We start from the raw sequence: 144179 nt of genomic DNA, 5'->3' as shown, positions 1-144179 counted from the left end.
TCTTCCCAGTGGTCACATACGGTTGTGAGAGCTGGACTGTAAAGAAGGCTGAATGCCAAAGAATTGATGGCTTTGAACTATGGTACTGGAGAAGACTCCTGAAAGTCCCTTGGACAGCAAGGAGATCAAACCAGTCAATCTTAAGGGAAATCAACCCTGCATACTCACTGGAAGGACTGATGCTGAAGTTGAAGCTCCCGTATTTTGGTCATCTAATGCGAAGAGCTGACTCATTGGAAAAGTCTCTGATGTTGGGAAAGACAGAGGGCGAAGGAGAAGAGGACATCAGAGGATGAAATGGCTGGATGGTATCATCAATGCAATGGACACGAACTTGGGCAAACTTCAGGAGTTGGTGAGGGACTGGGAGGCCTGGCATGCTGCAGTCTGAGGGGTCACAAACGGTCAGACATGACTGGGCAACTGAACAACAATATAGCCTCATACTGGTTCGAATGGCCATCATTAAAAAAACCTTGAAGGGAATCCTCATACACTGTTGGTCAAAATGTAAGTTGGTGCAGCCACTATGGAGAACAGTATGGAGGTTTCTTAAAACACTAAAAATAGAATTACCATGTGATACAACAATCCTACTCCTGGGCATACATCCAGAGAAAGCTTTAATTCAAAAAGATACAGGCATCCCAATGTTCATAGCAGCCCTGTTTACAATAGCCAAGGAAGGAAGCAATCTAAATGTCAGTCGACGGAGGAATGGCTAAATGAGATGTAGTATATGTATACAATGGAGTACTACTCAGCCATGAAAAGAAAGAAAGGATGCCATTTGAAACAGCGTGTGTAGAACTAGAAATTTTCATACTAAGTTAAGTAGCAAGGTAATGCTCAAAATTCTTCAAGCTAGGCTTCAACAGTACATGAACCAAGAAATTTCAGATGAACAAGCTGGATTTAGAAAAGGCAGAGAAACCAGATATCAAAGTGCCAGCATCCATTGGATCATAGGAAAAGCAAGGGAATTCCAGAAAAACATCTACTTCTGCTTCACTGACTATGCTAAAGCCACTGACTCTGTGGATCACAAAAAATTGTGGACAATTCTTAAAGAGATGGGAATACCAGACCACCTTACCTGCCTCCTGAGAAACCTGTATGCAGGTCAAGAAGCAACAGTTAGAACCAGACATGGAACAGTGGACTGGTTCAAAATTGGGAAAGGAGTTCGTCAAGGCTGTATATTGTTACCCTGCTTATTTAACTTCTATGCACTGTATATCATGCAAAATGCCAGGATAGATGGAACACAAGCTGGAAACTTGATTGTTGGGAGAAATATCAATAACCTCAGATATGCAGATGACACCACTCCTATGGCAGAAAGCGAACAGCCTTTTGATGAAGGTGAAAGAGGAGAGTGAAAAAGCTGGCTGAAAACTCAACATTCAAAAACCAAAGATCATGGCATCTGGTCCCATCACTTCATGGTGAATAGATGGGGAAAAAGTGGAAAACAGTGAGAGACTTTATTTTATTGGGCTTCAAAATCACTGCAGATGATGACTGCAGCCATGAAATTAAAAGATGTTTGCTGCTTGGAAGAAAAGGTATGGCAAACTTAGACAGCATATTAAAAAGCAGAGACATTACTTTGCCTACAAAGGTCCATATAGTCAAAGCTATGGTTTTACCCAGTAGTCATGTTTGGATGTGAGAGGTGGACCATAAAGAAAGTTGAATGCTGAAGAATTGATGCCTTTGAACTATGGTATTGTAGAAGACTCTTGAGAGTCCCTTGGACTGCAAGAATATCAAGCCAGTCAATCCTAAAGGAAATCAGTACTGAATATTCATTGGAAGGACTGATGCTGAAGCTAAAGCTCCAATACTTTGGCCACCTGATGCGAAGAACTGACTCCTTAGAAAAGACCCTGATGCTGGGAAAGATTGAAGGCAGGATGAGAAGGGGACTATAGAGGATGAGATGATTGGATGGCATCACCAACTTGATGGACTCCGGGAGTGGGTGATGGACCGGGCAGCCTGGCATGCTGCAGTTCATGGCGTCACAAAGGGTTGGACATGACTGAGCTGAATAGGTCTTTGAAGACCATGTTTGAAATGGCACGATATTTGCAAATATGTAATTCAAATATGTTTAGAGATATGGTGGGAAGGAAGGTGGGAGGGATGTTCAGGTGGAATGGGACACGTGTAAACCCATGGCTGATTCATGTTGATGTTTGGTAGAAACCAATGCAATACTGTAAGACTGTTATCCTTCAATTAAAAATAAAGAAATTTAATTAAAAAAAAAATTCACATACACTTGCATGTATTTATTTGTGTGTTTTTCTGTTGCTTTTGTGAGTTTCTATATAGGTCATCAGTCTTACTTTAAATGTAATACATACCAAAAAAGATATTTGCATATGTTAAAATATCTGTATGCTTAATTAATAGTTCTTATACACCTCCAAGATTTACGTAAATTTTTGTAAGTTATTTTGTAAGTCTATTACAAGATTATGTGTCAATGAGACCAAAGTCATAATTCTCCTAAGTTAGGTGTTCCAAGTTTTACCTCCTGAGCTCAGTCACCAGGCTTATACAATCACTGCTTCTGAAAATGTCTCTGTTCGTTCAGGCTAATAGAACATCATTGACTGGGCGGCTAATAAGCAATAGACATTTAGTTCTCACAGTTCTGGAGACTGGAAGTCTAAGATCAGGATATTAGCATGGTTTTGGAGAGAGCTCTCCTCTGGGTTGCAGATGGTTGCTTCTCACTTTAGATGGTTGCTTCTCACATTAGAGAGCCAAGAGAGAAAGTAAGTTCTCATGACTTTTATCCCATTCTCAAGGGCTGCACACTCTTGACCTTATCTAATTCTAATTACCTCCCAAAACCCAACCTTCTAATACCATCACATCAAGGGATAAGGTTTCAACATATGAATTTGATGGTGGAGGAGACACAAATATTCAGTCCATAACAACAACCAAAAAACTGAAAACCTACAGATAGGAGCTCAAAAAACAAGTTACTTGTTTCTGTATGAAAGATTATCCCAATACTTTGTCCACTTGATGTGTAGGGCTGACTCATTGGAAAAGACCCTGATGCTGGGAAAGACTGAGGGCAACATGAGATAGCTGGATGGCATCACCAACTCAATGGACATAAGTTTGAGCAAATTCCAGGAGATAGTGAAGGACAGGGAAGCCTGGTGTGCTGAAGTTCATGGGGTCGTGAAGAGTTGGACACAACTTAGCAACTGTACAACAACCACCATAACACTGTCCAAAACACAGCTATGACCTACACAAACAGTAGGGCTCAATACCCACTCTAGCCCAGGGCATAAGGAAATTTTCCGTTGGTTCTTTTCATCCCACGTTGGGAAGGAGATACAGCACCTCTACCACATCACATGGTGTCCAGAGGAGGAGGCTCTCTGGTGTATAAGAACACTACAGGGTAAGCGGACCACAGGCAAAGAGGACTGGGAGGATGTTGGAGCGCCGGGAAGGAGGGAGTGACATACTGTTCTGTATCCAGTCCGCTTTCACAGGCTGAAACTCTCCTTTCCTCATCTTTCCAAACCTAGTTTCCCTCTTGCACTCTTTCCCCTGTCTCCCCTAACCAGAATCTCATGTAAGGCCTAGAAGGTAAAGCATCCACAGCTTCCTTCCTGGAGCTTCTGTTTCTCTTCGCTAAGTGGTAACTCGTGGCTATCCAATACCAATGAGAGTATGGAAAGGAAGGGGAGAAGCCAAAAAACACCAGATTAATTCCTGGAGATATGACCTTGCCATGTTCATAGATGATCCTCAGGGCCACAGTTTTAGACATATGCTGTGATGTATTTACATAATCTCCTGCCTGGATTTTCATCTTCTCTCCCTGTTCCTCTGCTTGCCTCTTTAAAATACTTATATCTGTTGGCTTTTTAAAAAAAATCTCTTGACTCTGTGTTCCTCTTCAGTTACTATTTTATTCCTTCCCTTCAGAGTCAGTCTCTTGAAATAATCTCTACACCAGGGGCGTTCAAACTGGGGGACAGGTACCCCTGGAAATGTGCCAAGTTGTAAAAGGCACTGTGGTTTAATGGCAGGCGTGCAGGTCACACATAATAAGTCCACTCCAAGCTCCCTGTCTCCCTAAACCTTTGGGTTCCCTTCAACACATAATGCAGGGAAACTCAGACATCTCAGTCTCATGGTCATCAGCCCGCGAATCAGTCCAAGTTTCAGTAAATCCAAAAGGTAGGTTACTAGAGGCAACTACAGCTGCATGAATTAATACTTTAAACCTGAAACCTCCAGTAAGCGCACCCATATTAATTTAATTAGCCCATTTTTATATTCTTCCCTCTTTAGACTAGCACCTTTAGAATACATTTCCACATACATTCCCCAGTTTCTGCTGAGATATATTCATAATATCTTGCAATTAGTTTGGTGTGTAAGTTGTCATCTTCTGTAATTGCTTTGGCCCTTTGAAATGTGGTGAGACTTGACCACAGTTACAGGTATAATGAAAACAAGAAGTGATTGTGGTGGGTATTCAGGAGAAAGAATGTCCACCTTCAAGGTGTATATCTGAAGTGAGATTAGCACAGGAAGACTGGTAATCTCAGACATAAGATAGAAAGCTATGTCTGTGGGTAAGGGAGGCTTAGATTCTCAGCTTTATCTGAGTCTAACTAAATGTTCTCATCTCAAGTTGCAGGGTATCATAATGTCCTGGTCAATACTCTTTCACATGAGATTCCTAGTGAGGCTGTGAATTTAACTGATGCTATAATTCTGCAACCTACAATATTAAATTTTATGTTTGATTTTCAACATCAGCTCTGTAGTGACAAGAACTGAGATTCTTTTTAAGATGCCACAGTATTGTGGTTCTAAGACCATGATTTTAACTAAGAGTTATAGAACCTAAGATTATCATTTTCTTTCTATAAGCTTTCTAGTGTACTCAGAATAGTCTATGATAGTCTAATATAGCTGCAAGGACTCCAACAACACTTGTTCAACTGGCATTTAATTAACCATAGGTGAGACGTTAATCATAAGTTACTTCATTCCATTTCCCATTGGCAAGAAGCTCAACATATTACCCAATCCCCAAATTCATCTTTTTGGGTCTGTCTCCTGGGACCACCTCAGATATGAATTCTAATAGCAGTCAGAGTTCAACTGGGAGACAGAAACCGTGCCAGTAATTAGAGCAAGAGAAATTTAAAATAAAGAATTGCTAAGTAATAAAAGGTAGTTAACTATTAACAAGGCTAGAGATGACTCAAATATCCGTAAGTAGCAAGTACAAGGAGAAGGCAATGGCAACCCACTCCAGTACTCTTGCCTGGAAAATCCCATGGACGGAGGAACCTGGTAGGCTGCAGTCCATGGCGTCTCAAAGAGTTGGACATGACTGAGTGACTTCACTTTCACTTTTCACTTTCATGCATTGGAGAAGGACATGGCAACCCCAGTGCTCTTGCCTGGAGTGTCCCAGTGATGGTGGAGCCTGGTGGGCTGCCGTCTATGGGGTCGCACAGAGTTGGACATGACTGACGCGACTTAGCAGCAGCAGCAGCAGCAGTGGTCTATAGTCTAAGAAAGAATGAGAATCGTATAAACAAAGGATTGAGCAGAGACCAGAGACGTCTTGAAAGAGAACATGGCTACCACAGAAAGACACAGCCTGGCCACAGTGTACAAGCTTGTCAGAGGGTCTGGGCCAGAGCTGGTCTGCAGCAGTGTCTCACCATTGACAGAAGAGATAGGTGAAGAGCTGTTTCATAGAAACACAACTGGGCTTCCCTGGTCGCTCAGCTGGTAGAGAATCCACCTGCAACACAGGGGACCCCAGTTTGATCCCTGGGTCGGGAAGTTCCCCTGGAGAAGGGATTAGGCCAACCACTCCAGTGTTCTTGGGCTTCCCTGCTGGCTCAGACGGTAAAGAACCTGCAGGAGACTCAGGTTCTATCCCTGGGTTGGGAAGAGCCGCTGAGGAGGCCATGGCGTCCCACTCCAGCGTTCTTGCCTGGAGAATCCCTATGGACAGAGGAACCCGGGGGGCCACAGTCCATGAGGTCACAAAGAGTTGGACACGACTGAGCGACTAAGCACAGCATACACATAGGACTAATTGTTATTAAGACTTTAATTAGACACCCCCCCCAACCCGCCCTTTCCAATATGTTGGTGACTCACTCCCACATTCATCGATGCCTCATTTTCTTGAATTCAGAGCCTCTCTTCTCCAGTGTGAATTTTGCTCTAGTTTTCTGCACAAGTGAGGGAGGAGTCACAGAGTAGTGGAGGACATCTGGGTGTGCTAACTTCTCCTTTCACACAACCCTTCTATTTTCAACCCAACCCTGAACCCCTGGCTTCAAAGGTTGCTGAAGACTGCGTGCTCAAATCTTTATGGAGTTCAAAGGCAGAGAAAGTTTCACTTGTTACCTCTTCCCTGTAGGCACTTGGGTGATTTCTGTGAGTTTTGTGGAAAAAAGAAAGAAGTCCTTTCTTTTGTTCGGTGTATCATATTTAACCAAAATCCCTCTTACCTTTTTTTTCTATTTCACTTAGAAACATGTCATCTTTAGTCTATCGGATATTTATTTTGGTGTGTGAAGGGAGATGAGGATGTAAGTTGAGTCTCACTCTGTACCAGAGCGAGCCAAAACCTCATCCGTTCACTGAGCATCATTTCTTTCTCTCTTGCTTGTAACACGTAGGGAGGAGCACACTTGGCTTTCAGAAATCATAAATGGTATACAAAATTTATAACATTTTCTCTGGGCCTTAAATGATCAAACAACTAGAGAGGCGTAGAAGGAAGTAATTGAGGTATATGAAACGATGGGTGGGACTGTGTGCAGAACTGGAAATAAGGGGAAGTGAAAAATGAGGCTGATAAGAAGACATTGAGCCAGATCTTAAAGGGCGTTTTATACCATATACAAAAAATTGAACTTTATGTATAAGAACCACTATGTCCTAAGAGATGCACAAAAACCATTTTGTAAACAGTTGATTAATTGACCTCATGGTGGTCCCTTTTCATTTCTATTGACTAGTAATTTTCCAGCTTTTACTCTCCCAAGCATGCTTCTTTAAGAGGCATCAATTTCTATGCTTCTATGATTTTTTACCTCTTTCTGTATCTGAATGTGACAGGACTGAAGAATTGCTCATCTTATGCATGCTAAGTAAGTTCTTCCCTCATTCCTGGATAACTGGGAAACTATACACACACACAAAGGAGACACAGAGAGCTCAGTAGAAAGCAAAAGCCAAGGGACACTTGACAACTGGCTAAGCTCTGAATGCACTCGCCAATCGCCACACAAATGGATCAGCAGAGTGTGGAAGCCTTTCGGGCTCAGAGTGTTTGAAAACAAACACCGTCCAAATCACTGGCTGACTACTAAGTCATGAAGGTACAAAAGTAAACCCTAGGAGGTTAGGCTGAAGGAAATAAAAATTGCAATAAAAATGTCAGCAGACATACTACCAGCTGCATACTGTGGAAAAGACAAAATGTGTAGTTCAAGTCCAGGAGAGATACAAATGAACAAAAACTCTCAAAATCCATGGTTACTACAACATCCTCATATTAGTTAAAATGTCTAGTTTCCAAAAAGAAGAAGAAGAAGAAGGTATGCAAAGAAGCAGAAAAGTAAAAAAGTAATCAGTGGAAACTGACAGGGAGCCCAAATGCTGGATTTATCACAAAAAAGACCAAAGCAACTATTATAAAGAAGTACAAATAATTTTAAAAATATATTGTGACAATGTTATATATGTATATATAATATACACTCTCAGCAATTGAGGCTATCAATATAAATATAAACTATTTTTAAAAATAAGATTCTAGAATTGAAAAATGCCACACTACATTTTTTTTTTAATTATTAGATGGACTCAACAGCAGATCTCAGATGTCAGAAGGAAGCATCAGTGAGCTCAAAATAGAGCTATAGAAACTGTTCAATCTGTACTACAGAGTAAAAAAAAAAGAAAAAAAACAGGAAAAAAGAACAGAATCTCAAAGACCTTTGGATAACATCAAGCATATAAAAGGAACCCAAAAAGAGAGGACAGATTGAATGATTCTGAAAAATATTTGTAGAAATAATGGCCAAAAACTCAAATTTTACGAAAAACAAATATATATAGATTCAAGAAGCACAAATAATCCTAAGTAAGAAAAAGACAAAGGTACCTGTACCTAGGCAAAGGGGAAATCTTAAACAGTAGAAGAAAAAAATGGATAAGACATTCTCTTTCTTTGTCTAGGTATGGATATCTTTGTGACACAGTTTAGATTCAAAGAATCTAAAGTAAACAGTGAAGGATGGAAAAGGGTAATAATGCAAACAGAAACTATATGGCATATGGACTGTATATACTTTAGAAAAGATTTCTTTAGACCAAGTGGACATGTCATATATTTAACAATTGTAAATGGGTAACAGCTAAAAACAGCCACAAAATAGATAAAGCAAAAACTGGCAGAATGAAAGGAAGAACAGACAAACAGTTGTAGAGATTTCAATAATTCTCTCAAAGTAATTGATAAAGCAAGCAGACAGAAAATTAGTAAAGATAAAGATGACATGAACAGAACCACCAGCAAATTGATATATAAAGGACTCTCTATTCAAATAGCAGAATAGATGCTTTTTTCAATGACATGGAGCCATCTCTAGTAGTGACCATATGCTGGTATATAAGGCAAGTTTCAATAAATTAAAAATGATTGAAATCAAACAAACTATGTTCACTGATTTCAATGGAATCAAATTGTAATTCAACAAAGGAAAAAAATTTGAAAAATCTCCAGCATTTGGAAATTAAGAAACACACTTTTAAGTAACCGTGAGTCAAGGAAGAAATTACAGATAAAACCAGAAAATACACTGAACTGAATATGAAAACATAACATGTCAAAATTTATGGAATGCAGCTAAGGCAATGCTTAGATAGCACTATATGCTTCTATTAAAGAGGAAGAAAGATCTAAAATCTATAATGTAAGTTTTTATTGTAAGACCCTAGAAAAAGTAGAGCAAATCAGATCTATAGTAAATATATAGAAGAAAATAATAAAGATCAGAGCAGAAATAAATGAAATAGATAACAAGGATACAATAGAAAAAACAATAAAACCAAAAGTAGACTTTTTAAAGCAATCCATAAAATCTATAAGCTTTCAGCTAGACTGACAAAGAAAAGAGAAGATGAAAATTACCTAAACCAAAAATGAAACTCAACAGAAATTAAAAGGAATAGTACAAACAACTTCATAACAATAAAACTGTCTCAAAAAGAAAAAGAAAATATGAAAATTATCAAATAAATGAAATTTTATTAAGAACTTTCCACAGAGAAAATCCTAGACCCAGAATACTTTACTGTTGGAGTCTATCAAACATTACAATAGAAACAACATTAGTCATATAGGAATTCTTTCATAAAGTAGCAGAGGAGGGACCATTTCCCAAACCATATTATAAAGCCAGCTTTATCCTAATAGTAAAGCCACATCACAAGAAAACTACAGACTAATATCTCTCATAAACATAGGCATAAAAATTCTTAATAGAACATCAGTAAACAGAATCCAGCAATGAATAGAAAAGATTATGCATCAAACCAAATAGAGTATCTCAGGCAAGTAAAATTGCTTTAACATTAAAAAAGTCAATTAGTGAAATATTTTATATTAATAGAATAAAGGATAATATTCATGTAATCATTTCAGTAGATACTGAAAAAGCAGTTGACAAAATCCAACACCTTGTCATGAAAGAAACACCAATAAACTAGGACTAAAATGGAATGTACTTAATTTGATGAACAATATTTATAAAATACCTATAGCTAACATGACACTTAATGGTGAAAGACTAAATATTTTCACCATAAAATCCATAGGTTTATAAAAAGGAAAGAAGGAAGAAAAAAAAATGAAAAATACAAAGAAAAAAAGAAAGAAGTCCTTTAAGTCTAATCTAATGCTGTTCCTTAAAATAGAGATGGATAAGGAAGTTTGGGAGGGAGAAAAACTATCATCTTTACAACCGAAAGTTCTGTATTGATGCTCTAGGAAAGAGCATGGTAGATCTGAAGGGGAAAAGTGTAAGTGATGGGTAAATGATCCTAAGAAATTCTTATGTGCATGTTCATTCTTTTCCATGTGGAGACCTGACTCCATGTTTGTTTGCATGTGTATGGTCAGTATTATAATGAGAAACTATGCCAATTCTGTGCTTTCACATTTTGGCTGGTATATTTATACCGGAAAATGTTCAACATTGTTATTGATCCTATTGCATTAGCATCTACTCATACTAAGGAAGTAAACCTTCTCATCTGAGTTTCAGCTTTGATGAAGGATGTATTTGAATTTGTTTTGGAAGAGGCTAAGACCACCTGATCTATCCCATAGGAAGGGTTATTGGGTCTCTTGTAACAGGTATTATTGGAATCTAACCCTGAGAAGGGTTACTGGTGTCAGACCAACATTTTAATCAGGGTGCTGAGTGATGAAATAGTCCAGCAGCACTCATGCCCCCTGACACTGAACAGGTGACAAGGCCAGCACCATGTTAGCTGGAATCTAAATTCACAGTGAGCTGCTTGAACTGGAGAACTAGTCATAAACAGAAATAACTTAGGTGGGTGCTTTGCTGGACAGGTGAATACTAGCACAAATACAAAATGCAGCAGAAATGTTGGAGGGTTCCTGTACCTAAAACTTAAACACGGTTACGCAGCATGTCAAGTAAGGATTCTCTCTCATATTTTTGCTCATTGGAACACTGAAGTTATCCTTAACTCATCTCTAAATTTTAGCTCCAGTCCTATGGCTAAAAACCACTACATCAGCCATTACTTTTTAAAACTTTATCTATTTGAGAGATCTGGGGGACTTCACTGGTGGTCCAGTGGTTAAGAATCTGCCCTCCAATGCAGGGGACACAGATCCCATCTCTGGCTGGGGAACTAAGATCACATATGCTGTGGAGCATCTAAGCACACCTGCCCCAACCAGAGAGAAGCCCAGGCACCACAGCAAAAGATCCCATGTGCTGCAACTAAAACCCAATGCAGACAAATAAATATTTAGAAAGAGAGAGAGAGACCTGTACAGTGGTAATAATGCAGGCTAAGATTTACTGAGTACTTACAGTGTACCAGGCCCTGTTCTATGTGCTTCACAGGTATTAATTAACTGTCACAATAGCCATAGAAGTAGTTGCTATTATTTCTCTCCATATTCCAGATGGGAAACTAAGGCACAAAGTGGATTAATAATTTGCCAATAGTTGACTAGCTAGTTAAGTATCAAAGCTAGTATGCAAATCCCATGGCCTGCTTCCAGAGCCTGCGTGCTTGACCCCTGTGTAATCAGCCTCTAGAAGCTCAGTTTGGTGTGAAAACTAGGACTCCCAAACTGCTTATTCAAGGGTTTTACATCTTTGCAGAAAAGAAATTTAGATGTAGGAAAAACTTCTCTTTCCTTGCTGGTGAGCAGGACTGTGTGTGTGTGTGTGTGTGAGAGAGAGAGTCAGATCCAGTAAGTGTGCTTGCAGGAAGCGGGCAGGTCTGTGATGAGTTGAGAGTTTGGTAAAAATTGGTGGAAATGGTAGCTGAATTGTAGTGTTTGGGTTCAAAATACATCATTTTATCTGCTTAGCAGCTGAGCTGAAAACAGGAGGCCATCCTCAAATAAGAAATCGGATTGTCCAAAAGAGGGTGTGTATTTTCAAACAGAAATAGAGAAAGGGTCTGCTTCTCACCGTTTGAGGAAGACAAAGCTCTAGAGGGCAGTGGCCACCTAAGCCTTATGAGAGAAGCCCAGATGCTGACTTGGTGTAAAATGAAGAAATTGTGGTGTATCACACCCAAAGGTGAACCCAGTCCTAACTTCCCACTTGAGACAAACCAAGCAGAAAGGACAGGATTAGAGCCAAAGTAGGATTTCCAAGGTCAGAGCCATAAACATGACCTGGAGTGCTAGAGCTAATTCCAAATGAAGATTAGGGGCAGAATCTTTGCAATTCAGGGGGAGGGGGGGAATTCCCCTCCTCCCCCCGAATTTAACTTAGAAAGACAGAGAAACAAAACTGGGCCTAAAATTCTGGGATTTGTATGAAAGAAAATCAGTTGAGCCCAAGCCGGAACTGACAGTCAGAGATCTGATCCCAGAGAACAGACACAGAGGCAAGCCAGAGGAACCAGAAATCCTTCCCCAGATTCCACCAGAGATCATTTGTTTCAAAGGAACGTGGGGCCAGAAATCCGAGGAGCTCAGTCTAGCCTCCACCCTATCAGGCCAGATAGTGACGAGGCCAGGAAAAAGAGCTGGAGCTGGGTAAGCTCCACAAACCGTGCCAATCTAACCAGGCTGTAGCTGAACCTTGGTGAGATTAGGATACCAAAAAATCTGGGTTTTGTAAACCTATCCATTTCTCTGCCCTCACACTGGCTTTCTTTTCCTTCAGTTCTTCCCCCTCAAATTCCAACAAAGTCTCAGCTGAGCCCAGAGAAAAACCGATCTCTCATACCTGAATCAGGATAAATGAAATACTGCAAAGGCAGCAGAGACTGGGAATCAGAGGCAAAGAGAAAAGTAAGAAAGTAGGATGTGGAAGAGTCCTAAACAGTAGATTCTTACCTCCTCCTTAGGGATTTTTGCCTTATCTTTATGTTTTTCCTTGAAGCTTGTGCTTGCACAATGACCCTGGGTAAGAGGTGAAAGAGGCTTTGTGACTTCTCATTGTCAGGGCCAGAGGAACAAATAAAGGATTGCCTCCATGGAATTGTGGAATGTTTATTATCCTAAAGAAAGGCATTTAACTTCACTCACAGGGAAATCCTGTCATCTTATCTTAGAACTTCCTCTGAAATAAGTAGTTTTCAGTGCCCTTATTTTATCTTTTCCAGCTTTATTGAGCTCTAACTGACAATGTTGTCAGCTACAATAGGATGATTTGATATAAGTGTAAGAACTGACTCATTGGAAAAGACCCTGATGCTGGGAAAGATTGAAGGCAGGAGGAGAAGGGGACGACAGAGGATGAGATGGTTGGATGGCATCACTGACTCGATGGACATGAGTATGATTAAGCTCTGGGTGTTGGTGATGGACAGGGAAGCCTGGCGTGCTACAGTCCATGGGGTCGCAACGAGTCGGACACAACTGAGCAACTGAACTGAACTGAACTGATGTTGTGACTACAATAAAGTTAGTACCTTAACACAAGAGAAAAGCAGGATAGGAAGGTTTGGTGACCTACCTGTGGGCACCCATCCATGGACAGTGGCTAGGTTTAAAGGAAACCCCCACAGCTGCTCAGGTCAGAAATGATCATGAAACTAAACCCTCTCCCCTGATCCCAGCACATTTCTGCCCTGTCCCTTCTTCCTCCTTCCTCCCCAGAGAGCAAGATCTGGGAGGCCATGGTCTCAAGCAGAGCATGAAGGCTTAACCCCAGAGATGAGAAATGGAACTCACTGACAAATATTGTTGTGATCTCTTGGTATGTTGAAAAACTTCAAGGAAGCCAGGAAAAGGTCAGGCAACCCCAGCTTGCCTTCTAGTTTACCCTGTCTTGCTGACAGAGAGTGCCTATCACCCTTACAGGACACACAGCTGCTTTCATGATTCTGAAATTGCCCAGAATGTGAAAGACTTTTTAAAAAATTTATTTCTAGTTTAAAAAACAAACAAACCTTTTTCTCCTTTGTGTTATAATTTATACATTTTTTTTCTTAATCTCGTCTATAAGAGCTAAACAAAGAAAATGTGACATTAACAGAAACCCACTATCATTTTCTGTAACCAATATGTAAATATTTTCCAATCCTACTTCCTTTTTTACTTTTTTTTAGCCATGCCACACAGTATGTAGGATCTTAGTTCCCTGACCCGGGATTGAACTCATGCATGCTATGTGGAAGTTCAGAGTCCTAACCACTGGATCACCAGGGAATTCCCGACTTTTCCCTTTTCACCTTCTATTTCTGATGCTCGCTTTTCAAAAATAGCTTTCCAAAGTGAATTTAGGAACTGAATGCAAGTTTTATGTCTTTGTCTATTTTCATTGTCCATTGCAGTCTAGTCTGTCACATACTCATAGGGCTTCCCAGGTGGCTCAGTGGTAAAGAATCCGCCTGCCAATGCAGGAGACTCAAGTTTGATCCCAGGTCGGAAAGATCCCTTGGAGAAGGAAATGGCAACCCACTCCAGTATTCTTGCCTGGAAAATCCCATGGATGGAGGATTCTAGAGAGCTGCAGTCCATGGGGTCGGAAAAGAGTCAGACATGACTTAAGGACCAAATAACAACAACAAAGCATGTTATATACTCATGCACCCAAACCAAAAGTAAACACATTTATAAGTTTACCTAGAATAATATCTGAGCTGATGTCATCACTGTTTTATAAATGCACAGTTCAGGTCAGTTCAGTCGATCAGTCATGTCCGACTTTTTGCGACCCCATGAATCACAGCACGCCAGGCCTCCCTGTCCAGCACAAACTCCCAGAGTTTACTCAAACTCATGCCCATCGAGTCAGTGATGCCATCCAGCCATCTCATCCTCTGTCGTCCCCTTCTCCTCCTGCCCCCAATCCCTCCCAGCATCAGGGTCTTTTCCAATGCACAGTTAGAGATTTGTAAAAATGCACTTTAGCAGGTTCAAGAGTCTAATTTACAAAACATACCCTGTATTTCTCAAAAGGGCAGAACTGTAGGATTTTGTGCTTGAAATAGTAAAAAGAAATTTCAACAAAAGAACTTAATGAAATTGGGTCCCTTTTTGCTTTAAAGTTTTATAATTTTGTAACACTGTCACTAATTCTGTGTGCTGAGTTTGTTATCTTACATTTTACCAAACAGACAATAGAAACAATTTAAACAATAGAAAAGTCTTATTTTAGTGAGATCTAAAATGATCCATTGTCAAATGAAAGAGTGGAAAAAAATGTCTCTACCAAAGATAAATGTAGCTGATTTTATAATTTTTCCTAAGGCAATATGGTTTTACACATTTTCTCTGTTTACAGTTTACCAATCACATGTGAACCTTGCAAATACTATTAAATGTATGTTTATTAAACAAATGAATTGTTGTTTCAGACAAGTAGAGAGATTCTAAGCCTCAGACTTTTGATAAATGGCAGAAGCCGTCATAACTGCAGAGGACCAGTCTGTCGGGAACTGGCCACGATAACACAGAGAACAATGAAGGTCCATGATCTCACCATTCCCAGAAGAATGGCTTGGCATCTAGCCAGGTGTATAATAGGTCTATTTTAGTGTTTATCATACAAACCGATGGATTTTTCCAAGGAATATTAAACTTGGTGTGGCTCTTTTCTTTCTTATTTTATTTTTTTTTTCTTTCTTATTTTAAAAAGAGGATTTCCTGTCAATCTGTCTAGAAGTTATGATAATATCTTTGTATATTTTCATAAAATGGTACACCATGCACCTGTGATAAGAAACAATGGGACTTTGGTATCAGCTTTTTGATTCTGAGTGTTTGAGGAATTTTATTTTGAATGCTTCTCTCTAGACTCTTGTTAGAGCCTCTCTTGTTAGTTTCCATCAAGGCTGACTAAATGTACCTGATCTAAATCCCTTAAAATACGTGCTTTGTGATGCCCCATTGCAATAAATAAGGGGAGTCACACTGCCTGTAATGCAGCCAGGTCTGCACTCAGTCAAGAGGAGAGCAAAGCAAAAACAGCACTGCTACTCACACATCACCTGCAGTGTGTAACTCTAGGGACACATGTGTGTTTTTGAAACCAAATATCTGTGTTTATCAGCACATTGCAGTAATTGCTGCATAATTAACTTTCCTCACTGTTGCAACATATGGAACTAAAATTTAAATTGATGATTATGAAAAGAAAACTTCAGCTTCAAGTCACTTAATGTTCTATTTATTATTGAAGCTGCCATAAAGAAGTCAAAATTTTGGTTTTTAATATTAATGAGAAAATTCCTCATTTTAAAAATTGGATATACTATAAATCCATTAACAATAAACTGTGGAAAATTCTTAAAGAGATGGGAATACCAGACCACCTTACCTGCCCCCTGAGAAATCTGTATGCAGCTCAAGAAGCAACAGTTAGAACTGAACATGGCAAAACAGACTGGTTCCAAATTGGGAAAGGAGTATTTCAAGGCTGTATATTGTCACCCTGCTTATTCAACTTATATGAAGAGTACATCATGCAAAATGCCGAACTGAATGAAATACAAGCTGGAATCAAGATTGCTGGGAGAAATATCAATAACCTCAGATATGCAGACACCACCCTTATGTCAGAAAGTGAAGAAGAACTAAAGAGCCTCTTGAAGAAAGTGAAAGAGGAGAGTGAAAAAGTTGGCTTAAAGCTCAACATTCAGAAAACTAAGATCATGGCGTCTGGTCCCATCACTTCATGGCAAATAGATGGGGAAACAATGGAAATGGTGACAGACTTTATTTTTTGGGTCTCCAAAATCACTGTGGATGGTGACTGCAGCCATGAAATTAAAAGACGCTTGCTCCTTGGGAGAAAAGCTATGACCAACCTAGACAGCATATTAAAAAGCAGAGACATTACTTTTCTGACAAAGGTCCATATGGTCAAAGCTATGGGTTTTCCGCTAGTCATGTATGGATGTGAGAGTTGGACCATAAAGAAAGTTGAGTGCCAAAGAATTGATGCTTTTGAGCTGTGGTGTTGGAGAAGACTCTTGAGAGTCCCTTGGACTGCAAGGAGATCCAACCAGTCCATCCTAAAGGAAATGAGTCCTGAGTATTCATTGGAAGGACTGATTCTGAAGCTGAAACTCCAATACTTTGGCCACCTGATGCGAAGAACTGACTCATTGGAAAAGACCCTGATGCTGGGAAAGATTGAGGGCAGGAGGAGAAGGGGATGACAGAGGATGAGATGATTGGATGGCATCACCGACTTGATGGACATGATTTTTTTTTTTTTTTTGATGGACATGATTTTGAGTAAGATCCGGGAGTTGGTGATGGACAGGGAAGCCTGGCATGCTGCAGTCCATGGGGTCACAAAGAGTTGGACACGAGTGAGTGACTGAACTGAACTGAACTGATAAAGCCATTGCAAATTTTGTAAATAATATTAAAATGTTACTCACTCTTATATTTGGTACAAATTTTTTTTTTTTAATTTTTTTTTATTAGTTGGAGGCCAATCACTTCACAACATTTCAGTGGGTTTTGCCATACATTGATATGAATCAGCCATGGATTTTAGCTTGTTATATTTGAATTTCAGATAAACAACAAATACATTTTTTAGCATAAGTATGTCCCAAATACTGCCTGGGACATATTTACACTAAAAATTATCTTTTTTTTTTTTTTTTGAGTTCAAGTGTATCTGGGAATCCTCCTTTTATCTGGCAAGCCTACCTCCTGGGCTAGAGGAAAGTCATAGGAAAATTTGGGGCAATGTCTTGGGTCCTCCCTAGTGTAGGTAGACCATAACACCCTCTGGCCTTAACGTGCAGGCCCAGAAGACTTCCCAATGTGGAAATAAACAAAGCCAGACCCAGTGGGAACAAGTGAAGGCTGTGTATTCAGAGCTGGCTAGAGCAGGAATCACTGAATTTTGGCAGCGATTCAAAGGCAGACAGATTTAAAATAATTGCTGACACTTCAAATAATGCTCAAAATGTTTAAAAATCCAACATCCATTAACAAAACTCTCAGCAAAGTATGAATAGGAAGGAACTCCCTCAATCTTATAAAGGGCAACTATGAAAAACCTAGAGTTAACATCATATTTCACGGTAAAGATTGAATGACTTTCCCCTAACATTGGGAGTGAGGCAAAAATTATCTATTCTTGCTACTCCTCTTCAAGATTGTATTGAAGGTCTTAGGCTGTGCAATAAGCCAAAAACAATAAATAAAAGGAAAGAAAGAAGTAAAGCTGTCTTTATTTGCAGACAACACGACCTCCTATAGGAAATCCTACAGAATTACAAAAAAGCTACTAGAAAGAATTATTGAGTTTAATGTTGCAGAATACAAGACCAATATAAAAATCAATTATATTTCTACATTCTAATGAAGATCTTAACTTGAAATTCAATCTCAACTTGAAATTTGCAAAAGCAATACCATTTATAATAGCATCAAAAAATATTTAGGAATAAATTTCACAATACATGTTAAGATCGATACATCGAAAACCATGAAACTTTTTTGAGACTAAAATTAATGCAGACATGCAGTATGTTTCTAAAGTGGAAGACTCAGTATTTTTAAAATATCGATTGTTTCCAAGTTGATCTATAGATTCAGTGAAATTCCAATCAAAATATTAGAATTATATTTTTATATAGTAATTCAAAAACTGATTCTAAAATTTTTAAGAAAACATAACACATCTGAAATAGTTAGAACAATTTTTAAAACAAAGAATAAAGTTCACAGATATATACTACCTGGTTCCAAAATTACTATAAATCTACAGTAATAAAAGTTGTGAGGAATTCTCATAAAATAGATATTTAGATTGTAATGATCTAAATGTAATGATAGATAGAGTCCATAAATAGATTTGACTGGTTTTCCAGAGAGGTACTAAGGCAATTTAATGAAAAAGGGAAAATCTTTTCAATAAATAGTACTAGAAAAATAACCTCCCAAATGAACTTCTAAACTTTCACATCATGTGCAAAAATTAACTCTGAATGTATCATAGACCTAAATATAAAAGTTAAAACTGTAATAGATCTAGAAGAAACCTTAAGAGGAAAATCTTAATGATGTTTAGTTTATTAAAGAGTTCTTAAATATGACACAAAAAGTATGAATGATAAAAGAAAAAAATAGTAAATGAAGAAGTAAAAATTAGTAAATTTCATCAAAATAAAAAGCATTTGCTCTTTAGACATTGCTATGAGATGGCTGGATGGCATCACCGACTCAGTGGACATGGGTTTGGGTAGACTCCAGGAGTTGATGATGGACAGGGAGGCCTGGCATGCTGCAGTCCATGGGGTCGCAAAGAGTCCGACAAGACTGAGCGACTGAACTGAACTGAACAACTGAAAATGAAACAGCAGGCCACAAAGTGGGAGAAAATCTTTGCCAAACGTTTATCATGCAAAGGACTTTATTTAGAATTTTAAAATATCTCTTATAAACCAATCAGAAGGCAACCTTTGTTAAAAATGGGCAAAATATGGCTCCCCTGGTGGTCCATTGGTTAAGAATCCACTCGACAATGCAAGGGACACAGGTTCAATTCCAGCTCCGGGAAGATTTCACAACTATGCTCGTGGGGCGCGACTATTGAACCAGGACTCTAGAACCCAGCAGCCAAAACTACTGAGGTCACGCACCACACCTACTGAAGCCCCAGTGCCTGGAGCCCAGGCTCCACAAGAAGAGAAGCCAGGGCAGGGAGAAGCCCGCACACTGCAAAGAAGAGTAGTCCCGCTCGCCGTAACTAGAGAAAGCCTGCCTGCAGCAACAAAGACCCAGCGCAGCCAAAATTCAATAAATAAATCTTTAAAAAAAAGAAAAGAAGTTCCAGGTCTGCAGAAAGCACTGTTCAAATACAACTACCTTGCGTTGTGCGTGCGTGCTAAGTCACTTCAGTCGTGTCTGATTTGCGACCCTGTGGACTGTCGCCCGCCAGGTTCCTCTGTCCATGGCATTTCGCAGGCAAGAATACTGGCGCGAGTTGCCATACCCTTCGTCACGGGATCTTCCAGACCCAGGGATTGAACTTGAATCTGCTGTGGCTCCTGCATTGCAGGTGGCTTCTTAACTGCTGAGCCACCAGGGAAGCCCGAAAACTACTTTACCTATCAAAAAAAAAAAAAAGCAAAATAACTGAACAAACACTTTAGCAAAGTAGATATATGGGTGACAAGCACATAAAAAGCTCATCATGAATCATTAGAGAAATACGAATTAAAATCATAATGCAATATCACTATACAACCACTAAAAAGCATAAAATTTAAAAATTAAAAAAACTGACTATATCAAGTGTTAGTGAAAATATAGAGCAAGTATAATTTTCACACATTGGGGGTGGAAATATAAAGTGGTACACCACTTTGAAACCGGTTTGGCAATTTCTTAAAAAGTTATACATAAACCTATAATTTGACCCAACCATTCCACTCCTGGGTATTTACTCAAGAGAAAAAAACTATATTCCACATAAGACTTATACACAAATGTTTATGGCAGCTTTAGCTGTAATAGCTCCAAACTGGAAATAACTCAAATGTTCACCAACAATTGAAAAACAAATTACAACACATCCATACAATGAAATACTATTCAACAATGAAAAGCAACAAACCATTGATACATGCAATAGCTTAAATAAATCTCAAAATAATTATTCTAAAGTGAAAGAAACATGACCAAAAAGAAAAAAGACACTCTGAATGATTCCATTTATATAAACTTCTAGGAAATGCAAGCTAACCTGTAACAACAAAAATCAGATCCAGCGGTTGCCTGGGCCTGGGTTGGGAAAAGGGAGGAAAGGATGAAAAAAGGACACATGAAACTTTTGCAGATGGTGTGCATTCATTACCTGGATGGTGGTGATGGTGATGGATTGTGAGACCAAAAATGTCAAAACTCATCAAATTTAAATTTTAAATGAGTGCAATTTACTGTATGGAAGGTATAGCTCAATAAAGCTGGGAGGGAAACGCTTTTTAAATATTGCTCTTTTTACTCCTTTGTCTGTGACTTATGTAATGTTAGTGATCCAAGCACATGTGCTTGACACAACATTTCAAAATTTATACTTAGAGTATACTTGTTGTGCTTAGATTATTAAGCTAAAGTTATATCTCAGTGTCTAAATGTGGTTTAATAATACATTACTATTAAAAGTTACTTTTAAAATAGAGAAAATAGAGAAAAAATATGAAATATATTTCTGAACACTCAGAAATAACAGCTGGCATTTTTATTTTCAGATTTCTCATGCATAGACAAAAATAATAGTTTTTAAATTGGGGATTATGTGGTATGTAATGTTTTGTATCTTTATTTTAATTTAATATTACATTGAATTTTCCAAAATGCAATTTTTCTATTGTATAATAAATATTATGATGTTACATTATTCATTGTATGGATATGCCATAGTTTATTTAACTTTTCTTGTATGAAGACATAAGGACATTTACATTGTTCTCAAGTTTGCACTAGCATATATAATGCTGTGTTGAATGTCTTTGTATGTGTGTGTATTAAACCATGTCCTTATTTTTTAATATGGATTCTTAGAAATGGATTACTAATCAAATAGTATGAATGTTTTTAGGTCTCCCAATCCATGGTGCCAAACTATTTTTCAGGAATATTGTACCAAGTTACATTCCACTGGAACTATGTAAAAGTATATGAAAGAGCCAATCTTACAATATTCTCCAAAGTACTGAATATTATAGAGCTTTTAAATTTTAACACCATACCTCCCTACCCATTGTGTAAGGAAAAGGAATTTCCTTCAAGGAAATTATTATTTTGATATGACATCCTATTCAAAAGACACAAGTCGGCTTTGCAGAAAAGTAAAAACCAAAGCATTATATTTATATTTTGACACAGTAGTGTCAAATTCATTAATATTGTACTACATTGTAATAAATATATATATACATATATATGTATATATATAAAGCTTCTGATTTTGATATCAGTTCAGTTCAGTTGCTCAGTCATGTCCGACTCTTTGCCACCCCATGGACTGCAGGACACCAGGCTTCCTTGGCCATCACCAACTCCTGGAGCTTACTCAAACTCATGTCCATCGAGTCGGTGATGCCATCCAACCATCTCATCCTCTGTCGTCCCCTTCTCCTCCTGCCTTCAATCTTTTCCAGCATCAGGGTCTTTTCCAGTGAGTCAGTTCTCCGCATCAGGTGGCCAGAGTATTGGAGTTTCAGCTTCAGAATCAGTCCTTCCAGTGAATATTTAGGACTGATCTCCTTTAGGATGGATTGGTTGGATCTCCTTGCAGTCCAAGGGACTCTCAAGAGTCTTCTCCAACACCACAGCTCAAAAGCATCAATTCTTTGGCACTCAACTTTCTTTATGGTCCAACTCTCACATCCATACATGACTGCTGGAAAAACTATAGCTTGACTATACAGACCTTTGCTGGCAAAGTAATGTCTCTGCCTTTTAGTATGCTGTCTAGTTTGGTCATAGCTTTTCTTCCAAGGAGCAAGCGTCTTTTAATTTCATGGCTGTAGTCACCATCTGCAGTGATTTTGGAGCCCCCCAAAATAAAGTCTGTCACCATTTCCATTGTTTCCCCATCTATTCACCATGAAGTGATGGGACCAGATGCCATGATCTTGGTTTTCTGAATGTTGAGCTTTAAGCCAACTTTTTCACTCTCCTCTTTCACTTTCATCAAGACAATCTTTAGCTCTTCTTCGCTATCTGCCGTGAAGGTGGTGTCATCTGCATATCTGAGGTTATTGATATTTCCCCCCGGCAATCTTGATTCCAGCTTGTGCTTCATCCAGCCCAGCATTTCATATGATGTACTCTGCATATAAGTTACATAAGCAGGGTGACAATATATAGCGTTGACGTATTCCTGTCTTGATTTGGAACCAGTCTGTTCCACATCCAGTTCTAACTGTTGCTTCTTGAGCTGCATACAGATTTCTCAGGGGGCAGGTAAGGTGGTCTGATATTCCCATCTCTTGAAGAATTTTCCAGTTTGTTGCGACCCACACAGTCAAAGGCTTTGGTGTAGTCAATTAAGCAGATGTTTTTCTGGAACTCTCTTGCTTTTTTGATGATCCAACAAATGTTGGCAATAATCTCTGGTTCCTCTGCCTTTTCTAAATCCAACTTGAACATCTGGAAGTTCACAGTTCATGTACTGTTGAAGCCTGGCTTGGAGAATTTTGATCATTATTTTGCTAGTGTGTGAGATGAGTGTAATTGTGTGGTAGTTTGAAAATTCTTTGGCATTGCCTTTCTTTGGGATTGGAATGAAAACTGACCTTTTCCAGTCCTGTGGCCACTGCTGAGTTTTCCAAATTTGTTGGCATAAAGAGTGCAGCACTTTCACAGCATCATCTTTTAGGATTTGAAATAGCTCAACTGGAATTCCATCACCTCCACTAGCTTTGTTTGTAGTGATGCTTCCTAAAGGCCACTTGACTTCACATTCCAGGATGTCTGGCTCTAGCTGAATGATTACACCATCATGATTATCTGGGCCTTTAAGATCTTTTTTGTACAGTTCTTCCGTGTATTGTCGCCTCCTCTTCTTAATATCTTCTGCTTCTGTTAGGTCCATGCCATTTCTGTCCTTTATTGTGCCCATCTTTCCATGAAATGTTCCCTTGGTGTCTCTAATTGTCTTGAAGAGATCTCTAGTCTTTCCCATTCTATTATTTTCCTCTATTTCTTTGCGTTGATCACTGAGGAATTCTTTCTTATCTCTCCTTGCTATTCTTTGGAACTCTGCATTCAAATGGGTATATCTTTCCTTTTCTCATTTGCCTTTAGCTTCTCTTCTTTCTTCAGCTCTTTGATTCTGATATACAAACAAATAAAATTTAAGGCATAATTTGTGAAATTATAAATTTATGTTCCTTTTATGTTTTATTATTTTCCAGCAGAAAATTGTCATTTGGCAAGAAGTGACAATAACTTAGCTACAGATATCAAGTATAAATTTTATAGACTATGAACATGAATATAGACTATGAATAGTTAAAAACATGAAAAGTCATCCTAGGGTCTGCAATCAAGATGTATTTCCTAGATCTAGATATATATACTGTAATTTCACAGTTTTTTTACCTGTTAAATCAGGAAAAAATTAAGACACAAATCAAGTGCTAGGCCTTTTTCACTTCTGTGTATTCTATAGAATGCTGAGTCTTTTGGGTCTTTGACAAATCTGACCTTCACCCCAGTGATTGTCCTTGCTGGTCCAGCACTCAAAAAATGGTATAACCTCAGTCTGTGGTGCTACTGGGCCAGGACCCCAAGAGAATCCAGTATGAGCCGAGGTCCATAGATTCAATGTCAGTTTTTGGTGGGGTATTCAGAAAGAAAAATGTTAAAGAAGCAGACAAAAAGTTACACTATTTGGGGCCAAAAAATGAATAAAGATACTACGAATGAGGTCTATAGGAACCTGCTTAGATAAATTATCTAAAATGTGATTTGAAAGTAAATAATGTGCATGTTCATTAGAAATTGCAGTATGTTATAAAGAGTGCCAAAATGATGAAGGGTCGTGTTGAAATGATAGGTGTAATTATCTTTCCCTGGCACAATTCATCGTGTTTTGCAGTGCTTTACAAAAGTTTGTGGATGAACAAACGATTGTTATCTTGGAGTCAAGAAAAAAAGATAGAGAAGAAAACAACAATACAGAAGATTGATATTGTGCTCAGAATAGCCCTAGATGGTTTTCTGTGTGAAGAAGAAAAGAGATGAATGTGAAGATGAGCAGTCTGAGTTTTCTTTGAAGTTTAAATAAGTCACACTTGAGCCCTTGTCAACTTCTTCCTCTCGTCAGTATTTCTGTTTTGTTTTTGTTTTTCCATACAGATTTACAGAGAGATTTGGTGGAGTGGAAAAAGTGATGCCTTCCTTAGCAAAGGAAGGAGGTCTCAGAGGCTTCAGTCCTAAGAGTAGATAAGAGATCAAGGAATTGGATGGTCTAGATCCAATTTTTACCAAAATGATGGGTCAGAGAGAAGAAGGTAGTCTTCTTACACAGTCTGATCTAGTTAGTTTACATTCTAAGAAAAAACAAGTGAGCCGTATAGCTACCAAGTTTTAAGACTTATAAGTTTGAAATTTCTCTGAGATGCTATTTTAACCACTCCCCCCACCAAATGCCTTTCTTCTTTTGAAAGCAGTAAAACTCCCCAGAAACACTCTTCTGAGTCATTTTCTGGCACAGGGACAAGGAAGGGAGGAAATAAACAATTACATTGTTTTCAGAGGAAGAGGGAAGAAACCTCAGGCTGAGGAATGGGGGGTGATGCCAGAAGAAAGCTAGGGTCAGACTTGGATCATCTGGGAGCAAAGGATGAATAAGGAGCCAGGCCTGACAAGGAGACATGTCTTCAGGATTTATCACTAGCAGGAGAACTTTGCCACCAAAGGCACTGCTCGTTTCTGGGTAGGAATAAATGGGTGTATCCTACAGTGGAAAAGAAAAATCATTAGCTTTTTTTTCCACCAGATAATGACATGGTTTTTAAGATTATGAGGTTTCCTTTCCTGAAAATATCTTCTGTTAATCCCACCCTGATTTTGCAGTTTTCACATTATTTATGCCCTACCTCAGAGTAGTGTGCAAACAAGTCTGAGTGATTTCCTGAGTATATATCCTGGCCTCACTGATTACTAGCTATGTTAATACATCCGTTCATTTCCTCCTATAGAAAATTAAGAGCAAAAAAAAAGAAGAAGAAAAAAAAAAAAAAGGATAATACCCATCATCTGGACCTGTTGTGAGAATTCAAAGAAATAGCACATACAAAACTCTGCAGACTACCTGGCTTAGAGCAGGTGGTTGCTCAATGCAACAGCTGCTGCTGCTGCGAAGTCGTTTCAGTCGTGTCCGACTCTGTGCGACCCCATAGATGGCAGCCCACCAGGCTCCTCTGTCCCTGGGATTCTCCAGGCGAGAACACTGGAGTGGGTTGCCATTGCCTTCTCCAATGCATGCATGCATGCTAAGTCACTTCAGTCGTGTCCAACTCTGTGCTACCCTATGGACAGCAGGCTCCTCTGTCCACGGGATTCTCTAGGGAAGAATACTGGTGTGGGTTGCCATTTCCTCCTCCAGCTCAATGCAACTGTTGTTACTAATTCAGTTTTATAAGTATCTCAGTTTGGGGTATATAGTACCAGTGACTCACTGACTTGTAGACCCCAATTTAGAGTGGTGTGGCAGAGAGACCACTGGATGTTTGTTGCCTCAGGTGTTCCTTGAGATCTGTCAGCCTCACCTGTCTCCAGGGCTTTGGCCTCTTGTTTGGGCCCAGCTGATGCTGCAGTTCTGACTCTGACTTCATGCAGATACCGTGTGATATGATGGTGACACCCCTCTTTCCCATGCATATGCCTACTGACTCCCTTGCTGAAGCTTCTCTATGGATGCTGATGATGAGACGCCATGGGACTCACATAGCACTCAAAGCAAACAGCTGGAATTGCAAGGAGTTAATGCCTGATGGGATGAACCTCAATTGACCAGAGATAGGAACCAGTGGTTGAATTTCTCCTCCTTTCTCACTGGGCAGAATGCTCTGAGATACAGTCATTTACACTCCTCTTTGAGGCTCACTGTATAAAATCAAGTGGTTACTTGTGCTTGATACCAAGTGATGCCATTTCAATAAAGACCCTGGCATTGGCTCTGCCTCCTTCCCTGACTCACTCACCTTATTTTCACTCCTTCTCTCCTGGTTTTCTCCTACATGGTAAATAGGAGCACATTTACTTCTGCCTCAGCTTCTGCTTTCTGGGGACCCACACTAAGACTTTTATTATATCCACTGTTACTTCTTTTATATAAGATGGTATTTTTAATTTGAAGCTAAGGACATGGTTACCCAGAGTAAACACTATAGTATCCAAATTCTCTTGCAGCTACACTTGGTCGTTTGACTAAGTTCTGACCAATGAATACAATTATGTATATCAGTTCAGTTCAGTAGCTAAGTCGAGTACCGTGAACTCGATGGACTGCACCCATGGACTGCAGCATGCCAGGCTTTCCTGTCCAACATCAACTCCAGGAGTTTGCTCAAACTCATGTCCATCGAGTCGCTGATGCCATCCAACCATCTCAACTTCTGTCGTCCCCTTCTCCTCCTGCCTTCAATCTTTCCCAGCATCAGGGTCTTTTCCATTGAGTCACCAGGTGGCCAAACTATTGGTTTCAGCTTCAGCATCAGTCCTTCCGATGAATGTTCAGGACTGATTTCCTTTAGGATTGATGTTATTATTATAATAATATATTGCATTTTAATAATACATGTTATTATGTATTATTACACACACACACACTTTGGGAAGTGCCTTTAAAATAATGGGAGTGGCTTTCTCCTTTTCTTTACTTTTTCCTCCTGGTTTTAACGTAAATATGATGGCTGGAGCTGAGGCAGCCACCTTTTGGCATGAGGTGGAAGACACATATTAAAGATGGTGGAACATAAAGGTCACAGGGCTGGGGCTGATGCTCCTGAAGATTGTGCAGGTACCACACCAGCTCTAGAGTGCCTACCTGGATATCATTTTTATTTATTTATTTTTAATTAAAAAATTTTATTTTTATGTCTTTTTAAACACCAAAAGCATTTCATATTGGGGTATAGCCAATTAACAACATTGTGATAATTTCAAGTGAACAGTGAAGGGACTCAACCATACATATATATGCATTTACAACAGAAGTTTTTATGCATGTTCCCAGGCTTTTTGTGCTATTTGTGATAAGATTGCCTGACATGTATTCTTCCTCCGTGGACACCACAGAACCCTGGAAATCCACATATTTCTTGGGTCCTTTCACTATTTTTTTTTCCATTTATTTTTATTAGTTGGAGGCTAATTACTTTACAATATTGTAGTGGTTTTTGCCATACATTGACATGAATCAGCCGTGGATTTACATTCCCCGTCCCGATCCCCCCTCCTGCCTCCCTCCCCATCCCATCCCTCTGGGTCTTCCCAGTGCACCAGCCCCGAGCACTTGTCTCAGGCATCCAACCTGGGCTGGTGATCTGTTTCACCCTAGATAATATACATGTTTCGATGCTGTTCTCTCGAAACATCCCACTCTTGCCGTCTCCCACAGAGTCCAAAAGTCTGTTCTGTACATCTGTGTCTCTTTTTCTGTTTTGCATATAGGGTTATCATTACCATCTTTCTAAATTCCATATATATGTGTTAGTATGCTGTAATGTTCTTTATCTTTCTGGCTTATTTCACTCTGCATAATGGGCTCCGGTTTCATCCATCTCATTAGAACTGATTCAAATGAATTATTTTTAATGGCTGAGTAATATTCCATGGTGTATATGTACCACAGCTTCCTTATCCATTCATCTGCTGATGGGCATCTAGGTTGCTTTCATGTCCTGGCTATTACAAACAGTGCTGCGATAAACACTGGGGTACACGTGTCTCTTTCAGATCTGGTTTCCTCAGTGTGTATGCCCAGGAGTGGAATTGCTGGGTCATATGGCAGTTCTATTTCCAGTTTTTTAAGGAATCCTGGATATCATTTTTAAGAGAGAAATTTCTGTCTTTCCAAAGTCATTATTATTTTGGGCTTCTGTAAGTTTCTGCTGAGCTTAATCTTAATTGGCCAAGTAAAAAATTGGCTTTCTATGTGGATAAAATGAACAAAAAGGAAGAACAAATAGCATCAAGAACAAATAGCATTTATATGCCTTACATAGCAGCACTTGATCCAAAGGCCAATGTTTCCATCCTTACATTATACTTCCTCTCACAAATTTAGATTATGTAAGCTAGATGTCCAGTGACCTGCTCACCTTTGAGTTACCAGAATGTTGGCAGTCCAGACTAACTTAAAACAAACGAAACACTCCTCCCTCAGAAATCTAGCCTGTCAGTACTTCTCATCAGCATTAATACATGGCATTAATTACAATAGTGTTTACTATGGGTCAGGCCCTGTGCTAAGCTCTCTAGTTAGAAAACCTAAGAAATAGCATTCTATATCAGACAAAATAGACCTTAAAGTAAAGAATATTATAAGAGATGAGGAAGGACACTACATAATGATCAAGGGATCAATCCAAGAGGAAGACATAACAATTGTAAATATATATGCACCCAACACAGGTGCACCTCAATACATAAGACAAACACTAACAGATATAAAAGGAGAAATTGACAGTAACGCAATAATAGTAGGAGACTTTAACACCCCATTCACACCAATGAACAGATCATCAAAACAGAAAATTAATAAGGAAACATAAGCCTTAACTGATACATTAGATGAGATGGATCTCACTGGTATCTTCAGGACATTCCATCTAAATGCAGAAGAATACACCTTCTTCTCAAGTGCACGTGGAACATTCTCCGGGATAGACCACATCTTGGGTCACAAATCAGACCTCAGTAAATTTAAGAAAATTGAAATTATATCAAGCATCTTTTCCAACCACAATGCTATGAGACTAGATATCAATTACAAGAAAAAAACTGTGTGGAGATTAAACAATACATTTCTAAATTACCAACAGGTTATTGAGAAAATCAAAAGGGAAATCAAAACATTTCTAGAAGCAAATGACAATGAAAACACAACTCAAAACCTACGGGATGCAGCAAAAGCAGTTCTAACAGCAATGTTTATAGCAATACAATCCTACCTCAAGAAACAAGAAAAACATCGGATAGACACCCTAACTTCACACCTAAAACAACTGGAAAAAGAAGAACAGAAAAAAACAAAATTAGTAGAAGGAAAGGAATCATACAGATCTGAGCAGAAATAAATGAAAAAGAAATGAAAGAAACAATAGTAAAGGTTAATAAAGCCAAAAGCTGTTTCTTTGAGAAGATAAACAAAATTGACAAGCCTTTAGCCAGATTCATCAAGAAAAAAAGAGAGAAGAATCAAATCAACAAAATTAGAAAGGAAAAAGAAGAGGTTACAACAGACAATTCAGAAATACAAAGGATTATAAGAGACTATTATGAACTATATGGCGATAAAATGGATAACCTAGAAGAAATGGACAGATTCTTAGAAAAGTTCAATCTTCTAAGACTGAACCAGGGAGAAATAGAAATTATGAACAACCCAATTACAACCACTGAAATTGAAGCTGTGATCTAAAATCTCCCAAAAAACAAAAGCCCAGGACCAGATGGCTTCACAGGAGAATTCTATCAAACCTTTAGAGAAAAGCTAATGCCTATCCTTCTAAAACTCTTCCAAAAAATGCAGAAGGAACACTTCCAAATTCATTCTATGAGGCCATCTTCACCCTGATACCAAAACCAAACAAAGACAAGACAAAAAAATGAAAACTACAGGCCAATATCACTGATGAACATATGCAAAAATCTTCAAAAAATTTTAGCAAACAGAATTCAACAACACATTAGAAAGATCATACACCACGATCAAGTTAAGTTTATTCCAGGGAATATGCAAGGATTCTTCAATATATGCAAATCAATCAATGTGATACACCATATTAACAAATTGAAAGATAAAAACCATTTGATAATCCCAACAGATGCAGAAAAAGTCTTTGATAAAATTCAGCATCCATTTATGATTAAAACTCCTTAAAAAATGGGCATAGAAGGAACCTACCTCAACATAGTAAAGGTCGTATATGATAAGCCTACAGCAAACCTTATTCTCAATGGTGAAAAACTGTAAACATTCCCCCTAAGATCAGGAACAAGACAAAGGTGTCCACTCTAAGCACTGTTATTCAACATAGTTTTGGAAGTCCTAAGTATAGCAATCAGAGAAGAAAAAGAAATAAAAGAAATCCAGATCGGAAAAGAAGAAGTAAAGCTGTCACTGTTTGCAGATGACATGATACTGTACATAGAAAACCCTAGAGATAGTATCAGAAAATCACTAGAGCTAATCAGTGAATTTAGCAGTCAGTCACAGGATACAAAATCAATACACAGAAATCACTTGCGTTCCTATATGCTAACAATGAAAATTCAGAAAGAGAAATCAAGGAATCAATCCCACTCACCATTGCAACAAAAAGAATAAAATATCTAGGAATAAACTTACCTAAGGAGACAAAATAACTGTATACAGAAAATTATAAGACACTGATAAAAGAAATCAAAGACAACATAAACAGATGGAGAGATATTCTATGTTCCTAGGTAGGAAGAATCAATTCAGTGCAATCCCTATCAAATTTCCAAAGGCATTTTCCACAGAACTAGAAAAAAAAGTCACAATTCATATGGAAACACAAAGACCTCAAATAGCCAAAGCAGTCTTGAGAAAGAAGAATGGAGCTGGAGGAATCAACCTTCCTGACTTCAGGTTAAACTACAAAACTAAAGTCATCAAGACAGTATGGTCCTGGCACAAAAAACAGAAATATAGACCAATGGAACAAGATAGACAGGCCAGAAATAAACCCATGCACCTATTGGGTACCTTATTTTTGACAAAGGAGGCAAGAATATACAGTGGGGCAAAGACGGCCTCTTCCATAAATGGTGCTGGGAAAACTGGACAGCTACATATAAAAGAATGAAATTAGAACACTTCCTAACACCATACACAAAGATAAACTCAAAATGGATTAAAGACCTAAATATATGACCAGAAAGTATAAAACTCTTAGAGGAAAACATAGGCAGAACACTTGATGACATAAATCAAAGCAAGATCCTCTATGATCCACCTCCTAGAGTAATGGAAATAAAAACAAAAGTAAACAAGTGGGACCTGATTAAACTTAAAAGCTTTTGCATAGCAGAGGAAACTATAAGCAAGGTGAAAAGACAACCCTCAGAAAGGGAGAAAATAACAGCAAATGAAACAACTGACAAAGGATTAATTTCCAAAATATACAAGCAGCTCATACAACTCAATGACAGAAAAACAAACAACCCAATCTAAAAGTGGGAAAAAGAACTAAACAGACATTTCTCTAAAGAACACATACAGATGGCTAACAAACACATGAAAAAATGCTCTACATCTCTCATTATTAGAGAAATGCTAATCAAAAACTACAATGAGATATCACCTCACATGGGTCAGAATGGCCATCATCAAAAGTCTACAAACAATAAATGCTGAAGAGGGTGTGGAGGAAAAGGAACACTCTGCACTGTTGGTGGGAATGTAAATTAATACAGGCACTATGGAAGATGGTATGGAGATTCCTTAAAAAAATAGGAATAAAGTCACCATATGACCCAGCAATCCCACTCCTAGGCATATACCCTGAGGAAACCAAATCTGAAAAAGATACATGTATCCCATTATTCATTGGAGCACTATTTACAGCTAGAACATGGAAGCAACCTAGATGTCCATCAACAGATGAATGGATAAAGAAGTTGTGGTACATATACACTATGGAATATTACTCAGCCATTAAATGGAACACATTTGAGTCAGTTCTAGTGAGGTGTATGAACATAGAGCCTATTACACAGAGTGAAGTAAGTCAGAAATAGAAAAATAAATATCATATACCAATGCATATATATGGAATCTAAAAAAATGGTACTGAAGAATTTATTTTCAGGGCAGCAGTGGAGAAACAGACATAGAGAATAGATTTATGGACATGGGGAGAGGGGAGGAGAAGGTGAGATGTAGGGAAAGAGTAACATGGAAACTTACATTACCACATGTAAAATAGATAGCCAACGGGAATTTTCTGTCTGTCTCAGGAAACTCAAACAGGTGCTCTGCATCAACCTAGAGGAGTGGGATGGAGAGGGAGATGGGGGGAGGTTCAAAAGGGAGGGGGTGTATGTATACCTATGGCTGATTTGTGTTGAGATTTGACAGAAAACAACAACATTCTATAAAGCAATTATCCTTCAATTTAAAAATGAATAAATTAAAAAAAAAGAATCTATCTAACTACTCAAATAATCCTATTAAAAATAACTTAAAAAAAAAAAGAAATATCATTCTATGAAAGAGACAGAACACTGTTCTGGGATTTTAGTTGGGAGACTTAACAGCATCCTAGACTAAGGAAGTGGTGGGTAGCAGAGTTAGGGAGGAAGCGTGGGCTCGAAGACTCTCTTAAGAGATACTAGCAGGACTTGATGACTGAGGGAATGTGGGGGTTGAATGAATTCATGATTATTCTCAGGTTTCTATGATGGATGGCTCATCTGAAGATGGTTTCACAAATTGGGGTGAACATACACAGAAGGAAGAAGAGGAGAAGAGAGAGCAGGGGGAAGAGAGAGTTTAATGAAGAAGATGATGGATTCAGCTCTGGACATGTTGAATTTCAGATATTCGTGAGTACCAAGCACAGATGCTAAGTAGGAAATAAATATATCAGCTGGAGCTCAGGGAAGACAGCTTACCTACAGTACTTATCTAAGTATTTAGAGCACTAGATACTTTTCAAATTACCTAGAGTACTGTTCAAATTATTAATTTTATAATTATCTGCTGTAACATTGCTCCTTCCAGTAGACTGAGTTTCTTAGGGGAAAAGTAGTCTTATTAATCTTGGATTCCCAACACCTAGAACAGAACTTGCAGCATAGCCAATGCTCAAGAAATGTTTGTTCAGTGGTTGAGTGACAGATTAAAAGAATGAATTTCAATCAATCATAAAAGGGACATATTTTTTCATCTCAAGTTGAATCCCCAACATACATTCCAGTGGAAACATGATTACAAACCTCAGTTGGTTGCACAGTACTGTGGGTCCAGGTACATTATATTTTAATAAACTTCTGAAGACCAGCCTCCGAATTGAAGCCCCTTCCAAACTATTTCCATGGGGATGGGGAGGGGAGCGTCTTTCAAATATCAAATTAGTTTACACCATAACTTTGAACCGAAAGGTCCTTCACTAGTTCGGAATGTCATTCTTTCATGTTTCCCCTGAAGAACTTACATAAGGCCCTATACCTGCCCTCTGGAAGCCATTGTATTTTCTCTCCACCCGAGGGTCAGCCAGAGCATTGAGTGGTCATTAACTCAATGCTTCAGCTCCACGTTGGGCACTCTCTTCTGGAATCAGGTCACTATAATGTATGTAGAAGTCTTGAGGGAGGGAACAGGGGCACTAACTCCAGAGACTAATCACTGGACCAGATCAAGGACTCCAGGGGATTTGCAGAGGGCCAAGAGTTTGCCCCCTTTCTTCACGTGTAGCTATCAGTAGCAGTTAGATATTTATCAGCAATACCAACTCTGATTCAGGCAGTCCCTCCAATTTTTCTGTAATCATTACCTTATATTGTATATCAGCTGCTTGTGTAAAAAAGTATCCTTACATTCATTTACTAACTTAAATCTCATATTCTCTAAAGCAATTTATAGGACAAGTTGTTTTTTAGTTATTTTGAGTAATGATTGTTGTATCACTCTGTGTTCTCAGGATACAGAACCAATAGGATATACAGAGATATGTATGAGAGATTTTTTTCAAATGGAAATTGGCTCACATGTAGTAACAGAGATAAAGAAGACCCGTGGTCTGCCACCTGCAAGCTGGAGAATCAGGAAAGCTAGTGTAACTCAACCTGAAGGCCTGGAGACCAAGGGCCTGCTGGTGAAAGGTCCAGAGTCTAAAGGCCTGAGAACCAGGAGCTCTGATGTCCAAGGGCAAGAGAAGACGCATCTCCCAGTTAAAAAGAAAGTGAGATAGAGAGAAAATTCACCCTTCTTTCACTTTTTTGTTCTCTTTGGACCCCTAGTGGATTGGATGATTCACCAACTTTGATGAGAGTGGATCTCTTCACTTTAGTCTATTCAATCAAATGCCAACCTCTTCCAGAAACACTGTCACAGACACACCCAGAAATAATTTTTTACCAGCTATCTAGGCTTCAAGTTAACACATAAAATTAACCATCACAGTTATATTTCCAGAAACAAGTGGCAAAGTCACAAAGTAAACAAGTCTACATGGCAGCTTTGTCATAGTACAATAACTGTACCTAGATATTGTATACCACTAGTGTTGCCAAAAACAATATTTGAGGAATGTCACTGATTTTCTTTCCACTTAATAAATGCATTGTATCATGCTTAGAGTTGAGTACATCAAATTGAGAACAGCAGATGGGTGGTAAATAACATTAAACTCAGAGTCAGGAAACCTAGATTTTAATCCCACACTAACTTCATGGGTAATTTCATTCATTCTTTCAACAAATATTTCTTGGCCACCTTATGATGTTGTGGACACTGTGGTAAGTGCTAGAGCACAAGAATAAAAAGAAATTGGCATTGTATCTACATTTATAGACTTGTAGTCTAAAGGAGGGGCTTCCCTGGTAGCTCAGCTGGAAAGAATTTGCCTGCAATGCAGGAGACCCCAGTTTGATTCCTGGGTTGGGAAGATCCCAAGGAGAAGGGATAGGCTACTCACTCCAGTATTCATGGCCTTCCTTGGTGGATCAGATGGTAAAGACTCTGCCTGCAATGCAGGAGACCTGGGTTTGATACCTGGGTTGGGAAGATCTCCTGGAGTAGGTCATGGCAACCCACCCCAATATTCTTGCCTGGAGAATCCCCCTAGACAAAGGAGCTTGGCAGGCAATGGTCCATGGGGTCTCAAAGAGTTAGACACAACTGAGTGACTAAGCACAGCACAGCATAGCACAGTCTAAAGAAGAGGACAGACATCAATTTTGAAAAAAATCTATCTGTTAACAATGCACCTGCTACTAAATACTACATGGAGATTTTACCAGGGTGGTAGGGTGGTCAGTACAGGCTTGATTGTGACCGAGATCTAAAAGATGTTGCTGCTGCTGCTAAGTCACATCAGTCGTGTCCGACTCTGTGCAACCCCATAGACGGCAGCCCACCAGGCTCCTCCGTCCCTGGGATTCTCTAGGCAAGAACACTGGAGTGGGTTGCCATTTCCTTCTCCAATTGATCACTTATGAAGGCATTCTTATCTCTCCTCGCTAGTCTTTGGAACTCTGAATTCAAATGGATATATCTTTGCTTTTTTCCTTTGCCTTTCACTTCTCTTCTTTTCTCAGCTATATGTAAGGTCTCCTCAGATGACCCTTTTGCCTTTTTTGCATTTCTTTTTCTTGAGAATGGTATTGTTCACTGCCTCCAGTACAATGTCACGAACCTCCATCCATAGTTCTTCAGGCACTCTATCAGATCGAATCCCTTGAATCTATTTGTCACTCCCATTGTAATAATCGTAAGGGATTTGATTTAGGTCATACCTGAATGGCCTAATGGTTTTTCCCTAGTTTCTTCAATTTAAGTCTGAATTTTGCAATAAGGAGTTCATGATCTGAGCCACAGTCAGCTCCCAGTCTTGTTTTTGCTGACTGTATAGAGCTTCTCTGTCTTTGGCTGCAAAGAATATAATCAATCTGATATCAGCATTGGCCATCTGTTGATGTTCCTGTGTAGAGTCGTCTCTTGTGTCCTTGGAAGAAGGTGTTTGCTATGACCAGTGAGTCCTCTTGGCAAAACTCTGTTAGCCTTTGCCCTGCTTCATTTTATACTCCAAGGTGAAACTTGCCTATTACTCCAGATACCTCTTGACTTCCTACTTTTCATCCCGGTCCCCTATGATGAAAAGGACATCTGTTTTTGGTGTTAGTTATAGAAAGTCTTGTAGGTCCTCATAGAACTGTTCAACGTCAGCTTCTTCAGCATTAGTGGTTAGGCATAACTTGGATTACTGTTATTTTTAATGGTTTGTCTTGGAAACAAACTGGGGTCATTCTGTCGTTTTCACTCCATTTCTTCTAAGGGATTCTTGCCCACAGTAGTAGATATAATGATCATCTGAATTAAATTCACCCATTCCAGTCCATTTTAGTTCATTGATTCCTAAACTGTCAATGTTCACTCTTGCCATCTCCTGTTTGACCACTTCCATTTACCTTGATTCATGGACCTAACATTCCAGGTTCCTATGCAATATTGTTCTTTACAGCATCTGAATTCAGTTTCTCCACCCAACACATCCACAACTGAGCATTGTTTCGCTTTGGCTCAGCCTCTTCATTCCTTCTGGAGCTATTTCTCCCCCTTCTCCAGTAGCATATGGACACCTATGGACCTGGGGAGTTCATGTTTCAGTGTCATATCTTTTTGCCTTTTCATACCGTGGTGGCTCAGATGGTAAAGATTCTGCTTGTAATGCAGGAGGCCTGGGTTTGATCCCTGGGTTGGGATGATCCCCTGGAGGAAGGTGTGGCAACCCACTCCAGTATTCTTGCCTGGAGCATCCCCTTGGACAGAGGAGCCAGGTCAGCTACAGTCCATGGGGTTGCAAAAAGTCAGATACGACTGAGCGACTAAGCATGCACTGTTCATGGGGTTCTCAAGGCAAGAATGCTTAAGTACATCATGGGAAATGCCAGGCAGGATGAAGCACAAGCTGGAATTAAGATTGCCGGGAGAGATATCAACAACCTCAGATATGCAGATGATACAATTTTAATGGCATAAAGTGAAAAGGAACTAAAGAACATCTTGAGGTGTAAGAGAAAAGTGAAAAAGCTGGCTTAAAACTGGACATTCAAAAAATGAAGATTATAAAAAAAAATTAAAGAAAAAAAAGAAGATCATGCCATTTGGTCCCTTCACTTCATGGCAAATAGATGTGAAAACAATGGAAGCAGTGACAGACTTTATTTTCTTGGGCTCCAAAATCACTGTAGATGGTGACTGCAACCATGAAATTAAAAGAGGTTCTCCTTGGATGAGAAGCTATGACAAACCTAGACAGCATATTAAAAGCAGAGACATCATTCTGCAGACAAAAGTTTGTACAAAGTTATCGTTTTTCCCCCCAGGGGTCATATATGGATGTGAGAGTTGGACAATAAAGAAGGCTGAGCTCCAAAGAATTGATGCTTTCAAACTGTGGTGCTGGAGAAGACTTTTGAGAGGTACTTTGACAGCAAGGAGATCAAACCAGTCAGTCCTAAAGGATACCAACCCTGAATATTCATTGGAAGGACTGATGTTGCAGCTGAAACTCGAATACTTTGGCTACCTAATGTGAAGAACTGACTCATTAGAAAATACTCTGATGCTGGGAAAGACTGAAGTCAGTAAGAGAAGCGGACAACAGAGGACAAGATGGTTGGATGGTATCACTGACTTAATGGACATGAGTTTGAGCAAACTCAGGGAGAGAGTGAAGGACAGGGAAGTCTGTTGTGCTGTAGTTCATGGAGTCTCAGAGAGTCAGACACGACTTAGTGTAGCAAGGAAAATCTAACCATGCACAAAGGTGTAACAGACCATAAACTAATGGATATTTGAGTCAAAAATTATGAAATATAATGTTAAGTGATCCCCTAAGTAAATGCTTTATGTTGTAAAATAGTTAATTCTAGAAATTACACTTTGTTATGTATACATGCATGCATGTTCATCTGTGTTTGTCTTCTTGCAACCCTACAGACTGTAAACCATGGGAATTTTCAGGCAGGAATACTGGAGTGGGTTGTCATTTCCTCCCCCAGGGGAACTTCCCAACCCAGGGATAGAACCCGAGTCTCCTGATCTCCTGCATAGGCAGGCAGATTCTTTACCACTGTGTCACCTGAGAGTCAAATATTTTATATGTGAATCAGAGTCAAAGATGAAGAATTTTAAAACTTGAAAACTTACAGATGGTCCATCTAATCCAGCTCCCTTGTTTAGTAGATGAGAAAGCTGAGTCTATTTAAAGAAAAAGAAAAAAGATGTTCCTAGAGTCTCACACAGTTAGCAGCAGGAAGCCACTGTTGATGGGATGGATGGCCATCTCACAGTAATACCAGGGAGGGAATTAGTGCTCTTTGAACTCCTCTTCTAGTTCTGAAAAACTGCAATGTCTTAAAACAATCTCTGGGACATGCCCAAAAGGCGTATGCAATGTTCTCCCTCTTTTAACATTGTTTGCAGGTAAATTACAGTCTAGTCCATTTGATCTTTCAGGGTTACCTAGCAACTTGTTGGTTAGAACTGGGAATAAAGCCAAGGCTATAGATTTCCTCACTTGAACCCTTTCCACTTCATTTATTACTTACCTCTGAAATGTTATTGTTGTTTTTCATGAATTAAATTGGCTTTACTACCTAACCAGAGAGGATTAAGCAATAACTTTTACCTTGTCATTGTTGAAGACTACCTGCTCATATCTCTGAGGACATTATGAAGTGTGTACTTATGTAATTTAATCTCAGATAAAGAGAGAGTAAAGATATGAAAATACCTGTGGTTTCTTGACTCTTAGTTTAGGTACATTGGACATCAACCCTCTATCGACTGTACCGAAATTTTATAGCTTATATCAGCAGTTAAATTTGTATGGCTTACTAGACATACAAAGAAATGATAAGATAGTTTTATTTACCTTGCCTGTTTTTACTGAGGTCTATTATATTGGTGAACACATTGTGAATATGTACTTGAATGTATAAGATAGTGTGAATGGTAGGAAATACCACAGTTACAACAGAAGACTCCCATTCGGTTTTTTTCTAGGTATATGTTTTAAAAATAGTGACTTTGCTGAAGCTTTTTAAAATTGCGAATAAAAATTTTTGATGGAAAAAATGTTTTAGTTTGTTATGATGCTTCAGATAAACTTAATTCTAATATTGTTAAGTTCAGTTTAGTTCAGTAGTGTCCAACTCTTTGAGACCCCATGGACTGCACCAATCCAGGCCTCTCTGTCCATTACCAAGTCCCAGAGCTTGCTCAAACTCATGTACATCAAGTCTGCGATGCCATCCACCCATCTCATCCTCTGTTGTGCCCTTCTCCTCCTGCCTTCAATCTTTCCCAGCATAAGGGTCTTTTTTAACAGTCAGGTCTTCATAACAGGTGGCCAAAGTATTGGAGCTTCAACTTCAGTATCAGTTCTTCCAATGAATATTCAGGACTGATTTCCTTTAGAATTGACTGATTTGATCTCCTTGCAGTTCAAGGGGACCCTCAAGGGTCTTCTCCAACACCTCAGTTCAAAAGCATCAATTCTTTGGCACTCAGCTTTCTTTATAATCCCACTCTCACATCCATACGTGATTACTGGAAAAACAATAATTTTGACTATATGAAGCTTTGTTGGCAAAGTAATGTTTCTGCTTTTTAATATGCTGTCTAGGTTGGTCATAACTTTCCTTCCAAGGAGCAAGTGTCTTTTAATTTCATGGCTGTAGTCACCATCTGCAGTGATTTTGGAGCCCAAGAAAATAAAGTCTGTTTTCGTTTCCATTGTTTCCTCACCTATTTGCCATGAAGTGATGAGACTCGATGCCATGATCTTTGTCTATTGAATGTTCAGTTTGAAATCAGCTCTTTCACTCTCCTCTTTGACTATCACCAAGAGGCTCTTTAGTTCCACTTCACATTTGGCCATAAGGGTGGTGTCATCTGGATATCTGAGGTTATTGATATTTCTCTCCAGCAACCTGGTCCAGCATTTCGCATAATGTACTCTGCATAGAAGTTACATAAGCAGGGTGACAATAGACAGCCTTGACGTACTCCTTTCCCAATCTGGAACCAGTCTGTTGTTCCATTGTTCCGTGTCTGGTTCTAACTGTTGCTTCTTGACCTGCATACAGATTTCTCAGGAGGCAGGTAAGGTGGTCTGGTATTCCCAACTCCTAAAGAATTTTCCAGTTTGTTGTGATCCAGAGTCAAAGACTTTAGTGTAGTCAAGGAAGCAGAAGTAGATGATTTTCTGGAATTCTCTTGCTTTTTCTATGACCTAACAGATGTTGGCACTTGGATCTCTGGTTCACTTTGTTTTCTAAATCCAACTTGAACATCTGAAGTTCTCGGTTCACATACAGTTGAAGCCTCCCTTGGAGAATTTTGAGCATTACTTCACCAGCGTGTGAGATGAATGTAATTGTGTACTAGTTCGAACACTGCTTGGCCTTGCCTTTCTTTGGGATTGGAATGAAAACTGACCTTTTCCAGTCCTGTGGCTACTCCTGAGTTTTCCAAATTTGCAGGCATATTAAGGGCAGCATTTTCACAGCATCATCTTTTAGGATTTGAAATAGCTCAGCTTCACTAGCTTTGTTCATAGTGATGGTTCCTAAGGCCCACTTGACTTCACATTCCAGGATGTCTGCCTCTAGGTGAGTGATCACACCATCATGGTTATCTGGGTCATGAAGATCTTTTTTTGTATAGTTCTTCTGTGTATTCTTGCCACCTCTTCTTAATAGCTTTTGCTTCTGTTAGCGCCATACTGTTTCTGTCTTTTATTGTGCCCATCTTTGCATGAAATGTTCCCTTGCTATCTCTAAATTTCTTGAAGAGATCTCTAGTATTTCCCATTCTATTCTTTCCCTCTATTTCTTTGCATTGATCATTTAGGAAGGCTTTCTATCTCTCCTTACTAGTCTTTGGAAGTCTGCACTCAGATGGATATATCTTTTCTTTTCCTCTTTGCCTTTTGCTTCTCCTTTCTCAGCTATTTGTAAGGCCTCCCCAGACAACCATTTTGCCTTTTTGTGTTTCTTTTTCTTCAGGGTGGTTTTGAAAAAGCCTCCCGAACAACATTACGAACCTCCATCCATAGTTCTTCAGGCACTTGATCAGATCTAATCCCTTGAATCTATTTGTCACTTTCACTGTATAATCGTAAGGGATTTGATTTAGGTCATACTTGAATGGCCTAGTGGTTTTCCCTACTTTCTTCAATTTAAGTCTGAATTTTGCAATAAGGACTGCATGATCTGAACCACAGTTAGCTCCCGGGCTTGTTTTTGCAGACTGTACACAGCTTCTCCATCTTCGGCTGCAAAGAATATAATCAATCTGATTTCACTGTTGACCATCTGGTGATGTCCATATGTAGAGTTGTCTTTTGTGTTGTTGGAAGAGGGTGTTTGCTATGACCAGTGAGTTCTCTTGGCAAACCTCTGTTAGCCTTTGCCCTGCTTCATTTTGTACTCCAAGGTCAAACTTGCCTGTTATTCCAGATATCTCTTGACTTCCTACTTTTGCATTCCAGTCCTCTTTGATGAAAAGTACATCTTTTCTTGTGTTAGTTTTAGAAGGTCTTGTAGGTCTTCACGGAACAGTTCAACTTCAGCTTTTTGATATTAGTGGTTGGGGCATAGACTTGGATTATTGTCATATTGCATGGTTTGTCTTGGAAACGAACAGAGATTATTCTGTTGTTTTTGACACTGAGCCCAAGTACTGCATTTTGGACTCTTTTGTTGACTATGAGGGCTACTCCATTAGCTTTTCGTTTCTTTTTTATATATATACTATGTGCTATATATAAAAGTTCTTTTTACAACTATTGATAATATCAGGGCTTTTTTTTTGGTTTTTCACAAGTGTGAGTTTTCTTTTTAACACTTAAAATCTGCCATGTTGGAATTAAACCGATAAAGAAAATTTTCAATTAAGTTTAAAAAAAATTTTTTTTTCACTGCAAAAGTAGTACAGAATATAATGAAGACTAGAATAAGGGGCAGAGGGAAGAGATGCTCATAGAAACACTATCCTGAGACAACTCTGTGTTTCAATTTTTCTTTTTTTCTAACACCTCATAGGTGTCTTTTTTTTTTTAAAAAAGAAAAACATAGATGTGATCATACTGCATGATTAGTTTCATAATTTGTAGGGTTTTTTTTTTTTTTTTTACCACTTAATGCTATATATTTTAAGTTGTTACCTACAATGCTACAAAGTATTTATAGCTACCTTTAAGACATTTAATTTCCACAATTTTTATTTTTGCATCTTGTAAATTGTGACACACAGTTTATGAATAAAACTTTTGCTCTATTACAGATTATTTCATTCAGCAAGAATCCCAGATATGAGATTATGGGTTACAAGGGTATGACCATTTTTATAGGTTGAATCACAGTGCCAAATTTTTTCTAAATAGGTTGTTTCTGTTTACACTCCACTCAAGATGTCTGTCAGCACCTTTTTAATCTCACCAGCATTGAATATTATCCTTCATTTAAATAGTTACTAATATGATAGCTGACTGAAGTGTTACAATTTCTCCTCTGTTTGCTGTTGAAGGGTATAGGATAAAATCAAGGCTTTGGAATCAAATGATACTGGGTTTGGTCAGATTCCGCAACTTCCTAGCTGTGTTACAGTAAGCAAATTACTTAACTCCTTTGAGGCTCTCTATTTATCGGTTTTTAAAAACGTCAATAATATTTACCTCAAACTCAGGGTTGCTGTAATTATTTTAAAAAGACAGTTTTATAAAGCATTTCACACCAGTGCCTGTCATGTGACAAATGATAATGAATGCTTCATTTTCTGTTGCAAAAGTATGTTTGATTAGTGTACTATCTAGGAATTTACACAATAGTTTGACTATGCATGCAGCTTGTTGTAGAAGTCTGAAAAATCACCCGGATAATTGTTCCACCCCAGGGAGAAGGTCAGGGAGTAATCCTACAGTTAAAAAAAGGCCCACACCTGGTTCCCATCTTCGAGGACTCTGCACTCTAAAGGCCTTAGAATTAACTCTTGGTACTTTTAATTGTTCCACCTCAGGGAGAAGGTCAGGGCGTAATCCTATAGTTAAAAAAAGGCCCACACCTGGTTCCCATCTTCGAGGACTCTGCACTCTAAAGGCCTTAGAATTAACTCTAGGGACTTTTAATTGTTCCAAGTGGTCTCAAAGGGCAATGGTGGAAATACGCTGAAGCTGCTAATGAAACTGATCAGAGGAGAGTTTCAGGAAAAAGCTATAGTCTCAGGGAAGACAAACAGTAAAGCAAAAAGGATACAAATTATTTGTTCTAGAAAAGTTGAGTACACTAGTGAGGTTGTATTTGAATGGGCTTCAGTGGTGGCTCAGACCCTTAAGAATCTGCCGGCAATGCAGGAGACCTTGGTTCCATCCTGGGATCAGGAAGATCCCCTGGAGGAGGGAATTGTTACCCTCCAGTATTCTTGCTTGGAGAATTCCATGGACAGAGGAGCCTGGCGGGCTGCAGTCCATGGGGTCGCAAAGAGTCGGACACGACTGAGCAACTTTTTCACTTTCAAACTTTGTTAATAAAAAGTAAATTATATAAAACAGGGCAAACTAGGCTAATCTGATTTTGTGCACTTGCTATTTCCATACGCAGAGCAAGTTTTGCTCTTTGAATCCCAGAAAATACAAGAGGAATGGGAGTAGATGACAGAACATCGACCATAAGTCTGTCTAGTCCCGACCACTAAAACGACTGGGCTAGTCAGACCATGATCAAATGCCTAACTTTAACAAAGTCAAAGATAATCTAGGTTTGGCTGCTCTTTGCGGTCCCACTTCCATCATTTTTCTTTTACTGCCTTCTTCCTTGCCTGGATAAAAATTTGCATTCTCGATTGGGTGGGGCCTAAAAATTATCCCCGAAAAAGCAAGTTTTTCTGGTTGGGTAAACTGCCAAAATAAAGTTCTTCATTGCATATATAAATCCTTCTAAGGCAGGCCTTTTTCTCTCTCCCGGTCCAGGATTTTCAAGCTTTCAACAGCCAAGTAACGCGCTCCACTCGGTTGTGTATTCCCTGGGAAAGAATTCCTCCTTGGGGGCGATGGAAACGCCCTCAGTGAATTTTCTGGCACCAGCGGGAGTTTCAAGTTTCCACCGCTCGCGGGGAGGCGGCAGGCCCACTCCCAGCTCTGGGTTTGGGCGGTTCCGCTTCCCCGGGCATCGGGCTTCACTCTAGCCCAGTGCCCCGCACGGAAGGACTCGCCCGCCCCCGTGCTCGGCCCCGTTCCCTCGGGACTGCGGAGCCGCGGCCGGGTCCTCGCGCGTCCCCGCCCCGGACGGAGACCCTCCCTCCCCCGGGCGACGCCCCGGCCGGCGAGTGGCCGCGAGCCCGAGGGGCTGGGCGGGGCGGGGCCGGGGCGGGGCGCGGGCGGCCAGGCGGCGGCCGCCGCAGCGGCGTTGGCGCTCGGGCCGCGGCGCGAGGCCGGCCGGCCGGCAGGGGGAGGCGGGGGGCGCGGGGCGCGGGGCGGCCCCGCCTCTCCCTCGAGGAGCCGCCGGGCAGCCATATTGCGGAGCTGTCTGCGGTGGCGGCGGTGCCTCTCCTCTCCGGCGTCCCGGCGCTCGCTCCACCGCCGCCTCTCTCTGTCTCTCTCCCTCTGCCGCAGCCGCGACGCCCGCCGCCGCCGCCGCCGCCGCGCAGCGCCCCGGCCACTCTCGCGGCGGGAAGGAGCCGCCCGCTCCTGAGGTAAGCCGCCGGCGCGCTCCCTTCCCCCACTGCCGCTCCCGGGCTCCGCCGCAGCCGCTGAGGTGGCGGCGAGAAGTCCGGCGCCCCGTGCTGCCCGGTGGCCTCGCCGCCAGGCCCGGGCGCCGCTCGTGCTAGCGGTCCGGCCGGCCAGGCCGCTCCCGGGGTCGCGGACGCCGCGAGGCTTGGCCAGCCTCTCGGCCGCGGCCTGAACACGCCGCCGCGAGCTGCTCCCCCCGGGCGCGGGTCCGCCCTCAGCGTCGGCCCCGGGCTCGGTCGGGCTCCCGCCGCTCGGGCGCCGCCCCGGGCTCGGCCTGGCTCGTCCTTTCTAGGCAGTCTTGAGAATTCAGATTTAAGCTTAGGAAAAATGACATTTTTTTTTTTTTTTTTTTGCTGTGGTAGGGAAGGAATTATTCCCACTTCTCCCCGGTCTCCGATTTGAGAGTAGAGGTGTTGAATTACTAGAGAGCGTGAGTTCCGCCGTGGCGACAGAGGGAGGTTGCGTGACGGGCTCGGGGCGCGAGCTGCCCCCCGGCCGCCCGCACCCGCGCGGCGGCCCTGGCGCCTCCGGCCCCGGCCGTACCTGCTGCTGCTGAAGTTGCAGGCGCCCCCCGAGCCCCGTAACTTTCTCCGATTTTGTATCTTAGATCCCAGTAGACAAGTTGAGTACATTGCAGTCCCCTCTTCCTTTAAAGGGTTGTAAACGTAATTGTAAACGTAATTCTCAGGCTAACTTTGAAAGGGGCGGTCGGGGAAGCACTATATTATTTTAGTTTAAATAGAGCACATCACATCCTCTCCAGATGTAAGCATGGTTCTTTATTCACACCGTGTATTGAGCGTTTTTTTCTTTTTTTAAAATACCATTAAGGAGTGGGTTATTAGCGAGGTTGGAAATGTGTTGAAAGTCAGCTTCTATCAACGATATGTTTTAAAATCTACTTGAGATTTTTGTCGAAATTTTAAGGAGTTCTGTGGCAATAGACAAGCATGGTGTAAATGTAGATACCTAACATAGTAAGCATTTGTTTGATAAACGAGCGCTCGAAAATAGGCATTACAATCTATTGTTTACTGAGCATACATTTTTTTTAGAGCACTAAATACTCTTTTATTTGTCGGATGGAGCTCTGAATGAACAATTGCCCCGTTCATTTGCTGGATAAATAATGGCTTAATCCATTTGCCATAACAGCATTATTAGAGTTAAGAAGAGAGACTAATATGCAGGGTTGCATTAAAATTTTTTTCAGTATTACATTATTTTCACGTGTGCCTTATCTTCCAAAGACTAATAATCCCCTCAAATGTGGTAAAAAACGTAAAACATTTCTTTTGAAGTTAGTGGATTGTAATTCATCTGTAAAATGAATTGCACTTTGTTTCTTTTGCTTAATTACTTTTTAAAGATACATAATGGTATTAAACAATTTTTTTTTTTTAGTGAGGGATGAATAGATACACATTGAAATTCTTTACAGTCTGTTTAAATGAAACAAAATTTGTGGCTTTTAGGAATGTTGAATTCTTGCCCTTGTGGATTATACATCGTTTTGTTCACTACTGTATTCCCAAGCATGGCAGAGCGTAGGAGAGGCTCAGAACTGAAATTAATTTCAGCATGGGGAAAGTATGTTTAGTCTGTCCTTTGTTTTGGACATTTGCATTAACTGGAAATTAAATTGATATCTTTTTTCTGTGGTGGTGAGAAATGACAGATTGCTGTTCTTTCTCTCTTTTGCTAACACTCAGTAGTCTCAGAGAACAAGGGTTATTTCTTGATTTTTTGCTTTCTCTATTCCCAGGAGCAGAATTGGATTTTATTATTCATTTTTCTCTTTGGCAGGCGGTTGAAATGAAAGTCTTTGTGTATTTTATCTTAATTTCAGATCTGAATTTTCTAATATAATCTAATGTAATTTTCTAGTACAGTGGAGTCTGAAATCTTCAGTTAGGATGGGAGTCAAGTTTTTTCATTTATTTTTAACTTAATTCAACTTAACATACACCATTTCAAAATGACAAATTTTAATCAATATTTCCCAAAGACCAAAGCCTAAAAAAGTGTGTCCTGTTAAGACTGTGAGGATGGTTATGTTGGTGAACATACTTGATAAAGAATAGTTAATATAATAGTATGCGATTGGTGTCAATCTGGGAAGTCAAGAAAGTCACCCTTTCTTGGATGGCTTGGACATCCTACAGACCAGTAGCTCTTCTCAGGACCCTGGTAACTATCCTTGGCTTACTGGAGTCAGTGGAACTGGATTGGATTGCTGTAAATTCCACTCTTAAAAGGTGATTTTAAACCTCATGGTGTCAGAAGCCCTTCAGGGAACTTCCCTAACTTCTGCAGCAAGTATATGCTCATCTGTTGAGTGGTAGGTGGCCAGTCTGACCTCAGAGATTTCCTCAATTTCTAGCCTCTTTCAGAGGAATCCTGCTTCACTGTTTATATTAGTTCTTGGTATATTTTTCAATATTCATTTACATTGCACGTATTTTAAACCACTTTACATGATTATAAAATTAATAAATTTTATGACAAAGTTAAAAAAAAACCAGAAAGATGTTAAAAGTTCTCCCCAACTTCCCAGAACACCCCCAGTCTTGTTTTTCAGAGGTAATTGCTCTTAGCCATTCCTAGTAAATAGAAAATGCCAATATTTATGGAAGGGTAAATATATACTTTATATATATCCCTTATTTGCAATTTTAAAGTCTTTAAAAGTAAGCTTATTTTGTAACAAACAATGAAGATGTTTGTTTATTACCATGTTGAGCATTCAGTACTTAATATTTCTTGGATTTTCATCATGTGAAATCAGAATGGAATTTCCTATAAGAAGTGTTTACGTACCTGTGTAAATTTTTTTCATGATTCAAGGTGAACTCACTTTGTTTTCTTCCTAGGGTATGGTATATAACTGACACTGGAAAATATCCTTTAAAAAAGGGTTTATGATTTTGGATAGTGAAATGTCCTGATGATAGATACAGGTTTTTACCTGGAAACTGTTTGCAAAGAAAATGTGGTTCATATGATTCACTTGTTTATTTCTTCTTTCCTTTTCATAGTGAATCCAGTCTTTATCTTCTTAGAGGGTTTTTTTCAGGTTAGTATTTGTATAGGTTTTTTTTTTTTTCTTTAATATTATTCATTTTTGAGTGCATTGGGCCTTAGTTGCAGCACATGGTGTCTTTGTGCTGCATGAGGGGTCTTTCCTTGGTGAGCAGGGGCTCCTGATTGAAGCGCATGGGCTCCAGAGCAAGTGAGCTCTGTAATTGTGACCTGCGGGCCTAGTTGCCCTGTGGCATGTGGGATCCTAGTTCCTTCTCCTCCTTTGGAAGGTGGACTCTTAACTGCTGGACTACCAGGGAAGTCCCTGTATAGGTGTGTTTCTTTGTTTTGTATTTTTGAATAGCCAATATGTATAGAAAATCTTGCACATTCATAGAATTTTAATTTTTTCTCCTATTGCAATATCAGTTACCTTTCAGCAGAATTCTAAAGTACATTTTATAGAGGCTAGTTATATATATCAGTAAGGTCATTGGACTTTCTTTTACAATCAGGTGATCTAATATGAACAGAATGATCTAGAAACATTGTTTCTTTTCTGCCTTTCTGCATAATTTACTTATATTTGAAAATAAAGTTTTAATTCTAGTAAAGTTGATTTATTGCAAAATGACATCCTCTTTACTATTAAGAAGAGATCAACAAGCTACTTTGTAGACCAAATTCAGCCCACTACCTGTTTTTGTAAATAAAATTTTATTTCAACACATGATAGCTCATTGGTTTACCTGTTGTCTGTGGTTGCTATTGTGCTACAACAGAGAGTAGTTGCAACAGAGGCTTTGTGGGCCACCAAACCTAAAAGGTTTACTCAACCTGGCCCTTTGCAGAAAAGTTTGCTGACTCCTGCTTTTAGGTATGATTCATACATTTGGACGCTTATAATCACATGCCAGATACTCTTTGCACTTGTTAAGTAAGATAATGAAACCATCATACTTGAATGGGAATATATTCGTGCCATTTTATATACCATGAAGTGTATTTAAATGCTCTTTGTGTATATAAACTGTAGTTCATATTCAGTGTAACAGCATTGTAAGCACAATTTTTTGTGATGTGAATTCTTTTTGTTTTGTACTAAAAAAAACCTTGTGTTTCTTTAAATTAGCTAATAACCTTTTTATAACCAGAGAAATTTTTTGTAATCAGAAGTCCTGGTAGTACTCAGAATGATGTGGGCACGAGTGTAATAGAGGGACCATTAAAAGGGAGAATGGGGACTTAGGAGATCTCAGCCCCGGTTAATTGAATCCAGTCACGCCTTGACTTTTATCGAGAGTGTGGGATGGACTAAACTTTCATTAGCCATCCTTAGCAGTCTTGATATTTAAGCTGTTTCTAGATTCTAGACTGAAGGAAACTATAAAATTCTAGCTTGGTTATTGAGCAAAGTTGGCACTCCAAATCTGTGCGTTTTCCGAACCTTGACTGAAAATATTCCATGGGGGTGGGGAAGAATTCTGAAAGTTCCAAAAAGTAAAACTTGAATTTGCTACATGCTGGCAAGTATTTACATAGCATTTACATTGTATTTACAATGATTTACATCGCACTTAACGTTGTATTTACAGTTATTTACACATAGTATTTACATTGTATTAGGTATTATAAGTAATGTAGAGATAATTTAAAGTATGTGGGTGGATGTGTATAGGTTATATGCAGGTATAGTTTACATGTATATGTGTGCATGCGAAGTCTCTTCAGTTCAGTTCATTCACTCAGTTATGTCCGTCTCTGCGACCCCATGGACTGCAGCATGCCAGGCCTCCCTGTCCATCACCAGCTCCCAGAGTTTACTCAAACTTATGTCCGTTGGGTTGGTGATGCCATCCAACCATCTCATCCTCTGTTGTCCCCTTCTCCTGCCTTCAATCTTTCCCCACATCAGGGTCTTTTCCAGTGAGTCAGTTCTTCGCAAAAGGTGGCCAAAGTATTGGAGTTTCAGCTTCAGCATCAGTCCTTCCAGTGAATAATCAGGACTGATTTCCTTTAGGATGGACTGGTTGGCTTTCCTTGCAGTCCAAGGGATTCTCAAGAGTCTTCTCCAACACCACAGTTCAAAAGCATCAATTCTTCAGCACTCAGCTTTCTTTATAGTCCAATCTCACATCCATACATGACTGCTGGAAAAACCATAGCTTTGACTAGATGGACCTATGTTGGCAAAGAAATGTCTCTGCTTTTTAATATGCTCTCTAGGTTGGTCTTAACTTTTCTTACAAGGAGCAAGCTTCTTTTAATTTCATTTTTATTTAATTTTTTAATTTAAATTTTAATTTAAAGTCTCTTCAGTTGTGTCCAACTCTTTGTGACCCTATGGATTGTAGCCTGCCAGGCTCCTCTGTCCATAGAATTCTCCAGGCAAGAATACTGGAATGGGTTGCCTTGCCCTCCTCCAGGGGATCTTCCCAACTCAGGGATTGAACCCGAGTCTGTTATGTCTCCTACATTGGCAGGTGGGTTCTTTACCACTAGTGCCATCTGGGAAGCCCATATATGTATAAAGATGTACATGTACATGTATTTTGTATAAGGGGCTTGAACATTTTTAGATTTTGGTGTCTGCAGGAGGGTCCTGGAACCAATTCCCTGTGGGTACCAAGAGATGACTGTATACCTAAAGTGCTTACCATTTATATCTAATTACTAAGCAGCATGACAATTAGAAAAAGTGAAAGTGAAGTCGCTCAGTCATGTCTGACTCTCTGTGACCCCATGGACTGTAGCCTACCAGGTTCCTCCATCCATGGGATTTTCCAGACAAGAATACTGGAGTGGGTTGTCATTTCCTTCTCCAGAAGATCTTCCCAACCCAGGGATTGAACCCGGGTCTCCTGCATTGTAGGTAGATGCTTTACTATCTGAGCCACCAGGGAAGTCTATATGACAATTATAGATATTATTAGATGTGTCAAATTAACTGGCCTTTAAATTTGATTGTCGAATGAGATTATTGAAAGAGTCTTAAGTGGGATGATAAAGGCCTGAATTTGGAAGACCTAGTTAGGGGTTTTTATTTTTCCCCCAGCATTCATGGTTGCTGTTTCTTGTAGCCTTTTGCTTACTAGTTCACTCATCTGAGAGGAAAATAATTGACCTTGATAATAATCAACAGAAAAGTTCCAGTGAATATTATGTACTTAATTTAATAACATCTGCGGCCCTACTGTGAGCCAGACACCATTCCAGTTTCTCAGAAGGGAGATCGAATATCTCAAAAGTTAGAAACTCACTAGGACTGCCATGTAACCTTACTGACTGCATGACAAAGTACTGTCTAATTTTAAAGATATTTCAGAAACATACAGACTTTATTCTGCTTTGAAAATTAAGTTACTCTAATAGCTGGTGTTTCAAAACATGTGGAGAGGATTCCTCAGGTCAGTTTAAGACGTTTCTTTCCTGTACCTAGGAAACTTACACGAACCTGTCTTTGTTTTCCCATTTTTAAACATTTATTATATGAATTTTTGATGTTTCCTTAAGTGTAAAGTGAAGAAATTGGACTGGATTTAGCTTTCTTACCTTTTAACATTTAAAATTAGTTTTTGCAAATGGTACTATGTTGTTTTTCTGCCCTCCTAGGAAACAATACAAATATAATATTTTCTCTTTTTTAAGTTTAAAAGATTCATTTAGAAAAGAACTTAAATTCAGTGTAAAACTTAGCTTTCTGCTTTATGTTTGTTTTAGGTTCTAGAAATTTGCTTTGCATTTCCAGTAATGTGTATATTGCTCAAAATGTTGAGTATTTTATTTCCTTGAACAGAAATCACTTCCTACGTAAGCAAGTACTTTATACCTTATTTAGAACTGCCTGTCTTCCTTACAGAAAATTAGTTTACAAAGGTAATTATATCAATATTAATGTGCACTTACAGCATTTTTAGAAGTAGTCTTTTTGACCTGAAAACAATAGAGGAAAGAGCTTTAACTTCTTGAAATGCCCTGGTCATTGGGATGAGCTTCTCTAGAATGATGTCAGAGGAAGGCAGGATAGGACAGCCAAAAGAGTACAGGGCTTGGACAAAGGACTTCTGACCTTGTCGACTGGCCTTATTACCTTGGGAAGTGACTGATTGGAATCTTTATTCGCTTAGTTAGAAGAACAAGGGATTGTGATTCTTACCTTGGTCAGAAGGAGAAAGGGCAGTTATTAGGAAGATTAGATAATGTAGGTAAAGTGGCTGAAGAGTGAACTTTCTGCAGATAATTCCATTTACTACCTTTGTCCTTGCTTTTGGCCTTATTTCTTTTTGGAGCTAGAATTCTTGTCCTCTGCTTCTCTCAGAAAGTCATGGCATTATGTAGGTAAAGTACATTATTACTGTTATTAGATTCAGTACTTAACAGAGCTAAAAAATTTAATAAACAGTTCTTTGTATATTTGAGGTTTTAATACTGTAGGTCTGTAAACTTGAATAGAGAGAAAACTTAACATCTTTACATGTTTTCTTCCATTATGAATGTGGGCAGCAGTAGCAGAGACTGTTTCCAATAGAAATTGTAGATATTTTCATGATGCATTATTGTCGCAGGTCTCAGAATGATGTTTAATACCCATCATTACTTAAAGTTTAATTATTAGATACACTGGTAGATATTTATTTAAAGATTAACAAAGCACATATATTACTGTGTCATAAATTTGTGCGCTTTATATTTTGATAGTTATAGTTCAATATAATTGGCTTTTTATGTGATACTGTGTATTTTATGTATCTAAAAGATACTTTTCTAGGAAGGAGTTCATAGACTTTACCAGAGGTCCCATGTTGGGGGGAAAAAGTGATTAAGAACTTTTTTTGGTAAATGCCATTATTGCATTAATTTGACTGGCAGAATTACCTTATTAATTCAGTTTGTACTTTGTTATACTGCTTCTCAATCTCCCAGTAAGGTGACAGAGGAATCCTTTTGTAATTTTATGGTCTGTGGAGAGACCACATTTATATTCAGAGATGAGGTCTCAAAAGACAGAAAAAAAAAGTATAGTTATGCTTGGGGAAAAGAATATCTTAAGAAAAATTAGGCATCCTCGTATAAATTATTGAAGCGTCATTGTAGGCCCAATATGGACAGACTTAACACCTGTTTTACCACCTGACAGGTGGGGAGAGTCCGCTGTTGTGCCATGGATTAGTAGAGCTCGAGGTGTTAAGTGTGAGGCTGTTTTTTTCATTGTACGGAAGAAAAGAGGCTGTTTAGAGTAACCCTCAGGACCGAAGAAGAGAAAGTTTTATGTGAATGTTTTGTCTCTGAAATGTGGCACTGTGTTTGAGTACATGTTCATGCATTTTCTGGAAATGAGATGTGTATGTTGGCGGCATCTCTTAATACTGTTTGCCATGACCGCTTCATTGCTTCTGTGGGAGCCTGTGTGGAAAAGAGATTGGGTGAGACCAGTAAGAAGTTTAGAAAGAGCAGGGAAGGAGGAGTAAATTTTTTTTCAATAATTATTTATTATGAGGGTAAGGGGAGAAGAGTTTGTTTTTTATTATATATCTTTGATATACAGTGGTTAAGTGATTATATGTTATCATTTTTCTAGAGAAGAAAGGAAGGCAGTGAAACACAGTTTTCAAGATGAACCAGTTAGAGGTTTAAACTGAGGACATGTATCTAGTTACCTTGGCTTTTCATGTAACATTTTATTAAATTGTTCAGTCTGCTACTAACAGGTGCCATTTTCAAGGGGAAAAAAATGTGCTCATATAATCATAGGAGGACTGGAAATGTACTATTGAGGTTGAATAATATTATGATAAATATTTTTTAATGATCCCTAAATTGGCTAAAATCTTAGGATTTAACTATATTTATACACAGCTTCATCCTAAAAAATTTAAGGTAGAATTCTTATGTATACCATGATAGGAATAAACTGGTATGCAGTCAAATATATTTTTTAAATTCTTATTTGATTTTTAAAATTAGTAACAGTGAAAAATAAGACTCTGGTTAGTATTAAATGCTCAGTTCTCTATATCCAAAATCCTTTGTAAGGATACCTGTTTTTTTAGTTAGTTACAATAGGTGGCTATGTATTCTGCATTTTTACTTATCCTTATGTAAATGTTGACACAGTTTGTCCATCTTTATCATGTAATTTCAACGTTACTTTAATTGTGACTTTGATTTTAATCATTGGCTGTTATAATATCGTTGTACTGCTGAGAATATCTTAGTACTGTTTTCTTTGTTTTGTATATTTATTTATCTGGAGTGTACTCCAAAGTAGATTTCCTGTTCAGAGAAGCTTTGTTGCTTTTGTTATATATTGACAACTTATTTTCCAGAAATATGGAGTCAGTTTATCATGCTACTTGATTTTCAAGAGAGAACACTGGTCTGAAAATATTATTTTAGAAACTTTAGAAGTCAACTATATCCTTATTTGCAGAGGCTTTTTGTTAGGCTAGTCACTTTCCATAGTTCGTACAGATCAGTTAGGCTTGTTGGAGATTTTGAAAGCTTACTTAGCATGTGTGTAAACCTGGTTTTGTATATGTTAGCCTGTGATATATTTGTTCTTTTATGTCACCAGAGTGTTCATACTAAACCTAAAACTTCAGTAGGGTTATTTTGCTTGAAAAGTGCTTTTCTAAAGAGTGTAATTAAAAGTAACTCTACTATGACAAACTTGGATAAATTATTTCTTTAGGGAAAAGGAAGCTTAATTATTTACCTTTAACTTTTTTTATTAAATACAAAAATTACATTTTTTATTTACCTTTTTTAATTCCAGTATTTGATCAATACGTAACTTTAAGAAATTCTGCAAAACCTCATGTACATGATGTTTATTTACCTGCCTCGCTGACCCTATGTTTGATGAATACTCTTGCTGTAATTTGAGTGCTTTAACTTAGTTTATAGTCTGGCATGCAAGTAATGCTCACTTCTCCCCTTTGTTCTTCTTTACCAGTGAGACCTGGCACAGGCAGGGCTCAGCAGCCATCTGGTTTAGCAAACAACAATGATCAGGACAGGAGCAAGCTCTCTTGAGTATCTGCTAACTTCTCTAGGGTGTGGCCATGCGGTCTGATATGGTAATAGAGTGCTAAATCAAGAGGGTAAAAATTGATCAGTTGTTCATTTTCTAAGTACTGTCTGACTCTTCGGGACCCAGTGAATTGAGTTTGCTCAGACTCATATCCATTCATTCGGTGATGCCATCCAACCATCTCATCCTTTGTTGCCGCCTTATCCTCCTGCCCTCAGTCTTTCCCAGCATCAGGGTCTTTTCCAGTGAGTGGGCTCTTTGTATCAGCTGGCCAGAGTTTCGGAGTGTTTCAGCATCAGCCTCTTCCAATGTATATTCAGGATTGATTTCCTTTAGGATTGACTGGTTTGATCTTGCAGTCCAAGGGATTCTTAGGAGTCTTTTCCAGCACCATAATTCGAAAGCATTAATTCTTTGGCACTCAGCCTTTTTAATGGTCCACCTCTCACATCCGTACATGACTACTGGAAAAACCATAGCTTTGACTATATGGACTTTTGTCAGCAAAGTGATGTCTCTGCTTTTTTTTTGTATGGATTTTTTTTTTTTTTTATCATTGTAACTAGATCTACACAATCAAAGTTGTCTTTTCACCGTCTGTTTTGTTAACGTGAAATTGTAGTTATAAGAAAAAGTTGGTTGCTTAGGGAACAATAATTGTATATTCAGTTTAACAGAAACAAATATTTGTCATAAAATGCAATATTGTTACATAGCCTTGAGCCATGCAATTTATATAAAAAATTTCAAAAGTGAAAATGGATGTTTCTGCTTTTTATTATGCTATCTAGGTTTTTCATGGGGCTTCCTTTGTGGCTCAGCTGGTAAGGAATCCTCCTGCAGTGTGGGAGATCTGGGTTCGATCCCTGGGTTGGGAACATTCCCTGGAGAAGGGAATGGCTACCCACTCCAGTATTCTGGCCTGAAGGATTCCAAGGGGGTTGCAAAGAGTCAGACACGACTGAGTGACTTTCACTAGGTTTGTCATAGCTTTTCTTCCAAGGAGCAAACGTCTTTTAATTTCATGGCTGCAGTCACCATCCACAGTGATTTTGGAGCCCAGGAAAATAAAATCTGTCACTGTTTCCATGTTTTCCCATCCTATTTGCCATGAAGTGATGGGACCAGATGCCCGTGATCTTAGTTTTTTGAATGTTGAATTTTAAGCCTGCTTTTTCACTCTCCTCTTTTACCCTCATCAGGAATTCCTTGAGTTCCTCTTCACTTCCTGTCATTAGAGTGATATCATCGCATATCTGAAGTTGCTGATATTTTTTCCGGCAGTCTTGATTCCAGCTTGTGAGTCATCCAGCCCAGTATGTTGCATGATGTACTCTGCATAGAAGTTAAATAAGCAGGGTGACAATATACAGCCTTGACTTACTCCTTTCCCAGTTTTGAACCAGTCCATTGTTGCATTTCTGGTTCTAACTGTTGCTACGTGTCCTGAATATAAGTTTCTCAGGAGGCAGGTAAGGTGGTCTGGTATTCCCATCTCTTTAAGAATTTTCCACAGTTAGTTGTGATCCATACAGTCAGAGGCTTTAGTGTAGTCAGTGAAGCAGAAGTAGATGTTTTTCTGGAATTCCCTTGCTTTTTCTATGATTCAACAGATATTGGCAAATGGATCTCTGTTTTCTCTGCCTTTTCTCTGGTTCCTCTGCCTTTTCTAAATCCAGCTTATACATCTGAAAGTTCTTGGTTCATGGACTGTTGAAGCCTAGCTTGATGGATTTTGAGCATTACCTTGCTAGCATGTGAAATGGGCTCAGTTGTATGGTAGTTTGAAATTCTTTGGGATTGGAATGAAAATTGACTTTTTCCAGTCCTGTGGTCACTGCTGAGTTTTCCAAATTGGCTGGCATGATGAGTGCAGCACTTTAACAGCATCATCTTTTAGGATTTGAAATAGCTCAACTGGAATTGCATCACCTCCACTAGCTTTGTTATTCATGCTGCTTCCTAAGGCCCACTTCACCCTCCAGGATATCTGGCTCTAGCTAAGTGACCACTCCACTGTGGTTATCTGGGTCATTAAGATCTTTTTTTGTATAGTTCTTTGTATTCTTGCCACGTCGTCTTAATCCCTTCTGCATCTGTTAGGTCCATGCCGTTTCTGTCCTTTGTTGTGCCCATCTTTGCATGAAATGTTCCCTTAGTATCTCTTAATTTTCTTGAAGAAAAGATTGATCTAGGGCAATTAAAATTTCTGGTACTGTACTCTGGTAGGAGCAAACCTGAAATAACCTCTGTAAGGTTACATAGACAGCTCAGGGCTTACAGAAATGCCACACTGAGGAGTGGGTTAGGGACGTGAGCTTTCTGACCAAAATTATAAACTCCATAAAGAAACAAGTCATAATGAACTGGAAACAAAATTTATAGGGATATAAGGGATTTTGTAGGGATAAAAGGATTCCAAGCAAATTATAAAATAGTATAGCATTAAAAAAATTTTTAAGAGACTAAAAGTGAATTTTTAGAAGTTTATATAATCACTTAAAATTTAATATAGTGGACAGATAAAACATTAAGAACACCTGCAGAGAATTAGTGACTGGAGGAGTGTTACACAGAAAGGTAAAGAGATGAAAAATATGAATATGTAGGCATGGATTAGAAAACAGGACAGTCATTATGTATCTAATTAAAGAATTGCTGACTGGGAGAGACAGTGGCTAATAATTTTCCACAGTTTGAGAAAAGCATGAGTCTTCAGAATAAGAAAGCTTACCAAATCCTCAGCAAGAGAAATAGAAGTAAATCTGAAGAATGTGCTCACACATACAATCTTAAAGAAAAGCAGAGAGAAAAAGCATACCTGGAATAGATTAAATTGACAGCAGACTTTTTGTCAGTAATAGAGGCCATGAGAAAACTAGTATTTTCCAAATACTGAGAGAATAACAGTTGATTTAGAATTTTATATGCTATTGAATTATTACTGAATGAAAAAAGGAAGTATTTATTACAAAGATACAATAGTTCTAAACCTTTACTCACCTAATAACATAGCATTACTTGTTTGCTAGGTTGCTCAGTCGTGTCTGACTCTTTGAGAACCCATGGACTATAGCCCACCAGGCTCCTCTGTCCGTGGGATTCTCCAGGCAAGAATGCTGGAGTGGGTTGCAGGAGACTTGAGAGACGCAGGTTGGATTCCTGGAGAATCCCATGGACAGCCGGCATGCTGCAGTCCGCAGGGGGCACACAGTCGGACACGACTGGAGTGACTTAGCTTACAGACTAAACTGAAAGGAGAGAGACTGGAAACAGAACATTAAATACTTGATCCGGCTTGCTCTAACTCATCAAATGCAAACATACATTATTTTCATTTATGTCCAGAACAATCAAAAAAGAAACTAAGCTGACCAAGCACTAGACATAATGGAAATGAATTCTTTGACTGTAGTATATAATGAACGTAGAAGTAAATAATAAAAAGACAGCACTCTGCCCCCAGGTCTCTAACCATTCTATTTGAAAATTTAAAACCTAGTAGTGAGTAGAAATTATAATTGGACACTGAAGCACTTAAACAATAATGAAAGTGGTACAGAAAAATAGTAGAGTTTTAAATATAAGATATCAAACCCAGGTCTCTTGCATCTCAGGCAGATTCTTTACTGCCTGAGCCAGGGAAGCCCATATATAGTCTTAGGTTTTTGATTTAAGGGCGTACATATAATAATTTTTTGTTTTATTATTATATAATTTGTGACTGAGGTTTATCTTTTTATCCTAGGATCAGTGTTCCTTTCTTCATCTAACATTTTTTTTTTCTTTTTTTAATGAACTTTTTCGTCAGTTTTTTTTTGTGAAGAAAATCATTGTTTTTTTGAATTTTCTGGCATGACTGTCACTTTTGAATTACTTTTCAAGATTGAGCAGGTAAAAGGTGCATTGTTGGAGGGAGAGAAGAATAAAAAGATAAAGGTATAATCAATAGAAAGCAAGGATTACGTTTTTTTCTATTTGCAGATGACATGATTATGTAAATAACCTGGAATTTACAAAACAGCTATTAGAACTAAGAATTTAGCAAGATTGTTGGACGTAAGGTTTTATGTTTTTTAAAAATCAGTTTTATATACAAGCAGCAAAATTCAAAAAATGTAAAAATTCCATTTGTAACAGCATCAAAAACATAAAATATTTAGGAATAAGTTTCCAGAAACTGTTTAGAATCTCTACACTGAAAACCTTTAAGAAATTAAAAAGCCAAGTTAACTAAGCAAGACTAGAGATACAGATTTAGGAGTTAATAGGTTATAAATGGTGTAAAAAGTTGGTTGTGAGGCTGTTTTAAGACCTGAGATGATCTGATAGTAGAGATTAAAAAGAGGATTTAGAAGTGGAAGCTAGGACTGAAGTACAGTAAAATTATTTAATGAAAGTGGGTGATCGTAGATAACAGAGTATCTATCATTTCCTAGTTAAGAGTTAAGCAGTAAGAGAGAGATGAGATACTTCATGCTTCTCACTGAATTTCGTACCCCATTGTATTAGGTGAGAAATTTCTCATGATGAAGTTCCCTCTGTAGGGAGGTTTATTAACATGTGATCAGCTAAAATTTAGAGAAATGACTATTTTGATCCTTTGTTTTTATTTTAATATGAAGAATTTTCGTTTTTATTAAAGTAGTGTCTTAAAAGGGAGTTGATAATACATTTTTTAAATTCAAAATTAATTGTATGTTTATCAGTAGTTCATAGTGTAATGAATAAAAGTTCTTGACAGATATTACTTGTATATAGTGATTTTCAGGTAATTAGATACTTCTTACAATAGGTTTTCAAATTGGAATGATAATCATTTTTTTTCCTGGACAGTTAAATGGTTAAGAATTTTAGATCTTTTGGTAGTTTTATAGGGGGAAAACCCAATTTTGTTAGGTGTTTGTAAAGAAATTTACCCTAAAATAGCATGTTTTCCCTGGATTAAGATTTAGTTCTGTTGTCTTAGTGGGTGAAGGTATAATTTAACGTTGGTTTTAAGGATAGTTCTGTACTTCAGGGAAGGCCATTCTCTTGCTGGAGAGTAGCATGCCGGTTGCTAGTGTGCAGACTAAGGCTGTTTATATCCACCTTAGGTGGGAAAGTTACTGTTAACATATGTGTCTCTATTTGGACTTTTAAATTTTCAAGCAGGAAAAATAATTTTCTTTAAAAGTTTATCTTTGTGTAGTTTACATTAATCAGTATTTCCTTTTTTGTCTTTGTCAGTGTAGAAGAAGGGTTGAAAAGTGTTCTGGAGTTGATTTCTTTAGACTCTGAATCAGTTCTCTGCTATCCCTCTCTCTTCCAGTCTGGGCACAGGGGAGAACTTGACTCGGAAAGAGAGAATTTGGGCTCTTAGTAATCTTTCCTTTTACTATGTGTTATCTGAAATTAAATAAATTTTTAGTTGATAATCAGGATGCTTTTATATTTTTATATAGTATGTTGTTTGAGATGTGTGCTATTTTAAATCACCAATGTAAGTATTTTTAAAGCATGAGAAATAATAGAAGACATTGAAAATCAGAATAAAATGAGAACTCCGCATTAATTGTTAACATTTTAAAATGTGATTTTAAAATTTTATTTAATCTGTACTAATTATATTGTTAAAAACATTATTATATAAAAAATAGATCAATTATGCTTTCTTTTCTTTAACAGACATAAAAGAGAATTCATAAAACTGAAGAATTTTCGAAGAGGGACAAAAAGAGAAGAAAAATGCCGAAACCAGTAGGTGTATTTTATTACTTTGACACCGCTTACTTTTTTTTTTTTTTTAATTAGTTGGAGGCCAATCACTTCACAACATTTCAGTGGGTTTTGTCATACATTGATATGAATCAGCCATGGATTTACACGTATTCCCCATCCCGATCGCCGCTCCCACCTCCCTCTCCACCCGATTCCCCCGAGTCCTCCCAGTGCACCAGGCTGGAGCACTTGTCTCATGCATCCCACCTGGGCTGGTGATCTGTTTCACCATAGATAGTATACATGCTGTTCTTTTGAAATATCCCACCCTCACATTCTCCCACAGAGTTCAAAAGTCTGTTCTGTATTTCTGTGTCTCTTTTTCTGTTTTGCATATAGGGTTATCGTTACCATCTTTCTAAATTCCATATATATGTGCTAGTATGCTGTAATGTTCTTTATCTTTCTGGCTTACTTCACTCTGTATAAGGGGCTCCAGCTTCATCCATCTCATTAGGACTGGTTCAAATGAATTCTTTTTAATGGCTGAGTAATATTCCATGGTGTATATGTACCACAGCTTCCTTATCCATTCATCTGCTGATGGGCATCTAGGTTGCTTCCATGTCCTGGCTATTATAAACAGTGCTGCGATGAACATTGGGGTGCACGTGTCTCTTTCAGATCTGGTTTCCTCAGTGTGTATGCCCAGAAGTGGGATTGCTGGGTCATATGGCAGTTCTATTTCCAGTTTTTTAAGAAATCTCCACACTGTTTTCCATAGTGGCTGTACTAGTTTGCATTCCCACCAACAGTGTAAGAGGGTTCCCTTTTCTCCACACCCTCTCCAGCATTTATTGCTTGTAGACTTTTGGATAGCAGCCATCCTGACTGGTGTGTAATGGTACCTCATTGTGGTTTTGATTTGCATTTCTCTAATAATGAGTGATGTTGAGCATCTTTTCATGTGTTTGTTAGCCATCTGTATGTCTTCTTTGGAGAAATGTCTGTTTAGTTCTTTGGCCCATTTTTTGATTGGGTCATTTATTTTTCTGGAATTGAGCTGCAGGAGTTGCTTGTATATTTTTGAGATTAATCCTTTGTCCGTTTCTTCATTTGCTATTATTTTCTCCCAATCTGAGGGCTGTCTTTTCACCTTACTTATAGTTTCCTTTGTAGTGCAAAAGCTTTTAAGTTTCATTAGGTCCCATTTGTTTAGTTTTGCTTTTATTTCCAATATTCTGGGAGGTGGGTCATAGAGGATCTTGCTGTGGTTTATGTCGGAGAGTGTTTTGCCTATGTTCTCCTCTAGGAGTTTTATAGTTTCTGGTCTTACATTTAGATCTTTAATCCATTTTGAGTTTATTTTTGTGTATGGTGTTAGAAAGTGTTCTAGTTTCATTCTTTTACAAGTGGTTGACCAGACACCGCTTACTTAATAAAGTATCAATGGCATCAAGTTCTTTTTGGAACAAGGCAAAATATTATGGTAGAGTTTTGGTGGGGGAAAAGACACTGATATTACTGTTTGTTTTAAATTTATGTGGCTAAAGTAACATGTTATATGGGCCAGTGATAAAGGTTTAAGTATCTTGTATGTATTAAGATTACCATAGGTTGTGGGGTCAGACTTAGTTCTTATCCTCACCCTGCCACTTAATCTGACTGATCTTTGTTAGATTCAGTCCCTCCTGGTCTTAATTTCCTCACATGTAAAATGGAGATGTAATTAGTATGTGAGAGTCTGGTGGGGATTAGAAGATCCTAGTACATACACATTCAGTGCTCAGTAGAAAGTTACTGATTGTTACACAGGAGAACATGATGAGAGGTCAGAAGGATTCATGCAGAATTAATTCTCTCATAATTCTAGCTTTGGTACTAGTGGTAACAGTGCTGACGTTACATACAGTTGTGAAAATGAGAAGTGTTGGTCACTCAGTCGTGTCTGGCTCTTTACGACTCCAAGGACTATAACCGGCCGGGCTTCTCTGTCCATGGGATTCTCCAGGCAAGAATACTAGAGTGGGTAGCTATTTCCAGACCCAGGGATCAAACCCAGGTCTCTTGCATCGCAGGCACATTCTTTACTGCCTGAGCCAGGGAAGCCCATATATATAGTCTTAGGTTTTTGATTTAAGGGCGTACATATAATTTTTGTTTTATTATTATATAATTTGTGACTGAGGTTTATCTTTTTATCCTAGAATCAGTGTTCCTTTCTTCATCTAACGAAAAAATTTTTTTTCTTTTTTTTAATGAACTTTTTGGCCAGTTTTTTTGTATGTTTTGTTTTTTTTTTTTTTTAAGAAAATGATTGTTTTTTAGTTTTTTGAATTTTCTGGCATGAATGTCACTTTTGAATTACTTTTCAAGATTGAGCAGGTAAAAGGTGCATTGTTGGAGGGCGAGAAGAATAAAAAGATAAAAGGCATAATCAATAGAAAGCAAGGGTTACGTTTTTTTCTGTCTGCAGATGATTATGTAAATAACCTGGAATTTACAAAACAGCTATTGGAACTAATAACAATTTAGCAAGATTGTTGGACATAAGGTTTTATGTTTTTTAAAAATCAGTTTTATATACAAGCAGCAAAATTAAAAAAAATCTAAAAAATTCCATTTGTAACAGCATCAAAAACATAAAATATTTAGGAATAAGTTTTCAGAAACTGTTTAAAAATATCTACACTGAAAACCTTTAAGAAATTAAAAAGAACAAAGGATATAGAAAAATATACATTGGTCATAGATATTTCTAGAGAATACTATTAGACCAGTTCTCCCCAAATGTATTGGTAGGTTGAATGTAATTCCAATCAGTTGAATCCCAGCAGTTGCATCCCTTTGGATAAAATTGAACAGCTGATTATAAAATGTTTATGGAACTACCAAAACTTATGTGAAATATTTAAAGCGATTTGGAAGAAAAACAAGGGTGGAACAGTTAACACTTCTGGATTTCAACATTTATTTTCAAGAGACAAAAATAAGACAGTGTGGTATTGAGAAATTAGATAATAGGATCAGTGGAACAAAAATGTACCTACACATACATTCTTACTAAATATTTTTAACAAGATGTCACACAATTCAATGGGGAAATTAAATTCTTTTCAAGAAATGATGCTGTAGCAAAGAGTTATCCATACAGAAGAATATGAATGTTGACCATTATATCACAATTTACACACATCTAATTCTAAATGGATCATAAGCATAAATTAAAAGCCCCAAACTATAAAACTTTTAGAAGAAAATAGAAAACATTTCTACAGTCGTGAGGCAGGCAAAGATTCTTTGATAATACACAGAAAGTTTGAAGCATTTAAAAAAAATGATCAAAATTAAAAACTGCTATTTGAAAAACAGCAGAAAGAAAGTGAAAAGGCAAGGCAGAATGGGAGAAAATAACTGTAGTGTGGTGTTCTTTTAGAACTCTAATAAGACAACCCAGTTTTTAAAAAGTGGGCCAAAACTTTGAGCAGATACTTCACAAAAGAAGATATATTAATAGCCAATAAACACTTGAAAAGATCCTCAGGGAAAAATAAAACTACAGTGAGAAGCCACTTTATCCTTACTAGAGGGGCTAAAATTAGACTGTAAAGACCATGTCTGTAAGGATGTGCATCAACTGGAACTCTTATTTCTGGTAGGAATGTGAAATTCACAGCTACTTTAGAAAACAGTACAGGAGGATCAAGACCATCGACAAGGAAAAGAAATGCAGAAAGGCAAAATGGTTGTCTGAGGAGGCCTTAACAAATAGCTGTGAATAGAAGAGAAGCGAAAGGCAAAGGAGAAAAGGAAAGATATTCCCATTTGAATGCAGAGTTCCAAAGAATAGCAAGAAGAGATAAGAAAGCCTTCCTCAGTGATCAGTGCAAAGAAATAGAGGGAAAGAATAGAATGGTCCGGCCTGGTGCACTGGGAAGACCCAGAGGAATCGGGTGGAGAGGGAGGTGGGAGGGGGGATCGGGATTGGGAATACATGTAAATCCATGGCTGATTCATATCAATGTATGACAAAACCCACTGGAAAAAAAAAAAATAAATAATAAAAAAAAAAAGAAAAAAAAATATAAATCTTAAAAAAAAAAAAAAAAGAATAGAATGGGAAAGACTAGAGAGCTCTTCAAGACAATTAGAGATATCAAGGGAACGTTTCATGCAAAAATGGGCTCAATAAAGGACAGAAATGGTATGGACCTAACAGAAGCAGAAGATACTAAGAAGAGGTGGTGAGAATATACAGAAGAACTATACAAAAAAGATATTCATGACCCAGATAATCATGATGGTGTGATCACTCACCTAGATCCAGACATCCTGGAATGTGAAGTCAAGTGGGCCTTAGGAAACATCACTACAAATAAAGCTAGTGGAGTTGATGGAATTCTAGTTGAGCTATTTCAAATCCTAAAAGATGATTCTGTGAAAGTGCAGTACTCAATATGCCAGCAAATTTGGAAAACTTAGCAGTGGCCACAGAATTGAAAAAGGTCAGTTTTCATTCCAATATCAAAGAAAGGCAATGCCAAAGAATGCTCAAACTACTGCACAATTGCACTCATTTCTCACACTAGCAACGTAATGCTCAAAATTCTCCTAGCCAGGCTTCAGCAATATGTGAACCGTGAACTTCAGATGTTCAAGCTGGATTTAGAAAAAGCAGAGGAACTGGAGATCAAATTGCCAACATTCGTTGGATCATCGAAAGAGCAAGAGAGTTCCAGAAAAATATCTACTTCTGCTTTATTGACTATGCCAAAGCCTTTGACTGGGTGGACCACAACAAACTGTGGAAAATTCTGAAAGAGATGGAAATACCAGACCACCTGACCTTGTCTCTTGAGAATCCGTACGCAGCTCAAGAAACAACAGTTAGAACTGGACATGGAACAACAGACTGGTTCCAAATAGGAAAAGGAGTACATCAAGTTTTTATATTGTCACCCTGCTTATTTAACTTATATGCAGAGTACATCATGAGAAACACTGGGCTGGATGACACACCACCCTTATGGTAGACAGTGAAAAAGAACTAACGAGCCTCTTGATGAAAGTGAAAGAGGAGAGTGAAGAAGTTGGCTTAAAACTCAACATTCAAAAAACTAAGATCATGGCATCCGGTCCCATCTCTTCATGCCAAATAGATGGGAGAAAATTGGAAATATTGACAGATTTTATTTTCTTGGGCTCCAAAATCACTGCAAATGGTGACTGCAGCCATGAAATTAAAAGATGCTTGCTCCTTGGAAGGAGTGAAAGTCACTCATTTATGTCCAGCTGTCTGCGACCCCATGGACTTAGTCCATGGAATTCTCCAGGCCAGAATATTGGAATGGGTAGCTATGACAAATCTAGATAATATGTTAAAAATCAAGGATATCACTTTGCCGACAAGAGTCCATCTAGTCAAAAGCTGTGCTTTTTCCAGTAGTTATGTACAGATGTGAGAGTTGGACCTGAAAGACGCCAAGTACTGAAGAATTGATGCTTCTGAATTGTGGTGCTGGAGAAGACTCTCTTGAGAATCCCTTTGACAGCAGGGGGGTCAAACCAGTCAATCCTAAAGGAAATCAACCCTGAGTGTTCACTGGAAGACCTGATGCTAAAGCTCCAGTACTTCAGCCACCGGATGCAAGGAACTGACTCGTTGGAAAAGACCCTGATCCTGGGAGAGATTCAGGGCAGAAGCGGGTGACAAAGGGATGAGATGGATGGATGGCCTTACCAACTTAATTGTGATGAGCAAACTCCAGGAGATAGTGCAGGACAGGGAATCCTGGCATGATGCAACCCATGGTGTTGCTCAGAGTCTGACACAATTTAGTGACTGAACAGCAATGGAATTACTCCTAGAATCAAATGAAATAGCTCTGAAGTTAGCCTTCTGGGCCTTTTTTATACAGACTTATAAGTAGGCTTTTCCGAAAAGCCTACTTGATGTTTTTTATGTTAACATCTGATAGGTTTATTCTTGTTATATTTAAAATTAATATCTTAAAATTTTCTCAGTTTTAATTTCTAATGTGAATATTGATAGAGAACTCAGATAAAAGCTTTTGGGAAGAGCATGAGGAGATCCTGAGACTATGAAATTGGAGAAATTCTAACCTAGGGCATTATTATTGTCTTTTTAGTTAAAGGTAATTTACTGTTCAGAGAAGCTTGGTGGGCTACAGTCCATGGAGTTGCAGAGTTGGTGAGATTAATTCAGATTCACCCACAATAATTTTCCTATCTTAAGATCAACTGATTAGTAACCTTAAGTACATCTTCAAGATCCCTTTTATCATGTAGAGTTAATGTAATCATGGGAGTAAACTGTAGGGGTTGGGGAAGTCATGAGGGCTGTCTTATAATTCTGCATATACACATAAGAAAATGTTCCCAACTTCATTAGGAATCAAGAATCTGCATATTAATAACATATTGAGATATCAGTTTATACCTACTAGGTTGTTAAACATTAGCAAATCTGATAACTACTAGTGAAAATACAGAGCAGCAGAAATTCTTATTCACTGTTGGTGGGAGTGTAAATTGATGCTGTTGTGTTAGAAGACAATTCAACATACGTTGTAAAGTTGAAGGTGTGTAGTTTGTCACCCAGGGGTTCTTCCAAGTTATACTTCTAGAGAAACTCAGACACTTGTACTAGGAGATGTGTACAAGAACGTTCACAGCAGTTTTGTTCTTAATAACCAAAAAATTGGAAACAATTCAATGTCAATTGATAGGAAAATGATAAATGAATTACTCTCTAGTCGCATAAAGATGAATGAATTGCAACTACTAACAAAAACATCAATGAGTCTTAGAAATATAACTGAAAAGGCAAATTATAGTTTAGCAAAATTTTTGTTTAAACTTTTTATTGAATTAGAATATACATATGCAAAAGAATATGTGTGCTGCTGATGTATTTTCATAAAGTAAATACATATTGTAATCGTTGTCCACATCAAGGAAGACTTTATTAGCAGGTACTGTACAATTTTAGAAAGATCCCCTGGAGAAGGAACTGACAGCCTGCTCCAGTATTCTTACCTGGAAAATCCCATGGACAGAGAAGCCAGGCAGACTACATACAGTCTATGGGGTTGCAAGAGTCAGATATGACTTAGCAACTGAACAATAACAAAACAGTTAAAAATCAAAAACTAAATAATATTTTACCATAGATACCTACATTTGTGATAGCACAATTGTTTTAAAAAACACTAAGAGGATCACAAACAGAAAATTTAGGTTAGTGCTTACCTGTAGAGATTGGGGTCCCAGAAATTCACAAAGGAGAAATACACTGGTGACACTGCTTTGTCATTTCTAGTTTTTAAGTTGAATGGTAGATTTATGGGTAAAGGAAAACACTTTCGTAATTCAAAATGTTCTGATACTGGATGTGTGGGTTTTCCATACCAATCAGTTCCCGGGTTCTATGTGGACACCAGCTGTGTGTCCTGCAGTTTAGTATATTCTGACACAGCTACCCAGAGTTAACGCAAACCCCAGAGATTAAGGGCCCAGACCACTAGACTGCTGAAGCTAATGCATGTGACTCTCTCTTCTGGCTAACTTGGCTAAGGTTTGGAGATTCCTACAGTCTCCTCTTCAGGTTCTGTAATATGCTTTAACAGCTCACAGAACTCTGGGAAACACTTTACTGCTGTTACTGACTGGTTAATGTAAAGGAAACTATAAAGAGTACGGATTTAGAGGACGAGGTCCAGAAGAGTCCTGAGTAGCTTGTTTCTGTCTTTGTGGAGTTTGCGATGCACCACCCTGTCAGCAAGTGGGTGCATTCTGAACCCCTTTGTTTAGGGTTTTATGGAGCTCCAGTTCATAGGCATGATTGATTAAATCATTGGACCTTGGAGATCAGCTCTCTTTCCTCACCGTTCACCCTCCTGGGTAGTTGGGATGGGTGGCTGAAAGGTTCAGTCCTCTAATGGCATGATTGGTTTCTCTGGGTACTGGCCCCCATTCTAAAGCTATTAGGGCCCATCTAGAGTCACCCATTAGCATAAACTCTGGTATGGTTGAAAGGAGCTTGTTATGAATAACAGAAAATCCTCTCACATCTATTACTCAGGGAATTTCAAGGATTTTAGGACCTCTGCTGGGAACCAGGATAAAGGCCAAATATGTATTTATTATTATATTACCATTGTTTATTTTATTATACTTCATTGTCTATATATGTTGCATATATTTTATGTGTATTAATATTTCCTAAATTATTATAAAGAAGGAGCTCTATAAGATATCTTTGATTGGAGAAAGTATTTCAGATAAAAGTACATGTGTAGAGGTACATGTGGTTTTTAGAATGAGTTAAAGATAAGGGGAAATAAGTCTGATTTAGAGTTCTAGTGTGAGTTAAAAGATAGGTTTTTACCATGTCACGGTGGATTCTAGGTGAAGATGCTGTTCTGGAATAAAAATTACTTTGGTTAAGCATGTTACATTTGTGGTCAGATATTAACCTAGGAAGGTATTTACATATAAAAATTAGAATTTGAAAAAGTCTAGCAAGTAAAAGGCAATAGATGAATGCTTTTTATAAAGAATACGTTTGCAGTATAAATAAAACTAAATATTTGATTTTTGTGTTGAAAGAAATATGGAATAGTGAATGACATTCAAAGAATTTGGAGTTGTACCTCAGTTAAATACCTGCCCTGTTTTTTAGTATCTGTGTGTTCTTGGGCAAGTGACAAAGAGTTTTTTTATATAAATGAACACTTCTGTGGAAATGCACATATCTCCTGCTATTGTTGTAGAAACTAAATAAGTATGTGAAAAGCACCAGGCCTGGCACCTCTTGTATGTTAAGTATTCAATAAATCAAAAATATAAATAAAGTATCAGTAAAGAAAATATTAGCTGCATTGAGTTGTTTTTTAATTGCTTAAATATTTTCTCATGCCTGACATTATACTTAAGTATTTTCTTTTTTCTACTGATTATACCTTTTGTTTTTATTGCAGATCAATGTAAGAGTAACAACGATGGATGCTGAGCTGGAATTTGCCATTCAGCCCAACACAACTGGCAAACAGCTTTTTGACCAGGTATCATTCACTACATGAAGTATGCAATTTTGACACCATAGTGTGCATGCTATTGCATACTTCTTTCTGTGTTTTTCTATACCTTTACTTAAAATGCTACAATGTAGCATTTGGAATTTTTCACAGTACTTGTTCAGATGTCTTGAACAACTGTAGGGATGGTCTTTCTTATTCCTAGATTTGAGAGATGGGACTTTAAAAAAATAATTATTAGGTATTTATTAAACATCTGATATGAAAATCATTGTAATGAGGACTAAAAGGAATTCAATGATATTCTCCATAGTCCATGAGTGGAATAGGTGGAGATCCTAGACAGAGGGGGTAAATGAGCAATGGGCTTGTGTGTCCAGTGTACAGAAAGTCAGACTCAGCAGTGAGAGTTTGCATGGAATAAGCGCTTATTGCAAGGCCCCAAGCAAGGGAGTGGGAGACAAGTCTCAGATGCACTCCAACTTGGTCTTTGAGTTAGAGGCTTTTTTATAGAAGGGAAAGAACAAAGAAGCTGAGGTTAATCATTATGTGATATTTCTGTGACATTTCTTAATTGTAGTTTTGGTTTGGTTAGGATGTCTCTGGTTTCGTTATCCGAGGGTCTCTTGGCTTATCTTGCCCTGGAGAAGTAACCTGTGTGTTAATGATGATGTATGATGATACAAGAGCAGTTTTACTACATTATTGGTATTATCAACAATGGCAGCAGTTTTGGCCATCTGACTCTGGTTGATTAGTGTTCAGTTAGCACAGGATTAAGGTCAGAGGGGACAAGAAAGGGAGTAAAGTTGGATAGAGAGATTAATCATAAACTCGGCAGGGGAACTTGGGTTTCAAGGAGATGGCAGGAGCAAAGGCATAAGCTATAAATAGGGCCGTGATAGCAGTTTGATGTCCTAGGCTCTTAATATGCTAGCCTGGAGTTAGAACATGGATGTCATATTAAAGAACTTGAACTACTGATTTTGTCCTTTTTATCACTCTTGAGTGTGCACTTGAGCCACCCTGGGGAGTTTTAAAGAGAAAGATAAAGCAGTGTCTGGAAACCACCTCTAGAGATTCTGTTTGATTGTCTGGGACCTATTCTAAACTATTAGTACTTTTATTGAGGCTCCCCAGGTAAAGCTGTATATAATGATTTAAGTAGTCAAGTTTTATTGAGAAAAGGAGGAAAGAGATTGGTGACTAGGGGTCAAGTGTTTAAGAAGCGAATTGATTGCAGAAAGGAGGAGGTAGCTTTTACATGAACTTTTACAAGAACTTTTACATGAACTTATGATCAGGGGAGCAGTAGTCTGTGGTCATGCTAACTATTGACCTTAGGAAATGGGACAGTTCCTGGTATTACAGCAATAAATAACATACTAATTACCTACTGATCCCAAATATGATGAAATAAAAATTTAAAACTCCTGGGAAGTTGTTTCTTCCCTTGACTAGCTAATAAACTTAATCTACTAATTAGATAATTAATGAGCTTGAATGCCCAGATAAAATCTTTTTGGAGATGAAAGAATTTTTTTGTTGTGAGTGAGCAATTTTTTAAGGCATCATTGTAAGCAATTGCATGCAATTTATGTTATAGGTATTTTACTTTTGTGAACTAATACTTCTGTTGATTCTTCTAGGTCTCGTGTTTGTAAGTACATAAGCTATCTTACTTAAATAAAAATGTGGATAGAGTTAGCATTTACTGTACTCATAGCAAATTGAAATGTTATTTATAGTGAGCAAAATGTTTTGTGTTAGTCAAAAACAAATTAGCACATGGGCCTTTTTGGTATTGGTTAGTGAGAAATAAAATGTTTTTTTCCTAAGCAGAATTGCTTTAGTTTAGATACCAGGGAAAAGGAAACTACATATTTTATGATGCAGTAATGTGTACTAGTTGAAAAATGTGGGCTCTGGAACCACACTGCTAGAGGTAGAGTCCCAGATGTCGCTGTTTGACTTCATACAAATTACTTTCTTTGTCTCATTTTTCTCATTTGTACAGTTACGATGATGGTAACATTATTCCTTCACAAGGTTTTTGTCAGAATTAATTGAGACTTCAGAAGTGTAAACTATGTAGAACAGTGGTTGATACGCAAACACACACATTTCATATTATAAATCTAAGTTAAAGAGTGTTGCTGTCTGTTCCAGCCTGTCTCAGCAGTTAATTCTTGTAGTCCCTGTTCTGTATCTTGGCAACTTGAGCCCAAATTCCAGATCCAAATCTGGTGTTACCTAGGGTGAAGTTGAGTATGTGGGTGAGCTAGCTGTCAGGTCAAGGTCAGTAGGTTCAGAGTCAGACCAGCAGACCAAGGGGCAGGAGTTCTCTCAGATGAATCTACCTATAGGAAAACCTCACTTCTGATTAGGATGTCAGCTTGAACCCCCCATCTGCCTTGTGGAGGGGCTCTGGTTGAGTTTGTGAGATCCTTTGGTTTGCTACCTGCTGACTTTTTCTTCACTGGCTGCCTCTTCCAGTTTATGCCTATGGGGTTAGAATAGTACTACCCCTATGGGATTAGAATAGTACTCAGCGTCATCTGTTACAATGCAAGAAAAAAATAGTAAAAATGTTTGTATTTTTATCTTTTAATTTTTTAGGATAGGCTTTCTGATGTATTAATGTGATAGCATATGTATAACATAGATAAATATGCATATATTGTAGTTACAATATGTTTTTACTTGTGGATGCATGATTTAAAGTTTGCTAGAAAAAAAAAATAAATAAAAATAAAGTTTGCTAGAAGACTTTCAGAAATAGGGAAAGATGGAGCCTGTTAAGGAATTTCACAGCTGTGGTCTCTTACTTTTCTGGTGTGTGTTGTGACAGTCTGAAGTTAAGAGGCTGTCCCTTGTGCCCCACTGGCAGATCCCTTTTTTACTTAGCAGCATTGTGACTCACAGAAAGCCTGGAGACAAAACTAAGGCTTGCTGCTTTGGTACTGCTCTTGACATTTCTTGTTTCTGCTACTCTGAGCTGAAATATTTTCTGTGGCTCTGTTGGGACAGCCTATCTTTTGCCAAAGTTAAATTTTCTGGGGTCTCCTTTGTCCACGTTCAAGTTTTGGTTGTTTGGCATTGATCAGCTTTTGCTATCACTGTGGGTATTTATATACCATATCATTCAGAGATTTCTCTCTCTCTCTTTTTTAATGTGGTAACCTTTCATGACACAGCTAAATTTTTTTTTTTCCCACAGCTAAATTTTTTTTCTTATTTTTAATTTTTGTATGTGTCATTTCAGTGAAATTTTTTCAAGAGGGAAAGTAAACCGAAGGGTTCCATTTACCATCTTGAAACCAAAAGCCTGGCATGTTTTTAGATTTTTATTTTAGAAGAAATATTTTTTATTATTATTTATTTTAAACCAAGAATGTTTACTACTTAAGAACTAATATTGAATCTTTTTGTAAAGCTTTTAAAGTCCTAATAAACTCTCACCTCCCTCATTTTAAATATAGATTTAAAAATATGCTTTTGTTGGCCTAATCCTGAGTGTGAGTTAATAATCCTAGCTTACCACTTTAGTTACTCTGTAGTACTCTTGGGTACCTACTACAGGCTAGTCATTCTTGGAAATGACATGGATATTAAGATGAATAAGGCAGTAATCTTTTCCTTAGTTTTAAACAGCCAAGGAGGGTAAATAGACACTCTACTAATAATAATTAATTATGATAAAATAAGTTTAAGCAGCAGTATAAATACTGTGGAGTTACTAAGGACCAAGTGATTAATTTTGTCTAGATGATAGGAAAGCTTCATTCACAGAAGCATGTTAGTTGAGCTGGGCCTTGCTGCTGCTGCTGCTGCTAAGTCGCTTCAGTCATGTCCGACTGTGCGACCCCATAGACGGCAGCCCAGCAGGCTCCCCCGTCCCTGGGATTCTCCAGGCAAGAACACTGGAGTAGGTTGCCATTTCCTTCTCCAATGTGTGAAAGTGAAAAGTGAAAGTGAAGTCGCTCAGTCGTGCCCAACTCTTAGCGACCCCATGGCCTGCAGCCCATCAGGCTCCTCCGTCGATGGGATTCTCCAGGCAAGAAGACTGGAGTGGGTTGCCATTGCCTTCTCTGGAGTTGGGCCTTGAAGAATACATTATTTAACAGGTGGTAAAGATATAGAAGAAAAGCAAAGAAAAATAAAAGTACAGAAGAAACATTCTAGGAAGGGGAAGAAGCATGAGCAAAGGTATAGAAGGGTAAAATTTATGGCATGTTCCAAGAATGGTTTCTTGCTCAGTGAGAGTGGAACATAGAATATATGAGGCTGAGTGAAGGGACGTAGGAATGAAGGTGAAAGCAGCAGCTGGATAGCCTGAGGCATGGCATTTACAGGTCCTCAGAGAGTCTTCGTACCAAAATGATACTGTTTGTTTGTATACTATCAATTGTATACTATATAATTGTATACTATCAATTATACTACTTGATAGTATAATTTGGGTTGGGGGAAGGGTAAACTGAAATAGGAAAGTGGGATTAGGACAGCTCTGTGTCTTTTGCCCAGATTCTTCTTTTTATCTGTTAGGGTCATGTTGGCAGATGAGAAGGAAAAGGCACATGGAAGAGTGGATCAGATAAGGTTGAAATGACATTATGGAATTTAATAAACAAAACCTGGACTTAAATTTTTAGGAGTATTCCTTTAATTAGTATGTTAAATTTAGGAAAGATCTTCACTATAATTTCCATGTGGTTTTGTTCTTCCTTTGAAGTATAGTGCCTTCTGGTGACAATGTGAGTGTTGAACTGAACTTTTTTTTTTAAGGTGGTGAAAACAGTTGGTTTGCGTGAAGTCTGGTTTTTTGGGCTGCAGTACATGGACAGCAAGGGCTATTCTACATGGCTTAAACTAAATAAAAAGGTAAACTGTGTATGATAACATATCTAGCTAATAATTAAGTTGCTTTGAAGTTAATCTTGATCATGTTAAATCAGACTGAGCGAGAAAAACTCAGAGTCTGACTGATTTTAAACCTCTTTTATAGTTATCTCTGTGAATCATTAGAGGAGTCATGTCTTTTAATTTACTAAGGTACCATCACCATAGCATCTTCAAAAACAGAAATGTTCATTTTTTTCCTATTTGACAACTCAGCAGTAGGAAATACTATAAGGTATTGCTTAGTACTTTGATCTTAATTTAAACATCTTCAGGATAAGTTGCTCTGGAGAAATTTCAATTAGGTTATTTATTAGGATCTGTGAGTTATCAGTCACATTCATAAGCATAGAATCTTTTTCTCACATTTATTACAGGTTTAAAATCTTACTTAATAGATTTAGAATCTTATGTTTTATATCCTATTTTGTACCAAAAGAGAATATTATGTGACTATGGTCAGTTATTGTGAACCTAAGATTTTTATTGAATATATTTGAAATTACTATTACAGGTGACACAGCAAGATGTTAAAAAAGAGAATCCTTTGCAATTCAAATTTAGAGCTAAATTCTTTCCTGAAGATGTTTCTGAGGAATTAATTCAAGAAATAACCCAGAGACTTTTCTTCTTGCAAGTTAAGGAAGCTATATTAAATGATGAGATATATTGTCCACCAGAAACTGCAGTTCTTTTGGCTTCTTATGCTGTCCAAGCCAAGTATGGAGATTATAATAAAGAGATTCATAAACCAGGCTACCTGGCTAATGATAGACTCCTCCCCCAGCGGTAAGTGAAGCATGCTTTTACGCTATAGTCTCTGAAAAATCATATTTTAGAAGTTTGTAAATGGTTGTGTTTTTTGTTGTTGTTGTTGTTTTTAGATTTTTAAGTTGCCAGTTGGGTTAGGATATACTTTAAAAAGTTATGACCCAGAAGCTACATAGATTTATATACTCTGTAATTACTTAAACATTTTGTCTCTCCTCATTCTCACAGATAAGCAGTAAGTGGAGGCAGTCATAATTTGGGCTTGAGGAGGCATGACTTACTACTTATTAGTAAAAATTCTCATGCAGGTAGACCGTTGCTTAATAAATGTTTTTGAAAATAGTAAGTTCCAGGCCACATTTCCTCCATAGAATTAAAATTAAATTTCTAACTTTCCAAAAGACTTTTTAAGCTTGGTTATTGGACTCTTAGTCTAGTGCTCTGTTCCCATCTGCAGCATACTACTGCCTGTTCGGAACTCGGGTCTGTTCCCCAGACGCAGGAAAGCCAATCGACTGACACCTGTTTGTGGTGAAGGAAAGTACAGCATTTATTGCAGGGTACCAAACAAGGGAGTGAGAGACGAGTCTCAGATCCACTCCCACCTGATCTTTGAGTTAGGTGCTTACTAAAGGGAAAGAACAAAGGGGCTAGAATTAATCATGGTTTCATGACAGCTTGGGAGTCAGAAGTCTGTGGTTTAAGATTCTCTGGCTGGGTGGCCCGTGACTGGGGGGGTCTGCTAAATAACCTGAGTTTGTACATTACTGATGATACCTATAATAGCAGTTTTAGTATAGTAGCAGTTAATAGTGTTACTGACAACAGCAGCTTTAGTCATCTGGCTGTTGGCTGATTAAGTGTTCAGTTAGCACAGGACTGAAGTCAGAGGGGGCAAGGAAAGGCAAAGAAGCTTTGCATGTAGAGGTTAATAAATACTCAGTAGGAGAACTTGCTTTCGGGAGACTCGGTTTCAATATGACAGTTATTTCAAGGGAGCATGCTGCAGGAAAGCATCATTAGCAGGCCTTGGTTTTAAATGCCGATTCTACCCTCTGCCAATTGTGTGGCCCTAGTGTCTCACTCTGCACAATGAGGGTAACAGTTCTGCTCTGTCAGCCTATGTTTATGACTACAGTTCATGAACTGTGTGCTTTACAGTCCTAATTGTAAAGTGTGATACAACTGTTAGTTGGTAGTAGTATTTATAAAATCTAGAAATTACATCAAATATTACTTTTGAACATTTCAGTTCTTAATGGTAGTGGTATACATGACCCTGATGTTAGAATGTACATAGGGACTTCTCTCTAGAATCCAGAGAAATTATTACTATTTGCACAGATTCCTGAATTTAAAATTTCTATTTAAAGGCAGAACTGCATATTATTAACCTAAAATTTAAGTTCTCTATCACTTCCTCATTTAAGCTCTTAAGTGTAATTTCTTTTTTGTAGGTACTAAATATGAAGAAATCAAAACTACTTTAGGTCTATTTTTATTATTAAGTTCCTTTGGTTGTAGCATTAACAATTAATTTTGGTTAGTAAATTATATTCTGTTGCTGTGTGCTTTATAGGTACCATTAAGTACAGTAGATTTAGTAATTGATCATTAAATGTTATGTACTCTTCTGCTCTTTAATTTTATAACAATAATAGTTTTAATAGTATATATTATATATTATTCACTGAAAGAAACAGGAGTGTGAGATACTTGTTAGTCTGTTCATAACTATTGGTCCAACCCAAAATTCAGTGTCTCAGATTTTGTAAGCATTGAATGGAGTAATTGATTACCAGTGTAGTAGAATTGCATTTCAGATGAGTTTTTTTTTCTTTTAAATTTTAAAATTATTTTTTTTAAACTTTCTATTTTTGTATTGGAATATAGCTGGTTAACAGCATAGTGGTAGTTTCAGGTGAACAAAGAAGGGACTCAGCCATATATATACATACATCCATTCTCTCCCAAACTCCTCTCCTATCCAGGCTGCCACGTTACACTGAGCAGAGTTCCATGTGCTGTATAGTAGGTTCTTGTTGGTTATCCATTTTAAATATAGCAGTGTATACATGTCCATCCCAAACTCCCTAATTATCCCTTCCTCCCAGCAACCATAAGTTTGTTCTCTAGTCTGTGAGACCTAGAGAAACCCAATCTATTTAGGAAGAAGAAAGGTAGCACCTGCTGCTCAAGATTTGGTTTTTAACTTTGAAGGTCCAGTCAGGTGTCCTTCAGGTTGTTAGTCTCAGGAGGATTCATTCAAGTTATCTAAGTTTAAAAGAAATCCATAATGTCAGAATACTAAGTTTTTAGTTTAGAATGGAGGAGATACTTTCAGTCATTGATTTTATTCCATGTATGAAAGTGAAAGTTGCTCAGTCGTGTCCGACTCTTTGCGACCCCATGGACTGTCCATGTAATTCTCCAGGCCAGAATGCTGGAGTGGGTAGCTTATCCCTTCTGCAGCGGATCTTCCTGACCCAGGAATCAAACTGGGATCTCCTGCATTTTAGGTGGATTTTTACCAACTGAACTAGGAGGGAAGCCAGATTCCATGTATAGTATATAACAAACTTTTATCACTTAAGTGCCTGGGGGAAAATTAGTAATCATGTTACTTGGTGAACCTAAATCAAACACATAAATTTAATGATTTTGATGGATGTTTATAATCCTTGTACTGAAAAACCCAGATAAGCAATCTGGTCTCCCACAGTAGAGGTTAGCAGTTTGCTGATAGGAATAGTTAGCCCCACAGATACTATCCCTCTCTCTTGAAAAGAGCTAGATATGCATGTTTTTCTGTACCAGGTTTCTGACTTGGGTATCTGGGTGGTTTGCAATAGCTTTGCAAGGTGAGAAGGAACCCATTTCAGAGAATGAAGATGTCAGTTTTGAACCTACTGACATCTCCAGTGTAAGAGCAGTTTTAGTAGAGCGTTGGGGGTTGAACCCAGATTGTGGTAGACTGGGGGCAGTGATGTGAGGTATAGAAATAAAGGACAGTAAATACAAACAGTTCCTGAAAGGAATTTGGCTGTGATAAAGAAAAAAAAACTAAGAGGAGGGGAGCATAGGTTTAAAGTGTTCCTTAAAAGATGGAAAATAATTAATTCCTTTATTCACTCTACACATTTTTGCCTCTTCTCTGTTGGCACTGGGCATAATTGGCGAGCAACATGGATGTGAGTGTTGTGTGCTTCACGCAAATGAGTATACTATCATACCTCCTTTTTCTGTGCGTTGTTTTACTGTGCACTGTAGGTACTATGTTTTCTTTTTTACAAATTGAAGGTTTGTGGCAGCCAGCATCAAGCAAGTCTGTTAGCACTATTTTTTTTCCAGCAGCTTTAGCTCACTTCATGTATCTCTATCAGGTTGGGGCTTCCTGCAATATTTCAAACCCTCCACTAGCAAAATGATTATGACATTTTGAAGGCTCACATGGTGGTTACTTTTTTTTTCAACAATAAAGCACTTTTAAATTTTAGTATGTACATTGTTTCTATGGACAGAATGCTGCTGCACACTTAATAGAGTGTAGTATAACCATAACCTCTGTATGCACTAGAGAACTGAAAATTTTGTGTAACTTGCTTTGTTGAGGTGATCTGAAAATGAACCAAAAATATCTCTTGAGATGTGTGTGTGTCTGGTAATATAGATAGGCAGGGATGGTAAATGATGGAGTGAGAAAATATTTCCTGAGAAAATAGAGGAAAAAGTCATTTAAAGGGATTTCCAGGAGGCACAGTGGTAAAGAATATTCACCTGCCGATGCAGAAGACACAAGAGACGCCGATTCCACCCCTGGGTCAGGAAGATCCCTTGGAGAAGGAAATGGCAACCCGCTTCTGTTTTCTTGCCTGGGAAATCCCATGGACAGGGGAGCCTGGGGGGCTACAGTCATGGGATCGCACAGTGGGACGTGACTTAGCTTGTGTGCACGCACACACACTCACAAGTCGTTTAAAGGCCCAAATAGACTTAAAGCCAAGGTGAAACAGATTAGCCTTATCATGAAGAAAAGACTCCTTTTTTTCTGGACAGAAGATTTAGCTTCCCCACCCACCTCTCAGTAATTTTTTTTTTTTCTTTTTAAAATTTTTTCAACTTTTTTATTTTTGGCTGTGCTGAGTCTTCCTTACTGTACACAGGCTTTCTGTAGTTGTGGCAAGTGGGGGCTACTCTCTAGTTGTGCGTGGGTTTCTTGTTGAAGTGGCTTCTCTTGTTGGAGAGGACGGGCTCTAGGGCACATGGACTCAGTAGTTGCAGTCAGTTTTTTTGGCAGGGGTGAGATTTAATCATTTTATTCCATGGAGAAGGAAATAGCAACCCACTCCAGTATTCTTGCCTGGAGAATCCCATTGACGGTGGAGCCTGGTGGGCTACAGTCCACGGGATTGCAGAGAGTCAGACACGACTGAGCAACTTCACTTTGACTTTATTCCATGAACTAGGGACTCTGGAAGGGGCTGGGGCTGGGCTGAGAGCAGAGAAGGTACAATCCTAGAGCAAGGAGGGCAGGGAGAAGGACAGAAGCCAGGGAAATATAGATGCTCTAATTTATAGACCACATCTCACCCACATGCTACCAGTGCCCTCCCCAGCACCTTCTCACCCGATCCTGGGTGCCTCTGCTGCCCTTGGGCTAGAATCTCCCCAGCCCCCTCCTACCCCCAAAGCTCAGGGCCAAGGTCTCCAGAAAGCTCATGGCGGGGCCCTGGGGCTCTGTTTCGTCTTGGAGGCCTGAGGCGGGGGTGGCAGTCTGGTGAGGGGACCCGCGCCCCGGAATGCCCGGCTCTGGGGGCAGGGGTCCAGCCCCCGCACAGTATGGGCTGGGCTGGGGAGGCCCTAGGGCACCAGGCACGGTGGTGAGCGCTGGACCGGGCACTGGGGTGGCAGAGTCCAGCGGGAGGCGTGGTGCTCAGGGCCTTAGCCGACGAGTTCCGGCCAGGGCGGCCTGGGGCGCAGAGAACCGTGCAGCGCAGGGGAGAGCTGGGTGCTGGTGGCCGGCGGCCAGGCTGGCAGTGTGCGCGGAGGCCCCCAGGTGAAGCAGGCACTTATGGAATCCGGACAAATGGCCCCTGGCTAGTGCCTCCGCATCCTGCACTGGGGACAGGGAACCCTGGGGACTCTACCCGGCTTCCAAGGTCTCAAATAGCCCACAGCGACCTCCACTAGGGCTCAGTAGTTGTGGCCCACCAGCTTAGTTGCCCCACAGCATGTGGATCTTCTCGTCACAAGAATCAAACCTGCGTCCCCTGCGTTGACAGGTGGATTCTTAACCACTGGACAGTGAGGGAAGTTCTCTTTTTTTTTAGTTTAATTTTTATTTTATATTGGGATATTATATTTGATTTACAGTGTGTTACTTTCAGTGTACAGCAAAGTGGTTCAGTTATACATAATGTATGTCTATTCTTTTCCATATTCTTTTCCAAAGTGGGAATTTTTAGATACCTGCAAACCAGTCATGCAGATTAATAATGCAAGTACATTATGTAAAATGGAAACGAGGGAGATTTGAGATGCTTAATATAAAAAGCCAGAACATAAATCTTAGTGGCATTCAATTTAATTAACCTGTACATTCAGATTTCCTTAACATTGTCATTTCTGCAGTTGGCTGCATTGCATTGCATTACATTGCATTACATTACCCTCAAGGCTTGCCTCTTGATGAGCACAGAGGGCAGATGGCAAGAGAGTATTAAGACAAGAAAAATGTGCAAATTTAAGTGCTGTAAAGAAGTGTTCGATTTAAGTGTTGAAAATAAGAATGTTTGTTCATGTTTGCTTACATTTGTAGAAGAAACACTTCAATGATACAAAAGAAACTAGTAAGTTACTTAAAGCTTGGGGGATGGTGAAAAAAATGCTTTTTCACTTGTAAACTTAAATAAAAGTATACCTGTAGAAAACATAAAAATTAAATTTAGCATAAAAGCAAGTAAATACATAGAGGCAAAGAAGAGTTCTGTTTTTGATTTGTTCCTCTCAAGTCTTATTATTCATGAGAAAGTTACTTTCCCTGTTATTGGTACAATATTTTATTCATTGCAAACATTTGAATTCCCATAAACTATCCATGTAACTATTTCTAAAACTTAATGTAAAATAATTTTAGGGTCATAGAGTCTTTATATTTTGAGTTAATTGTAGGTTCACACACAGTTGTAATAAAATATGGTAGTGAGGTCTTCCCCAAGCCTTCCCTGATGGTAACATCTTGCATGACTTTAGTACAATATCACAACTAGGATGTTGGTGTTGATGCCATCCACTGACCCCATCAAGTTTCATCAGTGTTACTGTAGTCATTTGTGTGTATGTATGTATGTATTGGTGCAGTTTTATCATGTGTATAGCTTTGTATGACTACCACAGTTAAGGTACTGAACAATTCTAGACTTTTTAAAAGCATGTTGATTTTGAATCTAAGGGGTATTTTTATAGATTTTTTTTTTCCTTACAGTGTTTTGGAGCAACACAAACTGACAAAAGAACAGTGGGAAGAAAGAATACAGAATTGGCATGAAGAACATAGAGGAATGCTAAGGTATTGAGTGGTTATTTTCTTAAGTGTTTTTCCTCAAATTAAGGGTTTTTTTCATAACACTTTTTATTATATCAGAGTATCCCTCAAAGATTATTAGACTTATATGAATACATGTAAAGCACTAAACTTTAATCCTAAATGTTTTGTAATTTGTTTGATCTTATTTTTATATATGTTAAAATTAGCTTTATTTCAACAGGGAGGATTCTATGATGGAGTACTTGAAGATTGCACAGGATCTAGAAATGTATGGAGTCAACTATTTTGAAATAAAAAATAAGAAAGGAACTGAATTGTGGCTAGGTGTTGATGCTTTGGGTCTGAATATTTATGAACGTGATGACAAGTAAGTAAATTAGGTGGATAGTGAACTAGTCTTTATTCAGCAGTCTGTATGGCTTTAATCTTATGTGTAAAGTTCTCTTAGGGATTGATAACTCTTAACTGCTTCTCCCTTGTCCCCAAATTAAAAGATTAATTAATGTCGGATAGGTTCTCAGATAACATACCTGTTTTCTCAACATCTTGTAGTTTCAGAGTTCTACTTCTCAAGAAGTATATTTACCAAATAGAGTGATTTCACTTCTCTTTGAAGTGTGCTTCCTGATGTCTTGTGAGTTATGTCTGGTAACTTAAAATTTGTTCTCTCATAGATGAAAAGTGATTGCTTAAATGTTTTCCTGGCCTATAGGTTGAAATTGAAATTAACATGCATAAACAGCAACAGTGAGACAATGAATTATAGGTGTATGCGTGCTCAGTCACTTCAGTCGTGTCCGACTCTCTGCGACCCCATGGACCATGGCCCGCCAGGGTCCTCTGTCCATGGGGTTCTCCAGGCAAGAATACTGGAGTGGGTTGCCATTTCCTTCTCCAGTGATAAAGTATGAAGTGAGTGAAGTGAAGTCGTAATTTACTGTATTTTGTAACACTTTCTGTTTGAACATTTATAAGAATTATTTTGAATATTTTTAGACATCAATAAAGTAGAATGTGAACAGTGACATTTTATTTTGGAATCAACCCAGAATGTATAATATGTCAGGCTCTTAGAGAACTTTTAAGTAATGATAACCGCAATTATTTTACACCTTTCTTTTGTTTACCATGTCACATGAGCATCTAAGTCTATGCCAGTAATGCTTTTTTCCAAGATGTTTCTTTTTATTCTGGTCTCAGAACTTTATTTTCATTATTTGTAGGTATCTAATAAAGTATACATTCCTAAGCAAATACAATAATTCCAAAAGAGAGTGTTTTACTGATTTTACTCTCATATCTTTTCATATATTACAAAGCAAATTAAAATGGTATGTGATTCAGAAGAGAAAATTTTGAAAGTTTTGAATGAAAAGCAAAAATGACCTGAAGAGTAAATCTTGTGGATGAAATCTTTTCTTCCTTTAAAAATTTTGAAAGAGTTTCCGTTAGAGTACCTGTTAGAGGTGTGACTTCAAATAAAGATGGGGAATGTGAAAGAGGGGTGAGCTCAAGATTGGAAGGATTGGGATTGGGGATTGTGGACAGTGGGGACTTTGGACTTAACGTGTCAGTTTCTTTTTATAATGAGAATATATTCATCTTAAAGCATGCTTTTATTCTTTAAGGTTAACACCTAAAATTGGTTTTCCCTGGAGTGAAATCAGAAATATTTCATTTAATGACAAAAAATTTGTTATAAAGCCGATTGACAAAAAGGCACCTGTAAGTAAAATTCCTTTAGTTTATGTATTAACTCTTTAAATTTCTGCCACTTTGCTATGCTAGCACTTGAAGAACGACATTGTCTATTTATTGAATTGCTTCTGAGAAGTAACCCTTTTCACAGTTTTATTTTAACTGAGATTTAACTATAGGGTGTGCAGTTTTTATTAGGAGATGGTTGGAAACAATCACCATTCCTATTTAAAAAAAGCATGTTGGTGGCTAGAATTAGTGGAGGTAACCCTTCTCTAAATTAACTTGCTTAGAGAGTATTACATAATGAACTTCGGATTTTTGTAACTCAAAAACTTGAACGTAAGAAATCTTTATATTTAAATAGTTTTTTTTATTGCTCTAGTGTCAGGTATACTCTAGTATTTTAGCTCAGTTATTGAAAACCCAAAGATATGGAGAAAATTTCTAGGTTAAAAAGTTTAACAGAGTTGAACAAAGATCCAATTTTGAGATTAATGGCAAAGGGAAAACAAACAAAAAATCCTCCTCTGAGGTTGAAGGAATTGATGTTCATAGTTTCTTTGGAGAAGAAAAAAGAATAAATGTCATTTAATACATTGATAGGATAAGAATGTTAGCTTCTCCACAAAACCAGTAGGGAATGAAAGGGTGAGGGAACCAGTTTTGTGAAAGTATGGCATAAGGAGTGAAGAAATTCTGTGATTTCTAAACTATATGGAGTATGACATTAGAATTCATAGGAGAGGTTAAAATTTTGTAGAGATTATTGTGGGAAGGACTATCCTTCATGAAGATTTTAAATTCAGGCTCCTTTATGTTTAGGATTTTGTTTTTTATGCACCTCGTTTGAGAATCAATAAGCGGATTTTGGCCTTATGCATGGGAAACCATGAGCTCTACATGCGAAGAAGGAAGCCTGACACTATTGAAGTACAGCAGATGAAGGCCCAGGCTAGAGAAGAGAAACATCAGAAGCAGTTGGAAAGGTACGGAGTTTATGGCCTTTCTTTTTCTTAACCTTTGACTGTACTGGGTCTTCATTGCAGCACATGGGCACGTCTCTTCTTTTGTTGTGGAACATGGGCTCTAGAGCACACGGGCTCAGTAGTTGGGGTGCATGGGCTTCTTAGTTGCATCATGTGGGCCTGGCTTTCCCAAGGTACGTGGAACCCCAGTTCCCCAACCAAGTGTCAAACCTGCATCCTCTGCTTTGGAAGGTGGATTCTTAACCACTGGACCACCAGGCAAGTCCCTAGCCTTTCATTTTTAATTGATAGCAGAAGGTTATCTAAAATTTAAGAATCCTCATCAGTTTCTATAAAATACTCTAAATTTACATTTTTACATTATATTCATTTAATACCATGATACGGTTGGCCAAAAAGTTTGTCCAGGTTTTTCCATAAGGTGTTATAGAAAATGTTATTAAAATTGAATGACAGCATGAGTTATCACTATCCTCTTTTAAAGTGAGTATGTATAATTTTCAAGTTAGAAATCTTTTTGATATTTCTGAGAAAATAGCTTTTTGAGACTTCACAGATGTGCTTTTCTTGAATTGTGCTTGCTTTTTACTGACAGACTTTGGTGTGGACATAGTATGAAATTTTCAAGTTTGTTTTGCTTGTGACTTGTGTGTCTTCATTTTTCAGGGTAGGATTATGCTGAATATTTTGATTGGAAGCAATGTCAGTGACGTGAAGTGAACAGTCACTATTCAAGTTTAATAACACTAGCACTCCCTGCCAGTGACACTGATCTTTTTAACCAGGGTTCACTTAGACTTTCGAAAAAGATGTTAAATATATTAAATTAAGACTTCTGAAACATAAAAATACTGAATAAAATCCTTGTTTACCTTGGAACCACATTACTGGCTCTAGCAGTCATAATGCCCAAATCTGATTCTATATTAATTTAGACTTTATGCTTTATTTGAAAAAATTTAGAGACCAAATTAAAGTTAACATCTGTTGAGGAAATCATTGTAGAATAACACAATAATCTTAAGAATAGAGTAAGTCTAGAGAAAACAAAATTGAGGACCCCTAACAGAACATATATTGTGTTGGAAATAACGTGATTTGAATCCAGTAATTAAATCAACCCTCTGCCAGAAGTAGTTTTGATACCTATATTTTTAATCATTGTATTAGATACATTTTTTTTTTCTTAAATGTTTTGTGTAATTCAGATATTTTATTAATTCACATTGTTTCAGTCAAGTTGTCTGCCTTTGAGAAGTCAGGTCAGTTTAGTTCAGTCGCTCAGTCATTCGGACTCTCTGCAACACCTGGGACTGCAGCATGCCAGGCCTCCCTGTCCATTACCAACTTCCGGAGTTTACTCAAACTCATGTCCATCGAGTCGGTGATGTCATCCAACCGTCTCGTCCTCTTGTTATCCACTTCTCCTCATGCCTTCAGTCTTCCCCAGCATCAGGGTCTTTTCAAATGAGTCAGTTCTTCACATCAGGTGGCCAAAGTATTGGAGTTTCAGCTTCAGCATCAGCCCTTCCGATGAATATTCAGGACTGATTTCCTTTAGGATGGACTGGTTGGATTTCCTTGCAGTCCAAAGGACTCTGAAGAGTCTTTTCCAACACCACAGTTTAAAAGCATCAATTCGTTGGCACTCAGCTTTCTTTATAGTCCAACTCTCATATTCTTAGTTGACTACTGGAAAAACCATAGCCTTGACTATACGGACCTTTGTTGACAAAGTAATGTCTCTGCTTTTTAATATGCTATCTAGGTTGATCATAGCTTTTATTCCAAGGAGCAAGTGTCTTTTAATTTCATGGTTGCAGTCACCATCTGCAGTGATTTTGGAGCCCCCAAAAATAAAGTCTGACACTTTTTCGCCATCTATTTTGCCATGAAGTGATGGGACCAGATGCCATGATCTTAGTTTTCTGAATGTTTAGTTTTAAGCCAACTTTTTCACTCTCCTCTTTCACTTTCATCAAGAGGCTCTTTAGTTTTTCTGCCATAAGGGTGGTGTCATCTGCATATCTGAGGTTATTTATTTCTCCTGTCAATCTTGATTCCAGCTTGTGCTTCATCCAGCCCAGTGTTTCTCATGATGTACTCTGCATTTAAGTTAAATAAGCAGGGTGACAATATACAACATTGATGTACCCCTTTCCCTATTTGGAATCAGTCTGTTGTTCCATGTCCAGTTCTAACTGTTGCTTCCTGACCTGCATACAGATTTTTCAAGAGAAGTTAACTGCTTCATAAAATATGTTTTAAACAGACATGAAACTGTCCTGTAATTCCTGACCCCATCATTAAAGATGCTAAGTTGAAATGTTACTTTGAGCTCTGTCATTTTTTACTGCTCTCACTTGGCTTAGGATTACATTGTAGTTCTTGATTTACTTTCAATTGAAGGATAATTATAATGTTGTGTTGGTTTCTGCTATACATCAACATGGATCAGCCATAGGTATACATATGTTCCCTCCCTCTTGGACCTCCTTCCCGCCTCCCACTCCGTCCCAGCCCTCTAGCTTGCAGCTGGCCCAGTGTGAGCTCCCTGAGTTATACAGCAAACTCCCCCACTGGCTGGCTGTTTTGCATATGTTAATATGTATGTTTCTGTTCTGTGCTTCTCTCTATTCATCCCACCCTCTCCTTCTTATATTCATCTCACCCTCTTACATTCATCTCATTCATCTTCTTATATTCATCTCACCCTCTCCTGCTTCCACCCGCTGTGTCCATAAGTCTGTCTGTGTTTGCATCTCCATTGCTACCAGGCAAGTAGGTTCATCAGTCCATCTTTCTAGGTTCCATATATGCCTTAATATAGGATATTTGTTCTTCTCTTCTGACTTACTTCACTCTGTGTAATAGGCTTTAGATTTATTCACCTCATTAGCACTGACTCAAATGCATCCCTTTTTATGGCTGAGTAATATTCCATTGTGTACATGTACCACAGCTTCTTTATCCATTCATAGACATCTAGGTTGCTTCCATGTCTTAGCTATTATAAATAGTGCTGCAGTGTACACCAGGGTACATGTGTCTTTTTCAGTTACGGTTTTCTCAGGGTATATGCCTATATGGTGGGATTGTTGGGTCACATGGTAGTTTTAGCCCTAGATTTTTAGGGAATCTCCTTACTACTTCCCATAGTGGCTGCATCAGTTTACATTCACCTAACAGTGCACCAACATGTCACGTCCCTTTTCTCCACACCTTCTTCAGCTCTTATCGTTTGAAGATTTTTTTGATGATGGTCATTCTGATGGGTGTAAGGTGATATTGTAGTTTTGATTTGCATTTCTCTAATAATGAGTGATCTTGAGCATCTTTTGGTGTGTTTATTAGCTAGCTGTATGTCTTCTTTAGAGAAATGTCTGTTTAGGTCTTTTGCCCACTAAGTCCAACGACTTAGTTATTTGCTTTCCTATTATTGAGTTGCATAAGCTGTTTATATATTTTGGAAATTAATCCTTTGTCAGTTGTTTCATTTGCTATTATTTTCTCCCATTCTGAAGGTTGTCTTTTCACCTTGTTTATAGTTTCTTTTGCTGTGCAAAAGCTTTTAAGTTTAATTAGGTCTTACTTGTTCATTTTTGTTTTCCTTTGTTATTCTAGGAGGAGACTCAGAGGATCTTCCTGTGATTTATATAATAAAGTGTTCAGCCTATGTTTTCCTCTTAAGAGTTTTACAGTTTCTGGTCTTACATTTAGGTCTTTAGTCCAGTTTGAGCTAATCTTTGTCTATCATGTTAGGAAGTGTTCTGGTTTCATTCTTTCACATGTAGCTGTCCAGTTTTCCTAGCACCACTTACTGGAGAGACTTTCTTTGCCTCAGTGTATTCTTGCTCCTGTGTCAAAGATAAGGGTTTATCGCTGGCCTTTCTGTCTTGTTTCACTGGTGTATATTTCTGTTTTTGTGCCAGTACCATACTTCCTTGATGATTGTAGCTTTGTAGTATACACTGAAGTTGGGAACGTTAATTCCTCCAGCTCCATTTTTTTTTCTTGAAATTGCTTTGGCTGTTTGGGGTCTTTTGTGTTTCCATACAAATTGTGAGGTTTTTTTTGGTTCTAGTTGTGTGAAAAATGCCGTTGGTGATTTGATAGGGTTCACATTGAATCTGTAGATTGCATTTGCTGGTTTAGTCATTTTGATGGTATTTTTAGGGTTTTCTATGTATAGTATCATGTCATCTGCAGTGAGAGTTTCAATACTTCTTTCCAGTCTGGATTCTTTTTGTTTTCTTTAACTCTGATTGTCATAGCTAGGAATTCCAAAATTATGTTGAATAATAGAGGCGAGAATGGGCACTCTTGTCTTGTTTCTGATATTAGAGGGGATGCTTTCAGGTTTTCACCGTTGAGGATAATGTTTGCTGTGGGTTTATCATTTTTGGCCTTTATTATGTTGAGGTAGGTTCCTTCTATGCTTATTTTTTTAAGAGTTTTATCATAAATGGGTACTGAATTTTTTTCAAAAGCTTTTTCTCCATCTGTTAAGATGATCTTACGGTTTTTATCTCTCAGTTTGTTAATATGGTATATATCACATTGATAGATTTGCATATATTGAAGAGTCCTTGCATCCCTGGGGTCATGGTGTGTGATCTTTTTTTCTTTTTCCCCAAATAAGTTTCACATATTCATTACTGAGCCTCATAGACTGCTAGCGAGGAAACAAGAAACATAGGAGCCAAGCATTCCATCTCTCTCATAAGTTTAGACAGTTGTGATGTTCCGACTGTGATTTGGCTGGTTAATAGGCAGATAGTCTTAACACACAGCATGTATTCCACTTTATATGTGACACTTCTTATAGACCCAGCTTGGTTTTTCTCCAATGTCTTCTCTTGGAATTGTCCCTGATCTTACTACTTTTCATTCGAATCCATTGAGGAATGGGACGATTCTGCTTTTGTTTTGGCCAGGAATTGCTTGACCCTGAAAGTCTTGTGAGAAGACATCGTTGAGAAGCAAACTCAACCACACATAGGATGGCGGAGAAAAGAAAACAGCATGTGTGATCTTTTTAATGTGTTGTTGAATTCTGTTTGCTAGAATTTTCTTGAGGATTTCTCTGTCTCTGTTCATCAGTGATATTGGCCTGTAATTTTCTTTTTGGTGATGTCTTTTTCTGATTTTGGTATCAGGGTGATGGTGGCCTCGTAAAATGAGTTTGGAAGTATTCTTTCCTCTGCAATTTTTTGAAAAAGTTTCAGAAGGATAGGCACTAGCTCGTCTCCAAATGTTTAATAGATTTCACCTGTGAAGCCATCTGGCCCTGAACTTTTGTTTGTAGGAGATTTTTGATCAGTTTTGATTTTAGTGCTTATAATTGCCTTGTTCATAGTTTCTGTTTTTTCCTGGTTCAGTCTTGGACGATTGAACTTTTCTAAGAATCTGTCCGTTTCTTCCAGGTTGTTCATTTTATTGGCATATAGTTTCTTATAATAGTCTTTTATGATTCTTTGTATTTCTGCATTGTCTGTTGTAACCTGTCCTTTTTCATTTCTAATTTTGTTGATTTTTCTCCCTTTTTTCTTGAGTCTGGCTAATGGTGTGTCTGTTTTGTTTGTCTCCTTGAAGAATCAGCTTTTAGTTTTATTACTCTTTACTATTATTTCCTTAATTTCTTTTTCATTTATTTCTGCTCTGATCTTGATGATTTCTTTCCTTCTACTCATTTTGGGGTTTTATTCTCCTTTTTCAGTTGTTTTGGGTGTAAAGTTAGTTGCTTAGTTGATGTTTTTGTTTCTTGAGATAGGACTGTATTGCTATAAACTTCCCTCTTAGCATCCCATAGGTTTTTGGTTGTTGTGTTTTCGTTGTCACTTGTTTCTAGGAACGGTTGATTTCTCATCTTCTTCAGTAACCTGTTCATTTTTAAGACATGTATTGTTTAGTCTCCATGTATGTGTGTTTTACAGTTGTTTTTTTTTTTCCCCCTGTAATTGATATCTAGTCTCATATTCTTAAGGTCAGAAAAGATGCTTGATATGATTTCCTTTTTTTTTTTTTAATTTACTGAGAATTGATTTGTGACCTGAGATGTGGTCTATCCTGGAAAATGTTCCATCTGCACTTGAGAGGAAATCGTATTCCTTTGCATTTGGATTGAATGTCCTGAAGATATCAACTAGGTCCATATGGCCTAATGTGGCATTTAAGGCTTGTGTTTCTTTAATTTTCTGTTTTGATGAACTGTTTATTGGTGTAAATGGGGTATTAAAATCCATACTGTGATGTTACTGTCAGTTTCTCCTTTTATGTCTGCTTTTGTTTGCCTTACGTATTGAGGGGCTCCTATGTTGGGTGCATAAATGTTTGCCATTGTTACGTCTTCTTGGATTGATCATTATGTAGTGTGTTTCCTTATCTCTCATATATTTTTTAAGGTCTCTTTTGTCTGACAGGATTGCTACTCTGACTTTCTTTTGATTTCCACTTTGCATGGAATGTCTTTTTCCATCTTTTCACTTTCAGTCTCTGTGTGTCTCTGGGTCTAAAGTGGGTCTCTTGTAGATAGCATATGTATGGGTCATGTTTTTGTATCCAGTTAGTCAGTCTGTGTCTTTTGGTTGGAGCATTTACTCCATTTACATTTAAGGTAATTATTGATATGTATGTTCCTGTTGGAATTTTCTTTATTGCTTTGGGCTTCTTTTCGTGGGTCTTTTCCTTGTCTTTGTTTCCTTCCCGTGGACGTCACTTTAACTTTGTCTGTAATGCTGGTTTTGTGCTAAATTCTCTTAACTTTTGCTTCTCTGAAAGGTGTTAATTTTTCCGTCAAATATGAATGAGATTCTTGCCAGGTAGAGTAATCTTGGTTGTAGATTTTTCCCTTTTAGTACTTTAAATATATCCTGCCATTCTCTTCTGGCCTACAAGTTTCCTCCTGAAAGATCGTTAATTGAATGGAGTTTCCCTTGTATGTTGCTTGTTGCTTTTCCCTTGCTGCTTTTAATAAATAGTCTTTCTTTGTGTTTAATCTTTATTAGTTTGACTAGTACGTGTCTCAGTGTGTATCTCCTTGGGTGTATACTATATGGGACTTTGCGCTTCTTGGACTTCATTGTTTTCTTTCACATGTTGGGGAAATTTTCAGATATAGTACCTTCAAATATTTTCTCAGACCCTTTCTTTTTCTTTTCTAGTACTGGGACACCTATAATCCAAATGTTGGTGTGTTTGATATTGCCTGAGAAGTTTCTGAGACTATCCTCAATTCTTTTCATTCTTTTTCCTTTAGTCTGCTCTTCAGAAGTTATTTCCACCATTCTATTCTTCTGCCTCAGTTATTCTGGTATTGATTGCTTCTAGAGTATTTTTGCTTCCCTAGTGGCTCAGGTGGTAAAGAGCTTGCCTGCAATGTGGGAGAGATCTGGGTTCAATCCCTGGGTTGGGAAGATCCCCTGGAGAAGGGAATAATAACCCACTTCAGTATTCATGCCTACAGAATTCCATGGACAGAAGAGTTTGGCGGGCCACAGTCCATGGGGTCACAAAGAATCAGACATGACTGAGCTACTAACACAGCATATTTTAAATTTCATTATGTGTTGTATGTCTCTGTTTGTTCTTTATTTCTTCTAGGTCCCTGTTAAATGTGTTAATTGATCCTTGCGTTTTGTTCATTCTGTTTTTGAGTTTTTGGGTCATCTCTGTTATCATTACTCTGAATTCTTTTTCAGATGGTTTGCCTATTTCCTCTTCATTTATTTGCTCTTGTGAGTTTCTGTCTTGTTCCTTCATTTGTGCAGTATTTCTCTGTCTTCATTTTTATTCTAACTTACTGTGTTTGAGGCCGCCTTTTCCCAGGCTTTCAGGTTGTATTCCTTCTCCCTTTTGGTTTCTGCCCTCAGTGGGTAAGATTTGTCCAGTGGTTTGTGTAGGCTTTGTGTTCTGGTGAAAGGAGGTGAGGGTTTTTTTCCTTCTGATGGGCTTGGCTGTGTGAGGTGGTATATTTTGGGGTGTCTGGTAATCCTGTCTGCTGATTGGTTGGGTTTATGATTTTGTCTTGTTCGTTGTTTGGGTGACGTGTCCTGCACTGAGGTGCTGCCGGCCGTTGAGTGATGCTGGATCTTTTAACACAGTTAACAACCCCGTGATTCCTTATTGGATTCCATGAAAGGCTGCAACCTTTGATTAGTGAGTATGTAGTGCCTGCTTTCTATACAGTAGGAATTCATTGACTCTTTATTTCATTTGAACACCTGAAGGTTGTTTTATGTTAGTCCAGCCACATGGGGATTGATGGTCTTTCAGAAGTGGCATGCCAAGTCTTTGTTTATTCCCTGCTTTATAGGTCAGGGAGAGAGAAGTGACAACTATGTGTGTGGAAACAATTTTGGTCAACCCCAATGACAGAGGAGCCAGCAGACATACTTGGGGGAGTGCCCAGAGGTGTGCTGCTGGAGTCTCTTGGGCAGGAACAGTAGTTGGGAAGAGGCAGCAGGACGCCTCTTTCCCTGCAATACTTGGCATATGTAGCTATATCCTCCTGCATAACTCTCATAACTTTTCTTTAATAGTGAAAATGATGTTCTTTTCCATAGGTTATTGGTCCTTGTAGTCTGTGTTCTTAAGTTACTTGCATCCAAATCAAATTGAGTTTACGATTTAGAGTCAGATACCTACATACCACTTGTAGGTTAGCTGTGGGATAGTCTGTGTCACAGCTGACTGCCTGTATGACTGGGACTGAGCTGATGTCATACCAAAGAATACAGGCTTTGGAATTAGATAAATCTGGATTTGAGTTCTAGTACTTGTTGAACAAGTAACTTCTTACCCACTATTCTCTTACCTTACTGTGAAAATAATAGTCCTTTCAAGAGTTTTTGTGAGAAATAATAATATCAGTATAGAAACATTTAGCAGAGTACCTAATACCTAATTAAGTAGTAGCAATAAAGAATTTTTAATATTACTAGTACATAGTTTGAATAGAAGTTGAATATAGGTTGCTTTTTAGTCTTCATTTTAAGAAAAATGTAATTGGTGCCATCTGATTACTCTTTAAAAAGCAATATATTCTAATATGGAGCTTCTCAGGTGGCTCAGTGGTAAGGAATCTTGACCCGCATACAGGTTTCTCAGGAGGCAGGTAAGGTGGTCTGGTATTTCTGTCTCTTTAAGAACTTTCCACAGTTTGTTGTGATCCACACAGTCAAAGGCTTTAGTGTAGTCAATGAACTGTAAATAGATGTTTTTCTGGAATTCTCTTGCTTTTTCTATGATTCAACTAATGTTGGCAATTTGATATCTGGTTCCTCTGCCTTTTCTAAATCCAGCTTCAACATCTGAAAGTTCTCAGTTCACATAGTGTTGAAGCCTAGCTTGAAGAATTTTGAGCATTACTTTGCTAGTGTGTGAAATGAGTGCAATTGTGTCGTAGTTTGAACATTCTTTGACACTGCCTCTCTTTTGGATTGGAATGAAGACTGACCTTTTTCAGTCCTGTGACTGCTGAGTTTTCCAAATTTGCTGGCATACTTAGTGCAGCACTTTAACAGCATTATTTTTTAGGATTTGAAAAGGCTCAACTGGAATTCTATCACCTCCACTAGCTTTGGTCATAGTGATGCTTCCTAAGGCCCACTTGACTTCACACTCCAGGGGAATTCTGGCTCTAGGTGAATGATAACTCCGTCGTAGTTATCTGGGTTGTGAAGATCTTTTTTGTGTAGTTCTTCTGTGTATTCTTGCCACCTCTTCTTAACATCTTCTGCTTCGGTTAGGTTCACACTGTTTCTGTCCTTTATTGTGCCCATCTTTGCATGAAATGTTCCCTTCATATATCTAATTTTCTTGAAAAGATCTCTCTAGTCTTTCTCATTCTATTGTTTTCTTCTGTTTCTTTGCATTGATTACTTAGCAAGTCTCTCTTATCTCTCCTTGATATTTTTTGGAACTCTGCATTCAGATGGGTATCTCTTTCCTTTTCTCCTTTGCCTTTCACTTCTCTTCTTTTCTCAGGTACTTGTAAGGCCGCCTCAGACAACCATTTTGCCTTTTGTATTTCTTTTTCTTGCAGATAGTTTTGATGACCACCCCCCTATACAGCGTTACGAACCTCTGTCTATAGTTCTTCAGGCATTCTGTCTCTCAGATCTAATCCCTTGAATCTATTTGTCACTTGCACTATGTAATCATAAGGGATTTGTTTAGGTCATACCTGAATGGCCTAGTGGTTTTCCCTACAAAAAGAAACTGGGTATCACTACGAAACGTGGAGAGCCAGAGTCATTTGTATTAATTGAACGGGTGTTAGTTGGTGATGGCTGTAGGCAGGTGAGAATTCTTGTGAGATGAGAAATACAAGCCTTGTAAGAGTGCAGCATAGTAAACTTTACAAAACACTTTAAATATCATAATCAAGTTAAATATTGGCTATACATGTATTTCATTTTTCAGTATAAAGACTAAAATTCCGCCCCCCCCCCCCCCCCCAACTTGCTTGTTGTTATCTTCAGTCTTTTTTCCTAGCTTCCATGTCTCCTTTACCTCCATCCTTGAGGAAGAACAAATGAAACATTAATAGGGAAAAGGTAAACAGCACCAGTGCCTACCTCCAGGAGGGGCCATCTATGTTCCAGAGCAGGACTGGAAAGGTTCTGAGTTTGTAGAATATTATTGTAGCCTTTGGTCTTGAGATCTGGTGAGATGTAAATATTCATGAAATGTCTCAGGGCCTCAGTGTCTCAGGGCGGATGCTAACTGTCTTGGAGACTCTGGCAGCGATGGATTTGACTCAGCAGGGACTGAGGAGTGATGTGGGCAGCCTATTCAACATCTTAGAGTAGCAGGCAGCCTGGCATGGAAAAAGTAGCTAACGAATATATATGGAATTTAGAAAGATGGTAATGATAACCCTATATGCAAAACAGAAAAAGAGACACAGATGTACAGAACAGACTTTTGGACTCTGTGGGAAAAGGCGAGGGTGGGATGTTTCGAGAGAACAGCATCAAAACATGTATATTATCTAGGGTGAAACAGATCACCAGCCCAGGTTGGATGCATGAGACAAATGCTCGGGCCTGGTGCACTGGGAAGACCCAGAGGGACTGGATGGGGAGGGAGGCGGGAGGGGGGATCGGGATGGGGAATACATGTAAATCCATGGCTGATTCATGTCAGTGTATGGCAAAAACCACTACAATATTGTAAAGTAATTAGCCTCCAACTAATAAAAGTAAATGGAAAAAAAAAAAAGAGTGGGGAAAAAAAAAGTAGCTCTTGACCATACTAGCAATTACTTGAGAAGTACTGTGCTCTTGATGTCACAGACAAGCCTGCTTTTTCAGCTTTCTAAAGAATACAGGAAGAGCAGCAGTATCTGTGGGGCCCCCTATGCCCTTGTTTTTCTCAAGGAAATTGGGATGCTCAGACTTTCCTAAACCTGTGTAACCCCTGACTCCCAGAGCAGTGCGTCTGTTTACCTGTATATACTCTGTTGATTGAGATAGGATGAAAGGTGAATGTGCTAAAAGTGAGTCCAAGTCTTGGGGGAAGAGGGGCGCTTAGTTATTCAATCTTTCTTCTGGCTGTAGAGAAAGTACCTTGTAGGAAAGTCTAGAACAAGGGGGAGTTCCCCTCTCATGAATGAACCATAGGCCATAGATTATTAAATGCTGTGAGGATCCATTAAAACCAGTTGGGAAGATATGGCCACCCTTAAACTTAATGCATAGGCCTACTTTTCTTGCTGATTTATTATAACTCTCCCTGTTTGCCCCAGAGCTGGAGTCTCTCTTCGTATTGTAAGCAGATAGGTACTAGGAGCTGCAGGAAGAAATAGGTAATAAAACTTTGTTGATAAGCTTATCAGAGATTGCAAGTTGAGAAACTACATGGTTTGGGCTTGAAATTCAGAATTGACATCAAATGGCAGCTATGTCTTTTATAAATATTTAGGTATATTTAGATAAGTTTTAGATGAAAGCATAATTGATGTTTTTTTTAACTAAAAAGAGAAAATTATTGCCATTATACAATATCTGATAATTAAATCTTATTCATCATTGTATTTCTGGCCCTCACCATAGAGTCTTATCCACAGTAAGCCCTTGGTAGGTGTTTGATAAATGAATTTGGCTATATTTAGGCCCATGGCAGATGCATCTAAATGACAAAAGCACCCATTCCCACCAAACTCTGAGGAGGATCTTTTTAGATAGCATTAGATGCATATTATCATTTTAAGAGATTTGTCAAAGGAGATAAAACTGAGTTGTCATCTTGTACCCAAGTTTAAGTTGATACTACCTTAGAAATTAAACTTGTATTAATTGTTAATGGTTGAAATTTTTTGCCCTTCCGTGTTAATTTGCTGTTTAAAGTGAGACAGTCTTGTGCACTCCCTGCAAACCTTTGCTGTTTCTGCCAGTGGGTGGTTCTTGCTAATCTAACGAAGGCATGTTCTTGGGTATGCAACTGTGCAGCTACCCTGGTTTTGTGCTCACATATAATTTATCGTCGAGTTCATTTTAAACGGTCGCTGACATTAGTTTTTGTGACTTCACAATAAAAGATATATTTTAATCCAGTGTGTGTATATGTAACAGTGTTGTAGTCCTATATTCTTAACTATATGATTTTTTAATACATCTAAATTTAATGATACTTAAAATATTGATATGCTGTCATTTCTTCTTAGTTGATTCACAGTTACTACTTAGGTTTCATGTATATATTTTCATATATTAATTTGTAACAATACAATGTAATTCCTTTTAAGGGCTCAATTAGAGAATGAAAAGAAGAAAAGAGAAATAGCAGAAAAGGAAAAGGAAAGAATAGAACGTGAAAAGGAAGAGCTAATGGAACGTCTGAGACAAATTGAAGAACAGACAATGAAAGCCCAGAAAGGTAAAAGTTTCTTTTTGATATTGGATTCAAAATTGTTGCTCTGTCATCAGATCATATAGTATTTCTTAATACTATTAAATCTTTTTTTTTTTTTTTTAATTTTTTAATTGGAGGAAAATTGCTTTACAGTGCCGTACAACTACATGAATCAGCCATAATTGTACATGTGTCCCCTCTGTCTTTAGCCTCCCTCCCTTCCCATCACCCCACCCCTCCAGGTCATCACAGAGCGCCAGGCTGAGCTCCCTGTCTTATCTCGCAGCCTTCCACAAACTATTTATTTGATTCATGATGGTGTATATATGCTGATGCTACTTTCTCTATCTGTCCCACCCTCTCTTTCCCCCAGTGTGTCCACAAGTCCATTCTCTACATCCGTTGTCTCCATTCCTTCCCTGCAAATAGGTTCATCTGTACTGTTCTAGATTCTACATACAGTGCAAATTATTATGCCATGTTTGGTTTCCTCTTTCTGACTTGATTAATTCTGTATAACAGACTTTAGGCTCATCCACATCACTACAACTGGTTCAAATTTGTTCCTTTTTATGGATGACTGATATTCTTTTGTTTTTATGTACCACAGCTTGTTTATCCATTTATCTGTTGATGAACATCTGGGTTACTTCCATTTCTTATATAGACCTAATTCCATTTAATTGCCAATTTAATACTTAGTGGAATTAAATCATTAACCTTTTTAAGGTACATTCATGTATACAACCCTTATATATTTGTTTTTCATTTACTTAAGCCCTCAAATAGTTTTATATGTACTTTTATTATACATTATAAATGACTGTATGTGTTAATTTTTTCCTTTGGACTATCCAGGGTTACATACACAAAAATACATTTTCAATGCTTTCTGGCATTTAAACAAAATCTCTTTATGGATATTTAAGTACTTAAGGCATTTAGGTAATTTAAGGCATTTTAAGCTATTCTGACTGTTTAAACTCTTCTAGAACTCAGTCTCTAGGTTCAGTATATTAAAAAATACACAACACATAACCATGTTTTGTTTGTTTTTGATAACACATTTGGAAGCACTTACTTCCTAGACAGTAGGTAACCAAAATGTTACACTATATTAATGCTTTATTATTTTAATATCATTATTATTTGGCTGTGGCAGGTCTTAGCTGTGATGATGCAGGATCTTCACTGTGTTATGTGGAATCCTTTTTCTGTGGTGCATAGACTCTCTAGTTGTATTACATGGCATGTGGGATCTTAGTCCCCGACCAGGGATTGAACTGGCATTCCCTGAGTTGCAATTCAGACTCTTAACCACTGGACCACCTGGGAAGTCCCAACTACAATGTATATTTAGAAAGGCTACATTTATATTTAGCAAGTGTGGTTTATATAAAGTAACTCTTCAGGCAGTTCAGTCGCTCAGTCATGTCTGATTCTTTGCAACCCCGTGAACCGCAGCACGCCAGGCCTCCCTGTCCATCACCAACTCCCGGAGTTTACTCAAACTTACCTCCATTGAGTTGGTGATGCCATCCAACCATCTCATCCTCTGTCGTCCCCTTCTCCTCCTGCCTTCAATTTTTCCCAGCATCACGGTCTTTTCAAATAAGTCAGCTCCTTGTATCAGGTGGCTAGAGTATTGGAGTTTCAGCTTCAACATCAGTCCTTCCAATGAACTCCCAAGACTGATCTCCCTTAGGATGGACTGGTTGGATCTCCTTGTAGTCCAAGGGACTCTCAAGAGTCTTCTCCAACACCACAGTTCAAAAGCATCAATTCTTCTGCGCTCAGCTTTCTTTATAGTCCAACTCTCACACCCATACATGACTACTGGAAAAACCATAGCCTTGGCTAGATGGACCTTTGTTGAAAAAGTATTATCTCTGCTTTTTAATATGCTGTCTAGGTTGGTCATAACTTTCCTTCCAAGGAGTAAGCGTCTTTAAATTTCATGGCTGCAGTCACCATCTGCAGTGATTTTGGAGCCCCCAAAATAAAGTCGGCCACTGTTCCCACTATTTCCCCATCTATTTGCCATGAAATGATGGGACCGGATGCCTTGATCTTAGTTTTCTGAATGTTGAGCCTTAAGCCAACTTTTTCATTCTCCTCTTTCACTTTTCATTAAGAGACTCTCTAGTTCTTCTTCACTTTCTGTCATAAGGGTGGTATCATCTGCATATCTGAGGTTATTGATATTTCTCCCAACAACCTTGATTCCAGCTTGTGCTTCTTCCAGCCTGGCGTTTCTCATGATATACTCTGCATATAAGTTAAATAAGCAGGGTGACAATATACAGCCTTGACGTACTAGAATAGACAAGATACTGAGCAAAATAAAATGTTCTTCTCCTTCTTAAGAATTAGTACCTGCTTTCCTGATGACCAGTAGAATCAGACATTCAGTTCTGTTGAAAATTGCTGTTAGTCTTATTTAAGGTTTATTTTTGCTCCTTGCTGGTGGTGGGGCGATGCTCTTGAGCAATGGGTAGAATAATTTGCCAGATGGGTAGCTGGAGGAGGAAGTCACAAAGATTGTTATAAATGCACAAATTGATGATCCCAATTGTAAGATGATTGGAAATAATATTTCTAAGAGAAGAAATAGATTTTAAAAAGCCCTGGGTTTTCTCTGACTCATGAGGAACCTTACTTCTCAGAGCTGTAGGAGACCTAGCGACGGTTTAGTTTGAAATCCCGAGATAGTAAAGAGACTTGTTTGCAGTTCATAGCCCAAGGGTAAAACTTGTTTCCTGAATTCCGACTTGATGCTGCTTGTACCACTCTGGGCTTCCCTGTTGGCTCAGCTGGTAAAGAATCCTCCTGCAATCTGGGAGACCTGGCTTCCGTCTCTGGGTTGGGAAGATCCCCTGGAGAAGGGAATGGCTACCCACTCCAGTATTGTGGCCTGAGGAAGTCCATCGGGTCACAGAGAGCTGGACACGACTGCACGAGTTTCACACACACTACCACTCTAGGTGGTTTTTCATCAGTTAAAGCAGATATTCAGGATGTGCCAACTGTGTGCAGGATTGTAGACAGACAGATAGGCAGCGTTCATGGTAGTGAAGCCTGTGTGCTTGACAGAAGTGAGATGGATACATACAAATTTTGTTAAAGTTAGATAACATATGCTAAGTGGTATGTGAAGAGTATAAGCAATATTTATATTAGAGGAAGAATCTTGAAAAAAAAAAAGCTAGAATGTACTAAAGTGTTTTTTATAAAAGGAAAATTTAAAGAAATTTATGATACTGCTTTGATTTTAAAGAGAAGACTGAAGGATAGCAGCTTTTCATTTATAATACCTTTCCTGAGAGAATAGCTATTTACTAAATCTTTCAATCTCATTTATTTAGATGTGTGATAAAAATATTACTGATTTACATACAGACAAGTACTTAAATAAGTGAGCACTAAAGAATATAAGGAAGATAGAATGCAAGAAAAAATATAGAGCATCCTTGTCAAGACAGTTTCAAATGAGTCATCCTAAGGTGAAGGACATCCAGTTTTGCTTGTTTTTTTTTTTCTCCTAATAATAAAGCTTTTCCAGGCTGTCTAAAACTCTCCATCAGTTGTCTTGTAATTTATGCTAAATTCTCATTCAAATGATAAGTAGCTCTAACCATTTCTAAATCATAATGTTTAGTATAAACCAGTAATTTTTGTTTGAAAAGAAACATATTTCATTATTGTCATTTTCTTAAAAAATTGATATTGATGGTATTATTTGAAATTTGAACTGTCACAAATAATTAAACAGAACCATGCTAACAGTTTGCATTGCCATATTCATTATTATTAAATTACTTAGCTTCCTTTGTCATTCTTTTAACTATTTTTCAGATACATTGGTGACTGTATTTGAGATATAAGACAGTCAAACTTGAATTTAGTTTCTGTTCTAAAAATATACCAAATATCAAAATGAATTTCCACCTTCACAAAAACAAAGCACAGGAAAGAGTTAGGGGTAGAGTAATTTCATTCTGGACACTTGTGGTCATAATGACCCATACAACCATGATGGTGCCATCAGTCACCTGGAGCCAGAGTGCAAAGTCAAGTGGGCCTTAAGAAGCATCACTATGAACAAAGCTAGTCAAGGTGATGGGATTCCAGCTGAGCTATTTCAGATCCTAAAAGATGATGCTGTGAAAGTGCTGCACTCAATAGGCCAGCAAATTTGGAAAACTCAGCAGTGGCCACAGGACTGGAAAAGATCAGTTTTCATTCCATTGCAAAAGAAAGGCAGTGCCAAAGAATGTTCATACTACCACACAATTGCACCACTCATTTCACATGCTAGCAAAGTAAGGCTCAAAATTCTTCAAGCTAGGCTTCAACAGTATGTGAACTGAGGACTTCCTGGTGTTTGAGCTAGATTTAGAAAAGGCAGAGGAACCAGAGATCAAATTGCCAACATCCATTGGATCATTGAAAAAGCAAGAGAATTCCAGAAAAGCATCTACTTCATTGACTACACTAAAGCCTTTGACTGTGTGGATCACGATAAACTGTGGAAAATACTTCAAGAGATGGGAATACCAGACCACCTTACCTGCCTTCTGAGAAGCCTATGATACAGATCAAGAAGCAACAGTTAGAACCAACCATAGAACCATGGACTAGTTCCAAATTGGGAAAGGAGTACATCAGGGCTGTATATCGTCACCCTGCTTATTTAACTTCTGTGCAGAGTACATCATGTGAAATGCTGGGCTGGATGGAGCACAAGCTGGAATCAAGATTGCAGGGAGAAATATCAATAACCTCAGATATGCAGATGACACCACCCTTATGGCACACAGCGAAGTGGAACTAGAGTCTCTTGATGAAGGTGAAAGAGGAGAGTGAAAAAGCTGGCTGAAAGCTCAGTGTTCAAAAAACAAAGATCATGGCATCTGGTCCCATCACTTCATGTCAAATAGATGGGGAAACAATGGAAATAGTGACAGACTCTTTTATTTTTGGGCTCCAAAGTCACTGCAGATGGTGACTGCAGCCGTGAAATTAAAAGATACTTGCTCCTTGGAAGAAAAGTTTTGACCAACCTAGACAGCATATTAAAAAAACAGACATTACTTTGCAGACAAAGAGTCTAGTCAAAGCTGTGGTTTTTCCACATCCACATATATGGATGTGAGAGTTGGACACTAAAGAAGGCTGAGTGCCAAAGAATTGATGCTTTTGAACTATGATGTTGGAGAAGACTCTTGAGAGTCCTTCTCAAGGACTACACTGAGATCCAGCCAGTCCATCCTAAAGGAAATCAGCCCTGGGTGTTCATTGGAAGGACTGATGGTGAAGCTGATGCTCCAATACTTGGCCACCTGATGCAAAGAGCCAACTCCTAGAGAAGACCCTGATGCTGGGAGAGATTGACGGCAGGAGGAGCAGGGGACGACAGAGAGATGGTTGGCTGACATCACTGACTCAATGGACATGAGTTGAGCAAGCTCCAGGAGTCGGTGATGGACAGAGAAGCCTGGAGGGGTACAGTTCATGGGGTCACAAAGAGTTGGACACGACGGAGCCACTGAACAGCAATGACAACTTGTTAAGCACCAGTGCTGTTCTAGGCCGCTTCCTAGCTCTTGGGGATGTAGTATTGAACATGTAGGATCCCTACAGTCATGTAGCTTACTATTGAGGAAAGACAGAGTAATGAATGTAACAGATAATAAAAACCGTTTTATACAGGTCTAAGTACTGTGAAGGAGATAAGCAGGCTAAGTGATAAAAGTAATAATTCTGAGTAGGAGGGGGTTTATGTATGCATTGTTTACAAATAGAAGTCAAGCTTTAATTCAGATATTAATTTACAGTATGACCATAAGCAAGTCACTTTTAACTTCTAGATTTCCTTAGGTTCCTAACTTCTAAAATGGAAGTAAATAATCTAATTTTGTTTACTGAGGTTTTTTGAAATGTAGTTATAGTAAAAATTTTTTGTTGAAATTTTTTCATAAGTATAGTAATGTGCATACCTCTTATTAGATGTAAGGCTCAGTAAATTTTTATAAAATGAATTTATTTTTGTAACTACCCAAAACAAGATAGAGAACATTACCTGCCCTCAGGGAACCCCCTCTGTGTCTCTTCCCAGTTTTTCATCCCAAATGTGAGATATCTTTCCGATTTATATCATCATATAGTTTAGTCTTATTTTTTTTCTAGCTGTGTTGAGATACAATCTAAATACCACACAACCATTTGAAGTGTATGATGTGATAGATTTTGGTATTATTCACAAGAGTTACGCAGCTGTCACCAAGATTTTGGAACAGTTTCAACACCCCTAAAAGAAGTCCCATACCTGTTAGCAGTCACTCCCATTTATTCCCAGTTCTCCCTGCTTCCCCACCCCCTATACCTGGGCAGTTACTAATTTTTTATCTCTATAGACTTCCTGTTGTGGGCATTTCACATAAATGCAGTCATGCAAAACATGGTCTGTTGTGACTTGTGCTGAACATAATGTTTGCAAGTTTCATCCTGTCTTAGCATCTTTGAGGGACTTTATTGCTAAATAATATTTTATGCATATGATGCCACATTTTACTTTTTCATCAGTTGTTGAACTTTGGGGTTGTTGCTACCCTTTGACTATTCTGAATATGCTGCTGTGAACATTTGTGTTACAAGTTACTGTGTATTCATACGTGTTCACTTCTTTTTGCTGTAAGCCTGAGAGTGGAATTGCTGGGCCATATGTTTAACTTTTTGAGGATCTGCCCATCTGATTTCTGAAACAACTGTTTGCCATTTCCATTCCTACCAGCAAGACATGTTTTCTCCACATCCTCACCAGCACTTGACAGTGTTTGTCTTTCGGATTATAGTCATTATAAATGGCAATGAAGTGGTGTCTCATTGTGGTTTTGACTTGCGTTTTCCTGATGGCTAATGAGAGGGATTGGGGGCAGGAGGATGAGATGGCTGGATGGCATCACCGACTTGATGGACATGAGTTTGAGTAAAGTCCAGTAGTTGGTGATGGACAGGGAGGCCTGGCATGCTGCGATTCATGGGGTTGCAGGGAGTCGGACACGACTGAGTGACTGAACTGAACTGAACTGAATGGCTAATGATGTTGAGCATCTTTCCATATCCTTATTGGCCCTTTGTATCTCTTTGGAGAAATGTATTTTCAAATTTTCTCCACATTTTTCAGTCAAGTCTTTTTGTTGTTGAGGTATAAGACCTTTTTTTTAAAAAAATTAATTAGTTTATTTATTTTACTTTACAACATTGTGTTGATTTTGCCATACATTGACTTGAATCCACTGTGGGTGTTCATGTGTTCCCCATCCTGAACCCCCCTCCCACCTCCCTCCCCATCCCATCCCTTGGGTCATAATATAGCAGTGGTACATACACACAATGGAATATTACTCAGCCGTTAAAAAGGATACATTTGAATCCGTTCTAATGAGGTGGATGAAACTGGAGCCTATTATACAGAGTGAAGTAAGCCAGAAAGAAAAACACCAATACAGTATACTAACTAACGCATATATATGGAATTTAGAAAGATGGTAACGATAACCCTGTGTGCGAGACAGCAAGAGAGACAGATGTATTGAACAGTCTTTGGGACTCTGTGGGAGAGGGCGAGGGCGGGATGATTTGGGAGAATGGCATTGAATCATGTAAATTATCATATGTGAAACGAATCGCCAGTCCAGGTTCGATGCATGATACAGGGTGCTCAGGGCTGGTGCACTGGTATAAGACTTTTTAAAAATTTGTGTATAAATCTTGTATCATATATCACATATATAACATGCAAATATTTTCTCCTGTTCTGTGGGTGATCTTTTCACTTTGTTGGTGGTATTCCTTGATTTTAAATTTGGATGAAGTCCAATTTATTATTTTTTGGGGGCTTTTGTTACTTGTGTTTTTGTCATGATCCCTTAGAATCATCTTGCCTGTGTTTGAACTACATAGAAATTCATGTGTACTTATTTTTGGCTTCTTTTTGCTCAGACTTATGCAGATAGCTGTATTTTATTTTATTTTTTTTTTACATAATTGTATAATATTCTACTGCACGTATTTACATGTTTACCCATTCTCCTGGTGATAGACATTGGGGATATTTCCTGTTTGGAGCTATTATAAAATCAGGCTGCTATGAGCATTCTTGAAAATAGTAGTTGGTGTACTTATATACTAACTTGTTGAATGTACACACCTGGAGTTGTGAGTGGAATTGCAGGATCACAGCTGTACAGAGCTATTGTAGATATTGCCATCAGTTTCCCTAAAGTGGTTGTATCAATTTTCATTCCTCCCAGTGCTCTACATCTACATCATTACATCTACCACTCATTATTGTCGGGATTTCTTTTTTGTTTGTTTAGCCATTCTGTGAATACAGTTATTACAATGCATTTCCTTGATGACTGATGACTTTGAGCACCTTAGCAAATTCTTACAGCTCTCTCTGAAGTGCCTTTTCACTTGTTTTGCCCATTCAAAAAAAATATTGGATTTTCTTCTTTTTCCTATTGATCTGTTGATCCTATTGACCATGTAAAGGAAACCTTTACATGTATTTTTAAAAAAAATCTCTCCATGGTTTACCTTTTTACTCTCTTAATGGTTGGTGTCTTTTAATGAAAAGATAGCCAACTTTAAGCTCCATTTATCACTCTTTTTCCTTATGATTATGAATGTATTATTCTTTATTACCTTCTAGAAACTTTGTTTTACCTTTCACATTTTGGTCCATAGTCCATATATGTGACTTTTGTAAGGATCAAGGTTTATTTTTTACCCATATGTATTTCTTACTGACCCAGATCCATTTATTGCTAAGACTTTGCACCATACATAGCATTACCTTTGTCACAAATCCAGAAGTCTGTATGTATGAGTCTATTTCTAGACTTTGTTCCACCTACTAGTTTGCCTGTTGTATTGCCAGTGCCACAGAGTTAATTTACTAGTTGTATCTGAAAAGATTTTTTAACTGATGTGTCTCATAAATATGTCATAAGTATACAATAAAATGGTGGGAAGCATCTTTCAAAGACAAGGTAACTCTGGGCTGCCGTGTTACTTTATTTATTTTTTTTACTTTAATACTGATTTTATTCAATTCTTTTGTAAAATAATATAAAGTACAATTTAAGTAAAATTTTTTTTATTCCCAATTGGGTACATTTCTTTTTTTTTTCATTAATTTTTATTAGTTGGAGGCTAATTACTTTACAATATTGTAGTGGTTTTTGTCATACATTGACATGAATCAGCCATGGTTTTACATGTATTCCCCATCCCGATCCCCCCTCCCACCTCCCTCTCTACCCGATCCTTCTGGGTTTTCCAGTGCACCAGGCACTGCATCCAACCTGGGCTGGTGATCTGTTTCACCCTTGATAATATACATGTTTTGATGCTGATCTCTCGAAACATCCCACCCTCGCCTTCTCCCACAGAGTCCAAAAGTCTGTTCTGTACATCTGTGTCTCTTTTTCTGTTTTGCATATAGGGTTATTATTACCATCTTTCTAAATTCCATATATATGTGTTAGTATACTGTAATGTTCTTTATCTTTCAGGCTTACTTCACTCTGTATAATGGGCTCCAGTTTCATCCATCTCATTAGAACTGATTCAAAGGAATTCTTTTTTTTTTTAATGGCTGAGTAATATTCCATGGTGTATATGTACCACAGCTTCCTTATCCATTCATCTGCGGATGGGCATCTAGGTTGCTTCCATGTCCTGGCTATTATGTTTTATCTTTAATCTTTTATGGTATTAGTTGTTAATGGTTATATGTTATATACTTGTAAAATACTGAAGTTGAGAAATGGAACATATTAATTACTTGAAAAACTTAGTAGAGAGCCATTTAGTTTATAAGAAGACATCTAATGTCTAAAGAAGAGTTTAATATCTGCTAAGACTAGGCTCTTCTGTTTAAATCTGAATATGCTGCTGTTTCACAGAGTAAACCCTCTCCCACAGTATTGTGAGGTGATGGCACTTCCTGGTTCATTCCTAGATTGGAAGTTTTCTCTTTGTTTGCTATATAACTATTCCTTTCCTCCAGTCTTTTGTGACTTCATATTCTAGTTATTCACAATACTTTTTTGAATAGAGAGCTCCTGGAGAAGATACTCTGGAAATGGAAAATCCAGGAGAGGAAGTTCAGCTTCTTTTTTCTCCTTTAATGCATGATTCTAGTGTGTGGCTCACTGTTTTGCTAAAATAAAATTAGCAGTGTGTTTAGTCTCTGTCAAAGAGCTAAGCGTTTAGCTGGTTGTCTTTGTGAAGTGATTGTAGATGGTGAGCTTAAGGGTAAAGGTGGTGTGGAGTTTCTAGAAGGTAGTAAAGGAAAGACTGTGTTCATAGCCATAAGAAAAAGATTGATAAATTGAATTTTTATAGTTACAAATGGGACTCTAGCCCTTGGTGTCTTTGCAGAGGGTTTTTTGGACTTCTGAAAATCCATTTCTGCATTATTGCCAGTGTTCGTCTGGCTTTTGATTCTTTCCTCATGCTTTGCTTTTTTTCCAGTTCTCCTAAATGAGCAGTATCAGTCATAGTTCTTTTAATAACCTTGCTTGTTAACTCCAGTGTCTGGCTAATTTATGGACCTGTTCTGTAGTCTGTTTTCCCTTTTTGGGGTGGAAGAGGGGATTTTAAAGGGCCTCATTTGGTCCTATCTGGTATGCCTGGTAGTTTTGATTAGATGCACGACACTGTATATAAAAGAGCTATAGAGACTTTATTTTATTTTATTTTTCATTTATTTTTGTTAGGCTATAGAGACTTTAGATGGTGTTATTTTCCTTCAGGGCTGGTGGGGGTGGGGGGCGAGTGTAACTCAGTTGTGTCTGACTCTTTGCAACCCCATGGACCATAGCCCATCAGGCTCCTCCATGGGATTCTCCAGGCAAGAATATTGGAGTGGGTTGCCATTCCCTCCTCCAGAGGATCTTCTCAATCCAGGGATTGAACCTGGGTTTCCTGCACTGCTGGCAAATTCTTTACCATCTGAGCCACCAGGAAAGGCTTACATTTTCTTTTAGAGAGGATTTAATTTTTTAGAGAGGATTTTTATTTTGACAGGCAGAATATGTGCAGATCACCTTGACGGAGTTGTGCTGGGTTTCAGGCTTTGCTAAGGTTGGTCTCTTTCTGGTTTTCCCTTATTGCGTCTGTAGCCACTTGGGGGGCATCATCTGAGAGACTTGAGTATTTACTGGGACAGTTCTATCATCTTAAAGGGCCTCGAATCCAGCCTTTGATTCCCAAACTACAAGAGGTTGTTAATTTCTCGGATGAGCTCTTTGCGCTCTGACAGCTACTTTTTGCTTGTTTCTGTAGCATCTGAGCTCATTTGTGTACATTTTAGGAGTTGGCAAATATCCTGAGGGGAAATAACGCACAGATTTTGAGACTTTTCTATTTATTTCTTTTCAGGATCTTGTCCTTTCAAGTCTTGGATGCTTTGGCAGCTCCAGAGTCTAGATCTCTGTTTTCTTAGCTTGATAGAATATTGTAGGCTCTGCCTTTATTCCGCTCTGCTAGGACTATTATATACCATTTTTTGTATATAAAAATAAGCAAGTACATGATATACACACCAAGATATGCTTTTCTCTACACTTCTTAAACTAATTGCACCTTGCTGTTTTCAATTAACATAGTCTTGAAAGTCCATACGTATTCAAAGGTATCTTCCTTTTTTACAATAACACAATACTTCATTGCTTAGATGTAGTACAGATACTTTAAAGTTGCTTTTTCATCAGGTAATTTATGATCATATTCTTTTTCTGTGATTTCTAAGAATTTTAATAATAGGACTTTTATTTGCTTTTGTTTTATAATATCTATTAGTTCTTCCTCCAGTGTAAAAATGAACTATTGCCCTAGACTGGAAAGAGGAAGAGAAAAAATCTATAATTGTTCTGAGATTTTTTTTTATTAATATATTTTTTACTTATAACTGTTCCCATTTTATAGTTTCCAATCTTTGCCCTTGGGAGTAACATTAGAGATCATTTGGCTTGTAAAGTCTTAGACTTGTCAAAATCAAGTGGTACTTGTATTCACACCTCATTGAGAAGGAGAAGCTTTCACAAATTTTATTAGCTTGAACTTAGAATAACTTTCCTGGTCTACTCCTAATTTAGCTTCCATAACCATCTACATCAGTATGTTGTGTGCTGTTAGTGAGAGAAGCAATCTATTCTGGAAGCTTTTCCCCTTCATCCTGAAAGAGCTGAGATTCTAAAAGAAGCCAGATTCCTTGACTTTACCACTTGACAAATCCTCAAAAATTGTAAGTTCTAGATTTTTATGACCCAGATGGATAAAAACATTATGTTATTCACCTTGCTTATCTAATCCTTCTCAAGCGCTTCTGACTTGATCCAACGTCTGGAGGGATGTTTGTTTCATAGAAATACTCTCTTCTTTTTTTTGGCTGTGCTACATGGCTAGCGGGATCTTGGTTCCCTCCACCAGGGCTTGAACCCAGGCCCAAGGCGGTGAAAGCACCACGTCCTAGTCTTTGGACTGCCAGGGAACTCCTGAAATACAGTAATTCATGGTTTCACAAACTCCTGTAAAGGGTTTGATAGTAAATATTTTAGGCTCTGCAGGCCACATGATCTGTTACAGCTTTCAGCTCTGCCACTGCAGCATGAAAGCAGTCATATATAATACCTAAATGAATGAGGGTGTGAGCTCCAGTAAAACTTTATTTACAAAAAAAAGATATTGGGTTGGGTTTGGTCAGTGAGTCATAGTTTACAAATTATAGTTCACTGGAAGGGAAAGCAGGAGGATCTTTGTGAGATGTATGGCACAAAATCTTACTTTCTGGAAGAGGCTAGAGTAGATTTGAAGTTTTCAGTGTATTTCTCAACGTTTAAAAAATTAGACTTATGTACATATTTCTTAATATACCACAAAGCAATCATTGCTTTATGTACTGTTCCTCAAATTAATACTACAAAAAAAAAAAAAAAAAAACTGATAGAAAATGAAGAATACTGGGAAATCTTTATTTTGAAATTTAACTTTGTAACTCAGACTTATTTTTCTTTATTGTATCATAGTACAGAAAGAATTTTTATTATGAGAGAAAGCTTTGTTTTCATTTGTAAACTTTTCTTATTAGTTGGTTGCTTTTTTAGAAGAAGGATAAAGCCATGAACTTTGTGAGTTTTATTTTATATGTCAGTAAACCAGATAGAATATTCTAAGAAGAGTTAGATGGGTTAGCTAGCTCTGATGTCTAAGTTTTAGAAGACAAATAGTAAAATGAATTATTTTTAGAATTTAGCTTCAGTAACATCCTTTGTTACATACATTTCATCTTTATAGTCAAATAGCCACATAGAATTTTTCACTTTATCTAGAGTTTAAAGTCATTTTTCTTCCCAGTCTTCTCAAACCCTCCCAAGTTGTAACTGTAGTTACTTTACTTAGTTCTGACCAAAAACAGCAAACTTAAGAACAGTAAGGTGATTTGTACGTGACAGTTAGATTTCAAACCTTTTGACATATAGATTTTTAGGTTTTCCCCTTCTCTGAAGTATACAGAATGGGAGAGTCAATCCTTTGTAGGACATTGCACCCACCTTCATAGACGACATTCTCTTGTCTTCTGTCGCAGATGTCTTTGCTACTTAACACAGGTTGTCAGAATTAATATTTAAAATTAGTACTTTCAAACTGATTTAAACTCTTTTGGCTTTATGCTAGTAATATTTTCCTTTCTCACTCAGCTCATTAGAATAAGAGAATTAACTTTATGATCTGTATACTTAAGGATTAAAATTCATCTCATTCATCACCAAATACTATTTTCTTATCTTCCTGCTTGAGGAATGGATGTGTACTAATAATTCAAATTTTTCAGTAATTCATAAAATCCACATCAAAATTTCTATTTGAGTCAGTATTGTTTTCAGTCTTAATTTCTTGGGTTTACTTATCTAATACTTAGTTTAGATAAGTAAAAATTTCCACAAGTTTTAAAGTGTGGTATTTTATAGATTTTTGAAATAGACGGCAGCTTGTTTGGTCAAAACTCTGGAGAGGGAACTTCCTTGTTGGTCCAGTGGTAAAGAATCTGCCTTCCAGTGTAGGGGACATGGGTTCGATCCCTGGTCAGGGAACTAAGATCCCACATGGCACGAGGCAGCTGAACCTGGACGCCCCAACTAGAGAGCCTGAGCACCGCGACTCCTGAGCCCAAGTCCTGTAGAGCTCCTGTGCTGCAACTCAAGTAAGCCCACACGCCACAACGAGCACCCAGCATGAACGAAGTAAAAACTTTAAAAAGAGCAGTATATCTCTTCTCAAAGTGTGGAGAGAGTATTTGTTTTTTTGCATTTTCATTGAAGTGTAATTGATATACAATGTTGTGTTAGTTTTAGGTGTACTGCAAAGTGAGTCAGTTATACATATATCCCCTCTTTTTTTTTTTAAGACTCTTAACATATGGTCCGTTACACAGTATTGAATCGAGTACCCTGTGCTATACACACAAGTTCTTATTATCTGTTTTACATATAGTAGTGTGTATATGTCAGTCCAAATACCACCCCCAGCCCCCAGCCCCTAGTAACCATAAGTTTGTTTTCTCCATCTGTGACTTGACTTCTGTTTTGTAAATATGTTCATTTGTACCCTTTTGTTTAGATTCCACATATAAGCAATATCATATGATATGTTTTTCTTTGACTTACTTCACTCAGTCTGACAATCTCTGGTCCATCTATATTGCTGCAAATGGCATCACTGTGTTCTTTTTATGGCTGAGTAATACTTCATTGTCTATATGCACCACATCTTCTCTATCCATTCCTTTGTCTGTGGACATTTAGGTTTCTTCCATGTCTTGGCTGTTGTAAATAGTGCTGCAGCGAACATTGGGGTGCATATATATTTTTAAATTATGGTTTTCTCTGGGTATATGCCCAGGAGTGGGATTTCTGGGTCATATGATAGTTGTATTTTTGGTTTTTTGAGGAACTTCCATACTGTTCTCCATAGTAGCTGTACCAGTTTTTACATTCCCACAAACAGTGTAGGAGGGTTCTCTTTTGGAGAGAGTATTTTTTAAAAATAAAGGATATGTTTCTAGAGTTATAACTTGAGTTATAAAGAATTTTCACTTCTTTGCATTTTTGGAGTGTAAATAGAGTTTTGAAATGTATTAGGCCTTTTTCAAGTTAACATACGGGTGTATGTTCATGTAAAGATGTGCTGTTTTTTAAAAACTGTACAGATTATATTCCTTGCTACTGTTTCAGCTTCTTTTCATAATGAGAAAATTAGAATTAATCATTGTTTTGGGGAATACATATATTTGACAGAATTGGAAGAACAGACTCGAAAAGCTCTAGAATTGGACCAGGAACGAAAACGAGCAAAAGAAGAAGCAGAAAGGCTTGAAAAGGAGCGTCGAGCTGCTGAAGAGGCCAAGTCTGCTCTAGCGAAACAGGCTGCCGACCAGATGAAGAATCAGGAGCAGCTGGTAAGGGAACCTGGGTTCTATTAGGGAAAAAGAAAAACTGAGACAAAAGCATGGATAAAATCAGTCCCACAGTTTCAGACTATATATTCTCTGAACACAAATGCATCCTTCCATGCTTAGTGCTCAGTCGTGTCCAGCTCTTTGCAACCCTTTGGACGATAACCTGCCAGGCTCCTCTGTCCATGGGATTCTCCAGGCAGGAATACTGGAGTGGGTTGCTATCTCCTCCAGGGGATCTTCCCGACCCAGGGATCAAACTGGCGCATCCCCTGTGTCTCCTGCATAGGTGGACTCCAACGCTAAGCCACCTGGGAAGCCCTCTGAACACAAAGGTGTTGGTTAAATGTGTTTTCAGCTCTCCTCACTATGGTATGTCTGCACTCACTGCAAAGACATACCTTTGTGAAAGTCATTCAGTCGTGTCCTACTCTTTGTGACCTCGTGGACTATCCAGGCCATGGAATTCTCCAGGCCAGAATACTGGAGTTGGTAGCCGTTCCTTTCTCCAGGGAATCTTCCCAGCCCCAGGATTGAACCCAGGTCTCCTTCATTGCAGGTAGATTCTTTACCAGCTGAGCCACCAGGGAAGCTGAAACGTGAACTCCTAAAATACATTCAAATATCTTTTTATTTGAATGTATTTTAAAAGCAGTAAGTAGAATAACAAACATGAAAACCGTTTTCTGTATTCAGACAGAGGAATACCTGTCATCGTAAAGGTAGTACCAGTGTAAAAATAGACAGTTTGGAGGTTTCAGTATTTATTTACTGTAATAAATAAATGATCAATATTGTGTAGCCACTGCCAGAAGTGTGTTGTACCCAAAATCAGCAGTAAAAATTTTGTTTGCCAGTGAGGACTAGTAAAATAAGAAAACAAGTTCAGATAATGGAAACTGAAAAAAAACAAACAAAAAACTTCTGTAAAATAAGGCATATTATACTTTCTTTAAAGCAAACCAGAGATACAAGTAACTTAATGACAAAGTTTGGAAATGAGCCTAAAATGTTTATTTCTTCTTTTAAAAAGAAACCTAGAAATAAAACCATAAAAGCTACATAGAGCCTGTAGCTAACAAAGGATACTGATCCACTTAGATTTTGTATAAGCTACTGGTGTGTTTTGCTTTAGACAAATTGCCGTTATGTATATTCTAAATTTTATAAGATGATCATAGGCTGACTATAAGATGGGTCATGGTTGGATTTTTTTGTGTGTATTTAGTGGACCTGCAAATGATGAGTATGCATGACACCTAGAAGAATTGGGATTTAAATATTGGTTTAGGTATTTCCTTGCTCTATGTCTTTGGGTCTTTCTGAGTCTCAGATCCCTCCCTTTGAAAAAATGGAGTAAAGTCACCTAATTAAGGAGTCAAATGAGATTATTTGACAAAGTGCTGTAAAAAGCATTATGTAAACAATTTTTTTTTCCTTGTTAGCAAATATTTTATTGATGAAAGTTAAAAAGTAGCTCCTAGGTTCTTGCTATAAAAACAGGAGTAACTTTGTGTACATAGAATAATAAAAAAAGCTCACTTTGTTTCCTTATGAGCTTATAATACAAATAAGATATTTATCATCTTAAAGAAATAGTTCCTTTTTTTTTTTTTTTTTTTAAACAGAAGGCTCTATGAGAAACATATAAAAAGAGTCCATGTGGGAATTCCCTGGCAATCCAGTGGTTAGGACTTTACACTTCCCCTGCAGGGGGCATGGGTTCTGTCTTTGGTGGGGAAACTAAAATCTGAAAAGCCACATGACGTGTCCAAAAAGGGAAAAACAGTTCATGTATATTAAAGTTTTTTTGACTTAAATTATCGAAACTGTTATGTTTCTTAATATTGGTAATTGTCTAATTTATTTTAGGCAGCAGAACTTGCCGAATTCACTGCCAAGATTGCACTTCTCGAGGAAGCCAAGAAGAAAAAGGAAGAGGAAGCTACTGAGTGGCAACACAAAGTAATCATTTGTTCATCACTATCATTTACCGAACACTTATTTTGTACCCAGCATATGCTGAATTTATAGAGATTAAGATACAGTCATGATTTAGAGGGGAAGAGATACCACTGTATGAATGTGTACGTACTGTATTTTAATATTAATCTAGTGAGGAAAGCTAATAACTACTTTGGGAACACAGAAGTGTTAGATTCTGTAGGAATGAGGCAGGTGTTGGGGACACCCACCCTTAAAAGTTTAAGCTGGCTCTTGAATGACATTCAGTTTGGGGGTAGAAAAGATGGGAACTGAGGAGGTAGTCATTCCAGATTGTAGGAATTGAATGAGCATAGGAAAAATCTGATTTTAGGAACTTTGAGAGTCGAGGCTAGAAAGTTTGAGAGGTCATTAAGCTGTGAAAGGCTTTAAGTAAACGCCCTGCTCAAAGGAAAGATGTTGGGAAGTATCTGTAGACTTTGGACTCTAAGATTTCAAAACAGCAATCAGAATGATGGATGGATTAGGATAGTAGGCAGGATTGCTTACGAGCTAATGACTCACTAAGGATGTGACATTGACAAAAGAGGGACAGGAATTTTTGAAGGACAGTTTTTGACAGATTCAAAGGGGCGTGGCAACCAAGTGATTGGCTATAAAGTTGAATTAGAAGAATGTAATCAAATGATACTGAGATTTCTAGTTCCAGTATGTGAAACCACTGTTGTCTGAAATGGCAAAAAAGTGAGAAATTAGGCTTTACTTGGAAGGGTGGGGAATATAGGATAGGAGAATTAATTCAGACTTTAAACTTTTAAATGAAACTATAATAATAATTTTTTACACTCAAAGGTATATAGTTCTGTGACTTTTCTACAACAACATGTACTTACTAGCTAAAATGGTTTTCTTTCACTCTTAAATTTTCTTTGTAGCACTTTGGATTTCATAGGGGAGTTTTTTATATTGAGAGTTACGTATATATGTACATGTTGTTGTTTAGTCGCTAAGTCGTGTCTGACTCTTCTGTGACCCCATGGACGGTAGCCCTCCAGGCTCCTCTGTCCATGGGATTTCCCAGGCCAGAATACTGGAGTGGGTTGCTGTTTCCTTCTTTAGGGGATCTTCCAGACTCAGGGATCAAACTTGCATCTCCTGCATTGGCAGGCGACATGGGAAGCCCATATATGTACATAGAACTCCACAAGAGTGAAAGCATTGTTAACATATTTGTTAACACTTCCTTTGTTAGAATTGTATAGATTCCTCTTAGGAATGATTTATGAACTTCGGGGACACATAAACTTATAAAAATAATGTATCACAGAAACACATCTTGTGAATTATAGAATTTAGAAAATGCACGTAAAAGAAAAACCACATTCCCACAAACTAGGATCAGTACTTTAACATCGCAGTGCATATCCTTCCAGGATCTTCTCCTATGTGCACATGGGTGTTGCTGTTATTCAGTCACCGAGTTGTGCCCCGATGCTTTGTGACGCCATTGACTGCAGCATGCCAGGCTCCTCTGCTCCCCTGTCTCCAGGAATTTGCTTCAGTTCATGTCCATTGAGTCAGTGATGCTATTTAACCCTCTCATCCTGTGCTGCCCCCTTCTCCTTCTGCCCTTGGTCTTTCCCAGCATCATGGTCTTTCCAGTGAGTTGGCTATTCCCATCAGGTGCCCAGAATATTGTAGTTTCAGCATCAGTCCTTAACAGTGAATATTCAGGTTTGATCTCCTTGCTGGACTTTGAAGAGTCTTCTTCAGCACCACAATTCAAAAGCATCCGTTCTAAAGCTCTCAACCTTCTTTATGGTTCAACTCTCACATCCGTATATGACTACTGGAAAAACCATAAGTGACTACACAGACCTTTGTTGGCGGAGTGATATCTCTGTTTTTTAATACGCTGTCTAGGTTTCTCATAGCTCTCCTTCCAAGAAGCTAAGCATCTTAATTTCATGGCTGCAGTCACCATCCCCAGGGATTTTGGAGCCCAAGAAAATAAAATCTGTCTCTGCGTCCACTTTTTCACCTTCTATTTGCCATGAACTGATGGAACTGGATGCCATGATCTTAGTTTTTTGAATGTTGAGTTTTAAGCCAGCTTTTTCACTCTCCTCTTTCACCCTCATTATGAGGCTCTTTAGTTCCTCTTCACTTTCTGCCATTAAAGTGGTGTCATCTGCATATCTGAGGTTGTTGATATTTCTCTGGCAATCTTGATTCCAGCTTGTGATTCATCCAGCCTGGCATTTCACATGATATGCGCTGCATACAAGCTAAAGTAAGCAGGGTGACAGTATACGGCCTTAGACTCCTTTCCCAATTTTGAACCAATCTGTTGTTCCATGTCTGGTTCTAACTGTTGCTTCTTGTCCTGCATACAGGTTTCTCAGACAGGTAAGGTGATCCTGGTATTCCCATCTCTAAGAATATTTCACAGTTTGTTATGATCCACACAATCAAAGGCTTTAGTGTAGTCAGTGAAACAGAAGTAGATATTTTTCTGGAATTCTCTTGCTTTCTCCATGATCCAGTTAATGTTGGCAATTTGATCTCTAGTCCCTCTGCCTTTTTGAAACCCAGCTTGTACATCTGGAAGTTCTTGGTTCATGTACTACTGAAGCCTCGCTTGAAGGATTTTGAGCATTACTTTGCTAGCATGTGTAATGAGTGCAGTTGTGTGGTAGTTCGTACATTCTTTGGCATTGCCCTTCTTTGGGATTGTAATGAAAACTGACCTTTTCCAGTCCTGTGGCCACTGCTGAGTTTTCCAAATTTGCTGACATATTGAATGCATGTATGTGTATACATGTACATTGGTTATCACTGAAGAATTGATGCTTTTGAACTCTGATGCTTTTGCGCTGTCATGCTGGAGAAGACTCTTGAGAGTCCATTGGACAGAAAGGATATCAAGCCAGTCAATCTTAGAGGAAGTCAACCCTGAATATTCACTGGAAGGACTGATGCTGAAGCTGAAGCTCCAGTACTTTGGCCACCTGATGTGAAGAGCCAATTCATTGGAAAAGACCCAGAATGCATGGAAAGATTGGAGGCAGGAGAAAAGGGTGACAGAGGATGAGATGGTTGGATGGTATCACCAATGCAATGGACATGAACTTGGGCAAACTCCGGGAGATAGTGAGGGACAGGGAAACCTGGCGTGCTGCAGCCCGTGGAGTTGCAAAGAGTTGGACATGACTTGGTGACTGAACAGCAACAATACATTTGTATGTCCAGAGTGAGCTCATTCTGTACATACTGTTTCATTTTAGTCAGTTTTCATCTCATCTTAGACTATATTCAAAAGTTTTTCATTTAGATATAATTGACATATAATGTATTTTCAGGTGTATAATATGGTTCGGTATTTGTATCTGTTGTGAAATGATCATCATGGTAAGTCTTGTTAACATCCATCATCATATAGCTACAGAAATTTTCATCTTGTAATATAAACTTTTAAGATTTGCTTTCTTAGCAACCTTGAAATATATAGAGTATATTTAACTATAGTGCATATTAGTCCATATAATACTGTATATTATATCCCCATGACTCATTTATTTTTTACATGGGAGTTTGTACTTTTTAATTCCCTTTTCCCATTCCTCTTCCACTTCTGTTTCTGGTAACCATTGGTCTGTTCTCTGTATCCATAAGCTCAGTTTTTTTGTTTGTTTTTTGATTTTTTAGATTCCACATTTAAGTGAGATCATGTGGTAATTTGATTTTTTTTCTGTCTGACTTGTATTACTTGGCATAATACCCTCAAGGTCCATCTGTGTTGCAAATGGCAGTATTTTCTTTTTTTATAGCTGAATAATATTCCACTGTATATGTGTACTGGATGGAAATCCAGTATCTTAAGATTTTGGAAATCCAAAATCTTAATATTTGAACATATTGTATTTATATTTATACTTGCATTGTATGGGGACTTCCCTGGTGGCTCAGCAATAAACAGTCTGCCCGCAATGCAGGAGACCTGGGTTCAGTCCTTGGGTCAGGAATTTCCCCTGGAGAAGGAAATGGCAACCCACTCCAGTAATTCTTGCATGGACACTCCTACAGACAGAGGAGTCTCACAAGCTACAGTCCATGGGGTTGCAAAGAGCCAGACACAACTTAGTGATGAAAGAACAACAATACAATATACATATACTGCCTTTTCTTTATCTGTTCATCTACTGATGGGCACTTAGGTTTCTTCCATATCTTGGCTGTTGTGTAAATAATGCTGCAGTGAACATATTGGGGGGATGTATATTTCTTCTCGAGTTAGCATTTTGTTCCTGTGGATAAATACTGAGAAGTAGAATAGCTGGATTATATATAGTAGTCTGTTTTTAAATTTTTTAAGGGATCTTCATACTCTTTTCCACAGTGGCTACACCAGTTTACATTCCCAGTGAAGGTGATCAAGTGTTCCTTTTTTCCACGTCCTTACCAACACTTGTTATTTCTTGTCTTTTTGATAATAGCCATTCTTACAGATATGATGTGTTATCTCATTGTGGTTTTGATTTGCATTTCCCTGATGATTAATGATGTTGAATATCTTTCCATGGGCCTGTTGGCCATCTCTATCTTCTTTATAAAAAAAGTCTATTCATATCATTTGCTTGTTTTTAGAAAATACTATTAGGGTTTTTTTTTTTCTTTCTGTTGAGCTGTATGAATTCTTCACATATTTTGGGTATTAACACCTTATCAGACCTATCATTCACATATATTTTCTCCCATTTTGTATCATGCCTTTTCATATTCTTGATATATATACGTACATATATATATATATTTTGCTTTGCAAAGCCTTTTGGTTTAAAGTCATCCCACTTGTTTGTTTTTGTTTGTATTGCTTTAGCTTTTCGTGTCAAATCTAAAAATTTACTACAAAGACCTATATCAAGGCACTTACTGTCTATATTTTCTTGAGAAGTTTTATGGTTTCAGGTCCTATGTTCAAATCTTTTGATCCATGTTGGGTTGATTTTTCTCTGTGGTGTGTACCATAGGTGTCCAGTTTCATCCTTCTGCATGTGGCTGTCTAGTTTCCGTTCTCCAATCTATATTCTTGACTGCTTTGTTGTAAGTTAATTAACCATATATGCGTGGGTATATTTCTGAGCACACAGTATTCAGAATTGACCCAAAAAGTCTATTATAGCTAGTTTGCCAAGCCAGTGTCCAAAGTAGGACTTTGCCTTGCGTTTGTTTGCTCTGTCTCTTTTAGTAGGACGGTTCTTCTTTTTGTGATACTGATTTATTAAAAGGATCCGCAGATTATCCCTCCTTCTGTATTTTTCTAGTTTCCTTATGGTGTCATTCAGCTTTTCTTTTTTCCTTCATTATTCTTGTAAGCTAAAAGATAAATCTAAAACCTTGAAGGATTCAAGTTAGAAGTTTCTGGCTATGATGTCTCATAAATGAAACTTTCATATAATTTATTATCCAAACTGGAACACTTTTTGAGAGTGAAAGGGAGTGTTAATAATTACATCAGGACTTTTCCAGGCAACCAAGCACGGTATAATCACTCAGATAATTGGTGATGTTTGATATTTCCTGTTGTATTATATCAGAGGACACTTAATACCTGATTAGCCCCCCATTAGTTATTTTAACTGATTTTGGGATTAGAGTAATAACAGTCTTATTCTTCCCATGTCTGATTATATTTTATCATTGCTAAAATGTAATCTATCACATGTGGATTTCTTTGTCATTATATCTATATCCGATTCTCATCAATCATTTGTACAACAATTTTAGCAGCAATTGATAATCCTTGCTAGAATTAATAGTTTTATTAGGGTTTGCACAGTGGTGTCTTTAATTCTGAAAATAAACTTCTATCAGTGGGGCTTGTTTTTATTATCTTGACATACAGAAAGAAAGGATGACTTTTAATTACTGGTTTTCAAAGTAAGTTGCTGATAAGCTTATTTTTATGTTTAGGCTTTTGCAGCCCAGGAAGACTTGGAAAAGACCAAAGAAGAGTTAAAGACTGTGATGTCTGCCCCGCCTCCGCCTCCACCACCACCAGTCATTCCTCCAACTGAAAATGAACATGACGAGCATGATGAGAATAACGCCGAGGCTAGCGCTGAATTATCAAATGATGGGGTAATGAACCATAGAAGTGAGGAGGAACGTGTGACAGAAACACAGAAAAATGAACGTGTTAAAAAGCAACTTCAGGTATTTAAATTTGCAGTTTGTATGCACATTTAAATATAGTTTGCATTTCCCCCGTTTGTTAAGACAAACTTACTAAAAAGGAATACTTGATCTTTGGAAACCTTTAGCTCTAGCTGGCCTTGTGATTGGTTTGTAAGTACTTGGCCTACAGGCATATTATTTTTTCCTTTGTATGTCCTTGTTACCAGATGTTTGTTAGCCTTGTGTAGAGATCTTAATTAGTAAGTTATTATTTAATTATAGCTTTTAACTATAGTTAATTATAGTTAAAAAGTAGAACATAATGTTAATACTGTGTTTAAGAAACAAATTTTGTTTTTAAACAGTATACATATAAAGCAATGATAATTTAATAGACTACCTGTAAGACATTACAGAATCTAAATTTTTTGTTCGGATTTTGTAATGGCAAAAGATCAGCTTATTAAATGTATATAATTAGGTCAAAATAGTAAATTTTAGTATTATTATACCCGTTGGAGAACTTACTAAAATAAGTTCTCTAAGTTTTAAATTGTGAAATCTTTAAATATTAATAAGGAAAATGAGGTGATAGTGGTACTAATATCCTTTTGGAGAAAGTTTCTCTTGTGGTATAGATTTTAGATCTTATGGTAATACCAACCATAATGGCTACATTGAACCCTTCTAAGTCATTTCAAGTATTAGATGATAAGGTTAAGGAAATTTAAAATAACACACAAATCATCATAGTTGCAAAGTATAGAAATGAAAGGTCATGGGTATTCCTCTCTAAGCACTACCTCTCACCATTACTAAAAGTACAACAAACTTAAACAATTTAAAGAAAAAGATTTCACAGTGGAAATTTTAATGTAGTACAAAGTCAAAGATGTGTTATATATGTATTTTTGTCTTTAAACCTTTTCTGTAGATTTTTTTTTTAATCTAAGAAAATAATAGTAGTCATACTCTTTATTTTTTAAACAGGCATTAAGTTCAGAATTAGCCCAAGCCAGAGATGAAACCAAGAAAACACAAAATGATGTTCTTCATGCTGAGAATGTTAAAGCAGGCCGTGATAAGTACAAGACTCTGCGACAGATTCGGCAAGGCAATACAAAGCAACGTATTGATGAGTTTGAAGCAATGTGAGAGCTGTTATTTTGCATACATGTTCTTCATAAGCTGAACCACCAACAGAGAAAAGCAGGCCTTTGCGGATGTGATGGAATGCATCCCACCTTGCCAAAGCACTTACACCAGTTTGACTGTGGTGGCTAAAAGACATTTAAGGGGAGCTTTTCAACATTAAGGCAGTGTGATACCATGCTTGATTTTCTTTTTCTTTTGGGCCAGGGAATGAAGAACAGTGCTCCATCACCTCCTTTTTCACATTTTTCATTTTCCTTTTTTTTTTTCTGTTGAAGATTAACACTTATTATCATGTCTGACAAATGTGTGTGTATGATTTAAGCACTTTGTTCATTTTACAGGATGATGGTGACTTAATGAGTGTTTAGGTAGAGCACTCTTTCCTTCTCCTTCCGTATTTTAGCTGCATGTATTTCCACATTCTCTCTCATTCACGTTTTCTCAGTGTGTACTTTTCATACCTTAATATGCCCTCTAACCATAGCACTGCATGTTTTAATCATTGGCAGTGATTAAAATAAGCATAGGTGAAAAGTCTTTGATTATTGTGTAGAAGATGGCTATGAATCATGAAAAGGATTAGAGAGTTTAATAGTGTAGTGTACAGCTTGTGGTTAATTTTTTAAATCTCAATTTAAAATATTATTGGATTTTTTAAAATTACAATCCTCTTTGACAGAGCTGGATTGATTGGTGTTTCATCTCCTGTCATCCTTTGGTTTTCTTTGCCCACTGATTGCACAAAGGTATAGACAGCAGGTAGTAAGTGGTTCCCTAGGAAAGTTTATTGATGAAACACTACTGCAAATAACAGTTGTCTCTGAAAGATTTCATAGATTGATTTAGAAAAACAGATATTTAATAAAAGAAATTATGCATTTGTTGGTAATTGATTGTCATCATTAAAAAAAAAACCCTGGACCTTTCTGGAAGGGCAGTGTATGAAAACATCAGTCCCAAGGAGGGGACAGTAATACTACCTCACTACTATACCTGCAGTGACTGGTCATTCAAACATAGTGAAATGTGTAAGCTATATGTTTTATAATACATAGAGATACTTTCCATCATAAAGGAATATTTTTGAGATTTCTTTTCCTTCAGAATATCTTAAGAGTGCTAAATTTTAACTGCCTTTTTGTTGAACTGAAGTGTGGGACTCTGATTTGTATTAAAATTGTAAGCTCTCACTGGTATACTATCTTCTGGAAAGGTGTTGTGTATCTGAGGAAGTGTGTACATGTGTGTGTGAATGTGTGAGAGAGAGGTTGCTCTTGTAGCATACGACGAATGTCTGTACCTTCATTCTTGATGTAATTATTACATAATCATTTTAGCATATTTGGTTTCTAAATCATTGTGCTTATTTTTTTCAGTCTCTAAAGATACTTAAATTTGGTTAGTTAATTGTATTTTAGAAATTATAATTTTAGGTTATATTAATTTCATTTATGTTTTACGAAGAAATCTTTCCAGTTTAAAAGATGTTGAATATTCACATGTTCTAACATTTTCTTTACTGTAAAACACCTAGATTTGGAGATAAGGAAAGCCTTGTTTTCTCTGTGTGGTTCAGCTACTTTCCATCTGGTATTATGCGTTCAAATTTACATTTAGCTATTAAAATTGCCATTTTGTTAGACATTTTTCATGCACAATAGATTTAAGTTGTGTCTGAAAGTATCTCTTGTGCTTTTTTGATTTTGCTGACTTTAAAAGGATTAATCTGGGCAGACATTATGAAGAGGAAAGGTTGCATTTAATATATTTTTTGGATTGAGTAGGACAAAAGATAACTGGTTAACCTTGAAATGACTGTTGTACAGTGGTTGTGCACATCCTTCAAAACACTGTGGAAGAGGATGCTTCTTGCAGCACATGAGAGGAATAGATGGTGAGCCCTGCTATTCATGGTTTAAAGCATGTGTTCACTTCAAAGCATTAAACAGTTGCCATAATAGGTGAAAATTTGGATTTCTATTGGATTTTTATTAATTTGCTTCATTTTGAATTGTGTGCACTACCATTCCTACTTCAGTTTGATATCAGTGTTGAAAAATTACCAGTTATATTTGCTGTTTATAATCTATTTGTAGATTAGGATTAAAATGGATTTAATCCATTTTTAAAGCTGTGTGAATTTTTCTAAACAGGAACAACTATTTGCAATATGGGTTTTCATTAAACCAATTATAACTTTTATTATTAGCAGCTGAGAAGCACATGTTCATATAGCAATGTAAAAATATATTAATGAGTATTTGGTAAATTCCAACAGGCTTTTCCCATGAGCATAATTTTGTGTTGTACAATTAAGTTACATTACATCTATAATTTTGGATAACATTCATTGATTAACAATAAAGTGACAAAAGCTCATGCCTTCACAGTTCACTGTTGTTATTTAACATGGATTTCTTATATATATTTCCTGAAAATTATAATCTCTAATAGATCTGTAAATTATTATATTTTTAAAATGAGAAGTGAATAGGAAAAAGTTTAAAATCCTCATACATTTACTCTTTCCCCAAAATTATATATCTCTTTTGGTATGGAAGTAATAGTGATTGTTAATTTTCTGGAGAAATTAAATTGTTAAAAATCAGCCCTCTTCCTGATAGAATATCATATAAGATTTCTAGTCATTGCTCTTATTGTATAGTGAGTGTTTAGTTTTCCTAAGGAAGAAATAATTTCATTGTCATTGATTAATCTCACTGTTAAAATGTTAATTTTTTTAAAGAGCTATATACTAAGTGCTTCTTAAAAATCATAAAGATTATTCCTAAAGAAACAAGTGATAAATCTATTCTAAGAAAAATAAAAGCCAGGTGTCTTCTCAGTTTGTAATAATATTTGTCACTTTATTATTTCTACTCTCAAAAACAGGTAGTGATCTCTTTATTCTGATCCTGTTAGAAAAGAAAAGGGAATTTTGTGTTACAGGATTTTGCTTTTTAACTGAGAGTTTTTCTCTTAGAACTAGAATTAGCACTTAGGAAGTTATCGTAGACTGATTAGAACTCACTCCTGGTTATCATTAGAAAAGAGTTCCAATGTTATGATTAAAAATACCATTACTTTCTGTCTCAGCTCTTGTAACCTGTTGATTGGTGATATTTTAGAATTGAAGATAAAAAGATTTTTTAGGTCCCAAAGCATCCCATTTTATGTATGCATGCATAATGAAAGTAATTAGTCTTTTTGAAATCTAAAACTTGAAAGTATAGGGATTATTGCCTTTAGCATTAATTTACTGATTAGTAAACCAGAGCTCAGATATCTGTCTGTCATAACGGGAAACATTAAATATGGAGCTACACTGCTAGTTCTCTCTTGTTTGTTTGTTCTAAATAAATAGAACTTTAGCTGTTCTTATTCTGTACTTTATTCTTTTTTTTTTTAACTAGAAGATAATCTGTTAAATATTCCAGTGTGTTTAACATGTAGAATGACAGATACTCCACTACATTTTAAAAGCACTGTGGATCCAGCAGATAGCATAACTTCATAAACCATCAAGGCAATATGACTCCTCACGTAATTACACTGTTAGCAAGGAAAAATTGGCCTACCATATATTAAAGCCTGTCACCTTCTCATCCCTGGCTTTTCCAATTAATTTTAACTCCCCTTGTTTCCTAGTGGACCTATTTGTTAATGTCTCCATCTTAAAGAGATTTTAAAAGCTGCCATTTTCCCTCTGGAAAGATGATGACTTCTTGCTTTGCTGCCTCAATATTTCAACCTCCCTTAAACTGTGATAACAAAAGTTTTCTGATTTGAGGTTACATATGCTGCTTTAGGGGATTCCCTGATAGCTCAGTTGGTAAGGAATCTGCCTGCAATTCAGGAGACCCCAGTTCGATCCCTGGGTCAGGAAGATCTGCTGGAGAAGGGATAGGCTACCCACTTTAGTATTCTTGGGCTTGCCTTGTGGCTCAGCTGGTAAAGAATCCGCTGGCAATGCGGGAGACCTGCGTTCGATACCTGGGTTGGGAAGATCCCCTGGAGAAGGGAATAGCTACCCACTCCAGTATTCTGATCTGGAGAATTCCATGGACTATATAGTTCATGGGGTTGCAAAGAGTCAGACAGAACTGAGTGACTTTCACTTTCATGCTGCCTTAGGAGTTGAAATATTCTTTATTTTTTCTTACACAATTTCAGGGTTAAAGATTATGACTAGGATAATTACCCTATGGCATGTCTTTCAATTCAAGCTTATGTTTGGCTATGGAGCTCCCTAGCTACTAAACAGTTCCAGGTTCTTAAATGCCCTTCATCTAGCGATGAACTGAGGCAACTTCGCACACACACACATTTAGCCAATACACTTTTATTCAGTATGTTGTTATATTCTAGGATATAGAAGTATGATTAGAATGACTGTGACACATTGTTTTGGACTATCTTGAAGTGTGAAACCTCAAATATTTATCTTATCTCTTGGATCATTTGCAATAATCTGTTATAATACTAATTTCTTTTAAGATGGCAACACCATTTTATTGATTCATGGTATTTGTATGCCCAGATTCCTCCATGCTTATATCTAGTCAGTTGCTTCCATTCTTGTAGTTTATTACTGTTTTAATTGTTCAGTTTTATTTAATGAACATTTTTAAAATTTAGGTTTGCTTTGATAATCATGCATGTCATTGAGTTTGCTTCTAAAAGTAGTTGACTGGTGGTGTTTATCTTTAATTAAGTCTATGTAGCCAAATGTCCATTTTCTTAGTGGTAACATGGGATCAGAATTTCTGAGATTTATGTAATAATCCTTGGGGAAATTCCTTTTGATAAAATATGGATTTATTATATCAAAGCCTTCTAGTACTGTATTATAATGTATGCCATTATATCTCATTTGTGACTTAAAAAGATGTTTTTATATTACAGACCTAAAAATGCATGAATGTCTTAGACTCATAGGGCAACACTACCTCCTTCCTCTCTTTTCTTTTGTTTATACGCTAAAATGTATGTAATTCAGATGTAGCATTTTAATTTTATATGCCATCATTCTATTTATGTAATTATTTGCTTTGAAATTTTAGCTAATTTGGATAAAAAGATATACTGTGTGATGAAGGAGACTACTGCAACATAAAGAAGAGCAATAGAGGAAAATAAGCAACTGGTAGAGAATAAGAATATACAGTACAGTTTAAGTATGGTTGTTCTCTGATAAATGACTTAATTTTCATTTTATAGGTCAAATTTTAAACACTGATCAATATTTAAAGATACTCTAAAAAAATAAAGTGCTCAATTTAAAAAGTTTTTCTAACTTTATAAAAAGACTCATTTTATACCCAATTGACAACCAGTCAGTACATAGTAATTAGTAATCTGTGTTCAATACTGAGAAGGTTAGTAGAAGATTCAGCTGAATCTTCATTACTTTATTGTATTAAAATATAAGATTTACCATTTTAACCATTTTCAAGTGTTTGGTGACACTAAGGGTATTCACATTGTTGTGTAACCACACATCACCGCTATCCCATCTCCAGAGCTTTTCATCAGCCCTAACAGACTCTCTGTACCCATTAAATACTAACTGCCCATTCCTCCCTTTTCCCGGTGTCTGGTGATCATTATCCTAATTCCTGTGTTTCTTAATTTGACAGTTCTAGGTACCTCATATACGTGAACTGACTCCTGTATTTATCTTTTTGTATCTAAATTATTTCACCTAGCATATTTTTAAGGTTCATCTGTATTGTAAGACATATCAAAGTTTTACTCTTTTTCAAGGCTAAGTAATATTCCATCGTACACATATACCACATTTCCCTTATCCATTCATTAGTTAATGGACATTTGGATTATTTCTGCATTTTGACTACTGTGAACAGTGCTGCTTTGTACATTAGTGTACAAATATCCGTTTGAGTTCCTGCTTTCAGTTCTTGAGTATATACCCAGGAATGTAATTGCTGAATCATGTGGTAATTCTGTGTTTCATTTCTTGCCAATACTGTCTTTCTCAGCAGCTGCACTATTGTCTATTCCCACTGGCAATGCGTAAGAGTTCCAGTTTCTCCACATCCTCAACCAGCAATTGTTATTTTATTTTATTTGGCCACTCTGTTTGCAGAATCTTAGTTTCCCAACCAGGGATTGAATCCCAGGCCACAGCAGTGAAAGTGCTGAGTTCTAACCACTGGACAGCCAGGGAAATCCCTTTCATGTTGCTTTTGCTAATAGCAATCCAAGTGGATGAAGTGGTGTCTCATTTTGATTTTGATTTTAATTTCCTTATGATGCATTTCTCTCTGGTGTTGAACATCTTTTCTTATGCTTATGGACTATTTGTATCTTGTTTGCTGAAATGTATATTCATGTTTTTACCATTTTATATTTGTTGAATTGTAGAAGTTCTTCATATGTTGTGGATGTTAGCCTATTACCAGATATATCAGTGCAGATATTTTCCCATTCTGTGAGTTGCCTTTTTATTCTATCAGTAGTGTTCTTTGATGCACAAGCATTTTTAATTTTGATGAAATTTAATTTGTTTATTTTTCTTTTGTTGTCTGTGCTTTAGTCTTGTGTTTTTTTTTAAGAGGAAAAAACACATTTTCATGAAGGAACTATTAATGAGACAGAAGAGAGATTACGTAGAGTGGTCAAAGTCTAGAGAGATTGGAAAGTAGACTGTTTTAACTGGAATAGAAAACGTAATTTCCTGTGTACTGACTTCAGGATGGTAAAGCCAGGGAAGGTTGAGTCAGGAATTAAACGGCGCTTTAATCCTCTGCTGAGGTGGTTTAGTTTGATTTGAAGACATCTGGTGCCTTTGGGAATGCAGCTACAGAAGGGAATAATAACTGAACTTTGCTCCAAAGGAAGTTCATGCTGCTCTATACAATGGACTAGAAAGGGCTGTAGTGTAATTAGCCTGCAGAAAGGCTGTGGTCATGGAAATGGTATTACTACCTTCTGAGTATTTCAAGGAAACATTTAGATGTAATTTGCTCTCATGTTTGCTATATGTGGTAATGTTTTTCCTTCTGCTTGTTTTCCAAATAACGTCTTTTGAAGACAGTTAAGACCTCCATTTTATCCATGAGCTTTTAAGAATGGGTTCTTTAGTGGGACGAAAAGAGAGCTGGAAATTAAGAACACCCAAGAACAAATAGACTAGATTCTGAGTTCTTATTACAGGTTGTTGTACTCTATTACGCTCTAGTTTTATAAGCGGTTTCATGGTTCCGAATCAGAATGTCTGTTTTGGAGCATGTCACTGGGATCAGATACAGACGTTTAGATTCCAGACTCATTGTTCCATTGGAATGTATTGACCAAATGTTAATATCTGTGTACTTTTAAATTATTAAGAATTGTTTATAGTTGAAAAACACTGCAAAGTGTGCTTAGAGCAGTTCTATCAGTATCCTTCCTGCTTGGTGATGACTCTTAATAATGTAGTGACTGGAAGAAACTTGAAGGTTTTTCAAATAGGTTTTAAGGGGTCGGGGAAAAAGTTCTTTCAGATAATGATGAAGGGAGTATATATATCAAAACACAACTCAATGAAGATTATCTCAATATACATACATAATTTTCACTGTGACAACTTTGAACAAATTAATTTGGAAATTTCTGAAGGTTTTTTAAAGTTGAGAATCATTTGATTATGCTCATCAACTTTCTTTTTTTTTTTTTGATTCATGTGCTTAAGCCCAAATGATATGTTTTTTTCCCCTTATTTTTGCTTATTTCCCCCAGACAATTTTAATATACTTCTCAATTTTTAGGCCATAAAATTTTGAATCTAAGTGTATGATCTTTTGGTAATCTGAGTTATAGATGGATGGTTCCCCCCCACTAACTTTAAAATATGTTGATTTATCGTTGGTATATAGATTAAATGTAGAAGTTTGCAGCTTTTTAATTTGTGTTTTAAGAGTACTTTCTATCAAGACAAAATATATGTAAAAAAATCAATCTGATGAATATGTTTGCTTTCTTTTAAATTTCATTAATAATTTGCAAGTGTACTACATGATCACACATTTTAGTTTCTTAGGACTTTCACTTTGATTAATTTTCTAAAAAATTTAAAAATTAAAAAAAAATAGTTGAAAAATACTTCTGTTGATGGGGGCAAAATCAAACAAATCACTTTTATTTAGCAGTTTATTTGTATTCTTAAAATACATTGAGAATACCTTCATTGTGTAAAAACCAGTACCAAACAGTATAAAACCTGAATTAGAACCCAGAATCTCACCATGTGTATCATTTACAGTTTAATGTGCTGGGCCACATTATATTTCAGTATACTTGATGTTTTAAGAATATAATGAATTGAGGGGGGCCATAGGCTATATCAAAGGCTTTTCATCAAAATGTATAGAAGATACATCCAGTGGAAAAGTAATTTCATTTTTAGCGCAGATTGTTGACATTTAACGTTTTGGGAATATTCTCAAGCATTAGGAAGACTGGAAGCCAGTATGTCTTCTATAGATTACTGATGTGATGTACAGAAGTAGGAAAATGTTCTCCACTACCAATTTTTGAGCCATTATGTGTTAGTTCTTAGGCATTAGAAATTTTAAGAGGTTTTCAGTTTTTAATGGTATTATGAAAGGAAAGGTGAATGGGAAACTAGGAGGCATGGATTTTCTTCCATTAAGTAATGAGATTAATACATACATGCATATGCATTCACAGAGGCAGTCATTCTTCCAGTGATTTACAGAGCAGTTGCTATTTCTGCAAAGCCCTGGTAGAGTTATGAGTCATAGATTTGACCCTGTGAATGTGTCAAGGAAATTGTAGTTAGGCACTTGAGACACAAACTCAAATTAAGGTGTAGAAATTAAAGTAGTGAAAAATCAGAAGAAAAATTGAGATAAAATGTTCAGGAGTTAAAATGAGAGGTTATTATGATTAGTATACAAAGAAGCATGATATTGACTTGATTAATGAGACTGGGAAAATTTTCCTTCATTTGTAAAATTCAAGCTACTGGGGAGCATCAGAGTTACAAATTAATCACTGAGTAGGCTTCCTATTAACTTGATTCTCTGCCACTAAGTAATTGCATTTTCTTAAATATCAATGTATCTGGTTTTCTTATAATAGAGTTTACTGAATAATAATGGTTTTATGTTAGAATAGCCAGTATTGAAATATAATGTTCAAGTGTTCTTATAGCCCTTTTGCTAATTACTTGTTTAGCTTTACACTAAGTTTACCATTTTTTTTACTATAAATTATTTTTTTACTTTAAGTAAATATCAGGATATCCATTATCCCAAACAGTACAGGTAGAATTTCCTTCTCAGACAGTGGTTAATTGTTTGTGTTGATTTTTGTAAATATCCATATATGTCAACAGTTTGTATCACAGCTAAGCTTCAGAAAACTGGAGGTATTGAAGGATTTTTTTTTCTTTTGGTTATTTTTTTTGGAGATTATTTTAACCATTAAAATAATTATTGCCATATTCCCTCTCTTTTTTATTAAAAGAATTTTGAGCTATATATAAAGAAATTTTCAAAAACTAGAAAAGTAGCTATTAAGTTATAGCTATTAAAGGCATCCATTTTTCATTGTCTTTATTATCTCGTGTTGAAGTTGCCTTTTTAAAGGTGCTGTAGGTCATATTTAACTACTTTATGACTAAGTCTCATTTTTTTAAGAACTTGGTTAAATCATTAAAATTTAAAAAAATATGTAACCATGAAACTGAAGTCAGTAGGTAGAAATAAGGTAATACAGAAAAGTTAAGCTTACTTCCCTCTGTCCTATAGTCTTGCCGCTCTCCCCAAAGTTAGCTGTTGGGTTGGCCAGAAAGTTCAGATTTTTCCATGAGATGTTATGGAAAAACCCAAATGAACTTTCTGCCAACCCAGTATCTTTTTCCAGCTCATGCCTCCTGGAAATTACCTATACATGCAGAAGCTTGCATATGTTGTATACTTCTTGTTGTTTACATAAGGTATAGCATTCTGTATACATAGTTTGCACTTCTTTCACTGAATGGTGTATTTTTTAAAACATTACATAGAAGTACAAAAATACCACAGTATTTAATTATGTGGATGCCCCTTAACTTATGAACATTTATATTTTTACTAATACTTTGCTTTATAAACAGTATTGCCATGTATTCTTGTACAAATACTGCTTGCATTTTATCCTGTTTAAGATACTGTGTCATAGTGTGAATGAGGTAAGTTTGTATAAGATTTAGATATTCCTAAAATACAGGAAGTTTTTTTGGTTTTCTCAAATGATGTAAGTGCACTTTTTACATTTAAAAAATGTAAATAGTAATATGTGCTTATAGAAGCACCTTTGTAATAAAAGTAGACACTTCATAAATTGGATTTCTGTATTTCAGGTTTAAAAGGTGAGATGGCTGTAATGGTCTTTTCACTATTGAGGGCCAAAGGGTAAAAGATCTGCCAGTATATAAAACTCCTCTGACTTCTTCAAATTTTGTAATCAGAAAATGTTATTTAAAGAAAAAAGCAAATCAGTAGGGTAGGATTTTCTAAAGGTACTTCGGTAGCTTTTTGGTTTTTAATTTGCTTTGAGTGCCACCATTTCCTCAGTGTAGAGTTTTCATTTGCTTACTTTTATTAAAATGAAAAATGGCAAGGTCAGATAATTGCAAACTCTTAATGACACAAAGCTTCCCTGTTGGTTCAGACGGTAAAGCGTCTGCCTGCTGTGCGGGAGACCTGGGTTCGATCCCTGGGTTGGGAAGATCCACTGGAGAAGGAGATGGTAACCCACTCCAGTACTCTTGCCTGGAAAATTCCATGGACTGAGAAGCCTGGTGGGCTACAGTCCATGGGGTCGCAAAGAGTCGGACACGACTGAGCGACTTCACTCACACTCACTGTCACTCAATGATACAAAGCACTTGACCTTGACACCAAGCAGAGGCAAAAGTATTTCATAGAATATCAAAGTTTTCTTTGGTTTTTAAGGAGGTAGATCAACTTAATTCATCCTATTATTTATGTGATCTTCCTTTCTGACTTTAGGAGAATGTCCTTTGATTTCAGACTTTACTTTTCAGGTTAAATATTGCTCTTGTACCTATAGACTTTTGGTTAAGTGATTTTCTTGGACCCCAAATATTTTGGGGGGATACAGCCTAGATTAGTTTCAACGTGCAAATGATGTTTCGTGTTAATTAGAAGAAACAGTGATGTTAGTGGTTTGCAGACTGCCTCTCTTCCTACTCGCTTAGAGTCACAGTAAATACTAAGCTAATGTACCAGAGAGGATCATAAAGTCTCGGTCCTCAATCTGTAGTAGTTGCCATCTTTCTCTTGCTCTTCCAGGTGCTGAGTTCTGTTTTTGGGTAGGTTTCAGGCATGCTCAGAAATGCTCAGTCAAGTCAACGTATAGACTTCATAGCCCATGGTTATCTCCTTTCTAGGGGTGCAGGATCCTTTCCCAGATTCTCTGTGACTTTTTCAGGAGCGGTTTTGTTTTTTACAATAGATACATAGATCCAGATGTTAGCAGTCCAGATCAGGTTAGATAAACAGGCAGTCTGCTTGGCACTTAAAGAGTGTCTGAGATAGATAGATTGAAGCAGCACGGTGTAGTGAATTTTGTCAGGGTTTGTATTATGGCCTGGCCACTTTCTAGATAGGTGACGTTCAGAAGCCACTCAGCCATTTTGGGCCTCAGTTTCTCCATCTGGTAAATGGGAGTACCACTGACTATGAGCATTGACTGTAATAATACACATGGAATATTTTGTTTACAGCCTGGCGTATTATAGGCATTTATTATGTCATTTTTGTTTTTCATAATATTTTTTGTTCATCTGTCAGTGTTGTATTAGTATTTGTACCTCCCTCAGTCCTATGGGTTCTATTTTTTCTGTCTTCTGTTTGCCTTTTAAGGACTTTGTGATTCTCTTTAGAAGGTATTGCTCGGCATATGCTTATTGAAGTCTGTAGAGATAAAATAGGTTGTCCTGAGCATGAAGAGTTTGTGGTCTACTGCTAGAAAATAATGTGCGTGTTTGAGTAAGTGAGGTTCAGGGAACCTCAACCTCTAAGTGTTGTAGTGTACCAGGGCCCAGGCGTGCCCTGTCTACAGTACTTGGCTGTCTTAGTGACCTCATCCAGTGTTGTTGCTTGAGATACCATCTGTATGCTAAAAACAAATCTCTAGCCAAAACCCTCTCCCTTGTACTCCAGATGTGCATGTTTGTTTACCTGATAGTTCCACTTTGATATCTAATAGGCATCTCAAACTTGTTACAGCAAACTAAATTCGAGGTCTTCCTCCTCCTCCCACCCACTCATTTCTGCCTCAGCCTTCTGCTTCTCCCACCCTCCTTTCAATGGATCTGGCCCAAACCTTGACTGTAATGTGATTCTTCTTTTCCTCTCTCAATCCACACCCAATCCAATCACCAACCTGTTGGCCCAACATTCAAAAATACATTAAAAAAATAACCATTCATACACCCTCCACAGCTGTCACCCCATCCCACAGACGGATTGCTTGTAGTGTTGTTGCCTTCTGACGGGTTTTCTGGTGTCCTCTCTTGCTCTTCTACAGTCTGTGAAGACAGTAGCCTTAGAAAGGTAAGTCAGATCCTGTCACTTATGCCCAAATAACCCCCAGACCTTTTCCATCTCAGTAAAAGCTATATCCCTCTCAGTGGCCATTCAGAGCCCAAGATCCGATCGCTTGTCACTCTCAGACCTCATCTGCTGATTTCCCCTGTTCTCACTGAGTTGAGGTCAGCTGGCTTCATTGTTACCCTCTAAGCTAGCCAGTGCTGCTGTTGACCTCAGTCCAGAATGGCCTTTTCCCCAGATATTTTTACGATGCGCTTCCTCACCACTTCCAGGATTTTGCTTCAGTGTCACCTCAGTGTGGCCTTCCCTTTACCACTTTATTTAAAACTGCACTTTGCCCCAGTATTACCTATGTCTTTTAACTGCTTTTCTATGTAGCACTCCCTACCCAATGTACTATACATATATTTTTATATTTCAATGTATATGTTTATGTGTATTTTTATTAAATGAATGGGGTGGATGAATTTTGGGAGCTTAGAAGGAAGGCATCTAATCTTGGTGGAAGGCTCGCTGGAGGAGATGATTCCTAAGCCAAGTCTTTCAGGATGAGTTAGTCGGTGGTTGGGGGTGAGAGGCAAAGCTAGGAGGGCCATCCAGATAGCAGGAATTATGTGTGCAAAAACCTCTAGACAAGGGGTATGCTGGAACTACCTATTCAGTCGCTAATTTCTGTCCGACTGTGACCCCATGGCCTGTGGATGTCCAGTGGTATTCTCAAGGCTGGTTCACACATGGGTTAAGGGAAAAAGTGTACCTTAAGAGTAATTTCCAATGCTAAAACCAGGGACATCAGCTATGTAAGCAGAGGCTGATGAAGTCTGAGACTAAAGCCAGCTCTAGAGTTGAGCAGGGGCTAGACAGTAGAGCTGCCTTGGGCTGTGGGTTAGGAAAGTCCACTTGGGTTACTTCTAGGGACCTGAGGACAGGTTAAGATGGCTTTTATGTATGTTTTGGAGCTACTAAGGAACTTGTGTGGAGGAGCCCTTGCATTTATTCACCCGAATATTTTAGCACCTGGTACCTTCCAGGTACTATGTACTAATCACTGGGAATATAATAGTGAAAAAGACTAGATCCTTATCAATGGACTTACTTTCTGTGGTAAAACATGAAACATGCAGAATAATTTAAAAGTTTTAAATTGTATTAGATTGAATCATGTAAAATTGACGATGTTCAACCATCTTTCACCTTTAAAAAGCAACAAATCTATATTAATATTTTGAACAAGGGAGTGAGTTGGGAAAAAAATGATAATTAGGGTAGGAATGTCAGAAAAAGTCTCTGAGAGGAAGTGGCATATAAAAAAAAAGATTTTTAAAGTAAATCAAGACAGCAAAGGCAAATGCCCAGAAGGATCAGATGAGCACACTGGGCCTGATGGGGAATCCACGCCTGTCCAGAGAGGGCTCAGCTCCTCAAAGCAGTACCCTCAGTGCTGCTGTCCCTTCTGATTCTCCAGGATAAGCCTGCAAACACCTTTTTAAAAAAGTGTCCAAAGAATAATGCTTTAAACATTTAAGTAGAAATGTAATGTTATGTGAAATCTCCCAAAGTTTGCATGTCATTTATTTCAAAACATTTAGAAAACATTTTGCAAGCCAAACAATGCGTCTGTTCTCCAGAAGTGGCCCACTGCACACTGCTTTATAAGCTTTGCTTTAAAGTATTACAAGGGGGGAGAAAAGCACGTGCAAAGAACTTGAGGCAAGAAAGGGCGTCAACTGGTTCAAGGAACAGGAAAGAGGGCAGTATGTCCAGAGCTAAGTGAGCCTGAGGGAGGTTATCTGTGCGATGAAGTTGGAAAGGAGCCAGATCGCAAGGAGCCCACAGAAGCACAGGGCAGAAGTGGAGGGACAGACGTGCAAATTTAGTGTGTGCCAGACAAGTGTGCACCTTGGGACCATGTGCCTGGAGGGAGGGACACCCTTTTCTAATCTGTACAAGGATGCCATAAATGCTGCAGGCGTCCTTGAAGGTAGGTGTGCTATCCCATTTCAGACTTCAGTAACCTGCTCCCCTGGTGGCTCAGACAGTAAAGAACCCACAGGAAACCCAGGTTTGATCCCTGGGTTGGGAAGATCCCCTGGAGAAGGGAATGGCAACCCACTCCAGTATTCCTGGAGAATTACAGGGACAGGGGAGCCTGGCGGGCTACAGTCCATGGGGTCCCAGAGAGTCGGACGAGATTGAGCGACTAACACAAAGCTTGCCCAAAGGCCACTGTAATGGCAGAGTGTGCCTTGGGTTTGGGTTTCTTTGAATTGAAAGTCGCCCTCCCGCTGTTTTTTAAAACTATAAAAGGTTAAGTTTCCAATCGAGACATTTTCACATGACGGTCCTTTGGAGGATTTTCCTGTCTGCATAACTTAAAGAAGAATGCTCTAAATATTATACTGAATACAGAGTAACACTGACCTGGAGACCAAACCCCATCAAATTGGAGACCAGACTTATTCCACTTCTCATGTGGGCTAGTAACGCCAACCTGTGAAGAGCTTAGTGCTCTCGTTTTCTAGAAAAGGTGAGTATGGCTTAAGGATTTTAAGTTGAAATACGTGATTTGTTCTTGTGAGGGTAAGAAAACATCCTTTTATTGAGTGTTAAATCCCTCAAAATCAAATGGGTCTGCGCTCAAGGGATCTTAGAAATCTGGTGGAAAATAAAATTTGAGATAAAGGTGGTTATGGCTAGAAACAGGCCATTTCAGCTAGTTGACAGATGTTAAATAAAATATATTTCTGGAATTTGGTGAGCAGGACTTCAGTAACAAGTGAACTTGGTCTAGAAAAACTTCAAGAGACTGAGGATCAGATTGCCTAGAGAGTTTCAGCCAAAGAGGAGCCGTGGAGGAGGGCGGCTGCAGTGTGAGGCCCGAGAAACAAGTCTCTGCAGCCTTGAGACGAGTTCACACTTTAAGTGAGCCACCTGAGGAAATGCCTGCGGAGATTTCTAAACTAATTTCCAGAGCCAAAGGTGATGGAATATTTCATTAAAATTCACCAGCCGTTTTTTTTGGTCACTTAGAATATTTGAAGACAGAGAAAGCGTAATTAAAAACATTCTTCAGATGCCGTGTGTGGGTTATTTGCTTTACCTTGTCGATAAAAAATGGATCTGATTTAACTTTCCTAAGAATTCTTTTCAAACTATTAGATTTTTTGCCTGTGGAATTAAAAGGGAAATTGTACTTTTCGGAGAAAAATCACTAGAATTGTATTTCGCTTTGAGGTTAGTAGACTGTAATTACTAAAAAAGTAGGAGTTAAACTTTCTGTAAAGATATTAAATATTTTCAGGTCCAGATGTTAAATATTTTCTTTCTTTTTTTTTTTTTTTTTTAAATATTTTCAACTTCTTGTGCCAGATAGTTTCTGTTGCATCTCACAGCCCCGCTGTTCTGGCAGGAGAGCAGCCATAGGTATATGTGAGTGAAGGAGCCTGGCTGCTTTCCAGTAAACCTTCATTCACAGACACTGAAATCCAACCTTCTTATAATTTTATGTGTTATGAAATCATCTTCTTTTGGCTTTTAAATCATGGTCTCAACAAAAAAATTGATGAGCTGGACGGTCCTTGAGCCATAGTTTGCTGACCCCGTATTAAAGGATTTAAAAAACCATTACATTCTTCTAAGGGCCAGTGATGTGGCTTTCGCAGCTGTCTAGATTGTTTATTTCATGGTAGAGGGGTTTTATTTTGTAATAATGAAGAGCTTTCCTTATAAATTTGAAAAATTTTCAGCAAGGATTCTCAAACTGGGCACATCAGAATCAGCTGCAGACTTTGTTAAAATGCCGATTTGCAGGGCTCCTCCCTCCCAAAGTTTCTGATTCAGCAGGTCTATGTGGGGCCCAGGAACTTGGATCTTTAACCAGGAGGCTGATGCTAGTGTTCTGGGACCATACTTTGAGAATCACTTATTTAGAATGAGGGTGTGCGACCCTGTGGGAATAACACAGTTGCTGCTTTTCTCAGTGTCCTCAGAGTAGCTGTTGACTTCTTTACCTAGAGGGTTTGAGATCTTCAAGTTCTAATGATTAAAAGACCAAAGATAATTGGAACCAAATTTATAACTCCCTATTATTGTATTTTCTTCCATTGATTTCTGAAAGTTTTAAACGTATACAAACAAGAGAGTGCTTTTCAACAGGTTTAAGAAAAGGAATGTGCCTAGGAGAAATATGAACAAAGAAATATTTATATATAGTATATTTTCTTACATAGTATTATACTGATAGTATAATACTACTATACATAGTAAATATATATATATAATACTCAGGCATCAGGTTTTAAAACAGTATATTGCCAGTCACTTTGGCATTCTGTATTCCTCCCCTATCATATCACCCTTTTCTTCGATTTTAACTGTTTGTATCTACAAGTAATGTCTTCTTTTGCATGCATAGGAACTTTACCTAATTTTGATTGCACACACACATCTGTTTTGATGAACATAACTGTGTTCATTCATTTTCACTGCTCTGAAGGTGTCTGTCTCATGACTGCGCTACAATTTTTCCACTCCCCTGAGGATGCCCAATTGTTTCTAGTATTTTTTATTTTACAAACAATATAGCCTGGAATCTTCTTGAACACATTTCCTAGTAATGTGAGCAACAATATCTGCACCTAGGGAGGGGAATTGATCAGTTACAGGGGCATCTTCAACTTTTCTATGTAAGCGTCAACTTGTGATCCAAAGGAAGAATATATCCACATTGACTTGAGCACACTTGATATCACCAGATTTTCAACTTTTTGCCAGTTTGAAACGTTTAAAATGTGCTTTTAGTTTGCATTTTCTTGATTACTAATATAGTTCAGAATTTTTCTTAAATTTATGGACCTTTCATGTCTCCTTTGAAATGACTTTTTTTGCCTGTTTTAGTTTCTCCACCTTGTTTTGATAATAAAATTCTGACTAGTTTTGGCTCTTTCTTATTATTCTACATAGATTTTAGAATTAGTTTAAATACTATGGGGGAAAAAACCTTTTGGTGGAAACGTACTAATAGATTAATTTGGAAAAAAATTGCATCTGTATAATAGTTAAGTATTCCTAGTCATGAATATGTAATATCTCTGCATTTATTTATGTCTCCTTAATACTTTTCAGTAAACTTTAAATTTTCCATTAAGATCATCTGTTTCTTTTGTTAGACTTATTATTAAGCATCTTATTTTTACTATCTTTTTAGTAGTTACATTTTAAAACTATTTGTGGCTGGTATATAAAAATGAAGTTGAGTTTTGTTTGCTGATCTTATATTTAAGAATCTTGCTCAATTATTACTATTTCTCATAATTTGTGAAGCCTTTTGGGCTTCATAAATAGGCATCTTCTGCAGTTAATACCATTCTCAGTCTGTCTTCTCAATCCATTTAACTTCTTTTGCTTACCTACCAGCTTGATTTGACTAAAGCTTTTGGTACAATGTAGAACATGCATGCACCTCATTTCTGATTTAAAAAGATCCTTCTTACATTTGCCGTGACATATGTTTGCTGTTTTGCTAGATGACCTTTATCAGGTTAATGACACTTCTTTATATATATATGCCTATTTTGCCAAGAGTTTTTCTTAAATAAAAATATACTTAAAATTTACAACCCGAAGCTTTTTTTTTTTTCTTTCACTAACTACTGGTAATAAAATTGTGATAAATCCAAAAAAAAAAAAAATACTTAAAATTTGTCAAATGCAATTTCTGTGTATTTTGAGATAATGTGTGTGCGTGCTTTTTTGTTAGCATATTGAATTGGTAGATTTTTAGAATGTTAAACCAAATTTCATTCTCGGGATAACTTAGTATGATTTACATCCTAACTTATGGCTTGGCACTCCATGAACAGAGTCACCTGTATTGTGAATGTCCTGCCTCTCTGATTTGTATGTATCTCTCACAGCTCCCATCCCCATCAAGAGTTGCTGTTTTTCTTAGAGGGTTTTTAATTTTATGGCGCCACCTGGTGGCGAACTTTCAACATTTCTGGTACTCTTCACCTTTTAGGCAACTGCATGCATGGTTTTCTCTGTTATAACTGTAACCCCTCATTTATTTTTATTTTTATTTTTCTTATACCATAATATTTATTCACTTTACTCCCCATTCCTCCTTTTTCTTGCTCTTAGGAAAATTTTTTTTCGGTATACTCATGCAAATCATTCTCTTTTCCTTCTCTCCCATTTTGTTACTTTATGGGTACTGTAAATCTGCCTCATGGTTAGGAATGATGAGAACAGTGCTGGTTACTAGGGGAAAATAGACAGCAGTACATTGTAGCATGGCATTTCATACAATAAAGTGCCAGCTCTGCTAATCTTCAAAGTCCTTGAAAATACTTAAAATTTTCTGTAAAGTGTTCTTAAATTTCAAATACTACTTAATCACCCTCTAATTAATTCTGCCCATTTAACATCAAAATTCACTATAAAGAATAAATTGTAAAACTCCTTTGTTTCATTGTTTCTGTGTTCCTTTATCCAAGTTTGAGAGTTCTACTGTATTTTACTACAAAGGCTCATGCTTTAAACTGCTTGGAAACCAAACTAGTCATCCGTAACATGGTTTCCATGGGAAACAGCCCACCACAGCTGCTCTTTTGATAAATAACCCGCCTATAAGATAGAGTTATCAGTAACTGCGTTTCCAATTGCTTAACCCTCAAGCACAGAAAATATGATAAACAATATTTTCCATTCTCCCTGGTCATAAGACTAAGACTAGTTTGTGCGGAATGGCTGCGACTATGAGAATTTTAGCATCTCTTTATTTTTTTTTTTTTCTAGCATCTCTTTAAAAAGGAGATTGAAAGTTATTCTTATTTTCACATTGTAATAATTGTGGAGATTCAGAAGTGATTGAAAAAGAAAAGTTAGAGGTTAAAGATTAGGAAAAAGATTGCTTTGGCAATTTGGTTACCTAGACGGCTCTACAGAATGCAGGGGACAAGGGTGCTTCTGGCTTCTGTACTATAGCGCTGGCTTCCTTCTGTGTTCTTTTGCTGAAATGCTTTCTAACCTTTCTATGTCTCTTTTAAAAGGTGGGGACCCAAACTGTATGCATTGTTCCAGATGCGTTCTTGCCAAAGCAGTATAAAGCAAATGTAACGGTTAGGAAGAAGGCTTTCTCACTGGGTAAGTACAACTGGTAACAGCTTCCCAGTAGACCTGCCACACCCTCGCCACTTCAGAAATGCTGGCAGGACCCCATAAAACCTGAATTTGTGCATCCACAGCCCCGAGCCTTTCGTCTAGTGAAATGCCAGTCAAAAGAGTTGAACCAGATCCAGCCCTCCCTGTGTAGCTCCTAATCTCACCCACTCTAGATTCTTTCTCAGGTGTTTGCCTCTCTTTGGCTCTTTGCCAGTCAAGAACATTGAGATCAGATAGAGTTTACTACAGTGAGATTTTAGCTGTAATCTTCGTGAGGTGATGACACATGCTACCTTAGGCTGTTCTCTTACTTTGTGAAAGAACCTTCTTGATGTAGAGTATCACTGTGCCAGCTCACACATATGATACTTGTGTGCTGCTGGTAGGATTTTTTTCCTTCTTATTTGAAAAAATGTTCAGATATACTTAAAAATGAAGTGTCATACCTACATATTAAAGAATTCCAGAATTGGTTCGTAAACCAGATTAGTACTGTGCATTGATCACAATTTGGAAATATTTGAAAATCATTGATCAACGTGATTAGCATAAGAAATTGTTTCAAAGTTATGTTTCGACTCATCCCATTTCTAAATAAAACCACAGCAGTACAGTTTATCTTATAGATCTTGAATGGTACATTTGAGTCCCCCCAACTTGCTGTTTAAACCTCCCCAAATTCTACACACAAAACTCAGTGTGAATACATTGGAGACAATACTTTAAGGTGTGGAATAACTGTCTGTTATTTTTTAGATTCTTTTCATGTGACATTAAACACATGGTGATATATTTTCACTTAGCCTGGATAATTTTTGGAAATGATTTGCTTGTTTGGCCTTGATATTTATTTGTTTTCTAATCCCAAACTCCTAGTACTTCACTTCCCAACTCTTACTCCCCTCTGGCAATCGCAAGTCTGTTCTGTCTGTCTGTGAGTCTGTTTCTGTTTTATAGATTTGTGTCATATTTAGATTTCAGATGTAAGTGACATCATATGGTATTTGTCTTTCTAACCTATTTTGCTTGGTACAATATCTTTAGTTCCATCCGTGTTGCTGCAAATGGCATTATTTCATTCTTTTTAATTACCTTGACTTCTGGATTGCTATGAATTGAGTTTAAGGTCATTCACGAATCTCTGACATCCCCAAAATATTTTCATTGTTTTCAAATCCACTTGAAGGGCTTGTTTTGAAAGGCATGTAGCTGTTTGTGACTCCATAGAATCTAGTTAATCTTATTCCTGATATTTGAGCTAAAATCCTTGGTTAAAACATGTTCTGAACAATCCATAGATTGCTACAAATAATGCTGTTCTTAGCTATTCATCTTTAAACCATTTCTTTCAGTGCCTGAATTTATGTAACTCTTTTCCATTTTGGAAAGTAAGAAGTCAAGAGATACCTGGAATAACAGGCAAGTGTGGCCTTGGAGTACAAAATGAAGCAAGGAAAAAGCTAACAAGAGTTTTTCCTAGAGAACACGCTGCTCATAGCAAACACCGTCTTCCAACAACACAAGAGATGACTCTACACATGGACATCACCAGATGTTCAATAATGAAATCAGATTGATTATATTCTTTGCAGAAGAATGGAGAAGCTCTATACAGTCAGCAAAAACAAGACAGAGCTGACTGTGGCTCAGATCATGAATTCCTTATTGCAAAATTCAGACTTAAATTGAAGAAAGTAGGGAAAACCACCAGGCCATTCAGGTATGACCTAAATCAAACCCATTACAGTTATCCAGTGGAAGTGACAAATAGATTCAAGGGATTAGATCTGATAGAGAGTGCCTGAAGAACTATGGACAGAGGTTCGTAACACTGTACAAGAGGCAGTGATCAAAACCATCCCCAAGAAAAAGAAATGTGAAAAGGCAAAATGGCTGTCTGAGGAGGCCTTACACACAGCTGAAAAATAAGAGAAGTGAAAGGCAAAGGAGAAAAGGAAAGATATACCCATTTGAATGCAGAGTTCCAAAGAATGGCAAGGAGAGATAAGAAAGCCTTCCTGTGAACAGTGCAGTTCCTAAGTGAACAATGCAGAGAAATAGAGGAA

General features: G+C 37.7%; 1 protein-coding gene and 1 pseudogene across 2 annotated transcripts; one reads left to right on the top strand and one right to left on the bottom strand.

The window, feature by feature from the left end:
- The first annotated feature begins 44851 nt into the window (after nt 1-44851).
- Nucleotides 44852-127190, top strand: RDX (radixin). 2 transcript variants are annotated; one of them, XM_061144394.1, is made up of 14 exons: nt 44852-44939; nt 60698-60769; nt 69733-69816; nt 74578-74673; nt 75206-75480; nt 81947-82030; nt 82230-82376; nt 83638-83734; nt 84533-84696; nt 97448-97578; nt 112926-113086; nt 114956-115048; nt 121001-121243; nt 122195-127190. In XM_061144394.1, exons 2-14 carry the CDS (start codon nt 60758-60760, stop codon nt 122357-122359), a joined length of 1752 nt encoding a protein of 583 aa, XP_061000377.1. In that variant the 5' UTR covers nt 44852-44939; nt 60698-60757; the 3' UTR covers nt 122360-127190. The 2 variants fall into 2 exon arrangements, with proteins under 2 accessions (XP_061000377.1, XP_061000384.1); XM_061144401.1 differs by lacking the exons at nt 44852-44939; nt 60698-60769; nt 69733-69816; ... (2 more) ...; nt 81947-82030; nt 82230-82376 and adding an exon at nt 82563-82921.
- On the bottom strand, nt 88853-90499 carry LOC133044695 (large ribosomal subunit protein eL39-like; annotated as a pseudogene).
- Nucleotides 127191-144179: the final 16989 nt, after the last annotated feature.

The sequence above is a fragment of the Dama dama genome, chromosome 1 (genome assembly GCF_033118175.1).
Source record: "Dama dama isolate Ldn47 chromosome 1, ASM3311817v1, whole genome shotgun sequence".
NCBI lineage: Eukaryota > Metazoa > Chordata > Mammalia > Artiodactyla > Cervidae > Dama > Dama dama.
Note: the sequence above shows the minus strand (reverse complement) of the source record. Positions and strands in the feature narration are given on the sequence as shown.

Excerpts from the sequence above, each read along its gene's own strand:
- RDX (XM_061144394.1), top strand. Across the intron at positions 82,377-83,637 it reads ATTTATGAACGTGATGACAA|GTTAACACCTAAAATTGGTT; the intron begins GTAAGTAAATTA and ends TTATTCTTTAAG. Across the intron at positions 121,244-122,194 it reads GTGTTAAAAAGCAACTTCAG|GCATTAAGTTCAGAATTAGC; the intron begins GTATTTAAATTT and ends TTTTTTAAACAG.